General features: G+C 38.9%; 1 protein-coding gene across 1 annotated transcript; it reads left to right on the top strand.

Moving 5' to 3' along the window:
- Positions 1-22374: 22374 nt before the first annotated feature.
- On the top strand, positions 22375-108059 carry gfra4b (GDNF family receptor alpha 4b). The gene is made up of 8 exons (XM_036575640.1): positions 22375-22583; positions 76228-76503; positions 78275-78355; positions 86635-86980; positions 90407-90516; positions 94639-94773; positions 103135-103298; positions 105387-108059. The coding sequence occupies exons 1-8, from the start codon at positions 22541-22543 to the stop codon at positions 105525-105527; spliced, it is 1296 nt and encodes a 431-aa protein (XP_036431533.1). The 5' UTR covers positions 22375-22540; the 3' UTR covers positions 105528-108059.
- Positions 108060-128296: the final 20237 nt, after the last annotated feature.

The raw sequence follows: 128296 nt of genomic DNA, 5'->3' as shown, positions 1-128296 counted from the left end.
AGCCTTAAAAGATATTTGTTCAGTTTGTTTGTTAAGTATCAGCATGAAAATGTAGATTTTAAAAGAGGGCAAGTTATACAAGCAGAGTGTACACACTTATAAAGTTTTCTAAATTATTTTTGGACCTGTAACTGTTAGGGAACCTTTACAACAGGGGTCTCAGACTCAAATTATTTGGGCCACTAGCTAGGTGGTCTTCTCCAAGTCAGGTCAAATCAGAGAAAATGTGTCCTAGTGTTTTCAAGTATATGTTTTAACTCTTAGTATGTCTTAGTCTCAGTGTATATTTGTAATTTTTCTGTCACCACAAACAACAACTACTAACACTACTAATTAATTGCAACTATTATTATAATTATTATTATTATTATTAGTAGTAGTATTACTAGAAGTCGTAGTACAAAGTTTAACAAATATTTCCATGTTAAATTCAATCAAGGACACATAATTTAACAGTAGAATTACAACCCCATTTCCAAAAAAGTGCAATGCTGTGCAACATGTAAATAAAAACAAAATGATGCAATGATGTGCAAATCATTTAAACCCTATATTTCATTGAAAATAGCATAAAGACAACATATCAAATGTTGAAACTGAGTAGTTTTATTGTTTATTGAAACATGTTTGCCTATTTTGAATTTGATGCCAACAACTCATTTCAAAAAAGTTGGGACGGGGGCAACAAAAGGCTGGTAAAGTTATGTAATGCTAAAAATCTCCTGGTGGTTGATCGGTAACAGGACAGTAACATGATTGCTTATAAAAAGAGCAGTTCAAAAGTCAGTATTCATGATGGTACAGGGGGACATTAGTGCACATGGCACGGGTAACATGCACATCTGTGAAGGCACTATTAATGCTGAACGATATATATACATGTTTTGGCAACATATGCTGCCATCCAGACGACGTCTTTTTCAGGGAAGGCCTTGATTATTTCAGCAAGACAATGTAAAACCACATTCTGCATGTATTACAACAGTATGGCTCCATATTAAAAGAGTCCAGGTGCTAAACTGACCTGCCGGCAGTCCAGACCTGTCACTACTGATAACATTTGGCACATTATGAAACAAAAAATATGACAAAGGAGACCTTGAACTGAAACAAGAATGGGAAAACATTTCACTTTCAAAACTACAGCAGTCGGTCTCCTCAGTTCCCAAACGTTTACAGAGTGTTGTTAAAAGAAGAGGTGATGAAACACAGTGGTAAACATGCCCCTGTCCCGACATTTTTGGAACGTGTTGCTGGCATCAAATTCAAAATGGGCATATATTTTTCAAAAAACTATAAAATTTCTCAGTTTTAACTTTTAATATGTTGTCTTTGTAGTATTTTCCTTCACAAATATGGTTTACATGATTTGCATATAATTGCATCCTATTTTTATTTACATTCTGCACAGCGTCCCAACCTTTTTGGAAATGGGGTTGTATATAGAACCTTTATTGTGAAAGCATTGATGCTCATGCTGAACGTGAGTACAGTTATTGTGAGCAAAAAGTGTTGGCAAAACAAGAAGCCACTGCATCAGTTGGATCCACCAGTGCCTCCCCTGGCCCACCTTACTTCTTTGAGATTGCATCTGTCATCTGTGCTTGCTGAAGATTTTAGAATATCTTACTGGAGACTTTCTCGTAATTGTCAGGTGAAAAGCATCACCACATACACAGAGACTTTGGACGGTAACTTTACTGAGTGCCTCTCTTGCTAGTTGATTGCCAAAAGCCCCAGATTGCATGTGTCTGTGTCAGTAGAAAATTGGTGGTAAAATACCAGACTACCCACAGTCGTTGGAACGCAACACTTCATTTTGGTAGGTTTATTTCTATTCGTTATGCAATGTTTTACTCTTTTACAATGAGCAAGCCACTACATACCTGCATAGTGACATTTTACAACACGGCCCTGCTGTCTGGCCTCCCAGAGTCTGAAAGTGAAATGGTACCAGAAAGCAGGATGTTGTGTTGATGATAATGTAGTTCTAATTTTAGCTTAAATGTGTAAATAAGGTCTGTCTATGCCATTTTACTAAACTGCCGTTTTAGAACTAGTTTATATAGAGTATCTACATACTTTGAATCATATATATTAAGATTTAGGCATGTATTGTGGAAATGGTTAAGGTGACTATTGTGTTCGTTACACCCTTAGCCTAGCAGTTTTTAACTAAAAAAAAAAAAAAGAAGCAAAATTTGTACACCAAACATTTCGTGACTGTTTCACTGCATTTGGGGAAAGTGGACAATCATAAGAATTTGATTTTTTTGCCGAATTATTCCTTTAAAGTTCAGAAAAGAAGTTGATAGGGAGCCAAAAGTGGTTCTACCAGGGTATGACTTTTTGCCTTCACTGATTTTTCTGTTAGAAAGTGACCCAGGAGTGTATCTGTGAAAATTGATTTATTCTCTTCCAACACGACCACTGAACTATTGGAGAGAAAAAGTAATGACTTGTACACTCAGGACTTCTCTATTGGTGTGAATGACCGCTCCTCTCGAGTTGTGGAATGTGGGGAAGATAGCCAGCAGGCCTTCAAAAGCTGAAGCTCTGTTGGCAGGCGGCTGGTTTGGACAGCTTGGGCCCCCTCCTGAGCGCCACTGTGAACGAACGCACTCAGGAAACCGCTGAATTATAGATGCAGAAACAGGAAATTCCTCCGCCCCTCAGCCACTGTCAGTCAGCCCCTGATCTTTGACCTAATCAATTAGCCAAGCCAGAGACAGGCGGCAGGGGTCCTCCTGAGACGTGCTGTATGTAGGTTTAATTTATGAGGGGCTCATAGATTTCAGTGGCCAGACCTTGAGAAGTGGGTGGCCGCTGTTAGCAAGGGCTACAACTGCATATTAGCTTATTTCATTTGCAGAAACGTGCCAGAATTGGATTGATTATGCTGTCGTCTTTGCAATTTGCATCAAAGTTACTCTACGCGGGCCTTGAGATTGCTTGTTTAGTTGAGCATTTCATGAACATGGTTGTAATAATAGATTACCAAGTAATGCAATTATCTGGGACCCCTAAATAAAAGTGCATTCACAAGCAGAGTTCATCAGAGTTCCCGAAACAGCTACTCCACTGGACTGGAAAGCACAATAATATCCTAGTTGGCACTTGTTCTGGAGTCTAATACACGTTCTTCAATTCAGCTGAGCTCAAGGAAACAGCTCAACATGATACAGATCTCAAAGTGTGGGGTCGAGGCACTGCACAGATCCCGAAGACCAGATGTGAACGCTGTGTATTCCCAGCTGAGCGGACTAGCCCTGCTAGTTTCATTTTACAAGGAAATAAGAATACTGCATCTATAAAGCTCTTTACGGCCTTGGTGTGAATAGACAGATACTCTATTGTTGACCAACGACTTTCTCTGGAGTTTAAAAGTTCACTGTGGTCTCAAAGCTTTCTCTGAAGCCCAGTGGAGGAACAGGTTCAGCATGCTGACACATTGCACTGTGCAGTCTTCTCCAAATACAGTGTGATGATTCTCCATTATGGATATACAATAGATGAAAAGAGGCTCCTCTGTGGTTGTCTGGTTATACATGATCAAAGAAGCACTAAATCACATGTCAACATGCAATAAACAATGCTAGCATGTTCAATGTGCAATAATGAACATAGTTTAACCAGGCTCCTTCAGGTCTCAGTAAATAAAGGCAGCACAATTATTGTAATGGCTCGCAATGAGACGTAAAAACATAGAATGGCTTCAATGCATGTTTCAATGTGTCGTTTTTCTTTTGGGATGTAAATTTCGCAGCCAGAGGCAGCAAACAGTGAAATAATAATCACCCAGTCAGGACAAACTCTGGGTAAATATCACTGCTTCAGTGAAGTCTCCTCCATCCTCAGTAGCTTAATGAGAGTAATTCTCAGCCTGGCTCTAATGGATATTCCATAATTATGCCAATCAGCTTTGATTGGAGTTATTCTTTACAGCGCTTGCGCTCTGATCACTCAGCCTGACGCAGGTTGTGCAGCAGGACACAAGTGAAAGCTAATTGGCCGGAATCGACCGGCAGTTCAGTTAATCCTGACTCCTGGCGATGCTTTAACATTTGACATTGCCGTGAGTTCTTCATGCTTTTTTACATTTTTTTTAAGGAACATTTAAAACTTTCAATGAAGAAGATTTCATACTTCTGTAATAAAGCCTAGTGAGACACAGGCCTCGGTATGAAAAGCAGTCCGCATGTTGATCCACGGCGCAGCGTGCACAGAAGCTTAACACAGCATTCATGTATTCAAGGTTGATTGTGGAGAACAGCCTCTGCTCTCTCTGATGTGGCTTGACTGGCTAGTCCGTCAGCTCCTCTATTCAAATTTATTTACCTTTATTCTGTTAAAGAATCCCATTCAGGTTGTTACAGTAGCTGATTACGGTATTATAGATGAGCCGAAAGACACAGAATCTTCACGGTTTCTGCAGAGTCCTTTTAACAATTATTTATTTAAGCATTAAGAGACAGACATCACAAGCATATTGCCATATTATTTATAGTGTCTCTTAGTCAGCAGTGTGGAATTTGTTTGGTTTTTTTCTCTTGCAGAGCCCCGGAGAGAGAGATCTAATGAACCGTCTCTGACCCGCTCTTGTCCTCCGTGCGCTTGTTTCTGATATTGATTCACCTGGATGTGCAGCCTTTGCCACTTTTTTTTCTTTCTTTTTTTTTCTTCAATATTTGCTCTGGTAAGCCAACACAAGCACTCCATTACGGAAGCTGTTAGTAATGGACAGCGTGTGGTTCCGCAGCCTGTACCTGAGAGACACCCGGCTTTAACCTCAAGATGCCAAATACTACTGTTGCTAGGCATCTATCTCCATAGTCACCCAGGCATTTTAATGGCCTCCTTGATATTTAATGAAGCTAGCTATGGGGGGGGGGAGTTGGGGGAATATAAAATGATGCATTCAGAATGGGGAAGTGACCGCTGCGATGTAAAGGCCGTTGGAAATTTCTGGGAATAATGCATCAGGTGTGGTGATCTCTCATTCTTCAAGGTAAAGCAGGGCACCATTGCGCCCAGCACAGGGTTCATGAATGTGGTGCTAAATATTATATAAATGTGCTGGGAAGGCAAACTATAATTGGCCAGCATTTTATAATTTTTTCACTCTCTTTTTTGGGGGGGTGAGATTCTGTGCATGGTTTGTTAATCAGAGGCTTCTGTAAACATACTGATGAGCAAACCTCTGTTTGGGCACTTTGTGGCATCCACTCCAGGATGGCAGACTCATTATAAAATGCAAATGCGTCTTTCTTCTTAAAACACCGCCGGTCTCATCTCATTCGCTCACTCTCAAGTCTATTAAAGACAGTGATCTGAAAAACAAAGGGGGGTGGGGGGAGGGAGGGAAGAAATGACATTTTGAAATGATGTGGCAAGTGAAATATCAATAGTTTTGATGTGAAAGAATGAGAGCAAGCATTCCTATGGGAATTCTTTAACAAGAGCATAATTGAGTGGAAGTTGGGGGGAGGGGTGGTGCATTTACATACGTTTATTAGAAAGTCTAATAATAAGATTTTTGAAAACTTTCACCAGAACCAAAACGCAGCCATCTTGCTGTATGCTTTGTCCTCATCAGCAGTTTCCACTCTGACCTTTGACCAGGAAAGCTGCTCTCCCTTCATTTGGGTTATTGTGACACCAACACACACATATATGCACGCGCACAGTCAGACCTAGCCCACCCCCTGCTCTGACACAGCTGTGAACCCAATTCCAGGTCAAGTCAGTTGTTCCAGACTGACCACCATGGGTCTCTGACCTATAATCCACTAACTGGGTCAGTAAATGCGCCAGCCGTTATACAATACGAACGTAGAGCTCTAGATGGGTTTGGGGTCTTGCCCCTGCTGCGTCTGACACGCAGCTCCGACCCATCCGATACGTTACGGGCTTTAAAACGCTGGCCGCTGTTGACTCAGGTGCCATCTGATTATTTTCAGCCACCAAGGTGGTGGGTGATAGATGTTCAGGCTCAACCTTTTCACCCCCTGTAAAGACACAGGGAGAGGCCCCATCACCAAACACAGAGAGACGGCTTTATGAAGCCGCCGTACAATAGAAGTAGAGGAACCTGATCCGTGTGGTATTGCCTGTGTCGCGGTCAGTCTCTTATTAAAGGAGTGATAATGGCTGGAATCTGAAGTGTTGTCTGAAGAAAGAGAAGCCTCAGAGGAGCCCACAAGCGAGAGATACAGTGCAGAGACAGGAGATGGTGCTATTATGTTTTATACCTGCACTTCAGACGAGACAAAGAGAAATTTTGTTTGAAGTGAAGGGCAAAAAGAGCTGCAGGCTGATACCTTTTCTACAGTGTCAGTTTTATTTTTTTCACGATCGCTTGCGGAACTGCAAAGGGGCATCAGTTTGCTGTGTTTCTGTGCAAAGGTGTGTGTGTGTGTGTTTGCAGAAGTGTGCGGGCCTGGTCCCAGAACAAAATCACTGAGGATGCATTTGAAATAAATGGTGGTGCACGCGGCAGCGCAGCACACATTAAGCAGGCAGGTTAAAAGGAGCTTAGTTCATATTTCTTGCCTACACAAACCAACCTCTGCTGGAGAGCCCCTGTTATTACTGCTTGTATTTTAAGTTGAGGCAGTTTTTGTGGTTCTTTGGTAGGTTTATGTGATACTAAACCTATTTGCTAATTAGATTTCAGTGGTGACTGGTGGTCAAGTTTGAGCATTAAGCACACTGGCAGGGAAAAAATATGCAAAGTGAGTATAAGAGACTGCATCTATAGCAGCTATGCTAAGAGACTAAAGTCCAGTAGCATAAAGAAGAGTACATTTTGAAACATTTAATAATATTTAACAATAAACTGGATTTACAGAATTTTCAGTGCTGACACTACTATACTATGATACTTTGTAGCCAAAAGTATGTGAACATCTGAACATCACACTTATATGGGACTGTTGGACGTCCCATTCCAAAACCATGAGCATTAATATGGAGAGTATTTAGTGAGGTTGAGGTCAGGGCTCTGCGCAGGCCACTGTTGTTACTCCATGCCAAACTCACCAAACCATGTCTTTATGGACCTTGGCTTGTGTACAGGGGCACAGCCATGTTGGAACAGGAAAGGCCTTTCCCAAAGTGATGCCACAAAATCGGAAGCATATAATGGTCAAAAATATGGTTGTGTGCTGTAGCATTAAAATTACCCTTCACTGGAACTAATGAGCTGAACTCAAACCCTAAAAAACAGCCCCAGACCATTATCCCTCCTCTACCAAACTTTACTGTAGTGTTCTCCTGGCATCCACCAAACACAGATTCATCCATTAGATTGCCGCATAGTAAAGAGTGATTAATCATTTCAGAAAACACTGCTTTCCCACTGCTCCAGTGGACACTTGGCATTGGGCATAGTGCTCTTAGGCTTGTGTGTAGCCGCTTGACCATGGAAGCCAATTTTATGAAGTTCTTGTGCTGATGTTGCTTCCAGAGGCAGTTTGGAACTGTATTGAGTGATGTGACATAAGACAGGCAATTTTTATGTGCTGCATACTCCAGCGGCCTCATTCTGTGAGTTTTTGTGATATATCACATCAAGGCTGAGTTGTTGTTGCTGTAAGACACTTTCATTTTACAGTAATAGCACTTAGAGTTGACTGGGGCAAATCTGGCAGGGCTAGCAATTAAAATTCTCAAAAAAGTTGTTGTGATTATTTTTTTATTTTCTCATTATTAAACAGTGCTTAATTTGTTTAAATGAATGAGCTGCCCCTGCTGGATTTGCACTGTTTTCAGTTTGAAACATTGCTGGACATCTAGTTTTGCTAACCATGGACAGTTCTAATCACAGCACAGTGCGCTCAGCTTGCAGAGACCATATTAACATTTGAGGCATTATCACATATATGCGATGCTGTGTAGGCTATTTATAGCCTACACACCATCTTACAGTATCAGAGCCGCCCTACATACCTAAAAAGTCCTGGCCTGCAGTAGTTAGTTAGGAGGTTGTGCAGGGTTTACAGAGATGACTGAACTTTATTTCCTCCAAAGCTCAGAGGATGCAGAAATTCATACTTCACCCCCAAACTGGGTGTGTATGGAAGCATACAGATGTGTAAATAAGTCTGTGTGTGGAGAGGCAGGCAGTGGATATCTGAGTATGCATGTGTGTCTATCTAAGTGTATTATTATTTATTTTTCAGTATCAGAAAAATGTAACATATATTTTACAGAAAATTACACAGAAGCCTCAACAATGAAATATACTTTTTTCACTATTTCGTGCCTCCACTCTTTGCCTTTGTTACAGATTCCATTCCTTTTGGGAGATTCACTTTTAAACAGGTAAATTGGCTGCATTTTCTGCTTCTCACAATCCACATAATCTCAAACACGTTCAGTGATGTTGCAGTCTGGACTCTAGACACTCCGTAATACTGCATACACAAGTGTTTCTGTTCATCCTTCCACTGTGAGAAGACAACTCAACACTATGAGTCTGAAAGGATGTGTAGCTTTCAAAAAATTGTTACTGAAAAAAAGGGAAAAAAAGAAAATCTACAATCAAACTAAGAAGCTGCTGGCGTTCTTAGAAATACAAATCTAAAGTAAGTCCTACATGGTTGTTAGTCCCATATATATATGTATATATACACATTTCAGACTTTTAACTGACTGGACTTTGTACTAAAATGCTTTTGCTTTGAGTGAACCTGTAATTAATTATGTTTATTTTATTAAAATCAATAATTGAACATTCCACTTTGTCACTGCCGATACAATTATAGCACTACTAAAACTTTACCAAGTGTTTTGGTAGTGACTGTTTCAGTAGTGACAATTTATAACACAAAATTGCCAGTACAGGACTAGGAAACACAGCTTTCAACAGTTGTACACACAGAAAGTCATAACATTCTTATTAAAACACAAAAAAGTTTACTTAATTGCAGAAAATATGAGTTTCAGTAGTGACAATTACGAATGTTACATACTGATTTTCAGACTTCGGGTCACATTAATGACACATTAATTTCAAAACAATGTAATCTAACTGCTCACCATGTGGTCATGAGGGACAGGGATGCAGTCTCACTCCCGGCTCTATAATGCAGGGGCATGGCTAAAATAAGGCGCCGTCTATGGACTAAAACTCTTTGCTTTGACACAGTGACATGAAAACATGGGACAGCATTTTTTGAATATTTTTTATTATTATTATTTAAAAATAAACTAAATCTTTCAACTTCACTTTAAAAGATGTTTAAAAAAGAAACATTAAAAAATATAAGCGTTATTTTCACAAGTTGAAATGTAGGGGTTAGGGTTTGGGACAGACACTTCTCAATAGGAAGTACCCTATAAATGATGATTTTATATATATTTAGCTTATTACTCTCTCAATTAACGCCTTAGGTTTAAATAGATCATAGCATAAGTCTTGTGAACATCCACAGTCCAAATACTTGACTGTACTTCATTTTTTTAAATAGGGTTTTTTACTGTGGTACTGCAGCTTGAACTAATTCGATATATATATATACATACACACACAGACACACGCAGGGGTATGTAGAGGTTAGAGGTGTTTATAGGTGCATCTGTAAGATGTGGAGTGAACTATATTTAAGTGCAGACACAGTCAATCCTCTGTAACCTAACCTGCTGTATCCAGTCGTGTGTGGACATGATCCGCTCCATCTGTCTCTGTGGGAGGTGAGAGGGTGATAACCTACAAATGCAAATCCAGCACGGAATCTCCTCACATTCCGGAGTCTCCTCACATTCCGCATTCCGCCCCAAAGCAGGTGTTTAATACCCTCTGCTGGAACACAGCTCAGACACGTAAACCTCCCAAATTATTGAATCATCTTATAACCTGCCCACTTAATAGGGAAATGAAGGGAACAATGGTTGTGTTTTTCTCTTCCAGAGCCATTCACTGCTCACTGATGGGTGCTGCACATTGTGCAGGCCAAAACATGAAATTAATTTTCACCACGTGACATGATTGGCAGATAATTTGGGGGAGAAAATGCTATGTATGGGAGGAAATGGAGGGCGAGTGATCTACGGAGCGAATACTGATCGTATGATTCTTATACCGTCAGCAGCTCCATGGCAGCAAGCGTTGATAAAATGTTACAGATATTTCCCTCTGTGTATAGAGGGAAAGCGCTGTGCTGTGTGTAAATGATCCCTTTCTATGTCATCATCATCATCATGAGACACAAAGTCCTTTTGAAACGCTCTAACCGCATGCAGTATTAGTAAGTGCTGAAATGTGCCTGTCCACATTTGAAAACATACTGTATAGGTATATATCACATGCGTGCTTGAACATTACACATGCCTGGATGTGATTTTGTGTTCTCTCTAAGGCTGGTGTAGAATATCAAGTTGATGTTTATAAATATAGCAAGCTCCACCACTCATGTTTTCTAAAGGCTTTGTACTATTGAGATCATATTAATTGCTAGTCAGAGCATTTCTGCATGATCTTTGAGCCATGTTGCTTTTAGAAAACATGGCCCTTTGTCTGGTAATTTACCTGAGCTGTATTAAGAGAAGGAACTTTCAACTGTAAAATATGGAGGTTGAAGAGAGGGGGGGAAAGATGGCATTTCATAATTACCATCATTAGTTTTGACTTTTTCACACCTGCCCTGGCTAGGACCTGAAAGCTATGCTATCCCGAGGAGAGTGAGAAAAGGTAGAAAAAATAATAATTATCTCTTACAAATAGTAAGGCTGGGCAGACTCTGAGTGCTTCTCATCAGGCTGTGCGGTTCTACAGCAAAGCATTCATGGACTGACTTTCACTGGAGCCGTAGTGGAGATGACACAGGTCAGGGTAAGTCTGAGCTGAAAGGGAGTACAAACAAAAAACAACACAGCAAACAAATCCAAATGCACTCTTAAAAATAAAGCTGCCCAAAAGGGTTATTTGCCATGAAAGAACCTCTTTTGGTTACCTAAAGACTTTTCTTTGCTCTTTAAAGATCCATCTTTGTAAATGAGATGTATAAGTGTGGAATATCTTCTGTAAAGAGTACAGAACCTCCATGTATAGATTCTATACCAATTACTGAGAAAGTGCATTCAAGCCAAATCCATGTGGGAACCTTACTGAAGTGGAATTCCACAACTTTTTCAACATTACATAGTTAAATTGTTGAGCTGTAAACAAAGTCGTTCAGAGTGGTCTGATGTGAAATGCTCCATTGTGGAGAAACATACTGAGTCAGATTTTTTCACAGTGGGGGTCAAGGGAACCAGACATCCAAAAAAGATTCATGTTTCTAAAAGCTACATGAAATGGTTTTGAATACATTGCTGAGACACAGTTTTATGATAGCTCTGAGATAAAGTTTTGACCTAAAGTGTATTTTTTAAAATCCATTCATGGTGAAGAACATTGTAAGACTCATTATTTTAGATTTACTTCTATTTTGCCATTATCAACGTTACATATAAAAACTCTGGTCATTCACTGGTCATGTTAGAAAGTGAAATATTGTTTTCACATCAAACCACTCAGAATGAATTACCTATGTATATATTACATTGAATTATGATTGACGTATGCCAAAATTTAGAAACATTGGTGGAATTCCCCTTTAAGAGTGCAGCCAAATCTCCCTCTTAGCACAATTAACTTTCAGAAAAAACAACACTGCAAGCCTCTCCGGCCTTGGAGGGAGGTTTGTGCCTCCTTGCAACATTTACCGTCAATTTGAATTACAAATACATTTTACAAATACAGCCGGTGGTGAAAGATCCCAAAGGCACTTTTTAATAATTCATAAAATATGCTTAGAGCTCATTTAACTCGGTGTCGGCGAGCCTCACCACTCAGCCAGCGATGCCTGCTTGTGTTAATATCACTGTGGAGGTTCTACATGGCTGGGTGTGGCCTTCTAAAAAGAGACAGAAACATCGCTAGACAGTGGAGCAAGCGTCTCTACTGTAACAGTTACAGTTAAGGGTGGGCGATATGGCAAAAATGTGACATGATGAAATGCACCAGCAAAACAGTAGTGCTACATTTAGAGACATCCAAACAACCTGTTTCTGAACAGTTTATGAAGTTGCTATACACTGGTTGTTGTTGTTTACAGGCTCTTAGTTTCAGTCTGTCATTTTTTATGATCCATGCAGTTGTTCAGTGTTCTAAAAGTACTGATGATCCCCATAAAGTCAGAAAAGAGTATTATGATATAATCCATCACACCAGTGACATTAGGGAACCCTAAATGACTTCTAACAATACATTTTTTAGTTCATTTTTATTTAATCATTATACTTCAACTCTGCAAGTAATATTTCTCTGTAGTATTTTCATAGTTTTACTTTTTTTTCATATTTAGGTTTTTGTTGGAAACAAAAGAGTTAAAATCTTAAAATTAAAATTGTCCTATTAGTTTTTTTTTTTCTGTCTAGGTAGATACAACCAGGTGAGTTCTTCCATTGGTTGGACCTTCAGGGGCTGAATAGAAGGCCTTACATGTTAGATGAACTACTAACGTGATTAGAAGGTGACAGTGGAATCAGTCCAGTTTTGATTTCCAATTGATAGGACCAGTGTCATGAGAAAAAAACATCGCTTTAGGCCTTTCTAATCTAATCTAACCAGACTTCAGTCAGATATTAGATATGGAAACCAGCAGCAGCTCTATGCCAGACCTTTTACTAAAAGAGTCACCAGAAAACCGCAAGGTAAACCACATTATAATGTCTGTGCAAGCTTCAAATAAAACTTATGGAATGTCCTTCTGTTTCTTTCTGTCTGTGTGTAACCTACAACGGTCCAAAAATGTGCACCAGCGTTAGCCTAGTGCTAAAATTTTATTATAAATCCCTTTGGGGTGCTAACAGAAACTGACATTATCATGGAGGCATATTTTTCTAAATTTTCTGTACAGTTTTGACATGTATGCTCTGAAATGAAGGCACAGCCACGGTTCACCGCTGGATAACAATAACATTGTCTACATCTGGTTACAATGATCTTAACATTTCAATGCATTTTGCAAACCATCGTCTTCCATGTGGTTAGTAGTTTCCATTGGAGGCTGTTTTATTTTATTTTTTATTTAAGTGTTGTTTGCAAGTAGGAGAGAGGACACACATTAGTTCTCCAAGGCAAAGAAGAAAAAAAAAATCAGAAAAGAGTCTGGTGTTACTGACAACTGCAGAGAAAAGCTGTGAAATAATATGTTATTACCTGACCGGTGTTCAAAAAAATCCAGAAAAAAAAGCTCTAAAGCTCTATCTTTTCATGCAATGCTCTCAGTCCAACTGCACTTAGAGCAATAAGGCAGCTCTTGTCTACACCATTCACTAAGCCGTGGTGGATAACGCCATTTTGCAGATGGTTCTTTTCGATTTTCAAGTAATTGCTGATATTTCTTTTTTTCATCCGCGCTTTTACAACCTGCTGCCATCCCTCCACCCACCCCACCTCCTCCTTTCATGTTCCACAGCGGCTTGAAATACCACCTCTTATAAACCATCCAATTTGCAAGACGTCTCCGACTCCATTCTCCTCTCCTCAAAAACAACTTCTGTCATCCAGCACCCACGGCTCTAACATCCGTCCTCTGGTTTGGATTCAAAGTGCGAAGCTCTACAGAGCGGACCCTCGCTCTCATTCAGATCCTTCCTCTGAGGAATGGCAGCTGGCTTGGTAACTGTGATCTTGTGCTTCAGTGCAGGGACAGTGATGAGCTTGGGCTAGAGCTCAACCCTCCCTCTAATCCTCTACTGACCAAAAGACTGTCCAGTTACGTCCTCCAGGCCACGTCTGTTGCACTGCTGCTATGATTCGATTAGTGAGCCAACACAAATATAACACTTGTTCTCTCGCTAAAAAGAGCTTATTGGCTTCATTGTCGCATCCTTAAAGGAATACTTCAGCCTTTTCAACCTTGAAGTACTCTTATTACAGAAGCCAATGGGAAGATGTTTTAGCGTCTGCCCAGTGGCTTCTATTCTAAGCAGCTGCCCATTGGCTTCTATTCTAAGCATCTGCCCATTGATGTCTGTTATAAGTATGCTCTGAGTCAAAGGCTTTTCTGTTCATCTCAAGTTTAGAGAAAATTGTTGCCTGTTGTAATTCACTGTACACTTCAGATGCAGAGGATATTGATTAGGTTGTGAAACACTGGAGTATTCATTGAACTATCAGATGCAGCGTTTGTGAACTAACAGCATTTGTAAGGTGTAAACTTTGGCTTTACATGGTGAAACATGCCATTTTAGTGATTGAAACCTACAGTATATGAAATTAAACTTGAGCTGTATAATGAAAAGCATCCTGCAACTCATTTGAAACTCAGCTGCAACAGTTGCAAATGTCTCAAGTTCATTAACTAAGTTTCATGAAACAGAAAATCTAATGGCGACAATGCATCACGTGATCACATCGACTGACACTATCAAATAATTGATTTCACTGTATCAATGGCCGAGAAAATAAAACAGAATATGATTTAATGGGAGGTTAAAAAGAAGCTCATTCTGACTCACTGGTAGTTTTTCATGACAGTAAACATGAGTTTCTAAAAACTAACATTTCTGTAACCAGCTTCTTTAACTAGCCAGCTAATGCTAACAGCTCTTTAAAAACCTGCTTGTGCAGCGTTTATTCATTTTTGTTAGCCTGTGTTTTCGTCATTTAAATTAATTTTCTCCTCTTTTGATGCCCCCCTTATTTAAGCAGAGCTCAGATGGTTTTGATATCCAGAATTGTGAAAATAGAAGACAGAGACACAGTCCACAATGAACTTGTTGTGCTTCTATGACAGGCATAATGAGGCATCCAGGAAGACAGAACCATAATGGCTCCTTAGACTTTAATTATAAGTGGTGTTATGTAAAGGCCTAACATACACAAGGGAGTTAATTTTGCGCCAAAAGTTTCAAATAAAATAATAAAATCCACAAGCAAAATATTAAGTGTTAAAATGTCCAAAATACATTGCAAATACAAATAATGAAAGTTAAATCAAACTCTTCAAAAAGATTACTACTCATTTTCACTCATTCTGATAGCAATGCATTTACTCATTTTACCAGTTTTTGCTTTCATTTTTTTCTTTTTGCTGATTTTGCTGATATATTTTTTGCTTTTGGAATCGCTCTTCTGCTTCTGAAATGTTTCTTTTGCTTCTGACTTTTGGCACTTTTAACAGGGGGTGGGGTACGCCCTCTTCTAAGACCCGCCCCCTGTTAAAAAGTTCATGGACTCAACCTGCCCTGTGTTAGCAGTCCAGGCTGGTAGAGTTGGTGTAATGGGGTGAGGAATGTTTTCTTGGCATACTTTGGGCCAGTTAATACAAAAAAAATAAATAAATAAATAAATAAAAATAAAGCAAAAACTGGAAAACATTTATATCAGAATGAGTGAAAATGAGTAGTAATCTTTTTAAAACATTATGTTTGTTTTAACTCTCATTATTTGTATTTGCAATATATTTTGGACATTTTGATACTTAATATTTTGCTTGTGGATTTTATTATTTTATTTGAAAGTTTTGGCACAAAATTCTCCATAATATACTCAACAAATAAAAAGTCAAATATATAGTGAAAAATCCAAGATAGATTCAGAAATGACAGATATCTGTAATAAATATATAAAGCTGATAAAAAAGCAGCAAATATGTAAATTACACCTTGCAGATGATTTTATAGTAAGAAAGATAGTGTATAAAAATATTAAACTACTAATTTAGTTAAGTAGTGAAGTAACTGAATGTGTTGCATTTTGATTGCTTTTAAATTACTTTGTGTGACTGTCAAGTTACATGGAAATTGTGTTGCAACTCACAACATGCAGTTTCACTGTATAAAGCCAGCCTAACAGATGATGGCTGACAGTCCCAAATATTCATTTCCTGAGCATGAAGACGTAGTGAAGACTGTGTTGACTTTGTGCCAAATGGTTTCGTTTGTATAACTCGTAAACATGATTAGGTGATTATCCGCAGTAAATGACGCATATGCTGCATCCCCATCCTGGGCTTTTGTCACTCGGTAATGACACACAAGAAGTACTGCCATCACGCTTAACAGTTACATGTTGGTGAAAATTAATTCAATTGATATGAAGAAATGAATTGGTCCAGAATTATTTCTGTGGAACCCAAATTGAGGAGTATCCTCATGAAGTCATGCATAAAGTATGATGGACTGAGAAAATATGTACATTTTAAGTTTATATTTTAATCAGGCATTATAGACTTTACCTGTGTCATAGAAACTGCATTTTCTTCACTTTTTTGAAACAAAACAGTTTGATGTAGTAGTACTGTTAAAGTTTCAGAACGTACCATTCACTCCCTGATCCATGCAGTCCATATATGGAAACTAAGCAGCAGAAACAGCCTGATTTTAAATCACTGTTTCTATGATGTTACAGAAACCAACACAATTACAAAAATCCACCTATTTAGCCTACAGCAAATTAGCTACACCCACTCACACTAGAGTGTTTCAGCCCAGACTGCTTTTGTATTGAGGCACAATACAGAGCAGCCGATCAGAATGGACTTCATTTGCATATATCAGTCTTAAAGACACAGTGACAAAAACAGTTTGATTTGAAGGGATAAGGAGAGGTTGGGAAATAATCATGTGAAAATAAATGATGACTGTTTTTGGCACATAAAACCACATATCTGTTACAAGTATTACTTACATAAAAATACAAATACAGAGGCAAATCGGTCAAAGGCTGCATGTGAAAATGGTGTCATGAAACCATTTTAGCAGCATTTTAGCATTTTTTCAGAATTTGTATTTTGCAAAAAATGAGCTAAAATTACATAGAAAATTTAGGTGTGTGCTAAAATAAGAATAAATAAGAATAAAACCTTTAGGTTAAGATTGGTGGATTCTTTGTAACACCAACGCTGCAGAATCACTGTTGAGAAACTACTTAAATGGTAGAAAGCTCAGCTTTTTGTACATTCATAGCATGCAGGATATGCAGTGGGAAAACCTGGATTCAATTCATGTGTTGGGACAACTGTGTCAGGTAGACGCAGTGAGTGGTTAACATCTGCTGATGTCTTTTGACACTGTGTTTGGTGCAGGGAGGGCCAAAGAGAGATGGTGCAGAGAGCTTAGTTTTCAGCTTTTTCCTCCCTGTGTGTTCTGTGTGCGTTGCATTCTGAGACTGACACCTGAATTAAGCAAAAACACACAGTGCAAAACAGGCCAAAAGATGGCCACCATGTAACAGTGGGTCAAGGCGCACTAAATAATGAAAAATCTATGAGTCAGTGAGAGCAGAAAGTGTTTCTAATTCATGCCCCAATCAAAGTAGATGTCATCTATTGGTCAAATAAAAAGCATTTACAACCCACATTTTAGGCAGCTCTGGTTCAATGCATCAGCGTTGTCGGCACCAAAAGACCAAGGGCTGATTTGTACTCGAAGCTGATTTTACAAGCACAAGAAATTTGCACACTCCCCATCTGTAGTAAGAGATCTCTGAGATCTCTCCTCTATCCACAACAACATGACCACCCTGAGCTGGAAAAGTCCAACTCATCTAGTCGTTTACTAGCCTATTAGTTCTGGCACAATAGTCTCACGCAAATAAAACCATGTGAAAATAGCTTGGTCTTTATTCACTGTGTCTTCTGTAGGCTTAACGGTGTATAAAACAGATAAACATACATGTTTAATTGCTTTTCGAAAGTAGCTGTAATTTAGAAATAATGCGTTCTCTTAAATTTTTAAATGTAGTTACATTATAACTGAAGTTTAGTGGGAAGAACAAGCCTAAAACCCCTTCTTCTTCCAATCTAATGCCCTAATGTTCGCAATTCCCACTGCCACCCCAGTTCCTTAGTCCTACATCAGTCCTACTATAGCTAAAAGGGGGGTCTGGCCTTCTAGCTACAGGCAGAAGCTGCCCAGAACTCCCGCCCATGTTCTCAGAGTTCTCCCCCCCTCCCTCAATCAGTCCTCCCTCATACCACAACCATGTTGAAGGCATGGTCTGAACTCACAAACCCTGCTATAACGTAGCCTAACTTTTCCTAATGTGCCGACACACAGGCTGCGTCAATCTGCATAATAGTGTGTTATATAGTATATTCAAAATAAACAATGCACCATTTGTGGTGTAGTAATTAAGCACACTTTTGTATGGTATATGCAGTTTGTGACACAGCCGCAGCTACTTTTGAGATGCATGAAAAACTGTGTAAACTTTATTTTCAGTCACACTATAAGCACTTGGCTGTGCCACACTTCATCATACAGACCTTTAGCGGGAGTTTAAGAAGCATAGCAACAAGGGAGAGAAAGATCCTGCTGTCTTTTCCTTCAAATGGAGGTGCAGACAATTACGTCTCCCAGGCCACGGCCCACCTCTGCACTACTTAGAGAAAAAAGTACGTATTTTAAGCTGTCTTTAAAGGAATAGTTCATAGAAAAATCAAATTTACGCAATTCTTAACCCAGATGGGAATGTTTGGTGTCAAACTTTCGCTTCTTTAGTTTTAAACCGGAGCTACAAGACTAATGTAGCTAACAAACACTTAAGTCGATAGTCACACGAATCTTTTGACTGAATATTTCCCCAAACCATCTTTCAACTCACTCAAACCACAGACTCTTCATTGAGGTCGCTCAGACGTCTCAATGTGATTTAGAGCACAAAATGACTTACTGTGCCAAAATTCTGACTCCCCTACAGAATGCGACTCCCCCTCCACATGCATGCACATTAAACAGACCACAGTGTAGAACACTACATTACATTCTCGATTTCTGTTGTTTGTATATATAAATATATCTATTCTGCTTAAAAATCCAAGACAGTTATTTATAAGAAGAAACAAAAGAAATGGCAAACATAATCTGTAGCCTCTGTATGACTGCATGACATACGTGCACACAAATGGCAGTTGGATTTCAGCGTAACACTTGCTGTCTTAAGTGGTTACCGGCTGCATTCAGCTACACAGTGAGGTTTTGCTCATTTTTATGGTTAAAAGTAGTGGTGAACCATGACTATTAGAGCTACGCCTTCAATTCAGACAATAAATATCAAAATTCTGTCAAAAACAAGTAAAAACACCTCTATGAGAATGTTAATTTCTGCAGCACCCTCAATTGGATTTTAATATTATGTTAGCGCTAAGCTAACAGTGATTCACCTGATCATTTTTTGGCCATTCTAGGACATTTGAAGCTTGTAAAAGACATTTCATGTTTTATTTGAAGCTTTGAATAGACATATTAACAGATATATGTTGTAGCAGTTTCACAATGACTCCTTCACCCTTCGCCCTGACGCAAAACTGCCGCTGTTTTCCCCCCAACTGAAAGACTTTGGTCAGGCAGCCATTCGCAGTCAGTGACATATTCAGGACTTCTAGTAGGCCTAAAGTGACAAAATGGGTCCCACCTCATCAAAACATGCTTAGTTGATTCCACTGTCACTTTCTAGTTGAGCTTATGGTCAATCAGAAACATTAGGCCTTCAGTTCAGCCCAAACCAATGGGACACACCAAAAATCCCTTTTGTTTCCCAACCAACCCTTTTAAATCCAACAAGCAACAAAAATCTACTTACAACTTATTTTACAAATATCATTTTACCTTCTCTGAAGACTCAGAGGGTTCACAGTAAGTCATACTGTGCCGTAAACCACTTTGACAAGTCTGCGTGATTTTAATGAATACCTGGATACAGTTTGATCAAGTTGAGAGTGCATCTATTTACAAAAAAAATTTTGGTCACTATTGACTTCTAGTGTTTGTTAGCATGTTAGCATCATAGCTGCAGTTTAAACTAAATAAGCAACATTTGGACATCAAACATGTCCTGGCTGATCAACTAGAACTGGAAAACTTGTGTAAATTTGATTTTTTCACAAAAGCATTCCTTTCATGACAGAAAGAGTGGCAGTTTGTGACATGTAATAGTACATTATTAGTATTTATTGTTTGATCTGTTATATTTGTTAAGGGGAATCTTTGTAATACAGTAATACAAACTGCAGCCCACACAGATGGAGCAAAGCTAAATACACATGTCAAAATCTCCAAGATATGTACTTTAGCAAAAATGTATGCGAATAAAAAAAAGTAGTTATTTGAGGTCTAATGTAACATTGTTGTACCCCTTAGTCATCACATCATATGGAGTGCATATAAATTAACAACCAAAGGATGCGTATGAAAACATACATATACATGCCTTCCGCTTCTAGCAGGAATGATGTCCATCTGAGGCTGGACTAGGAAAGGATTTTACGTATGCCAGGCCACAGCCATAAATTTTAATTCCATATCAACAGCAAGTTTACTTCATAATGAAACCGGCCTTGTGTTGCAGCAGTCTAATGCTGGTGCAGACTATCAAGTGTGTTCATCGTGCACATTAACCATGGTCTGCTTCTCCGTTCTGATAAGAATGTCACCAAGTCTGTGCAGCAGCATAACTTCATAGGATCTTGTCTCAAAATCAAGAAAAAAAGAAAAAGGAGAGAGAAGTAACACTCGATTTATGAATGCAGATCACATAGGCTGAGTCTGCCGTTCACCAGCCCACTTCAGCAGGTGTCCAAAAAACTCCTATCCGGCACATCTCATCAAATGTCTTTTGTGTTTGTAGTGCCCCTCTGAAGCCTCTTTTTGATGATAATGATAATATAAAAATGTTTTTAGTACAAGTGAGAAAAAGAGGCACTGAATTCCTGAAGGCACTCAAGATGCTCTGGCAAAAGCCCACCAGGGTCTGGGTGCAAGACATGTGATCATAGGAGAAGCGTGTGGGTGGGAGAGGAGAGTGTGTTTCATAGCTGAAGCTATAGAGCTTCATATTGTTGTAATTTACAATTCAATATGATTTTCAGTTTGAACACTCTGAGCCTGCAGTTTGTGTGAGCACTTTCACTCAGTGCCACTCCACTTGACTCTCTCTCTCGATAGCTCTCTCACTCTCTCTCTCTCTCTCTCTCTCTCTCTCTGTTGGTCATCTCTTACTCTAGATTACTCTTTCTTTCACTTGCTCATCTGTCTCTCTCTGGGTCACTCAACTCTCTCTTTTCTAGTTCTCTCTCTCTGGGAATTTTTTTTTGCCTTTTTCTCTCTTCTTTTCTATGTTGTTCATCACTCTTTCTGGTCACCTCTCTCTTTCTTTCTTTGCTCTCCCTCTTTCCTTCTTTTGGTCATCTCTTGAGCTCTCTTGCTCTTGTTCTTGTGGTAATTATCTATGTTGTTCACATCTCTCTCTATCTCAGTTTCACACTGTGTTGGTCACCTTTCTTTCTTGCTGCCTTCTCTCTCTCTCATTGTGTCTCCTCTCTCTCTCTCTCTCTCTGTCTCTCTGTCTCCCACTCTTTCTTGGTCATCTCTTTAGCTGTTTCATTCTCTTTCTTTCTCTTAGTAATCTCTCTATCTTGTTCATCTCTCTCTCTCTCGCCTCACACTGTGTTGGTCACCTCTCTCTCTCTCTCTCTCTCTCTCTCTCCCTTTCTGTGTCTGTCTCTCTCTCTCTCTCTCTCTCTCTCTCTCTCTGAGCCTCTCACAGTGTTGGCCACCTTTCTCTCTTTCTCTCTCAGCCTCTCACTGTGTTGATCACCCCTCCCTCTCTCTCTCTCTCTCTCTCTCTCTCTCTCTCTCTCTCTCTCTCTCTCTCTCTCTCTCACTTTTACACTATGTTGGTCACCCCCCCTCTCTTTCTTTCTTTCTCACTCTCAGTGTCACGCTGTGTTGGTCACCTCTACTTCTTGCTATCTTCCTCTCTGTCTCAGCCTCTCTCTCTCTCTCTCTCTCTCTCTCTCTCTCTCTCTCTCACACACACACACACACTTTGTCATCTCTTTTGCTGTCTTGCTCTCTTTCTTTCACTAGATAATTTATCTATCTTGTTCATCTCTCTCGCTCTCTCTCTCTCTCTCTCTCTCTCTCTCTCTCTCTCTCTCTCTCTCTCTCTCTCTCTCTCTCTCTCTCTCTCTCTCTGTCTCAGCCTCACACTGTGTTGGTCACCTCTCTCTCTCTCCCTTTCTGTGTGTCTCTCTGTCTCTCTCAGCCTCTCACGGTGTTGATCACCCCTCTCTCTCTCTCGCTCTCTCTCTCTCTCTCTCTCTCTCTCTCTGAGCCTCTCACAGTGTTGGCCACCTTTCTCTCTCTCTCTCTCTCTCTCTGAGCCTCTCACAGTGTTGGCCACCTTTCTCTCTCTCTCTCTCTCTCTCTCTCTCTCTCTCTCTCCCCGCGGAGTTTGTGGCTCGTGCTGAGTGAATGAAAGCCCAGTCCGGGCTGAGCTGTAAGCTGGACTGTGCTCCTCCTTTAACCAACATATGGACTAACTTTCACTAAAGCCTCACTTCTGCACTGCACGGCACAGCTCGCGCTCCGCCGCTGCCTCTCTCCACCGCGCTCGCGCCGTTCCTGCCTTTTTGGCGGCTCGTGTGTGTGTTTTGTTTTTTTTTTCTTTCTCGATGTTCCACTTCACATGATCTCAGCACATATATGAACGAAGCACTGCGGCCACATTTGGACTTAGATCTCCCCCCGCACTTCCAGAGAGATGGACCTTGTGGGCTTTTACTTCCTTCAGCTCATCTTCTCAGGTGAGTCACTTACTTACAGGCTTCGTCTGTTTCATATGAAAAGCGCGGCTGTGACGCTGTGGAGATGAATGGAGCGCAGCTGATAAATTTGCTGTTTAGAGTAGTTGTTTATCTTCTCAGAGCAGGTGAAGTTGAGTAGCTCAGAGCTTCAGCTGGATGGAGAAGTGCAGCTCGGAATGAGAGTCAGTGACCAGACCGGCTTCGTTCAGTTCATGTGTCTAAGGCGCGCGCTGCGTGTGATGTAGTGCTGGAGTGATGTCCACCTGAGCTGGCCGAGGGGAAAAGGCTGCCCTCAGGCTACCGATACTGAACAACAAGTTTCATTAAGCTGTAACCTCGCTCCGGTTATGAAGAGCTGAAATTAAACAGCGATTTTAATCAGTCGATTAGGTGTTAAGTGCCTTAAAGCAGCGGCGAATCTGTGTGATTAGAGCTGTGATTAGAAGGTAAAGCCCTGATTGGATTACAGCTTTACAGCTTTCCATTACCAGAGGGTCACAAAAGCACTGCATGTGTTAAATCTGCGGCTAAGACTGGCTGATATATCGTCTATACCGCTATACCGTGATATTGACCTACTGCGATATTGCCTTTCTTTTTTAGTGATAGTTTTAATGATATATTTCATAGATATGACAGGCCTCTAAAATATAGCCCATAACAAAGCAGCATCCCTGTTTCCAATGGGTTTGGTTTCAGTATTTTAACTCTATTTTATGGGCTTCAATCAGCAACTGCAAATTATCACATTTGGTGGGACTGTTTTGAAAGCCCAGATGTATATATAAAAATACATAAAAATGAAATAAACAGTTAATTTACTTTCTGTAAAATGTAATATCATGCCAAACCAAGTCTTAAATCTAGTCAGTATGTCACTGCTGTCAGGACAAAACCTCATATCTCACTTTTATTCATATCATTCATATCACTTTTCATTTTTTGACCTAGTTTGAAATAGGAAGTTGCCCTTTATGTTGTGTCAAAATTACATGATGAACGGACCAACAGAAACTGTCCAAAATTACTTGGAAAAATATATTTCTCCATTTACGTCCATTAATATTTAGAAATGTTTTCCTTCTCATGTGAAGTTACCTTTTTGAAGATACAAGGTTTTGTTCCAATAGCAGCGACAGAATATGATCTAACTTATATTTAGACATTTTTAACTTGTTTTAAATATTGCTATGTAGAGAAATGGTTTTATTCTTTTGGCTTATAAATTTGCATGTTTTGAGCATTATTTCTTGAAATAATAATGTTCTGGCTCAAAACAAACTAAATTATCTGCCAATAAAATCAAACAATTTTACCAGGTAAGATGACTTAAAACAGCTTTAAAAATCCAGAAATAAGTTAAATAAACGTATTATTTAAAAAAAAATTTTAAATCTAATGCACTTTCACTAAATTTAACATATTTTACCTCAGAAGACTTCATTTTTACAGTGTAAATGTGCTTAATCTTTCCCTTTGGCCACTTTAAGAGAAGAAAATGGAACAAAATAGTTCATTGAAAACAGGCTCTACAAGACCGTCTTTTAGCAGCACCAAGAACAAAATTTCTGATTAACTTCTTTATTAATGCAAACTAAAATATCATCTTACACCATGATGCTGTGCTATAGCAGGACAGGGTCATGATACTGTGTTTTATCAGTATTGTTAAGCTCTGTCTGTAGCTGACAGCCTTAAGCAATATGCAGTTTGTGCCCTGACCTGAATGGCTGTGTGGTTTTTGAGCTGATTAGATATTTCATTTGATGAATGTTTCTGTTTGATTTGAATTAGCCTTTAAATATCATATGCTTTTGGGTCCATCGGTGTGTGAGAGAGAGAGCTTGTGTGTGTGGGGGTTCACAGTGGAAGCAGTGGAGAATGTATGTAGCCTATATATGTCCGAGCACAGTATAGTGAAGCCTCCTGAGACATTAACAATGTAACTAAAACACCATGACTATAGTACTTATATTTGAGCCCTGGCCAGAATTCAGGGCCTCTGAAAAAATACAATCAATTAGTCAATCAACAAATAAATCAATAACTATTTTACTTGGTTAATGAATTATTCATGTCTGCCATAAGAAGCTCCTTGTGGAGGGCCCTTCACTGCCTATTTCTCCAGGGGGTTTATATACAGTCATTTTGCCAACCATTTCTCCTGGAATTTTGGCTGGTGAATCATTCAGTTTGCTTTGAGGACCCAAAGGTCTGGAAAACTAAACCGTAACAATAGCTAAAGAACCGGAAGGTATGACTGAGCAATGCTTTGAAGGCTTTTTCTCAATGGAGATGTGTTTACCTTTCTTATACTGTGTTCACACAACTGGTTTTCTCACTGGTAACACCCATATGCCTAATTGTTTACTGTTCCTTCAGTGCCAGATTGAATCTCTAGAGTGGAACATAGAAAACTGAAAATGTACAAGATTCAGGATGCATTTTACCAGGTTAGGAAGTTAATGTGTACAAGACAAAAATGCATGCTACCACCAACTTCTGTTAGGGCAGTAACCAAAAGGTTTCAAAGATATGGAACAGATGCAAACATGCCAAGATGAGAACACAAGATGGTTCATTCTCATAGAGCAAGACTGTATTGGAGGCAAAGAGGAACCTAAAGACCAGAGCTCAAAATCTGAAGACATTTATGGCATTTTATTGTCACAGAGTCTCAAAATCAACCCATACATGCCAACTCTACACCTTCAGGCTCAATGGAAAGCCTAAGGCCAGAGCACACAGGTCCAGCATCCTCTAACAACTATTAACAGACCAAATTGTTTGGCTGATGTGCCTTCTACAATGTTCTCTCCCAGTTAACTGCCAGTACAGACTTAGGAAGAAGTATGTCCTTCCTGAGAGCAGCTAAACCAAGAGTCTAGAGCAGGGGTGCTCAATCCTGGTCCTGGAGACCTACCACCCTGCAGAGTTTAGCTCCAACCCTAATCTAACACACCTGATCCAGGGGCATCTGACTATATGAGCCAGGTGTGTTGGATCTGAACTCTCCAGGGTAGTAGATCTCCAGGACCAGGATTGAGTTTGTCAGGTGCCAGTTCTATGGTGAGATGAGACCACTTGACTACGTAAATGAAAGATAACCCCAAAACCACTCCAGAAAAGGCTTAGAGAAAACAAAATCAGTGTAATGCCCCTAGCCATTTTAGCCAGGGGACATGGTAATCTGTTTGGGTTCCTAAGCGCATGCATAGGGATACCAAGAGTCTGAAAGATTCTGTATGGAGGAACAGTCCAAGGTCCCTCTGTGTTCTCCAGCCTTAAACAGTGTACATACAGACTCGGTGTAATTACCCCTGCAAGAGGATGCTGCAGGAAGTACTAAACACAGCAGTGCCAATAATTGTGAAACATGTAATATATCTCAGTAATGGACTATTTGTTTTACACAAATAGTCCAGTCTTTTTTTTCCTTATTTCCATCAATAATGTAAATAATTCAGGGCCTGTGTGTATATATGCACTTCAGAATGGGTTCCTGTGATATTCTTGGCTGGTCCAGTGTCCTGTAATTGTACCCCTGAGTAATGCAGGTCTCTTAGTTATGGTGAATTCTGAGAATCTTTCAGAGCATTTTTCTTAGTGAATATCTGCTGGAAATTTTGTCTTTAAAAATAGCATCTGTCTTAGCATCTGTTTGTCCCCTTTACATTTTTTCAGAATGCTCAATAATCATCACATCAGCTGTGTGTGTAAAAGGATTTATTCTGTCAGTATCCATATATCACAACAATTACTTAGCAAGTTACAGTTGTACACTAATGCATTTTTCAGTTCAGGCCTCATAGCCTCCCCCAAGGGCCCAAGGAAGTCATTCCATCAATGACTCTGGTCTATGGTATATGGACTGGGAGTCTTTTTACAGCTGTTTCTCACAGCATAGCAAAGATCCCCGTTCCTTGGTTTTCATTGCTGTCCTTTTGTCAGGTACGTTCTGTCGATATCCCGGTGAGAGAAAAGTCTGACTCTGTGCCCTCTCTGCTCACTCAGTGGTCCTTCGACTCATCAGTAAATAGGCTGAACTACACAAAGGAAACGAAAAGAAGAAAAACATGGTAAACTCTTTGGATTAACCAAGAATGAGAGGCTGGATTAGAGGTATTGCTAACCTCATATAGGATTTAATTCAGTTTGTCTTCAGGTAATTCCCTTGTCACCAGAAAAGCAGCCACTTCCTCTGTGATTAGCTGAGGCAGGAGTCGATTTGTGCTCGAAGAACCTGTGAAGTAGAACACTCTATCAGTGTCCATTAGCCGAAAAGGATGACTGACACATGTTAATTCTGACCTTGTTATTTCATTATCGTTATTGACATGACAGCTACACCAGTATTGATTGCTTCCTTTCAGGTTCTAGCAGCTTGTCCAATTTTTGTGCAGCATACATAACATTGTTATTGATAGTGTCTGTGACACAGGCGGAATCACCCTTGTAAGACAAATAGGAAAGAGCAAGGTGCCTCCATAGGGGAAATGCATTCATTTAAGGGAAGAAGACAATAGAGAAAATATTTGGCAGGGACTTCAAATGCTCTACTGAGAGGGCACACAGAGAGAACTGCCCAATGTTTAAAAATACACACAGTATATTCAGCTAATAGGTGTTTTATTTCTTTATTTTCACTGCTTGTAGTGTCATAATGTTGTGCTGCTATTTATTTGTGGCATATACCTCATAAAGGAATTCTAATGTCTGACTTTGATTATTAATATGGGTGTCCTAAATTAGTGTCCTACATTTTTAGTTTTAGCCATATTTTTTAACAATATACGTTATATGCAAATGTTTGAACACCCTAAGACAAAATTACTGTTTATTAGTTATTACTAGTTTGTTGACCCGGTGATGGACTGGCAGCCTCTCCAGGGTGTCCCCCTACTGGCTGCTTAGGACTGCAATGAAAGAGCAGTGCAAAATTTATAAACATCAAAAACAAAGTAAGTTTCCTTTCTGGAAATGTGCTTTTTGTCCAGTTAATATATACAAAACTATGTAAGGTTTCCTTCTGTGTAATGTTAAGAGAAAAAAATGTGCAATGTGAAGATTATAAGACATTCTTTTAATGAAAGCTCTTTACTTGAACTCTGCTACTTAACGCTGACATACAGTTGTATGCAAACATTTGAACACCCCTGCTCATTAAATATTTGGTTGTTTTTTCTAAGTGAAGGTAAATTAACACATCCTCTACAGAGATCCAACAAATATGGCTTTTTCTGCAAATTTATAAAACATAAAATATAAAATGCGCCGTACCTTTTGCACAGGCGACATTTTACGTTTTTTTCCTCATGTATGTTAAATTCGGCCAAAAAAACAGCAATAGTGTGTTAACGTGTGCAGAAGTGTGTTTCTGTAGAGGCTGTGTTACTTATTTTCACTTAGAAAATCAACAAAACATGTAATTTGACCAAGGGTGTTAAAATTTTGTGACAAATTTTGTTCAGTAATACAGTAATATAACAGTGCCATGTTACTGTTACCAGTAAAGGTGACGACAGATGACAGCATGACAGCATGCCCCATACTAATTTAAAATTTATATATGTCATTATGGCTAACTAGGCTGTATGACATGTTTGTGGCTTGATTATGTCAATCTTATGTAGCAGGGTTAAGTGTTACCTTGCAAATATGGGTTCATTAAGTTTGGTAACGTGAACTCAGCATATCATAATAATATGATATCATAATACCATGATATATTTAGAATATATTGTGATACTGAAACTTACCAACAATTCCCAGCACTGAGCTAAACATTATTTTCAGTATAAAAAAGAGTGCAGTATGCTTGGGAATGGTATAGGGCTTAAAAGTGCCTGTTTAGTGGATGTTTTATTCACAGCCCTCCGTGCATCCCTGAAGACTGCGCTGAGGTATGGTCTACATTTGAGTTTGACTTGGCTAAAGCTGCATTTCCACAGTGGTTCACCACAAGTTATGTGCTAAAGAATTCCCAGCCAGAAAATACAGCCAATGCATTGATTTTATCTGCATGACAAATGTGTAGCGGAGTTCACTGTGACAGACCTGTGAAGTTGCATACTATAGAACCAAATGCATTCACGTACAGTAGGCCCTTCTTGTAATTATTTGGCAACCTGCTACAGTTCATCACAGTCAGACCATGGCCATTTCATCTGAAGGTGCTACCCTAACTTTAAGCTTAAGGTGAACACATTGAATATTAATGGTCCACTTTACATGGATAAAACATGATGCCTGGTGGCATTGAATCCAGGGACCTTTTTCAATTTTAAAAAAGTGCGATAACAACACGAGGGCTAGGTGATATATGTACACGAAAAAAAGAGAATTAAGTGGCTGCAAAAAAAAATCATGTTGATAAAATGTCTATGATCTCTGATAGCTCATAAAACACATGTGGAAACAACTATCTGAAGATGGGCTTATTACAAAAACACCTGGAAATCAAAGTTACATCAGCGAGAATAAGAAGCAGCGTCCTTTACAAGAAGATCGTAACGGCGTTCTTGTCCTCACATTTTATACACGGTGGATGGTGATCTGTATCACTAGCTTGGAGTGATAAGCAGAGAGAGGAGGAGAATCTTATCAGCAAGCATATTTTGGCAGCTTCTGAAAAGGATGTGTCATGGAGCTCATCTGAAACGGAGATCGATTCATAATGAAGGGCTTATCAGAGATGACATGTTCTTCAAATGGCAAAGCCTTTACTGTTGAGAGAATATATCACTTAAGCTTGATAATAGGGATATTATTTATAAGGATCAGAGCCTACGACTTCTAACCATTCATCCACAATGTATACGGTCCTTCTTTTGTTGCTTTAAGTGGGATCAAGTTACCGTTTTTTATATTTTGATTGGATTTTTTTCCATGCTTTCATAGTAGACTCACTTAGAGAGCATGATTCCTGGCTGAAATAGTTGTTGAAATAGGCCCCTTTTTAATTTTTTCTCGCATTTCACTATACACATCCAGTTTAGAACCAAGGGCTCTGAGCAGCGGGAGGTACTTTGAGGCTTATTAGATTCCGACCATATTGTTTGCACTGACAGAGCGGGGGTATTAAATCTATAGAGACCTGAATGCGTAGTAATGTGTGCTACCTGGCTACGCTGCTGCTGCCTCTGTTCTATTCTCCTGACATATTCAGGGCCTTTAGAATTGTCCTCATGTTTAATTATAGATGCCTTAAACCGTGCAGTTGAGCAGGCTCTTTTCCTTTCATCTAATGTCAGTCAGTTTGATGGCTTTGACCTTTCATCCTGACATTATTCAATATTGCACACAATCATCTGCCTACAATATTAAACCATAATAGCTCCAAACAGTACATAATGTAAGGAGTTAGATGGAGTCACAGTTGAGAAGTCTAAGGTTCCTCGGTCAGGATTAATCTTGGTGACAGGTCATTTAAAATGGCAGCGGGCTGGAAATTACCCCTACAGACCAGAGCCGGCGCTGGCGGAAGCCGAGGCATTTGGTTCGGGATGAAAGCCCGGGCCTCTTTCCCACCAGTCCTGTTAAGAAATGCAGGGGATTGCTTCAGGGTCCGAGGACTACGGTGTCCTCCAAGGGCCAAGCAGAGGCTCATTAGTTGAGCGACTGTTGACAGTTACCCAAGAACAGTGTGTGTGTTTAGGAGAAAGCGGGAGAGAGAGAGGGAGAGAGAAATGGAGAAAGGGAGAAATAGGAAATAGAGTTGGTTTCTGCTGCTGGACAGGCGCAGTGCCTCTGTGACCCAACTTCAAATAGAGGGCTTTAGCTGTTCTGCAGAGCAAGTGCCAGTTTAACAAGAACAAACAGCCGTGTCTGGCAGCGCGGAGCTGGAATCTTTGTTAGCATGGCGAACACTGGGAGGCTTATGTATTTCCTCAAGATCCTCCATGGGATGTTTGGCCTTATGCTGTGTTCTACGTTTTGTTCCAAGCATTCGGGCCAAGCATTTTTTTTGTTTTCCATTTTTTTCTCCAGGTGGACACAATAGTAGGTTCTGGGTTTTTTTATATTCTGCAGTTTCATCCTGAAACGGCTGTAAGTACTGGTTATAATAGTAATCAAGTAATGTTTCAGATTATTTTGACACACCATTAAGCTATTAGGTTAGGGCAATAAAAATAGACTTGACAATAACAAAACATGGGTAGCCTTGGATAGAAAAACACAGATGGCCTCGAAGAGAAAAAAAAAGATAAACAATCAGGTTCTAAATGAAATGAAGCTCTAAAAGACACAATTGAGATAAATAAAAATTAAGGATGAATCTGAATGTAACGAGGCAGAATAACTCAGACTCAGAGAGAGTGAGGCTTTAATGTTAGAGTCGTAATCCAAAAACGTGGTCAAAGGACAGGCAAAGGTCGAATCCAATAAAGACAAAAGACACAGACATAACCTGGCAAACAAAGTCCAAAGGGCAAAGGCAAAGAGGGCAAAAGTCAAAATAGCAAAACAGAGTCAAAACCGGAAAAATCACAATAGACAGAAGAAAACCTCTCAGTAGCTCTTGTAACAAGCAGCAATACCTCACACTGAACTAGTCTAAAAAGCCTGGGCTTTATACTAAGCTAATCATAAGAGAACAGGTGTAACAAGTTAGTATTCAGGCAACAGACAGCGGTGATTGGAGCAAGATGAAGGACTGAGAATCATGTGATCCCCATGGGGATTCTGAGAAATGGAGTCCCTAGAGGTCTCTGAGCCCGAGGGACACTGAATTTCTGAATTTTTTTTTCATTTTTTGAATAGTCATGAAAGTTTGGGAAAAAATCAAATAGTAAGTTAGAATTGACATTTTGGTCACATTTTAGAGTTTCTCATCTTTTCAATCCAAGAAAAAGGATGCATAGAAAAACACTGCAGCCAGCTAAAGGCTGCCACCAAAGTCCTCATAGGAAATTCTGTCCACTCAATGCAATGCCCCTGATCAGTTATTTCCACTCATACAAGACCAGACTTTTACACTGAAAAAAAAAAATGGTATCTTAATTCTAGTCAATATATCCAATATTTTTCATGTTGAGACCATTGTAAGCTAAATGTAAGATTATTTAACTTACTTTTTGAATATTTTACTTGTTTAAGTAACATTATTTAGTAAAATTATCTCACTATATTGGCAGATAATTTTGATGGTTGTATGAAATATGCTACAAAGAAGCAAAATTATCTGAAAGTCTAGTGAGAAACTTGACAATATTACTTAAAACAATAATAATATATTCCTTCAACCATCTCAAAATAAGAAATATTAGGTATGTTGACCAGATTTACGATAATTTCACTTGCCAAGATACCATTGTTTGCAGTGTATCTCTTTTAGTGGAGCGAGATCTATACCCCTGAACTGAACTGAAAGCTACATTAATGTTTTAAAAACATATTTGACATTGTAGGTAAAATCTGACAAAACAGCAGAAACAGCTTGTGGAATTTGGCTCAAATAAAGCACAGTATTTTTCAGCTTGTGCTGACGCTACTGTGCATGTCTCCACAACGAGGGGAGCTTTTCTTGCTTGTGAGTTCACCAGCAAGCAGATTGGTTCATTTTAATGAAGGGCGGCTTCTTCATAAACAGACACCCAGTTGAGTGTTATGAGCTTTTCCATTAATTTTCAATCCATTGACCTGTCTTCTTCTTTATAATGCCATACTACACAGCAAACAGTACAAAGAGTAGCTATAGCACATAGGAAGTGCCACAGATAAACATCAAACTTTCAACATCATTTAGTGAAATTATCATATTTAGTGTCGCTGTTTTGGACTAAAAGGTATGAGATGAAATGTAACTTTGTGACTAGGCTAGTAATGTTAGCTGAGGTAAAAACAAATGTTTAGCATGTGTAAAAAAGCATCTCACAACTATCAAATTTATCAAATTTGATTGGAATATCCATCCATAATACAATACTATGTGAGTTTAAAACAGTACAATAAATAAAAAAATATTAAATAAAAAATTTGATTAAAATGCCCATCAGTAAAAATTACTATGTGGGAAAAAATGCATATAAATGGGTCCATTAGGCTCTATTTTTTGTAAAAACAGAAAGAATAAGAGAATTTTAAAAACACAATATAAATATCATTGCGAATCAAGAAATAATCAATAAATTGAATTCACAATCGTGACAGCCTCAATTCTAAACTGTGACAACGGTAAACTTTCTTTACCTGTGGTGAACCCTCCCCCCATGAGATTTAACAGCAGAAGGCAGGGCCTCTCTGTCGGTCATGCAGCAGCGTGTAGGCCCTTTTACCAGAGACATCCTGGGGGAAATAATCCCTTAAATTAGGTGTCAGACTTTGGTCATTTTCTCAACAAGAAGCAGTCGATTTTTCTGTTAGAGGCACTCGGGGGGTCACTCCTCACCTCTGCCGCCTTTCCTCGGCCCTCTGTCAGGCAGCTTTAGCCCACTTTTGCCTTTTTCGCTCCTCTTATGAAGAGGTGTTGTTTCCCAGAGCCCTCATGAGACACCCTCTTGCTCTGCCTTGCATGCTGAAGCAAATCTTCAGTTCGCTTACCACCTAGCCCCCCCATCCACCTCTACTAGCAGATGTATTTTTCAACCGATCGCTGCTGGACCGGACAGCCGCATCTGACAGCAGGTGCTTTTATTTCTCTCTATTTATTTACAAGTGCAAGAGACACATGCCAAAGGAAGTGAGTGTAGAGACACAAACTCCATCAGTGAGTGAGAGAGACAGAGAGAGAGACACACACACACACACACACAGAGAGAGAGAGAAAGTAAAGTAATAGAAAACACTGAGTGGATGTCACTGGTAAAGCGGTGATGGATGCGGCTGTCTGATTTCATTGTGGTCACGGCACAACGTTTATGACAGCTAGGATGAATGAGCTCCTCACCCAGAACAGGTATTATATCTGCGCTCCATGCATGTGTTATTTCCTTTATTCTTTATTTCTTTATTATCACTCACTTTCGCAAACATAAATGTAGGTTCAATATCTGTGGCATTTAATTACAGCAGGGCCACTCGAATGTTTGCCCATATTCACAGGGAGGTAAATTACGCAGTACTTGCGGATGTGGAATAAAACGCTACTTTATCAGCAGCAGCAGGCCACAGTATACAACTGTACACAAACAGAGGCAAAAGGCTGAGAGTTCTGTTGCTTCTGCTGCTTTATGGATAGGCTTTTAATGAATCAAATCAATAAAATCAATGCCGCCCAGCAATACAGTCTGCCTGGAAGTGCTTCAGTCCCACTGATTCTCATCAGTAAGACGAGGATGCATGACTAGAGAAATCTGATAGCACTCATCACTGATTCACCGAGCTCCTTAGCGACAGGAGTGCAAAGGGGGAAAAAAAAAGGACAAGGCTCGTTGAAGTCTCTTTTTAACCTCAAAGGCACTTTCGTCTTCACTCCCTCCTCCCCCTATTCTTTTTTTCTTTTCTTTTCTTTTGAAACCACTGCATCATGATGCAATTCGGGAAAGAGAAGAGACACTAGAGCTCAATTCGGCGTCCAGTTAGAAAATTCTAAGCAAACTAGCAGAGCCGGAGCAAGGCTACGTTCCAGGAAAGGAAACAAACCATTAGTGGGGCAGCAGACAGGAACCGGCTGGAGGGCACCTGTCTCACGGAGACGCTGCGGATTTACAGCTGCTGCTCCGCTGCAGAGAGGCTGCCACCTCTGCTCTCCAACCTGTGATTAATTATGGCAAGCGGCAGCAAAAAGAAGAGCACTGCTTGCTAATGCTATGCGCATAACAGTGATTTTTCTATTTCCACCTTTTCAGTATTACAACTATTTTCTTCTGTTTCTTTATCTTGCTTATGTCCCGGAAGACTTTCTGAAAAAAATCAATTTGTATTTCCCAGAGGAAAATTGCATTGCTCAGATGTTGCTCTCTGAAAAGTTCTTGGGAGAAACAGCATTAGACCAAAAAGAGGCATGAGATGCAGGAAAGAGAAAGGAAAGATTAGACTTAGTTGTAGATAAAGATGAGCATTAGTATCTTATCGAACCTGAGCTCAATTATGGAGATGTCTACTAAAACCCGAGTAACCATGTGAGATTACTGAGTTCTTTTGCTCAGGAGAAATATCAGACCTGCAGGAGATCTAAGCAGATGTCTCCTTTATCTTTCCATCTGATCTCTAAGAGAAACTACAGAGATACTAACAAGATCTCTTTCTTTATTTTAAACTTCTATGAGCAGTCACTAAAGTTATCATGGAGCAACATCTTAAAGTGATAGCATAACTAATGCAGCTAACAAGTAATGGAAGCCTGTCTCCATAGAAATTAATAAAATGCAAAACGAAAAATACTTTGGCCCGCTGTAATGTAAATGCAGGGTCAGGCATGCTGTTTTCACGATAGCTGCTGGGAGTAGGCTTCCATTACTTGTTAGCTGCATTAGTTGTGTGCAGACAAGTGTGGGAACAGCAGAGGAGCAAAACAAAGAGGACTATAAAAAGTTGAAATCTTTACACAAAAAAAATGCAAATTTAACCAGGCGCTGACTAGATTGTTGAAATATGTCATGGTGTTTTGTCATGCGTCACATCCTTATTCAAGCAACTGGCGGAAATCAGATGATGGAGCACAAGTTAGCAGGAGATTATTACACTGGTTGAAATTTTTAAGAATAAAATTAGGCCTGCACAGAACTAATCTAGAACTCTGAATATACTTTTTCTCAGAAGAGTTAAACTTGCTTTAGCAACACACTCCCAAAGCGGCCAACGGATAACAAGAGAAGTAATTTGCACATTTCCTATAAACCGTGTCGAGTGGTTAACATCTTTCTGCAGGCTCCTTAGTGGTCATTCTGCAGGTAGAATAAAAATCGACTTGCATATTGTGGCGTCTGCAAAATGCTCCACGTTTCTGAAAGGGTTTTAGGGGTGTGGCATGCAAAGGTCATTTGTTGCTGTTGCTGTTTATGTTGTTGCTTGTTAGTTTGAAATGTATGTGTTGGCTGTGTTTTATTGTGCTATGTTGTGGGTTATTTTTTGTGAGTTTAGAGCTCACCATGGAGAGAAGATGTAGGGCTAAAAGTGACCTTCCCACTATTCCAGCTGTTTGAGTAGCACTGGGCTGGGTTTTTTCACTTGCTGCATGTTCAGTAAAAGAGCATTTACCTTAAGCACAATGTTTCTTGTGTCTTCTTCTATGTCGATGCCACAGTTTGATTAATTAGTGTAATAAAATCTTATATTTTTCCCCGTATTTCATCTATTAGATTATCTAGGTGTCACACATCTATCCAGCCCTAACTCTCTGGTGGACTCATTTCCCAGAACCCTCTGGGTGAACACGTGACTGTGACCTCACACCAATTTGCGTATCAGAGATCTGCCTTGCCTGATTATTGAACTGTTTTACGTGCTTTTGTAAGTCATGTAATTTGTTCAGTTTAGCATATAAACCCGAGCTTTAGATTAGCTCAGTGCGAGGTATTGTTTCTGTTACAGAGCCACTGAGTGGTCTTTCTTGTGTTTTAGTTGTTTGATTCTGGCTCTGACTTTTGCCTGCCCCACTTTTGGATTTTATCTACCTGGTCTAATTTGTGTTATGTTTTTCTACATGTATATTTTGCCACTTTGGGATCTGACCTTTGCCTGTTTTTTGATGATAACTCGAAGGACACTGTTGGCTCTCTGTATGTGAAATGTCATGACTCTGTGTTGAGCTGCTAGTGAGCAATGAGGAGTGAAAGTGCAGGGCTGATAACCCCTTGCTGTAAAAAAAAACAGTTCACACCTCTCCACAAAGACGGCCATGCTGAGACAAAACAGACAGCACAACTGCAGCTTTCTTCATACCAAACAATAGTGTACAACTGACACAATAAAAGCACAAAAAGAGGATTTGAACACAATAAAAGGATTTGTATAAATGTTGTCTTGCTTACTCACCTGCAAAGACGAAATTGCTGTTCACTTCTGATTTCATAAATCATACACATATCCATCTGTGTGTAGTGCGAAAGCTGAGGGTCCTCCAAAAACCAGGCAGAAATTGCATTTTATGGCTGCTGTCAAAAGGGGTTAAGTATCCCCAAATAGACATGGTTATGTGGTTTGTGACATTGTGTGGCATACTGTTATCTATAAAAATGAACAAAAGTATGATGTATAGCTGAAACAGTAGTGGCAGAAATCATGAAGCATACATTGTGGCTGTTGTTTTGTCTGTTTATAGTTTACAGTATGTCATACAGTGTCAGAAACCACATAAGGAAGTCAATAACAAATGTATCATTCCCTCACTGGCCTCTTGAAAATGTCTCATTTCATTGTCCATGTTCCACTTTTGTGTACTAGACAAAGGTCCCCAGCTGGTCTTATTTCATCCTGAGTTCTGCAGACTTAACACAAAGTGCTATCGCGTTATATTAGTGACAGATCTTATAGCTGGCAGATTAAGGAATCTGCATCTTTCATTGGTTGGGCCCCTAACTCTCGCACTTCTCTTGGCTTGTTAGAGCCAAATGAACTGGATGGAGAGAATGTCAGTAAGCATTTGACAGCTCCCTGTGAAGAGCGCTTAAGTAGGGAAGGCCCAGTGCCAAGGACCTGCCTCTGGAGAGTGATCACTCCATATTAGGCCCGTTTACTCTCCCTCTCACCCACAGTCAAGGGGAATTAGCCCAGGTCTTAAGTTAAGCAGCCGAATGAAACTGTGGTGAACCCCAGCAGTGCTGACCTTTACGCTAATGAACTTTCACACGATTGCTAACAGCTTACACCACAGTGATGATAACAACAGCAGTCATGGCTTTAAGATGAACATTACGTGGATTGTATTCAAGTAGTTTCATTCCTCGGGGGAAACAACAACCCAAAAGGAAAAAAAGAAAGTGTTGATGTGTCAGTTAAACATGCAAGTAAGCCCAAATAAGTCTGAGAACTAGTGATGCCTGCTAATCCTTTGCCATTGCTGTAAGGCAGCTGTGCGAAGGAAGGCAGGAGCCAGCAGCAGTCAAATGTTCTGAAAACGCGGCCGAGACGCTTTAAGACTTTATCTCAGACTCCACACACGTAGCAGCAGAGGAACGATGCCAGCGCCATATGTTTCCCAAACATCTAGAGAGGCTTGTGGAAGCTAGCGCATTCAGGCGAGCAAGCTGCAGCTGCCAGCTGATACCTGTATGTGTAGGAATGCAGATGCATGGACTTTTTTCCCACGATGTACAGTACTTACAGTGCAGTATGGTCAAATGGTCGATGTACAGCAAGGGGTTGACTCTTGGATATAGTGATAGGTATGTCCATGAATTTTGCTATTTGCCACTGCAAAAAATCTGTCAGAATGGAAGAAAAATTAAAATAAATCAAGAAAAACCGTACTTAAATTAAATTAAATAAATTATCAGAATGGAAGATAGAAGTATGACAAAGACGTTTTTTTTTTTTTTTTTTTAATAAGATTTCTTGAAATAAGAAAAAAGATCTTGGGCTGTAAATTAGCTCAATATCATAAAAATCAGTAAGTATTTAATTAGTTTAAAGTATTTTCATCACATTGATTTATCAGTCTACTCAGGCTTTAGCAGAGCACAGTAACACGATTAATAACTGACTCATCACTATGATTTATCAGTCTACTCAGGCTTTAAAAGAAGCCACAACTTGCACTGAATACAGACACTTTCTGTATTCAGAATACATATCGTTACATCCCATCCCTGGATTGAGCAATTTATAGGGATGCACACTGAGACTGGAATCATCAGTTTCAGGTGATTCTGAGTTAGTTAACAGTTAACACATGATACCAAACAGAAGCTTGCTGACCAAAATCAGATTCAGTTTCACAGGTTTCAGCCTTCATTAGTTCTGTATGTCCTCTGTTCTCTCTGCTGATACTGTTAACAGATTTCGAACATGCCAAAGTGTAATTATATCACAATGTGGAACCTATTCTTGTCTCCTGAGATACATCAATGTTTACATCAGCAACTGATGATAACTGATTGCTGAGTACAATTATGCACTATGTGGGTGCTGAAGGTAAATATAGCTGTGGGATTATTTTCTATAAGCTCTCAGTAAATGTTTTCATCATGTTTTGCATAATTATTCAATGAACTTTTGTTTTTCTGTGAGATCTGTGTTAATTGTTCTGTAAAAGTATGTGGAAAAAGTCTGAAAGCAGTGAGAATGTGTTAACACACGTACGAAAGGACACTGCTGCTGAGCTAAGAAAGTGACAATGGCAAAGAAGACCCCAGTGTCATTGTATGTGTTTTAACGATAGAGAAAAACTGTAATATATCTGCATTTTGATCATTTTGCTACATGTGTAAACCTATGGAAATAAATCTTACATTTCTCTGCAGTGCTAATATAGATTGATGTTGTCCAAATTTCTATATTTTGTAAACGTTTGCACTTCAGCGTTGGCACATGAAAAAATATCAGCATCAGCCCACAGTTCCCATATCGGTGCATCCCTACTTGTTTAGTTAATGAATACTAAGATGAGTGCAGATCTTCATGTATTTGAGTAACCAGTCCAGTCCCCAAGCCTAAATAGTCTTGAGAATAAGTCCTCTTCCCCCTTTTTTTTCAGTGTTCGGAGCCTTTCCAAGCAGCGCAGCCATTCTTCTCCTAAAAGGTGACAAACTGTTTCTATTAGGGCCTGTCTCTCCCGAAGACTCCCATTCTTAAATAAAGGGCAAGAGCTAGAGGTGACATGAGAGCTGGCGGGGAAGAGCACAGACAGTGGGTCATATTTTACTTGGCTGCTACTGGGTGGTGAGCGCAGGAGGATGATAACGCCGTTCCGGGGCGCATCGCCTGCCTTTCTCCCTCACACGGCCGCCATTTATCCAACAATGGATTTTGCCATTAAGCAGGAGATGAGGAACAAAAATTCCCATTAACAATATAAGGCAATGGCAGCTCATTTACCAATGACATTTGAGCACAGCTATAAGCACCTGGAAATTAATTGCTATATAGGCTACCAGACGTGTTTAAATATGCTTTGGAGTGATCTAATGTAGGATTTTACCCTTTGTGGGGTAATAATAGCTATTCTAGTTGCAGTTTATTCTGAGTACCATTCAAAACTAAACATAGTGATGTTTGAAAGTAAACAGCTGTATCAGTCACTAATGAACCTAAAATTAGTCCCAGCCCATGAAATATAGGCTAATTACTCAGTTGTTAATCTTAAGATTTATTATCCAGTGACTATTAAGATTTATTTGGTGACTTCTATGGAATTACTAATGGTGGGAATCACAAAAGGATCACATGGAACGATAGTATCATGATACTTCAGCCATAATACAATGCTATTATGACTTTTAAAGATATAGATAGATATACTAAATCAACTAAGCTAACTACACTGGTTGGTGTCAGCCTGAACCAAAAACAACTCAAGAGTTCTACAAAGATGCTTTTGCTAAGATCCAAAATGCTCTACAGCTTTAAAACACTGTAAATCCATCTCAAATTAGACTTCTTCCATCAAAGCATTAACACTAGTGTTCTTACTGTAAGAGTATTTTGTCAGTCCGAGCACACTTACCTTAGAAACACTAACGATTATCAGCATTGAGGTGGATTCACTAAATGCTTGGTTGACCTGGTCTGTATCGTTTGGCTACATGTTCTATTACATATCACACCTAATGTTCTCTCTTGCTTATACACAATGTGGGGCCTAAAATGAGCCATGCTTTGTCAACAAAAGAGCTGCAGAAGTGGCCCCCTTTTTATAGATGGTCAATGCTCAGTTGAGACAGCAAATAGATGTTATTGTCCTTTTTACATTCATTAAATCAGCACTTTGTCTCTATAAGCACTATAGTTGCCTTTGGTTGTTATGCAATATGGTATTTGTGATTTAACAAGTTGATATGCAGTTTATTTTCATACTATGTTTAGGAGTTCATTGTAACAGTTTTGCAATATAGTATGTAAGCATTTGCAATTTGAGCTACAGAAATACAGTTTTGTTAAAGGCTGAGACTGAGTGAGAAGAGAATGAAAGAATTTTGGGGATTGTGTTCACTGAATGCATTCTCTATTCAAGCAAGGAAAAAATGAACGGTTTTAATGGTTTGATTCAACCAGAGTGCTAAATGTGTGTGAAGAGTTTTGAAAACAGAGAACTCAGTACTGAAAATGCTTGTTAGCTATTCTAAAAAAAACTGTAAAAATAGTTCTTTGTTCTGAGTCACCATCACCATCTACCACTGCACTGGGTGGTTCTAGTGGCAGGGTGATTAGCTCTGTTATTCAAGGTTTATACAACACAAAAACTCACCAGTGACCAAAATATTTCCTTTGGCCATTTTTGGATAATAAAACACATTTTCAAATTTACACCAATGCTAAATGCTACACTTTCCATTATTTAGTCTGCTAACACCAGCTACTCATTTTGCGTATTACGAGTAAGAACTATAATGCTTTAATATCAGCCTTTTTTTTTCTGGTTAACCAATCCCTCCCTTTTATGGATACTTGACCATTAAATATAGCCAGAATGCACATCCCAGAGTATATACTCTTATGTTATGGCTGTGTGTGATACTCTCATTAGTATAGCAGATAACTGGGCCTCTGTATATCGATACTGTTTTTTAACCAAAATATTGCAATTCTAGTAGTACTGATTTTTTTATTCCCACCCCTACAAACTACTATGTATGTTATGTAGTTATAAGAGGAATATTCAAGTCTGGACCAGCCAAGGGGTTTCTCAAGTTTAAGGGGTTTGATTTGACCTTGTTTTCCAGCACACCACCTACACACCACTCTGCTACCACTATTGTGGTGTGTCTACATCATCAACTGTGCTCTTCAGACAACATGTACATGGTTCAGCACAGGGCAGGTTGTTCTACAGACATTCTTTACATTGTACAGTGTTTTAAAGTAATCCTGTTTTGTACTTGATGCAGTCGGTTGACATGTTTGGACTGTTACAGAAAAATATCAAAGTGCTTTACTGTCCCACTTTATCTGATAGTCCAATAGACCTGAATTTGTTAAAGTTAGAGTTTCAAATTATTCAAACAATTAATTGCAAATAATCATATTGTGCTGTGTATTTAAGCATAATGAATTGCATTTGTTGCAATAGCATTTTTAGCTCTAATTTGTTCTAATTTGACCCTAAAGAAAGTTTTTTTTTCCCCCATTTAAAAATTTGTGCATTTTGATATAACTACGTGTTATAACAGCTGCGTGTAACACGTGTGACAGCAAGCTTTCAATAATTCAGCAAAACACAGAGTTCACATAAAGTGACCATGAAACTCATGTGAAAACAGTATCAACATGAAAGTAGGGTAAATGCATTTTTCCATGGCTAGATGTTCCAACTCCTCTAGGATTGTAGCTCTCGCTCTCATACTGCTACATCTTGTTAGGAGGAGAACTAGTGCTTTCCACTTAACTGTTGCTTTTGTTAGTTTCCCTCCAGCCTCTAGCACTATCCAGTGCAGTCTGCTGCATTAACACAGTGTTTTGCCTGTAAAGGATTCAGACTTGATGTACTTCAGTGATAAACAAATTCACAGCATGCCAGTAGCTAAAAATAACTTTGGTTTGATCAAAACAGCCATAACGTCTTGGAACTTCTAAACTCTGTGCCATTATTGACGTGTTAAAGAGAAATCCCCTGTGTTGACTTTTTTTTTCTGTTTTGTAATAATTAGTCGGTTTAAAAATAAATTAATATATTTTGATGAATCAGCAATGATTAGCTGGTGAGTTGTATGATGATAATATGTATTTTAAGTTCTCCTACTGCTCTTTCTTAGGGCATGTTTGCACTTGGCTGGTTTGGTTCATTTAAAGCCCTTGTGCGATTGCTCTGTTTGTGCGGTTCAAATGTAGTACAAATGAGAACACTGCTATGCAAACTCTGGCACACACCAAATAAGCAGACCAAGACCCCCTGAAGAGGTTGTTGCTGGTTGGCTTCCAAACAAACTCTGGTTCCGTTTTTTTAAAAAATGAAAGCAAAATGGACCAAAGGCGTACAAATGGCCCAACCACTGAATGACCTGTTGTTTCCTCTCTACATACCTGAGTTTCTGAAATGGTTTTGAAACATAGATTTCTTCATAAGCTTTGAATCAGTATTTATAGTTTAGTTTTTTATCAGCTATTTTATGTGTTAAAGTGCCAAATGTTCTCCAAATTGTAAAATCAGTAAGATGAGACTGTATATGATTTCACCTTGCTTCACATCATTGGCAAACCACTGTATCAAGCGGCTTTTCTAGGCCAGCTTGGTCTAGAATATTGACATACAGTGTTAGGCAAAAGTTTGGGCACCCCTGGTCAAATAATACAGGTTGATTTCTTTAATGAAAAAAGTGCACATTTGCACATTTTAATGCATATTTGCAGTTTATTTGCTGAATGTAACATATTTGAAAAGAAAATAAAAACTTTTGGCACATTTAATATTTCTATTTTAATATTTTACAATCCCCATTCTAAAAAAGTTGAGACAGTAGCTAAAATGCAAATAAAAAACAGAAAGCAGTGATTTGTAAATCTTCTTTGACCTATATTTAAACAAAAACAGTAAACAGCTAAGATATGTAATGTTTTATCATATCAACTTCACTGTTTTTGTTAACATACGTTCTGAAACTGATGCCTCCAAAACTTTCAAAAAAGTGGGACGGGGCAATTTAAGACTAGAAACATTGTGAAATGTTCAAAAACATCTTAAACAGGAGATGTAATTATGTTTGGCTACAAAAGGAGCATCCAGGAAAGGCCTAGTCCTTCATAAACAAGGATGGGTCGAGGCTCACCAATTTACTAAAAATGCATCAGCAAAAAATCCAACAGTTTAAAAATAATGTTCCTCTGTGAGCGACTGCAAGGATTTTAGGTATTTCACCCTCGACTGTGCATAATATCATTAAGATATTTGTGTGTAAGGACAAGGTTGGAAAGCACAACTGAATGCCCATGACCATCGATGCCTCATACAGCACTGCATTCAAAACTAACACATTTCTGTGAAGGATATCACCACATGGGCTCAGGAATACTTTGGCAGACCATTGTCAATAAACGCTGTCTGTCGCTGCATCCACAACTGCTTAGGACTGTATTATGCATAGTGCAATAAATGTGCAAAGTCATATCAACAGTGTCCAGAAAATCTGCTGACTGCTCTGGGCTCGAGCTCATCTGAAACGGACAGCTGCTCAGTGGAAACATGTACTGTGGTCTGACAAAATAACCTTTCAGATTATTTATGGAAATAATGGAAGTACTGCTCTCTGGGCCAAAGAATGAAAGGACCATCCAGATTGTAGCCAGTTTCTGTCATGCATCTGTGAATGTACCATTGACGATGAACATTTTTTGGGCTACAATTGCTGCCTTCTAGACGCTGTCTTTTTCAGGGACGCCCAGGCTTATTAAAAACTAAATCCTGGTGAATGGTTCATACTTGAATGCCTACACAAAAACAGCTTATCAGCCTTTAAATCTGTTATGTTCCTTTGTTTCGATGCTGTTGATTTTTTGTTTTTGTTACAAACTACCATTATGAGCAAACATATGAATAGGAGTAGACTTCACATTTCAGTCAGCATTTTATTATTGCACTGATGAAAAATGAAATGAAAAATAAGCCCTTCGCAATCTGAGTTGTGTTCTGGATGGGTGCTGAATGTGCTTATCTTATACAGTGATACAAAACACAATAGCAGCCAAAAGGTGTCCATACTACTCTGGGAATGGATGTGTAAGGTCTGATAGGGTTTTTTGACAAAATATTCAGTGTATTACTTGATTATGAACATATATGATGATATCCCTAGTTACGTTACATATTGAACATACAGTAACTTTTCATTTGATTTCATCATGCTCAGTCATAAGCTACACAAGTACCTTGTAGACCCCTGGCACAGCTATAGTCTACTTACTGAGATTTTCTCTCAGCAGCCCTCAGCCTGTTGGTTTTTATACAGTGCACTGGCTGTGAGTCACTGTACAGGAGGCCTCCTCACTGCCTCTGAGTGCGAAAATTGCGTGGTATTTTCACATATGCTCAGCTTTCAGCAGATTTACACAGCTATAATCACGACAAGGCCGGCTGCCGCTGCACCTTTTCATCATGTGAAAAATGACATGTCCTTGACAGGCTTCATGAAGACGGGGAGAAAGAGAGAGCATGAAATTAGTACGGAATAAAGCTTTATAATGGCCATCCACTGTGCCATAGGGTTAAATCAATCAAAGACTAAAATAGAGCAGGTATAAGCCCTACTAAAGAACATTAATTGGATCAATCTATGATATTTTTCTTTTAGAGGGATCACAGACCTCTCTGTCTGTCTTTAACCATTTTAGAAGTCATAGTTAAATAACAAAAACATAGTGTACTTTGATATTATTTCTCAATCATAAGTAATTGAAAACACACACACACATATACACACAAATTATCTGTGCTGCTGGAATGCCAGAGCCTATCCCAGCGGTCATCGGGCAGAAGGCAGGAAACACCTTAGACAGGTCGCCAGTCCATTGCAGTCACTGAAAGCAAGCAGAGAAATTTGAAAGATTTTAAACTTTCAATTGATACCACAAACTGCAAAAAACTGTATCTTGGCAAGTGAAATAATCTTAAATCTAGTCAACATATCTAATATTTCTCTTTTTGAGATTTTTTACTTGTTTTAAGTGAATTTTATTAAGTCAAATTAATCAATATGACTATATTAGCAAATAATTTAGCTTGTTTCAAGCATGTTTCTCACAGCAAGCTAAATGATCTGGCAATATAGTGAACATAATTTGACTCACTAAAATCACTTAAAACAAGTAAAAATATTTAGACATAAATAAAATGATTTTATAAGAATAAGAGAGCAATCTCAAAGTAAGAGATATTAGAAATTTTTTCAGTTTTTGACATAATTTGAAAATACCTCTTGCCCAAAAGAAACAGTCCAAAATGACTTGTGTGTGCGTGTGTACGGTGTTATTTTGTAACACTGAACCACCTTTACATCATAACAAAAAGAACAAAGTCAGTAAAAGTGCCAGTTAAAACTAATTTATCACCGGTTTTAAAGAATGTAATTCATTTATTGCTTTATTTCATGAAAGCCACAGCAAGACTGGTATTTCCATACATGGACATAACTGAAATTCTAAATATGTTGGCGATGTGATACCCTACATTAATTACATGTTTATTGTGCCTAACATTGATGGGATTGTTCTAAAAAGTTAGCTGTTCAGCTGCACTGGTTAAACATGCTTGAGGAGCATCCACTTCTTTGATCTCGTGTTTGCTTCAGAAAAATTGCCATAAGGAAAAGCATTCTATTATTATTATTATTATTATTATTATTATTATTATTACTGTTACTATTTAAGATGTTATTATTGTCATTGCTATGTGTGTAAATACTATGTGGAAACAAAAAAAAAAATATATATATATAAAATAAGGTAAAGAAGGTAATGAAAGGGAAAAAAATACCTCCCTCTGAAGTCCATTTCAACCCCTGCAGGATCTAAACCAAATGTAAATATAAATAATGATTAAATTAAATGTGTAATTATATAATAAAATGTGAATAGTGAAGCAAAACAAAAATAATACCCTTTGACATCTGAGGGTTTGAAAGTGAAGTGCTAATATGTTGGAGAATTTCCCCACCACGTATTCATTAGAAATGACAAACAGGATAATGGACGTGTCAAACGTGTGTAAGCTGTGTAGCAAGTGTGCACAGTTACACTGAAACATACTGATAAGGTGTGCAGTGAGCGTGTGCAGGTACACTCTGAGCTATTTCCTGAGAGATACCCACAGAGTCAAAGTTCAGGATTTACATGCTTGGGCGCTCACTGTGCAGCATCTATAGAAGCCTCTTTCCCAGGACACATTCGCACACTTGTGTAGAGAATGACCTTACAGTGACCTTCATCAGTCAGTTCAGGGGAGATCATAGAAAGATGCGGCGTGGGGCGAGGGCGTAATGAGAGAGCACTCGGAAGCATGGCTGCACTGCCAGCGCTATTCATTTATCTGTCATCTTTTTTCAGTGCAAAACAAACCCCTGCTCTTTCTCTGACGTGACGCTACTCTGCAATTAGCCAGGCATTTTGAATGAGTGTTTTCAGATGTCTTACCACAACCTTCACAAAACACAGCCCAAAGCGTTTTAGTCCATTTGCCTCATAATAAAACCTTTTAGACCATGATTACAGCCCTAGAAATAATGAGACTCACCGCTCTTAATTGTTTGTACCCAGAATAAGGGGGTCACCATTGAGTACAGCTTGAAAGTTGGCGCATGAAAAGTTGTCAGTCAGGGCCGGCTGCCTTTCCAAAGTGAACAGCTTGCCGTGTATGTGGGTTGTAAGTGTAGGTGATGTCCCTCGCTAACTCCTCGCCATGTGTTTACAGAGAGGCACGACTACTTCAAAGGGCAGAGAAGTGCAGATTCAGCTGAAAGTAATGGGCTATTTCTTTCATTCACTTATGCAGATGTAAAAGAGCTCAGACACAGGAATGTTATTATAGGCACTGAAGCTGCATTATTTGGCACTATTTGTATTTGTACATAATGATATTCTTCGAGAATAAATGATCCTTTAAATTCCGCTAATAAAGTTTTTTCTCCCAACGGCTCATTAGACAGAATAATATGAACTCGCCACCTGTCTCCGGTTGTTTGCAGGTGGCTCCCACCGCATTCCCCTTTTGTGAATCATTTTTCAATAAGCAGTCACGAATACATGCATATGAGACAACTCCCATAGTCCTTCTTAACCTCTTATATGACCAGTATTAAATGACCTCTGACTTCAGGTGTAGAAATCTAGTGGAAAGTCTTTTAATGGAGCAACAACTAAGATGATACAACGTGTTGAATTCAAACTCCACACTCCAAACAAATAAGGGGCAACATATGTTACGACCCGGTCTAGACTCAGGCCATAACAGAATGGTGGGGTGTGAAATGTATGCTTCGTGAATGTGGGTGTAGTGTATAATAATGAGACAAAACTGCAGATTGTTCTTAGTCGCAAATTCAAAGTGTATTAAACAACTGAACAGTGTAATCACCAGTTTGTCTTCAGGACACTAACCAGCCTTGTCCAAAACAAAAGAATAAACAACAGACAAACAGCTTACGTAACTCCCTGACTGACACAAAACACATACAAAGCCCAAAACCCAAACAAAGTGGCAGCCAAACCACACACCTGGTGAAGCTATTAACAAAAGTTACCAAAATGTAATCTATATACAAAATATACAACAGGCTAACAAGTTTAAATGGGCTAAGCTAAATCAAGGTCAAAACGAAGTAGTCAAAAGGCCAAACAGTGAGAGATTTGATCAAACAAACAAGCAACAGGAACAAGTGAGCAGAGCAAAAGCTGTTGGTGGAGCCAAGGAGGCCTCTTTTATTCTTCTCGCGTGATGACTTCCTTACCTGAACTTAACTGGAGCATGGAGTATGGACTGGAGCGAGTGGTGATGAGCTGAAAACAAGGACTGGATCACGGAATGAGGCTGCAACTGGGAAGGCAGAACAGAATCAACCCATCTGGCATTTTAATGTTTATTCATGGTGGAATCAACGTTGTGGTTGAATCACCGTTGAATTTTGTTTTGAGTGAATTAATGTTCATATCGTGACTTTGTTTTAACTGAAACTCCCAGATAGAAAAATTCAATCGGGCAACATCTGGACTGAATACTACACTCTGAGCCTGAATTTCATCAGCCCAGACTCTGTTTGAATCTAGGGCCAATTCTGGCTCAAATGCTCTGCTCACATCTGGGCGAGGGGCCGCAGGCCCATATTTATTAGATAGACCCACATCCGGGCTGTATAATGCGTGCTGCGACTTAGCTCAGCCATTTGAATAGGGCTGATACCAGTATAATTATTCGGTGCAAATACCATACGCTGTGATATTGAACTCTCCCCTGCCCAGGTAACAAAATATACTCACTTCATTCACTTCCAAATACTTTCTACATATGTCTAAATCTCTATTTATTAACCACAAATAGCTCAGTCAAAAGCGTAGCATTGCTCAGATGTAGCCCAACATTCACATTTATTCAGACATAGCATAATATAGAATGCAAATTACCATACAAAGAGAATCAACTGGCCCAATCCCCAAAGAAGAGAGGTGAACACAGCTGAACAATCAATAGTCTGCCACAGTTTTAATGTGCATTAGCATGTATTAAGCTTGTATGTACTGTATCATGTCACCAATTCTTAACGCTCGCCTATATGCATTTTTGAATTTTAATGACAACACTAGAAATCATTTGGAAGCAACTGTTTTATTTGTCTTCCAAAAATTCACAGAACTTTCACACAACACAGACAAAAATGAGTGGAATAGCAAGTACATAGGTAAATAAACGGTTACCATATACCAATAAACAGCTGTTAAAGAACAACACAAACTGGTGTGGGCAGTAAACTATTATCCTTAGTTGTATGTACACACTCATCGGCCACTTTATTATTTATAGCTACATTGTATTTACACTCATTTTCCACTTAATCAGCTCCACTTACCAAATAGGTGTACTTGGTAGTTCTACAATTACAGTCTGGAATAGCAATAATGTATCATATTTTTATATTTATGTAAGCCATCTTTGCGTGAGACTCAACTGCTCGTTTGCTATGGCAGCTGAGAAAGCACGATGGCAAGACAGCTTGGACAGGCTTGGCTATCGTTATAGCGCCCCTTGATGTTACGCTCAGAATGCAGTTCAGTCGTGACGCGTTTCTGAATGCAACTACGTGTGAACCCCTGTCTGTGTAGCTCAAACCGTCTGCATTCATATCCTTGCATGAAGTATATTTCGGGCGTATGTCTCTGATTTACATCTACAAGGACCAACAAGGTAGGAGTGTCTAATAGAGTGGACAGTGAGTGGACAGTGTTTAAAAACTCTAGCAGCACTGCTGTGTCTGATCCACTCATACCAGTGTAACACACATTAACACACCACCATCATGTCAATATCACTTCAGTGTTGAGATGGAAGCACTACTCAAATAATACCTGCTTTTGGTTCTGATTATTAATGAATTGACTAGGGGTAAACAAACTATGCAGAGAAACAGATCGTATTGTGTTTAGACAATATTATGAGAGAAAGTCATAGACAGAACATTACAACACATGTTGGCCATGATCCTTGTGTTATGAAGAGGAGTGTTTTTTCACCTAAATGGAATGACTTGCCTGCTATTGAGGCAGTAGAAATAAGCAACGACCTTGTCCTCCAGATGTCCTTCTACTCAAGAAAACAAATGAAAGCATATAGAAGTGTTGAACTTTTTTGTATGCACCTGGGTCCACAACCTCGGTACCAAGGTGCTCTATAATGACTGTTGGTTGGTTTTGTTTTGTTGTCCTTTGGATTAACCTAGCAACAAACATTCAACTCCACAGTGCTTCTCAACATCAGTGTTATGGTTGCTTAGTTAACGCAGGTTAAGCACTCTCGAACGTTGGGGAAAACTCACTAAAGATGCTGATCATCACGAAACAAGACAAAGAAGTCATTGCAGCTCACTTCAGTTGCATGGCAGCTTGCATGGCATGGCAAGTTATTCACATTCAGCTGTTGTTTGTGCAACTGTTAAACCCAATTTAAGTGTTTGTGGTATTGCTTGTAGCTTTGTTTTAAATCTATTACCTGTGCACACCCACAGATGAACTGTGCAAAATACAATACTCCGCTCCTCCCGATCACACGCTGAGGTCAGCTTCTTATTCACCAGCTTTCCCCTCCCACCTTAAATGGTGCAGCAGGTGCCAGAACGTAACCGCTGCACTACTTAAGGTGGAATGGGGAATTTTAAATAATAAGCTAGTGAACAGGAAACTGACATCAGCCCCATCCCAACTACAGACAAAGGTTCACAAGCCATTTTTGCCACCAGTTTCTTGCATTTTCATCCCCCATGAACAGCACATTTTGGTACTTGATAAAAGCTTTATGTGGTTTCTTGGTTAGAATGATTTAAGCAACGATGCAAACCATAGGCATTTTGAGTGCTTGTGACAGTGCTTCCTATATAAATCGCTTCCTGCCCTCCATCTACAGTATGCGCCACAGTAATGCAGTGACATGATGTCTAAGGCAAATGGGCTTATCTAGTTTAATTAATTTAGGTGTATGAGAAGTGGTGAGTGAGTGTATATGTAGATTAGGTGTGAGAGGAGAGAGAGGCAGACAGAGGATGAACATCTGACCCTTACCCAATAATGTTAAAGATACTCAGCTCTTAACAGACGTGGAGGTCTCTGGTTAGTTTCTTTGTCACCTGCAGCTCGTGATTGTGGATTCTTCATGGCCGCATCTAAAATGAAGAAAAAAAGCAAGCAATATGAGTAAAACGCTCACCAGATAAATGAGTTAGCTTATGAATGATCCTAAACAGAACAGCTGGCATTATGAAAAATAATTCTACAAAGCAACAACAAAAAGGGGATGTGTATGCAATACCATACGAGAAGGAGGGTGTTACTGTGAATAACAAACTGCTGTGGTTTTTTAACGATAGCACACGACCTTCAAAGTCATCTTGCTTTTATACAAAAGCTTTTGCAAACTAAAAAAAAAGCTGGTCAACTGCTGTTTTAAATACTTAATATTGGCAATGGCTTTACATTACAGAGAGCAATATAAGCATTAGTATTAATAAAAGTACCTGGGACAAGCTGTAAGTCCTTATCAGTCAAGAACCAAAAGCAGCAGATTGATGGCTGTAGGAAGAGGACACATTTAGTCCTTATTTAAAATAATAACTTTAATAACTGAGACTAATAAGGCATATTTATGTTGACTAACTGCATTTGTATAAGCATACAAGTTTATGCAGACAGGGTTTGTTTCTTAGCCTCTCCTTGTGAGCAGCAGGATGAATAAAGCACACAACCTCTGTACTTGATTAAAAGCAGAAATGCAGTTGGCAAAATATTACTTAAATAAAAGTAGCAGATCAATATTTGTACTTGTTTTCAAGTACATTCGTTTTACTTCGTTGTACATTCGTTTACATTCGTTGTACTTCATTTTAGAAGTGAAATTACCCTAAGTTATTATATATGTTATGTAATTTTGATGAACATTTTCCGATATGGAGACCTGTCTGGCTACAGACATGAACAGTAAACTCTAATGTCTGTAGCCACACAGGCCTCCTTAACAGAAAGTATTCATTAAAATAAAATAAAGTCAACCTGAGATCAAAATGGATCTTTTCCTTTGTTAGTTTATGTTTATCTTGTTAATCTCCATGGGCATCTTAATTCATCACAAGACAAACTCCTTATTTCACCATAATCTTCCATATAAGTGTAACTACTTTTGTAAAAAAATAAATGAATAAATTCATCTATCACTAACATCAGTAATATCATCTTTCAGTCCATTAAGATTTCTCATTTACGACTTTAAAAGTAAGTATTTTTTTAATTTAACTCAAGCAAAAAAATATAAACAGAATTTCTACTTCTACTCAAGTTCAGAAGTTTTGTATTTTGTTCACTCCTGGTGAGAAGGCTCCTGTAGCTTAAATGTGGTGGGCCGTAGAAGTAGAAGGAAAAAAAACACATTGAAACAGACTTAAAAAAATAATATGTAAAGCTGTGATTGTATATTATAACATGGGGATTAACCATGGAAGCAGATATTTGCATGCACCCTCCCCCGCACCAGGATAAAACATTTTAAAATGTCACAAAATTGTTCTTTCCCAATGGTTATTACAGTCAGTCAATAGTCAATGATGAGAAAGAGGAACGTAGTCATACTCGTGTTGACATATGGTTAAAGAAGTATTTGTATTTGTAAGTATTTGTCTATGTATTTATGTGCCAGACTGCCAAAGACAAATTTCCATTTTATGCAAATTTAATGGGCAGTAAAGTTTTCTTACCTTGTGCAAATACACTGGCAGAGAAAATGAGTGGAAAGGAAAATAAAACAGTTAGCCAGATGAAAAAGAAAGGTAAAAAAAAAAAGGCTTCCATACCTGAAAGATGCTGGTGGTAGATGAAGGACATGCAGGTGACTGCAAGAAAAGAAGATAACAATACTTGGTTAAGCTTTAAAGTAGCAACAATCATGAGAGAAGGTGAAAGAAGGAGATTTCAGAAACATTAGTCTGACTGACCTCTAGTCAGTGACGCAGTGAATTCTTGTGTTACATTAATGTTTTTATTAAACTTACCATACATAAATTAATATTCTCATAACATAGATGCTCAAACTCCATTTTACACAACAGATGCTCAATTTCCAAAAGCTGAACACTAACCTAACATTAATTGTTTAGATATATGAATTCAAGTATGTAAAACCATAGGGCAGAGAGTAACCAAATCATAGCTCAGTTCAGTTAGGATAATTAACAAAGGGCAATTCCACCAATTTTTCAAAATTTCTGAATAATTCAGTGTATGAGATGTAAGCAGAGTCATTCAGAGTGGTTTGATGTGAAATGGTTCATTGTAGAGAAATGTACCGACTGACTGTACAGAAGACAGAAACCAGGGGTCGCCATGTCAGCCACACAAATATAGCCATTTTAGTTACCATCCAAAACCTCCAGTAAATCTATATTTATTTGTTTGTTTGTTTGTTTGTTTGTTTGTTTGTGTGTGTAATGTTGATAGTGGTAAAAGTGTCATAAATCTTAAAAAGGTAGTTTTCTTTGGGGAGAAAATACCATAAATTAATTAAAGTAAATGGATTAAAATACATTAAGTCAAAACTTAAAAAATGTTTCCCATCTGGCAGCATTTAACTAACCATTTTATGTAATAACGTGTTGTGAAGGAGCTTTCAGAGGCATTAAACTCTTCAGACATCTAGTTCCTTTCACCACCATTGTGAACAATTCTAACTCAGTTTCTCTAGAATGGAGCTTTTCACATTAAACCACTCTGAATGACTTTAACATCTTAACCATTTAATTTAATTTGCTCAAATTTTAGTCATTATTCTTGAAATTTGCCACAGTTTAGCACAAGTTAGCCAGAATCAAACCTGTCTTCCAGCAGAGCTGGTAGCTAACTAGCCTGCCAATGTTAGCTAAACTTGAGCTAATTTAGATAGCAACTCACAGTTCATTAGATTTATAACAGAAATTCAACACTGTTACAATTTTAAAATGATCATTTAAAAAGTACCTTTTTATTGCATCTATATTTTCCTACATTATTATATGAGAGCAAATAATCAAAAAACGGCTGTTAGCAGATGATGCTAATTTTCATTTTAATGTATAAAGACTTCAACATTAACAAATTATAGGAAAGGTTTGATTATAAGTCCATGGAAAACTGTTCGTATGTCAAAAAAAACTAAGCATCACACACTAAACGTATTTTGAAGTATTTTGAAGTTTCCAGAGGCAGCTCTAAATGCTGTTCCCACTCAGTTTAACGCTGGTGATGCACTTGGTTGGTGACTGCCTCAGCACGTATGGACTCAGGCCACCTCAGTATGGGTGGACTCAGCCCCACTTCAGTATGGGTGGTCTCAGCCCGCCTCAGTATGGGTGGACTCAGCCCGTCTCAGTACAGGTGGACTTGGGCTGCCTTAGTACAAGTAACATTACTGACTGTCAGTTAAGATAGTTTTCATGCTGTTACAATGGTGTGCACAGTCCCTCCACCTCCCTCTTTACTCCACATGAGCACATTCAGCTCAACCCACGCAAGCACGTTCAACTCAAATGACAAGAGCATGTTCAAATTAACCCTCACCAGTGCTTTCCACTTAACCCACACTAATACATTAGACTTAACACGCACAAACACGTTCAGCTTAACCCACACCAACTTAACACTTTCAGTTTACCTGACAGCAGCACATTCAACTTCAGCCATACATACATGTTGAACTTAAACAAAAACCCATGCCAGCACGTTCAACTGCACATTCAACACTAGTAGGTTGTACAACAGCTGTAATTGAGAATCAAATCAGACCGTGTGTATCATTGCATCACACATTAAACCCGAATACTAGCTGAATCACCCACCTGTGTAATGCTAAGATTAATACTTTTGCTGGTTGCACTTCTCCCAAAAGTCTTGATCACATGAGGGTATTTCATTCCCTTCCCCAGCCCACTGGAGTTAGTATAGAGTGGTTAGAGTAGTGTATCAACTACAATGGCCCCTCTTGGGCAATTCAGTTGTAGAAGTCTAGTTAATTTCTTTTTTCTCTCTATCCTGCATTTTCCCTCCTTCTCTTTCACTTTCTTTAAGTGCCCCAAAATCATTTCAATCGCACACATTTTTCACCTTTACACTTCTTTCTTGCTCTCTGTAACACATTGCTTAGAAGCAATTACAAATGAGTTTCCTTTTCTATTATTCTCTGTGTGTTGAGTCCATTATTAAAAGCTTATTCTTACACTTTGACCTGGTGATGCTCTAGGCACTGATTACACAATTACCCACCAAAGAGATACAGCTGTCTCCTCCTTAAATCTCTCTCTCTCTCTCTCTCTCTCTCTCTTTCTCTCTCAGCCAAAGGCTAGTGGATATCACTTAATTTAATTGCCATCTTAGCTATGCTAGGCTTCACAGATTAAAAAGTAAAGTGTATCAAAATATGGATGTTTAATATAAGAAAACTCACTGTTGTGCTGAGTATTGCTTTTGGTTTTACTTATAAACTTTGAAATAATAACATAAATAAGTTCACTAAAATCCTTTGCCTAATACTGTGCCTCCCATATTATTGTGCTTGTTTATATCAGAGCATAACAGAATCCGCATCTGGCTGAGAGTGGCTATAGCTGTAGAAAATAACCTCATGCTGAAGCTTTTAAACCGCGTTCTTTCATTACCGTCTGTGTCTAGCGCTACGGCCTCGCTGCTCCTCTGATTTCTGATGGCTGCTTGACCTTTCGCTGGGGACTAATGCAAAGAGTCATGATAAACCCTGAGGAATGCATGTAATCGAAGCGCGGCAAATCGCCATGCTGTCCCGGGAGAGCCTCTGTGACGGATAACGCTCTCTGAAACATCCCTGTGCCCTCCGCCGGATGACTTTCTAGGAGCTGGGATTGTTTTGTTTTCTCGTCCGTTCTCCTGCTTGGCAGTCTATTTATGTCCCTGTAATTTGTTCCAATTTGGTTCTTTTCCCCCCGTCAGCCGTCAGCCCGCTACAGAATCCCACTGTAGATCACTGAGAGAGATGAATGGAGGGGGAATGTGTGTTTGCAGCAGGAGAACTTGAGGTGGCACAACATTAATTTTTCTTTTCTACTACTGATACTGATACCAGTACTGATACATGAGATGTCCAAAAGTTTGTAGACACCTGCTCATCTAATGCTTCTTTTGAAATCAGTGTTATTAATAGGGACTTTGTTTCCCTTTGCTTCAGTAACAGCCTCTGCTCTATCGGGAAGGGTTTACGTGAGGTTTTGGAACATTGCTTTGAGATTTTGATTGTACTTGGTGTATTCATAATTGAAAGCCTAATTTCACCATTGGATGAACCTTAAAGTAGCAGTGGCAAGTGCATTATTCCATTGTATGATCCACTGTTATCTTTAAAAAAACAGCTACTTTAAAGTGCACCCGTTGCTGACACAGCAGTTCAGCTCATGCATTAGAAGGGGTGTCTGGATACCTTTGAACAAAGCAACTTTTGGACAGTGCAGCTTGAGTACTGAGCACATGATGTATTTGGAATATTCGCTGATACCGATCCAGTCTCAAGTAGACTTGCATATGTGGCTTCTGACACTGTGGTGGAAATGGGCCTCCAAATGCACTGGAGACTCAGGACAGGAAAAAAAAGCCAACAAAGCAAACAAAGCAAGGTTTTATCAGCTCCACTTACCTTATAGGTGCACTTTGTAGTTCTGCAATTACAGGTTGTAGTCCATCTGTGTCTCTGCATACTTCATAGCCCCCTTTCACCCTTTTCTTCAGTGGTCAGGACTTCCACAGGACCACCACAGAGCAGGTACTATTTGGGTGGTGGATCATTCTCAGCAGTGCAGTGACACTGACGAGGTGGTGGTGTGTTAGTGTGTGTTGTAGTGGTACGGTGGATCAGACACAGGAGTGTTGCCAGAGTTTTGTGCATTAAAACATGCAGAAGTGTGTTTTCTGTAGAGGATGTATGCCTATTTTCACATTATTAAATATATATACACATAGAGTGCAAATGTGTGCAAAACAAAATACATTAAATGTAACTGCATTATGAAGTATTTGCCACATTTGATCAAAGCAATACATCAAAGCAATAGACTACTATGTTGAGAAAAGGAGCGTTGTAATGAATGCATTTGGTGGAAGATGAGCACATGTGCTTCTTCTTCCAGCACAGTGCTCAAGATGACAAGATTGACAGAACTTACTGTACTCCATAATCCAGGTGTGCAATCACTCAGCTTGAATTATGCATCTGCTGAAATGAACACATTTGAAATCCTGCCAGTTTGCAACATGTTCCTGAGACTCTTTAAGATATTGGAGCCTGCTGTCCATGTAGAAGTGATCAAAGGGTTAATTTCTTAAGATCAATGGCTCCTTGAGGCTGTGACAGAGAGCACTGTGTGTGTATGTGTAAGTGTGTGTGAGAGGGACAGGGAGAGAAAGAGAGAAGGAGAGACAGGCCTAGATGTTTCTCTCTCATCAGAGGAAGCGCTCATCATTCTTTCTGATGGAACACTTAGCATGGCAGGCCCCGCCCCCTCAGCCGCCCATCACCCACAGTGACAGTTAGCGATGATGGCTGTGCCATCACGCTGTCACCCTCCTTTGGCTTCACACCAGCCACATTACACAGTCTGACAGTGCTTACAGCTCGGCCCACGTGCCACAGAGTGAAACATTAGCAACATGAAAAAAAAGACATATATCCTTAAGTCAAGTGTAAAAGCTGTGCAGTTCTGATAGTAGCTTGTCGGAAATGTATGATAGTACTTACTTGGCAAAGTCCTGTCCAACCTGAATACTGTATATGACTAAAATATATAGAATATATGGAATTTAGTCAAGAATATTAATGAATAACAATGAGTTTTATGTTTATCTAACACCTTTCTCATACCCAAGGTGGCTCTACAGAGGGAGCGTAGACAATAACAACAGCAGCAACAACAGCAACTACATAATTGCCCTAACCAAAGATAGTAGGTGAAAAATTAAACAAGGACAGGTAAAGAAAACTTTGTCATTTCTTTCCTTATGCAGGTACAAAGTGGAATGGAATAAAATTTCTTGACGACCTCAGTTCAACATGCAAGAAACAGCCTCTTTGTGCCCAATCTTTGCCCTCTTTGCAATACACAACGCAAATAACCAGGACAATGCAGTACAACAGTTCAGAAAAGGCCTAATGATTTGTGTGAAATAAAAAAATACATGCCTGTAATAATTTCATATAACAGAATCATCATACGTATTGTATAAAACCTATGCAAGTATTGTAGTAATAATCTTTTTTATATTATTAAGTTTTAACAAGAAACAAAAGGGTTAAATTCTTGAAATGCCCAATGGAAAATTATCCAGTCAACCAATTATGTTTGTATTTACACCAAAAAAAAAAAACAGTTCTTCAAGGGTTCTTTAGTAAAGGAAATGGTTCTATATAAAATCATGTACACTCAAAGGACCCTTCTATAAAGAACCTTTTTGGGAGCAGTTCTATATAGCACCAAAAACGGATCTGTTACTGTTACAAGCTTCAGTCAACAGCAGCATCAGATCTATTCCAGGGCTCTTGACTCACTGTAAAACTGCAACATACAAGGCAAAATATAAGTGGATGTCTATTACAAGCTTCAGATGTCTACAAGAATCCTATAGATGTGCTTGTTTTTGAAGGCTTAGCTCTAATAGCCATGATTCAACACTGCAATACAACAAGTACACAGCAGTTCAAGACTAGTCTCAAAGCCAAACAGTGAATATGGTTAGTCACAAGTACTTAATTGAAAAATGAAAAAATCCCGTACAATTTAACTTCTTGATGGATCAGCAGGGATTAATTGGCGATGTGTGTGATGATGATGATGATGATGATGATGATGATGATGCACATTTTAGATTTTTGTACTGCTCTGTCTTACAGTCTGATGGAAACACTGATTCATATAAAAGGTGTTAAACATATTGTTAACTGATAGTGACAGTCATAAATGCATCACAACAAATACGAAGACTAGGCAATATGAGACATAGTAAACTGTATAAGAATGTTCATAGTGCAAAGGAGAATAGGCAGCCTTAAAGGGCAGCTTTATCAAGACAAACCAAACTTTGTTGCCTTTTTGAAATCAAAGAGTTTAATGTTGTATGTAAACTGTGTTGAAGTTTCAACATTTCCAAAATTCACTCCCCAGTCCACACAGCCCATATATATAGAAATGAAGCTGAAAAACAGCCAGTTTTAAGTTTGTGATGTTACAAAAAGAATGAATTAACATATGTCAGCTTACTCAGCTTAAAGCAGTTAAGCTCCGCCCATTCATGTTGTTTCAAGGAATGTTTAAGGCCGGACTGCTTTTTAAATGATGCCCAGTACAAGGCAGCAAATCAGAACAGAGCTCATTTACATGTGTCAGTCTTAAAAGCATGGTAACAAATGTAGTCCGAGTAAAGACCAAACCTTTGTAGTAGTCACTTTGTAGTGAGTTAAGATCGAGACCAGGAATGGCGGAGACTGAGACAAGATTACATTTTTTTTTTCACAATATAAAAATAAAAAGAAGAAAGATTGAAAAATGAAATTAATTTGTGGTTGTAAATTCATTATTATTCATTGTAAACGAAATATTTAAATACATAATATTTGATAATATGTTTCATAAAATTTAACATTAAGTAATATATAACCTAAAAATATCATCAATTATAATTATAGTCTTCTAACTTTGAATTGTAACTTTTGGAAGCAGATGATGATGAGGTTATTTTCTGTCCCTTCTTCTCTAAAACATGTTCAGAATCACCACCTGAAGTCAACTGAATCTAAACCAAACAACATGCATACATTTTTATTATTAAATGAAAACATAGTAATAATAACCTTCTGCTCTGCCCTCAGGAGATGTTTGAATTTTGGAACCAATGAACATGAAAAAGCCAATATTACCCAGTTAAGCTATTATAGAAAGGACCTATTAGATCCTCAACTATAAGCAAATAGATTTTATTTAAGCATGTAAAGCATTGGTAGACTAAGACAAGACCAAATGATTTCAAAACAAGACCAAGACTGTTAATTCATGGTCTCGAAACTTCTGCATCAGTGATGATAACAAAAACAGCCTGTTAAATAAGGGATAAAGAGAGGTTGGTCATATAAAAATGAGTCACGACTGTTTTTGATACAACCATGCAAAAGCCATAAGGGGACCTCAGCATAAAAGTGCAGGATATGGGTCCTTTAACACTGTATAAGCCCCCAAATGCTGTTTATGTGGTACAGTTCATCTGTGCCTGAAGTTTCTGTTTGGTGTTCTAACTAAGTGTTAGTACCTAATTAATTCACAGCCATAACCGGGCTCATAACCTGCTCATAGAGGCGTTAATGATTTCTCATGCTTTATGTATTTGCATTACACTGCAAAGATCCTGCACTCACAGTTGCTCTCCAAACCCTGGCAGTCACTCATTAAAACTGTCTGATACTAATGACATGCAGTTCTTTGTTTGGCAGCAGCTCGAAAAAGGGGGAAAAAAAGTGATGAGTCATGCTGTCTCTTTTTCACACACACACTATGAAGGACAATATGCTGATAAGTTAATTGCCACCATTATGAAGCAACAGACACTGTTGCTACTCTAATGTCACTCACTGCATGTCTTGAGATAACTCTCTTTTGTAAGGTGACATTGAGGGTGAGTGTGATGGGCCATCAGGATGAATGCAGAATCTGCCACCACCTGATTCCGTCAGATGCTCTTTGTAATTAAGACCCATTAAAAAAGAAAAAGAAAAGCTCAAAATTAACCTTTTGTTCTTCCTTCAAATTGAACTTCCTTTCTGACACATTCATAAATTGCCCCATCTCCACATTTTCATTACAGTGACAGTTTTTTGTCCACCTTAAAGATAGGACAGCCTGGCTTGGTCAGAACATCCAAAAACGAATGTCAAGAAGGGTTTCTGGTGGGCAATTAAAATAGCTTACAGTACTGTGCAAAAACCATTCTTTTCTTTATTTAATTTTCAGTCTAACAGACCCTAAATACAATTTATTAATTTTTTCACGAGACATTTCTGAATAGTTTAGATATAAGACAATCCATGTGCATGAAATAAAGCAAGTCAGATGAAAATAAGGGGAAAAACAGGGGTTTCCAAAACTGGAGTTCATAAATTATTAAATGTTGTAGTGAAAATGGGACTCCTAACAACCATGACCACCAACACTGTCACCATCAGATACAAGCTCCATTCTTGCTTCATATCTGAAAAAATCCATCCTTCCACTGTGAGAAGACAACTCAACACTATGAGTCTGAAAGGATGTGTAGCCTAAGAAGCCCTTACTGAGAAAAGAAAACAGACAAAAAAAGGAAGACAATCTGAAAATCAAACAAAAAAGTGGCTGATGTTCTCAGAACAATGGACTGACCACCCCAGAGTCCAGACCTTAACATCACTGAATGTGTTTGGGGTTACTTGGATGTGAAAAACAGAAAGTACAACCATCTTCTGAGACTGATCTTTGGATGTACTTACAAGAAACATGAACAATTTCTTTCCAGATTTCATTAAAAGACTGAAAGCAAGTCTCTTGAAAGGGATTGAAGCTGTAACAATAAAGGCAAAGAATGGACACACTGAATACTGAAAAGAAGATATTTAGTTTAGATTTTGTAATTGTCTGTTAAAGATATGTTTTCTGCATTTTTTCTTGATGACCACTTTGACTGGTAATTTAATAAATGATGGGTGCTCTTTGACTTTTGCACAGTCCTTTGATCAGATCATGCCTTACATGCATGAAGATGGTTTAGGCTATTCGTTACGGTCATATGTAGCCTATAATCAATTCTGCTTCCCAAAATATATCTGGATCTCTATGTATTTATGCAGGTTCTGCTCGAGTCGCAAGGCTTTGCAGATAGCAGATGTTTTACTAATGCAAGCCTCATGCCCTTTCGGCACTAACAGTGGCTCATACAGCCTGGTACAGGCTTAAGCATCAGCCTCCGTCCTTCCACACAGCATCCTCTTCCATTTCCCCTGCGTGTGTATCGAGCGGCTGGGATAAATGCTCACTGTCAGAGAAGAACCTCCTACCCATTAGCTTGGCTCAGTGGTTGGAATGTTGCTTTTCACCTTCTGAGGTGGCGTATTGTGTGTGGCTAATTGTGAAATTGTCTTGTGTGTATGGCCATGTATTTAGCTGTTCGTGAGGTCTCCAGGATGATGGAAAACATGGACATTTCGACATTGTGGGGACATTTGGCTGCTCACAAGGAAGAATCCTTTTCCAAAACTAGCCTCTTTCTGAAAAAAGTGAAAGAGCTAAAAGACTTTAATAGTTACTGAGGTTACAGTTATGGCTGGGTTACATAGCAGTATTTAGCTACAGTAATACAGAAAGCAGTGGAAATACCCTCAAACATAGGAACACAAACCTGTGCATGTGTGTGTGTGTGTCAGGTTTGCCAGATTTGATTAACTGTTTCCAGCCCAATCATAGGTCACTATAACTCTCTATCTGCTGAATCTGTTGAAGGTAATTGTCTCCCACCTCCTGAATATAAACGTTTTTGTTTTGATGTCATTGTAGTTTTCAAAAACAGTAGAAGTTAAACATGTTTTTTTGGTTAATGTGCCTTTAAGACTGACATATGTAAATGACCTCTGTTCTGATTGGCTACCCTGTATAGCACCTCATTTTAATAGCAGTCCAGGCTGAAACACTCCTTACAACTTCAGCGTGAGTGGGCGGGGCTAAACTGCTGCAGGATATATGTAAGCTTGCTGGTTTTCATGACATTGTAAGAACAATGGAGACAAAATGGGCTGTTTCTGCAGCTTAGTTTCCATATACAGATTGCATGGACTGGGGAGTGAACATGAAACATTAACACTGTCTACATACTACATCACTCTTTTATTTCAAAAAGCAAGAAAAATGTATTTTTTCATGATATGAATTTCAGTGAAAACGACCACTAAGTATGTTATTCATTTTTCAGGAGAAAGATATTTCTGAGGAATTTGGATGCAAGATAACTCACATGCATGACAAAGGGGACAGTTAAAGCAAAATAAATAAAAAAAAAACAGGAATTTCAAGGTTATAGATATAGAACAAAATGTGACTTAACATCACTGAATGTGTTTGGGACTCCTTGAACAGTGAGAAGTAGAAAATACAACCAACTTCTAGGACTGAACTTTGGAGGTGTGGAAAGAAATCACTGCATATTTCTTTGAAAAAATGAAAACAAGTCTCCTGGAAAGAATAAAAGCTGTAATAAAGATAAAGTGTGGACACACTAAATACAGAAAATTTTGAAATTTTTAGTTGTTGTGGCTTCTTTATAATTTTTTTATAATTGTAGTGCTTGTTTTTGTGATGCTGAAAAATGAATAACTTGATGTCAGTTTAGACTGGAAATTAAATAAAGGGTGGTCTCTGACTTTTACGCAGTAGTGCTAAATTGAAAATTCAATACTGTGTATTTGAGAAAAGCAGCCCAAGTTAAATCTACCGAGCTAAGGGCATTTGTTCTGGCTCAGTGTGATTAAGAATAGTCCAATTGGGTAGGAAACACTGACAGGTGTGTGTGTGTTCCTCTGACTCTCCCAGGTCAATAAATAAGAATACTTTGTACTTTAAGGTGTAAGTTGTTCAGAAGACGCTGCCTGTGACTGCTGTCCTGTTCTTTTTGTTCAGAGTGGAACTCTGGCACTGTGCCAGGAGCTTTCGGGCTGCTCCAGCGCTGTCATTTCCAAGCTCCCAGGATGTCCTGGAGCCCTCTCGGGTGACCTACAAGTGAACTTGAATGCATGCCTCCATCAGCACGGCCAGTCATAAATCATTTAAACAGGATGCGTTCACCTCAGCTGTTCTTGTTTGATGCAAGGCCGGTGTTTTAAGTGGTTTTAGCATCTGTCCTGAATCGCAATCCAGTTTTAGATCCAATCTAACTTCGCCGTGATGTTTTCTTTTGTTTACTTTCACTTGCTGAACGTAACCAAGCAACACCACGACTTAATATGAGCAGGTATTTGTGAATGTGCACCGACGCTTCCCTTCTGAGCTGCTATGAAACTTATCAGATTGAGGATGGCCCCCGAAGGCAATCACAGGCCAAACAAGGCGGCATTTCATACAGAAATGTTTGTTTTCACGCTGGTCCCAGGGGGCAGAAGGCAGTGCGTTTTGTTATGGGGAGCTGCATGCCTGCATGCCTCTGCGTGAGATTACGAGCTTGACATGCTTCTGCCTCCAGTGATGGTCACTGATAAATCACAATAAACAGCAATCCGCCAGGAGTAAACAGCCGTTCACCAGCAGAATGCACAGATTCAGGAAGGCCATGCTGTTTCATGCATAACCCATGCTTCAGAGCCGGGTGCTAAATTGCAGTGCTGGACGGTCAGAGTCCAGCACAGTTTGATGATTTCTCTGCTTTAACACACCTAATTCAATGTAGGGCTGGCTCTACCCTATTGGGGTGCTCTATAAGCATTTTATGGGAGCCCCTCTATCTTGCTAGCTGATGTACTGTAAAATTAAAGGATAACTACTAACAATTATGACTACAAACTGTCTAAATTATTTAAAATTAGAACTGGCTAATTTATGGATTACTCATAGTTGGATGCCTGTTTGGGGTGCTAATAAGTTACAATTTAAACTACAGAAACTACTCTGCATCTCCATTCAAGGGTCTGTCTTTGCTTATCCAGATACCTTTACACTTAATTTGATCTAACCTTGGTGGCAGTATCTAAAGAAGGATTAATCACAGCCTGATCATTTAAAGCTGGATTTACCACAGCCTACGTATCTAAACCTGGACTAATCATAGCCTGAGTATTTAAACTTGGATTAATTACAACCTGAATATCTAAACCTGGATTATTAACAGCCTGAGTATCTAAACTTGTATTAATCACAATGTGAACATCTAAATGTGTATTATTCACAGCCTGAGTATCTAAACCTGAAATAATCATAGTCTAAATATTTAAACCTAGATTAATCACAACCTGAGTATTTAAACTTGGATTAATCACAGCCTGAATATCTAAACCTGGAATAATCACAGTCTGAGTATCTAAACCTGGAATAATCACAGCCTGAGTACCTGAACCTTGATGAACTGCTGTTGTAAATCAAGTTAACTGTATCTGTGTTTCTTTGTTTTTGTGAAACTGAAACTCCTGTCAAAGTTGAAGCTGCTTCATTAAATGGACCCCAGAACAGCTACTTCTTATTGTCCAACTACAAGCCAAAACAAATGGCACAATGTTAACACCACTAACTAACTAACTAAATAAATGAATGAATTAATTAATACATATATATCTCGTCTAGCTTTTTCTCTTCATCTTTTCGTTTTTTCTTCTGTATGTATGTTCTTTTTTGACACATGATTAACCAGTTGCTTTTTTTCTCTCACTCTAGCATCTTCGACAATATAATGGTGCAATAATAACTCAGAAGTTGTGGCGGGCCCTCTGGTGGCTGCGGGGCCCTAAGCAGCTGCTTATGTTGCTTATTAGATAGAGCTGGCACTGATTTATGATCTTTATGTAGGCCCCCTACTGTCTACAAGGGTTTCTGAAACAATTTGTTTTAAGAGAATATTGTAATATTGTATCGTCATCAAAAACTTCATGTACTAAAGTGCTATGTAGTGATGTGACTGGGAAATGACAATGGAACAACTACAAGATTTACTGTTGATCACTGGAATAGTGCAAAATAGCTGACAATATATCATTCACTATTTCTGTGATATGTTGATATCCTAACAATAGCCTGGGGTGTAAATTGGAAGTCATAACACATTTCCTTCTATACTGTGACACTTTTCAGAATGAATATGGTATCAGGGAGGGTCTCTGAGCTGAGCCCACTAGGACTAGAGCTGATATCCCTGCTTTAGAGTTCAGAATCAGCATCAGAATCAAGCTTTATTGGCCAGGTATGCTTACACACACACCGATCAGGCATAACATTATGAGCATTTCTATGCTCATTGTCCATTTTATCAGCTTCACTTACTATATAGGTGCACTCTGTAGTTCTACAATTACAGACTGTAGTCCATCTGTTTCTCTGCATACTTTGTTAGCCCCCTTTCACCCAGTTTCTCAGTGGTCAGGACCCCCGTGGTCCCTCACAGAGCAGGTACTACTTGGGTGGTGGATCATTCTCAGCACTGCAGTAACACTGACGTGGTGGTGGTGTGTTAGTGTGTGTTGTGCTGGTCTGAGTGGATCAGACACAGCAGTGCTGCTGGAGTTTTTAAACACCTCAGTGTCACTGCTGGACTGAGAATAGTCCACCAACCAAACATATCCAGCCAACAGCGTCCTGTGGGCAGCGTCCTGGGACCGCTGATGAAGGACTAGAGGATGACCAACACAAACTGTGCAGCAGCAGATGAGCTATCGTCTCTGACTTTACGTCTACAAGGTGGACTGACAAGGTAGGAGTGTCTGATAGAGTGGACAGTGAGTGGACACAGTGTTTAATAACTCCAGCAGCACTGCTGTGTCTGATCCACTCGTACCAGCACAACACACACTAACGCCCCACCACCACATCAGTGTTACTGCAGTGCTGAGAATGATCCACCACCGAAATAGTGCCTGCTCTGTGAGGGACCATGGGGGTCCTGAACATTGAAGAACAGGGAAAAAGGGGGCTAACAAAGTGCAGAGAAACAGATGGACTACAGTCTGTAATTGTAGAACTACAAAGTGCACCTATATAGTAAGTGAAGCTGATAAAATGGACAGTGAGCATAGAAACATATGTTATGCCTGATCAGTGTGTGTGTAAGCATACCTGGCCAAAAAAGCTTGATTCTGATTCTGAACTCTACAGCAGGGATATCAGCTCTAGTCCTGGAGAGCTACAGTCCTACACAGTTTGGCGATTTCCCTACTTAAACACATCTATTAAACATATATACTGATCAGTAAAGGCAAATCTCACCAATAGTTTAAAGTTTCCACATAACTCAATCATTGAGTCAAAGTCATTCACAATGTTTGATGTGGATTTATGCATTGTAGAGAAATGTACCAAACTCTGGTTTCTTAATGTTATGCCTGATCGGTGTACAAGGAATTTGGTTTTGGTTACAGGGGCTCACAGTGGACAGTGCACAGTTCATGATCATGTGTTATGATGATGTCTGCAAGGTGCCTGAGTTGATACTTTTTTGACAACAGAATGCATAGCCATTTTGGGACGCTTGCCCAGTTCCTGTCCCATCTGTTCCCTCCGCTCAGAATGGAGTGAGTGTTTGGAAACGCGAACTTGACTTGGCTTTCTGCTTCAGCGCTCATGAAGGAAATCATTCCTGTGAATTTAAAGAATGCTCATGCTCCTAAACACAAGCACCTGGCTTTGCAACAAGAGAAACTTATCCTCTGTTTCGCATTAGGCTTTCTTATTCAGCATTCGGGCCGCGTTGTTGCCATTGACTATCTCTTTTTTGGGCACGCTTTTTGCATTTTAACAGGTTATTCATGAAGCATTCTTTGTTTTAGGTGCTGACAGGCCTGGATATGTATTATTTTCTTTGTTTTTCCTTTCGCAAAAAATGAAGGTGCTCGGAATCAGGGTCTATCTTAAGTAGCTGCTGGGGGGAGGCCGATTATTTCTGACGATAACTCGGAGCACAAGCTGAGTGGGGTTGGGGGAGAGAAAAAGTTATTAAGTGAACTTTCTCAGTGTGTTGAAGAGCTGATAAAATATCTCTTATTTTTCATCCGTAGACCTGCAGTGCAGAGGAACAGAAGGACACATTTCCCCTTGAAACTGACTTTTGGAAATTGCTTCTCTATCAAAATACTGTACAAGCAGACCTGTCTTTGCTTCGGGCTATATCTGTAGTACACAAGAAGAAAAAAAAAAATGTTTGATGTCTTACATACAGATTGGGCGAGCTGAGATTACTACATTGTGGAAACAAAGTGAAATGTTTTGCTGTGTCAAATTTCTGAGAGCAATCTATTTGCCTTTGAAGTCAGTAAGTAGATTTTGTGACTTGGTGACTAATTGTGTCTGGGCTCTGTGTGCTAGCGCATGTGGCAACTTCCATTTCACTTTTTAATTTCTCAAAGCCCTCCAACTTGTTATTGGGTTCTCTCCATTTTAATGTCAAAATTTTTAGCCTTTTGTCGCCTGACTGTCACCCTTTACGCTTCGAGAAGTTTCCATTATGGACTGACAGAATGAAAGCACATCTATTCAGCCGGTATCGTGACTGAATTGACAGCACGGAAACTATCGGTGCACACTAAAGCTTGTGTTTGTGGTAACAGGTAAAAAGATGGCACCCGCAATGGCCTTGTTCCTGCCATCCGCTCAGTGCACGATGGGGAAGGTCAGCTACTTGTATGACAGCCATTATTAGCTGGCCCTGCTTACCAATTCCCCTTTTTAGATTTAATAAGAGCAGTGAAGGAATCAGGAAATAATGAGATCAAAAGTGAAGTGTGAATGCACTTTCATTCAAATTTCATGCTCTCTTTAAGCTTTAACCAGTGTCATTTACTGCGTGTGCCAAAGCTGTCACATGCTCTGAATTTCTCATGATGCTGACAGTTGCTAACAACTTTTTCACAGTCACTCCAGAAATGCATTATTCTTATTAATATCACAAGTTGTTTGACAGCTCAGATAAAGTCAAGTTTGCTCTGCAGAGGAAAGAATTTAACAGGAGTATTGCAGTATTGCGTTTTTTAAACAAATGCTCTGATACAGCAGCGGAAAACGCACTACAGACTTTCACTACGACTAATTCACTTAGTAGTTTCAGTCAAACTTGTCATACCAGTGATCTACACAGCACGAACTGAATATGCATTTTTCACAATGATAAAGGCTTGACTGAATCTGAAGGCTTATGCTTAAATGCAAATTAAATATTTGGTTCTAAAACAAATACAAATAGTTAAGTTGATACCTATGTGCAATTCTACATAATTCTGAATAAAATCATTCCCCCCCAGAACAATGATCTTTTAGTGTAAAGTTAGACAAAAATGTGCATGAATTTATCATGTACAGGATGATGATGATGATGCATAAAACTACATACATTAAATTGGAACTGAGGTTTTATTTTTGTAGCCCAAAATAGAAAATCTTGTAAAGGGGACATCATGCTCCACTATTGGGGTGAGATGCCCTCCTACCTGGTGTAAAAAGCCCATCTTGTGAGTGTTGAGTCATCAGTTTCTCGTCTTGTTTTCACAGAATATAGAACTAATAGGTCAAATCATTATTTTGCATTTTCCAAAACTGTGTTATCAGTCAAAGTACAGCACCAACATTTTAAAAATTAAATTGAGGCCTCTAAGAATGTATATCTTAATGATTTCACTTTACTTTAATAAACTTTGACAAATGAAATTAAAACAGGAATGTGAAATGTTAATTTTGTTCATTAATTAAATAGCCATTGTGACTAATTATGCAATTATATGTCAGGTAAATTGGTGGTATAATTATAATTATTATTATTATTATTATTATTATTATTATTATTATTATTACTTCTACTACAATTTACAACTCCCCCCACTGCCAAACCAAGTATATTGACATACTAATGGCTATTTTATCCCATTCCCAGATGCAATATCAGTTCTTGCGTGTCTTAGTTGAATATCCTATTAGGTAAAAAGAACACTGAGATTAGTTTAATGTTTGTTTATATTAGAATATCCCCTTAAACCCCCACCTATTTTTCTTGTTCAAGTTAATACAAATACAGGTCACTATTTCCTAATGATAAGATTAATTGAATTAGATTAGCTGTTAGCTGACCCCAAAAGTTTTCTGGACAATTAATCTCAGGATTGTGGTCATCAGGATGAAATATCAGAATTTATTAGGCCATAGCCATTCAGCTAATGTGTTGAGAAACGTGGCCCCATCATTTGATCAAGAGAGAAAAGAGAAGAGGTGCTTCTTACCTCTCAGCATATGTTTATGTTCTTCAGTCTGGTTTGAAAATCATCTCAGATGGCTCCTCATGAAGCTGTTTAAGAGAATGCCAAGAGTATACAAAGCGTATGTGTATAATTTCTAAAAGTGTCTAAAATAGAAGATATTTTTATTTGTTTAATACTTATTTGTCTCTGTAAAAACCCCTATGTGTTATTTCAAAGTTTTGATGACTTCACTTTTATTCTAAAATGTGTAAAAGAGTGAAAGGGAGGAAACCTCTTCTATAAGTATGTGTGTCCAAATTTTTGACTGGTAGTCTATGTGGCCTAAAGAGTACAAGGCATCATTATAGCTTACATTATAGCATACAAGCTATCATTAGCAGTTAGCATCTTTAGAGATGTAACCTGTTGCATGCACACTGTGCTTTGTCTATGGATAATATAGTGTAAGCTTGTTTTAAAAATGTAAAAAAGTAAAATGATCAGTTATTGGTGTCAGTATTGACCACAACTAGGTGTTAATTGCTGGTTATCGTTATCAGCCCAAAATACTTTCCCTTCTGCTATGACTTTGCTAGAACTTCCTTTAAGAAGAGAGTAACCTGTAGCTTAATTAATTACATGTCTAGAGTAACTTCCCCAACTCAGGCTTTTAAAGGCCCATAACAGAAAGGTTTCCTGCCACACTGTGAAGAGATTCTGTTCCTTCCAAAAGAAGTGTAACTCTTCCTTCCAAAGCCATAAAGCAGGAAGCTGTATATCAAGCCCTGTTAAACAGTAAAAAAGAAACACGGGAGAAGCCGCATACTGAACGTAATAAATCTGTCGCCGAGGACTGCAGAACAACATCACTGTATTTCCCTCACAGGGAGCTTTGTGTGGAGGTATAAAGGCATTTTGTTGGTGTCATCCTACCAGAGTTCATTAACTTTCATTTCCAGTCTCATCCTTCCTAAAGTGGGCCATTAAGTCAGTGCATCTGGGTAACTGATCAGCTAATCTGTCTTTGATTTATGTGCTAGGATAAGTGAGGACTTAGCGCACGCTCAGAAGGAATTGATTACTGACATGGCTAATTGGCTAAACCCACTGGTACACTGAGACAGGCTTATTGGAAATGTCAAATCAGGCACTTCATTTGCATTCATGATGTACAACATCAATTCTGGCTTGTGCCAATGCAGCATAAACTGACACAAATTGCAATGGAGAGAGGCTGGGGTTTCAGACTGCCTTCACAATCCCACGACTGACCATCTGTCCTTCCAAGAGGTTTGTGTGATCAAAGGCAGAGCTAAATTTATATCTGCTCATCCAGATGTTCTAGAGCACAAGTTTTTTTTTTTTGGGGGGGGGATGCTTTTCTGCATGTTCTGTTTTTGCCTAACAACTCTAATAACACCATATAGCACAAATGCTCCCCCCACAAAAGCATAAAAAGCAAGCAGTAATTTTTTTACCTGTACTTTATAGCCACCTGGAGAAGAGCCCTGGATTTGGTCAATATTCCATCAGCAGGTTATGTCAAATAGCAGACGGACCCAGCTGAAAGGACTCATGCTGATTGGAGGTCAATAATACTTGGGATTAAGGTACCCACATAGACTGTAAAATTGTGCCGTTCCTACAATCACGGGTCCCTTTTAGGGGCTGCTCTGCAAACAGTTGGCAGCTTGTGGATCAATACGACTGGAGGAGCAATTTTGCATTGCAGTTTTCATGATAGGCTGCAGAAGCTTTGATTGTGTTTGTGTGTGTGTGTGTGTGTGTGTGTGTGTGTGTGTGTGTGTGTGTGTTTCTAAACTATAAAGCTAAAAGTTTTGTTTTGTCAGTGGAGAGACTGGGCTCCAGTTAATTATGGTTCTACAGCATATGCAGATATAAAAGGCTCTCATGTGGAAGGCTACGCTTGGCATGGTGGAATTGAAGGTAAACTAACTGCAGCGGAAGTTGATAACGCAGTGGCCTTTTTGGCTGCTGTATTCATCCACAGGTACGTTTTTGGTGGTGCGGCAAATCTCTGATTCTAAAAGAGAATAAAGCAGAGGCTTATGAAGTAACGGGTCACTGCCAATTGTCGAATGTGAAAATCTCCACATGAATAGACTTGAATGCTTTGGCCTTGTCACAATAGGTTTCGAAGATTTGATTTAATCTGCTATTCGATATGACATGCTTCATACTGCTCGCCTTCTCCGTTTCCCATTGACCCATCACAGGGTTGTGAAAGCATTGGTGTCGTTACAAATGTCTTCCTATTTTTCCTTTTCTTTCTTTTTTTAATGCGAAGGAATTTAATTCTTTTTGGATTCATACAGTTATGGTGCTGAAATGTTATAGATATAAATCTCTGACCTGATTCAATTATGTTATGATTCTTTAAGAAACGCTTCATGATTCAGTTTGATTGGATTAATTTGGTATAATTCAGAATATTATTAAACATAGATGTGTACATACAGTGCTCTGTAAAAGTCAGAGACCACTCATCATTTATTTCATTTCCAGCCATTATGCATACATTTCCTTTTTTTCAGGAGATATTTCTGAGGAGATTAGCTAGAAGATAATCCACTTGTATAAGGAAGGGGAAAGTCAATATGACAGAACTGGAGCTTCCAGAACTGGAGATCAAAAAATGATTAAAAGCTGCAGAGAAAAAGAGACTCCTAACAACTATGCAAGACCACCAGAACTGTCATTATCAGATAAACAGTGCTTAAAACTTTTGTCTGTGAGAGGAAATTAAGCTCCACTCTTGCTTCAGATCTGAAAAAAATCCATAGGTATGTCTGTCCATCCTTCCACTGTGAGAAGACCTTAGACCTCAACATCATTGAATGTGTTTGAGATTTTTTAGACTGTAAGAAGCAGAAAATGTAACCAACTTCTCAGACTGAAACTTCTAAGAGGTGTGGAAAAATATCCCTGAAGATTTCTTTGAAAAAGTGAAATTTTCTATGCCCAGGAATCTTATAAAGGCCAAAAAGTGAACACATAAAAAATAAAAATAAACATGACATTATTAAAGATTATTATAATTATGATTAAGTACTGTAGCATGTTTAATAATGTGTGCATGTTCATTTTTGGTTAATTGTTTTTCAGCATTTTTTTTGTTGGGTCCTTCTATAAGGATTATTGTTCTGAAGGCGGGGCTAGCTTTGGCTGTGTTCTGTATAGACTAGGAAGTACCGAGTTAGTACAGTGATGGCGGTGGAGCAGCGAGACGTAGGGAGGCTTAGAGCGAATTGTTTGACAAAGCTGTCCTTGTGTACGGCGTGGCTGTGGCCACCTACAGCCCTTTAATAAAACACAATGACTTGTGCATCAACTATGCATCGTTAATAGTGGTAAATGTTACAGTATTATTTTAATCAACTATGATTGAAACATTTCAATATCAATACATCAGTCACTGATGCATTTTTCCACCACTACAAAACATTGCAGTTAAATGTTTTGAACAAATATTCACTTCCACAAATTATCTCATTAAGAGTGTGTTATTAGGATGGCTCCATTGAAGTGTAAGTAAGCATTCAGCGGTAACTCCAGTAGCTCAATTAACTCAGCTCACCTGTACCATGCTGTTAGTTGTAGCATGGAGAAGCAGGATTGCTCAGAGTGACAGGTTTTTTCCTAATGAAGGTAGCACATCGCATTAATCACTGCGCACATTCACAGTCATTAATGCGGCAATTATCGTCCCGGCATGTTAAAGAAGCCAAACTCGAGGAGCTATTGTGAAGCACTTAGCGAACAAGGGTTTTCTCCTATTTCCCTCTTGAAACCCTGCTTCGTGTCTTCCTCATGACCACCAATTAGCATAGTGCTCTGATAAACAAAGGCTGCACTTAAATTGGACATGGTTAAAGTGGGAGGTTTGGACTGTTCTCCTCATTTATATGGCTTTTGGTGGAGGAGAGAGAATAGTGGAGTGTGTATGATCTTGTCTCTTGTGCTCGGTTTGATCCGAGTATTGCTAGCCAGCTTTCATATCAAACGCATTTATCCCCTCCCCTACTCCTGTGCAGTTGCTGATGGCGAACAATGCTCTGGCAAGATACGAGGAAAGTCTCATTGTGCCTCCTGTCATCTTCGCTTATTCTCATGTGTGTAGTCATGGTAGCCAGCCTTGCGCTGCCTCCGCGGAAATGCCTGCATATGGCTCGCCTGTCAGAACTTCTGTGACTTTGCTCAACGTACGCGGTTATGTCGTTCCCCAGATGTGTCTGAAAACATTGAGCTATCAATGCAGGCTCACCGCTGGATGAAATGCCATGTTACATTCTCACAGGGATGGTTCTGAAAAGCTGAAGCACCCACACTTCCTCCAAATAGTCCGCAAATATGGAAAGCGCAGAGATGATGCTTTCTGACAGAGTCGTAGGTTCAAAACTGCACCACATGCATAAATCTGTTCAAAATAACACACTTGTCGTTTTTGTTTGAACCTTGCCCAGAGCTCTTTTCTGATGCAATTAAATTTACGAGCTGAAAGATTGTGTTCCTGCCTCTAGTTACTTAGTATTTTCTGCCTCGCTTCGGGAACGAGCTATTGTCTCACACGTTGTCGTGAATGTCATTAAAATGCATTAAAACTGGCTCTCTCAGCGAAGTCGAGTTCAAATCTCTGGGATTCGCAGCTCAGCATGTTCTAAAATCTGAGCTGTTTTAATTTTCCCAACAGTAAGGGGATTTGTTAAATCAACTGACTGCTTTCCCAACACATGCAGTATCTACTAAATACATTAGATGTACAGTGTTTACAAAGCTTTACAAACACAGTTTGAGTCCCATCACCATAACACAACATCAAAAATAGCAATAGATAGTCTGTGCTTGATGTAGAGAGGCTTTTTACAGAAAAAACTGCAAGCAAGAAGTAAACATACAAACATCTACTGATGCAGATAAAGAATGATATTCAAGCAAATACCTCACGTAGCAATAAATCAAGTCATTAGTCAGAGTCAGGGGGAGCAGAATACAGGTGTAAGATGGTTGTTGAGTCAAAAATTTACACAGTTTTCTTCTTACCCCAAAAGTACTCCATCAGCCAAGACATGTTTCATGTCTGCAGTTTGCTTCTTTAGTTTTGGAGCTACAAGGCTAATATAGCTAATAAGTAAGAGAAGATTAGGCCTGTTTCATGCCACTTCTGCATGACATTAACAAGGTGCTACAGCTTGCACACTTTGGCCTTTCAGATATACAGCATTTGCGCTGCAGAGTGGAACAGCAAGTTCTATAGATATCCTTTTTTCAAATGGTCAGATCAGTTACTCAATAAAATATCATTTAATGAACACAATACATTTGTTTACTCTTAGTGGCTTTCTGACTTGGGATTGGGCAATAGTTTCAAGCCTTGTAGACCTACAATGAGCTAGTTTAGCTAGTATTTTATTTGAGAACAGTCATTTTCAATTGTAAAAATAGCTTTTTATGTTCTTATCCTGCTTTCTGTTTATTATACTGCATTTTTTAAATTGGAAAAAAAGACACAACTCCTGTTCTTTAATGGACCCTTATCTTACAATTTTCTTCTATTTTTATTGTTTCCCTTGAGATCCGCTTAAAACATTTGTGTAATTTTATGTACCATAACATCATAATTAATTTTTATATGAACATTTTTCAACCTCTCTTTATCCCTCACAATTAAACAGGCTGATTTTGTTACAGTACCTTTATATGTAATTGTAATATGTAGATTATCTTATTCCAATAGCACTCAGAATTGAAACTCTCCATAAAACTTAATGGATGGAGCTAAACTTCTGCAGGCCAAATGAATAGGTGGATGAATGTAAATTAGTTGGTTCCTGTGACATCACAGAATCAGTTCCTTCAAAATGGGCTGTTCATGCAGCATGGTTTTATGGACTGTATGGACTGCATGGTCAAAGGTACATTTTAAAACTTTAACAGTGCTTACAAATTGCTTCAAACTCCTTCATTTAAAGAAGTGAGGGAAGTTTGTTTTTTCCAAGATATGGACCCTTTAAATGCTGTGCCACGTCTGAGACATACGGCTTCAACAGCTTGTATGAGTGCCGTACCTTAAGGATTTCATCAGAAAAGCATCTAATTGCATCAGGAAAGCAAGATGTTCCACATGGATAAAATGATGGTTCAATATGGCTGCTGTTAATACTATTAGCTATGTGACATACTTTTATCCATATTTATAGATAACTGTGTGTCATACAGTGTCAGAAAGATAGTCTACTTGAGATTACTTAACAAAACAAAACAATTATAGGCAGGTGTGTGATGATTTAGCCGTATAGCCTGCATAGGGCTAACCTTGCACCTATGTTCCATTACTTGTTAGAAACTGTGTAAATTAGATATTTATTCAAACCATTGCTTTAATCTTGACTTCTCATTTGTCCCGTACAGTTCAGCCCTGCTCTGATCCTGGTGTGTGTGTTTCTGCAGCTCTGCAGGTGCTGTTGTATGCTGGTAGAGACTGCCTGCTGGCCGGGGATTCATGCTCCAGTGATGAAACCTGCAGTCCGCGTCTCAGAACCCTGAGGCAGTGTGTGGCCGGCGACGGCAGTGTGAAGCTGGGCCCCGGGGCCCGGAGTCAGTGTGCCAATGCTGTGTCCGCCCTGCTCTCCAGCCCCCTGCATGGCTGCCAGTGCAGACGCGGCATGAAGAGAGAGAAGAACTGCCTCAGTATATACTGGAGTCTCCACCAGTCTGGCATACATGGTGAGATGGGGCTTGTGACATTTAGCAGTGGCGGAATTGCAAAACAAAAAAACAAAAACAAAAGCAAACAGTTGTTAACCCTTAGAAGTCCTGTTATTGTTGTTGCCTAACTCTACAGTCAATGTACATTACATCGTTAAATTTGCATTTGATTTACATTCTTTATTGACAAATTCTAAACCTGCGCGTCTGTTTTTTCCATTTTTTCGATGTCAACAAATGAAAAATGCATAGCAAAAAAAAAAAGTTACACTCATTTTTATGGAAGTCCAGAGAGGCCATGAGCTGCTGCTATAATTTCCTTTGTTATCTTGAAATAACAAGTTAATTATCTTGTGATCTCAAGATAACTAACTCATTATCTCAAGATAATAATCCAGAAAATTATAACTACCTTATGGCCTCTCTGGACTTCCGTACATTTTACCACAGTTAACGGTGTTGTTCAGACTGGGGTTGCTAAGCAACGTAATTCTTTTATGTGATTACATAACTCTTCTTAGTGCAGAATTTAGTTGATGTGTGCTGTCATTTAACATGAACACTGAATATTTTTAGGGCAAGCCTTAATAATTTGAATTCTCAAGTATATAATTGCTATCAGGACATTCAGGACATCTTTTTCATTTTTCACAAATTTCCAGCTGACCTTTATATTGTGTCAAAATTTGATGGCGAATGGACCAGTAGAAATGGTTGGAATAAATCTTTTATCCATTTACTTCCATTAAAAGTTAAGGATGTTTTTTCCTTCTCCTGTAAAGTTTTTTCAAGCCACAAAAATTGGAGCCTAAACTAAAAAAAATGTTTCTTTAGCAAAAGCCTTTAGATAGAATAGGTTATTGTTAATATATATGTAAAATGTAAAAAATTACTAAATTATAACTGGTTCAGTTGAATACATCTTAAATTCATGCCAGGCACCTGTATCACCTCGCCTCAGGTTGCAACAAACTGAACCACTTTCCACAAAAAAACAGCAAACAGCAAAGATGCCTTATAAAGAAATGTGTGTGAGAGCACAAAATTACTGGAGTTCTAAAAAGAAAAAAATTCTCAGGGCAAAATTTGTAATACAAGAGAGCAAGTGTGATGAATAATCTCAAATATGTTAGTATAGTGATACTTATCCATGTACTGCTTGCTAGGCTACATGCACAGTTAATTTGCACTAGTACACTCTTTTAAATATTAATTATAAAACGTAAATATTATTAATGTTTTGGACTTTTACCCATTTGCCCCCCAATTTAACTGTGGCCATTTCCCACCCACTGGCTAGGTCCGCTGGCTAGGTCTCTTACTATCACTGGATGCTACAAATCTGGGATGGTGAAGGTTAGCACATGCTTCCTCTGAGGCCTGTGAAGCACCAATACATCTTTTCAAACTGCCAATAACACAGTGCAATTGAAAAGCTCAACATACTTGTAGGAGAACACTAACTGCCAATTCTGGTATATCAGCTAACAGAGGAGGAGAGGGAGGACCATTCTACCCATCCAGAGATAGCATGGCCAATTATGCTCTCTCCATAGATGGATGTGTCATCACTGGGAATCAAACCTGCCAATGTTAGGGCCAGCACTTAGATGGCTGGAGCTAATTTTACTGTTTCTAAGCCTGATTATGAGAACAAGTATTTGGGTACTCATTCTGAAATACCAATGAGCTTTCAAAGTGTTTTAGAATGTAGGCCTTTTATTAGCTGTTGTCTGACGGGTGTTGAGAAGTTGCTGTGTGCTGAGAAGTACTATCCTGTCTGTTTTAGGGCTGAACCTGGTGGAGAGTTATCCATATGAATCAGTGGAGAAAGGTTATGACTATGTCCGTCTAGCCTCCATCACTGCAGGTAAGCTGTGTGTTCTTTTACAATAATAATAATAATAATAATAATAATAATAATAATAAATAACAATAATAATAAAAATCTTTATTTATTTAGCACTTTTCATGCCAGTGGCAGCTCAGAGTGCTTTACAGACAGATGATAAAGCTTAACGGTAATAGAAGAAATTAGGAGTACTAATTTAAAATCATATAAGGTAATGACACAGATCCAATTAAAAGGATAAATACCAAGATATGTATAGTTTTAAGTAAATGCTTAGTTAAAGAGATATGTTTTTAAATATTTCTTTAAAGTGTGCACTGAGCTTGACTGTCTAATAGAGGGTGGAATTGGAAATACTAGCATAATAACTGAACTAGGCCTCTCTACATTTTTTCTGTATTTTACTGAAGGTATTTGCAGAAGGCCAGTATCTGCAGATCTAAGATCACATGTTGGAACATAAACAGACAGACATTCTGTGATGTAAGCGGTGCTTTATGGTCATTTAGAGCTTTAAAAACTAGAGGGAGATTCACTCGAAAGAGGTCCTGAATATTCTGTTGTAACTCCCGTTAGGATGAAGCAATCTAAACCAAAAAATATGCAACATACCTTGATGTATGTGTAATCGATTGCATTACATGCAATGCTGGAAGTGATCTCCGTTTTCTGCCAGACACATGAAGGGGTACAGGGGTATGCACCCGGAAGTTGAAAATGGAGGTTAAATGTCACAACGGCTGTCCAGCGCCTACCTCATTGCTCCGACACAGGGGCATCCCGGCTTGTTCAAAGCTACATTTACTGAGGAGCACATTGCGCATTGTTTCGTTCAGATTGCTTTGTCCTAGCGAGAGTTATTACAGAATATTCAGGGCCTCTTTCGAGTGAATCTCCCTGTAGTAGCAGAACTGTAAAATCTATTCTGAACGATACAGGCAGCCACTGCAGTTCTTTTAAAACAGGAGTGATCTGATCTCTCTGTTTTGTTTTTGTTAGGATCCATGCTTGTAAAGGATGTATTGTTTTCTTAGGAAGCCCAGTAGAGAAAGCATTACAGTAATAAGTTCTGCTTGTAACAAATGCATGAAGTTTCTCTGCGTCACTCTGAGATAAAAAGGCCTGACTTTAGCAATATTTCTCAAATGATAAAAAGCTACTTTAAAACAGAGCTCAGAGTCTAAGATTACACAGTAAGTAATTTTTATCTGATATAAACTTGAACATCTGGTATGAACATTGGCCAAGCTATTTGGGCAATTGTAGTCACACATAGTGACTATAATTCATACAAATCATTAGTCACATATTGTTAAGCTCCTATGTAGAATAAATATTTGGGTGATGGTTGCAACACCAAGACCATGCCATTTACAAATAAAGCCATTCTTTTATTTATTGAAGGCCTTCTATTTGGATGGGCAGTTGCCCATGGAAGATTTCACCCTCTTTTTCTATTCAGATTTATATTGCCCAGGTTCTGTGCATTATTTATGCTGTTCCAAAAACATACAGCATGAAAATAAAATGAGTATTGACCTACTTCAGAAGCAGCAGTTGGAACAGTGAACAAAAGGGCGAGTGCTGGTCTTACATTTGGTGAGAAATTACAAAGAAGTAGAGAAAAGAGAACACTTGACAAAAAGCGTTTTGTAAATAGAAATGTACCAGCGCCTCTCTCAGAGCTTTCTAGCTATAAGCAAGATCCATGGTAACTGGACAGGAGTTCTGAATGCTATTAAAAGCACCCTGCATGTCAAAAGCTACCTGGTTCACAAAGAGCTCACAAGTGAGAAGTGTAATATCAACACAAGAAAAGTGCAGTTTAAAGGGCGTCTGTGCTAAAATGAATGTCTTATACAACAGAAACCAGCATATCTCTCATGCTCGAACTCCTGAAATACATGAACCAGGTAACCGAGGGCTGTAGAGTGATGTTTAGCTTGCTCAGGAGTGGGCTGTGTAAGAACAAGTGAGGGAGATGTAAATGATAGCTCAACCAGACAGATGCATTAACAGTAGGTTGTAGATTTTTTTGTTTCTTGAACTACTAAACAAAAACTGTCATCAGAAATCATCCAATTTTCCTCTGTATTTCTTGTATCTGTCTATGAACAAATCCAGGGTAAAAAATGTTTGTGCATAATTCATATTTTTCACAACGTGTGTCAAGACAAGGCGCCCATTTGTTGCAATTATCTTGATCCCAGAGACAGCTGCAACAGTGCAGTGGGGCAGTTATTTGTTAGACTGTAAACTAGCCATTGGAATAACAACAGTGAATTCTAAATATTTTTCAAATTTCATATTCCTTTGAGCTCTTATCGATCACATACGGAATTCCTTTTGAAATGTGTAAGATTCCTACATTTTTCAAACAAATCTAACACACCATAACTTTTTAACTGGTTACTGAATCTTCAGCTTCATCTATTGCTCAGCCCACTACAGGAAAAGTCTAGGTTTATTTCATTTCTTTTTATTTATTTATTTTTTTTATTTTGGTATTTAGTAAAATTAATACACTATAAACCTGCACAAGGAAGCAGAACTTAATATAATTAAGGTAATTAAGTCAGTTATCTTTTATGTTTTTAAGTTCATAAAATCAAGTCAGATGTTTAGGATTAGATACACACATAGATAAAATGCTATGCTAGCGTATTAAAGTTAATTACCTGGCTGCTGAAATGAATTTAAATTGAGTTATATAATCTTCTAATAGTAAATGAACAGAACAAGGATGCATTATCAACATCCCATCTAGAGACTCAGAGGTCACATGTAGCTGCACTGGTGGTACTGATAGTCCTATCACCACCACTGTAAAGAAATTTGAGTCTGTAGGATTCTCTACACTTAATGATTTCACATCAAACCCCTCTGAATGACTTTGTGCACATATCAATGATGAATTATGCAGAAATTTAAAAAAGTCAGTGGGATTCCCCTTTAAACTTCAAATTTAAGGCAGCTCAGTAAATAACTTAAAACATTATTAATAACTTAAGACATTATTTCATATATAAGTGCACATATATTTAAATTGAAAAAAGTGCTTATATTCTTTAATTCAAGTTGATGCAACTTGAAATATTTATTACCATCACTCAATTTAGTTAGGTCAATGTAATTAAAGCTTTAAAGTAATTACAACCCAAATTACAAGAATGACTACTTAAATATTTTGTGGAATCATTTATCTTAAATCAATTAAGCACCACTTACTCAAAATATATCAACAGATGTTGCAAATTGATATATATATATATATATATATATATATATATATATATATATATATGTACAATTACTTCATTAAAACAATTATGCAACTTCTATGCTTTGCTGCAGACACTCGGCTGAAGACAGCACTAAATACTATTTATGACTGTGAGTTCCTGTTATTCAATTGGGGTTAATAGGTGTAATAATTTAGAACTGATACTTATATTTGTCAGTAATCCACTGTTTAATAAAACTACTTGAATGTAAAATGAAAATCTGAACTATAAATAGAAAATTCTAATAGCCGATATTATTGGTTATCAAAATTTTGACAGGCCTAAAATCGGTATTGGACACAACATTTCACACACATCAGTCATCCCTTATGTAAAAAATATTGTCATTGTCCAAAGAAAAACATGTACCTCCAAAATGGTAGATTTACATGAGAGTGCAAAAACCTTTACTTTCAATGTAAGTTCATGTAAAAACATTTTATTCAGAGCAATTCTGGAGAATTTCTATAGGTCCACTCATCATCATCCAATCATATGCAGAAAACTAAAAATCACAAAAGAAATTAACGGGGAGAGGGGGCAGGAACAATATCTTGCTAATACAGAAATAATTTTAACACATTTAAATCTAGCACATTCAATGCATCTCTTTCTTCAGCATAGAAGTAAATCTAAGCCTTAAGCTGGAGAATTTGAGCGATGATTAAAGATGAAATAACATCAACATCTAGGTCAGGACCTCTGTAGAGCAGCAGTGCATTTCTTCGGAACCATTTCAGCTTTTTTTTTTTTTCTCTTAAGATACACTGGGAAAATGTGAATTTGCATGATGCAAATGTGTCAAGTGGTTGCACATGAATAAAATGTGTTACATCAACACAATCGCTGTCTTTCAGATTAATTCTTTTGGGAAGAATTGTGTTGATGTAACACATTTTATTCATGTGCAACCACTTGACTCATTTGAATCATGCAAATTCAAAGCACCAGTTGTTTCAGTGTAAAATGAGAGTGTACAAAATAATAAAAAGCCTTAATATTCATGTAATATTCAGGATGTATTTAACTCAAAGGCCCTGCCACAAGTGGAGCTGCTAGTTGCACAAGCCGTATATCACACAAATCCAACATATCAGCAGAGACATAAAGCCAGGCTAGATTAAAATCACCCATGATTAGTGTCTCAGTATATGAAACGGTGAATAACTGCTATTTGAGTTGACAATACCTTAATTATTGTTATTAATTACGTTAGTTGCTGAGAGCAGAGGTCTAATCCACAGGGGTTTTCGAGTGGTGATACACACCTACAACTATCTGTTGAGAATTGTAATCATGTTTTACAATAACAACTCTCAAACCAGCTTTTAATGGTCTGTCTCACAAAGCGTGTTCAACTTAAACAGTGTTACTGATTAAATTTCTGCTTCACAAAGTAGCAGTAATGCCTTAGCAAACACTTGAGATCATAGCGAAAGGCATGGCAACACCTTAGAAACCACCTGTGATAACATATCAATGACCTTATCAGCCACCTGAGACCATAGCAATGGCCTAGCAACACCTTAGCAACCACTTAGGAGACCATACCAACAGCCCAGCATCACCTTTGCACCCACTTTGGAAAACATAGCAATGGCCTAGCAGCACCTTAGCAACCATCTGGGACACCTTAGAAATGACTTTGTCAAGCCAAAAACTTCCTGCTAAACCAACCCAAAAAGGACCAGAGTTGTCCATCTCCATTAAAATGTCCTTTATTGGTCAAAAACTCGGCCCGGATTTGTCCAAAAACTGTTTATGATCCTGAACTTAACCTGCCTTTGAGCAAGGTGTGCAGCATAAGTTGCTATGGTGATGTAGCCTCATAAAAAAGTGATCTGCGGTCATGAGACAGAAAATCTAGAGTCTAGATCAAACGAAGCTTAAAGTAAGCTGGCTAAGCAAGAAACTGTACTTTGTGAGAAAGACAAAACTGTGGATACCTATAGACACATTGAAAACAGGTCTTTGCATAAATAACTATTGTTCCACTTTTCTAAAGCTCTGACAGTTTTAACAGGGCTGTATATATTCTAAAACTACAACAAAGTCTGCAGCCGCTTTGCAGAGCCAACTTTCTGTCATTATGCAATTGTCATGATTACTTTCTTTCTATGAACACAAATGTAAATGAGGTCCATCTTTAAAGACAATTTCCCAAGTTACCTTTCTAAATATGGCCTGGTATTATCTAAAGAATTATTCTTGTAGAAAGAAGTGTTTTGTTATAAGTTCTCTGAGAGATCTGTATGCATGCTTAATTGCTCATTTAGGGAGAATAGTTTAAATACTGAACCCGACTCAGACGTAACCCGAAACAGACGTAAACATATCAGTACATTTCCAATGATAGACTGATGTACTTCTCATTTTACTGACTTTGTTTGAGAACTAAACAGCTGGCTTTTTCACTTTATTAGGAGCAAAAGTGGTGGTAGCCAGTTACATTTATTTAAGGACATGTACTCAAGTACATTAGTGAGTAAAGGAATCTACTTTTTACTTGACTTTTTAAAGCCATTCATATTGAGCTACTAATACCTTTTTGAGTTTAATCTTTATGTTTTGTTGGTGACAACATCTGTACTGCTTTGAGATTAGTCATGACTCTGACTTTGGTGCTTTAATATTATATTTTAATCAAAATAATCCCAAAAAAGAAGAACAGAGCCTAACAAACTTCAGTGCCTGTGCTGAGAGATGCTGGATTTACTAAGAATTGCTGAATTTGCATAAGTTACTCAGTTCTTAAGTAGTTTTTTTGGCCCAGTGCTTTTGTACTTCTATTGATGTTATTTTGGGAAGGTACTTTTACTTTTGCTTGAGTCATTATTTCATCCAAGCATTGATATTTTCTCTTGAGTATGGATTTAGGCTACTTTACCTGCCACATCTCATGCCTAAAAAAGAGCAGGACAGTCTTAGGGTGCCAGTTAATGTATTCATAAGGAAATACACAGATCCAGCCAGCACGAAAGACCGAGACAAGCGATCAACATTAAAAATCTTACAATATATGTGGAAATCACATTCAGATTGTGATAATCTTTGTTTGTTGTGCCAAAATTGGCTTTTCCTCAATTTGATGACAAAGACAGAAGGAATCCTTGGTATTGATTGGTCAGCTGTGGATGACGTATGGCCCTCTTTTGTGAATGCTCTGCACAAAAATTGATGCTTTTCCACTTAAATATGCAGTTTAAATATATGCAAATATGAAAAGCATATTGCACAGGTTAGCGGAGTGCTTGAAAAGATGTTGTAGAACTTCAGTAGGCTGGACATTCTTCAGTATCAAAAGTACTGTTATAGAAGACAAATAGCTCCCTAATTGCTCTGGATGGGTATTGTTAATAAATGATACAGATATCTGAATGCAACTTTGTATTCATTTGCTTAATTGGGCAGGGTGTTGGGACGCTAGCAGCTGATACCGCATCTCATTTGGCTAAATGATAACGTCTAAACAGAGCTCTATATATGAAAATATTTACATTTCGCATACACATAAAACATAAAGGTTTATCATTAAGTCAACCAAATGAGGTACAGCTCACCTCTTATGCTGGCTGTATGAGCAATAAACTAATGTTCAAGCTTCTGTGCTTTTAGTTTATTCACAACAATGTAAAATGTTCTCTCTATTGAATTTTCAAATACTGCCCAAATGAATCACTCTCTGTTGTTTGGGTTGTTAGATATGCTTGTATGTCTGAGTCCGCTTAGCACACAAAGTGTAGTGTCCTGTCTGTGGAGCTGAATGCTTTTGGTTGGAACTTGGAAGTCTTAGACTTGCTCTGTATGTGGCTAGAATGTGATGTGAATGGGGTATATGGGGTCAACCTGAGAGCCGACACAGGATTCAGTATAGAATCCTTTATAGCCAGGGGTCCTGCTATACTGTTGGACTGTTTTGACTGTGACTGCATCACTGGATCTGAATAGGGTCCGGTCCAACAGCTGCCCAGGGCCACTTATTTAAGAGCATTCCCAAATAATCTGATTGTATTCCCTCTAAAGTGTAAATGGTCTTATGTATTCTGGAGGTGAATGTCCATATTCTACCCCATTTCATCCAAAAATACAACTACCTGCATGAATAGCATGGAGCTTGTGACAGTATTGTGCAGGTTTAATTACCTGACCTAAAAGATTCATGAAAGGAAAAAGCCGTTTCAGTCATTTCATGTGCATCATATTTTGAGTCCTCCAGGTCAGTTCAGATGAATTTATCTGGCTCTACTTCTTTTCTCTACTGAGTCTAACCGAAGGGCAGCCGAAGACAATCTCGCTTCCCCCACGCTATCCCACATATTCAGCTAAAATATAAAAGCACCCTTATTTCCCTAAGCACAGTTAGATGTGTTTGTACCCTGGATATCTTGTAACATTTCATTTAAGAGCAAAAATTTAACAGCCCCAAATATGTATTAGCTTTATTTTGCAATTTCCTTTTCACCGTGTTATCTCTTTAAATTATCCCCCTTTTATTCAGGTCTTCCGTGAAAGCTATTTGTTGATTCAAGCTCTGCTTCAGGGCCCATGTTTTTTCCACAGCTCCGCGAGCACCAACAAAGCCAGTTCCTCGGATAACGCAGATAGGCTTTGGCTGCGTTTTTGGCCGAAAAATCTATTCGCCGACTGAGGAGGACGGGTATGAAAGAGCGTGTAATGAAAGAGAGAAAGACAAAGAGAGAGAGAGAGAGACGGAGTAAGGAGAGGATGATTGATTTGATGATTATGTTTATTTCCCTTGGGTTTCGCTGACCTTCACTTTATTCACTGTTTGGTGGAGACATGAAGGTATCTAGAATCTGACGTTTTTTCCAGATTTTCTATCGAGATTGTAACCAGGACGCAAAAACCTGACCCAAATTCTTTCCTGTTTTTGTGTCAACAGTCCAGAATGTCAACTCCAAAGGTCACCATGAGCTCATAAGTAATTTAATTTCCTCATCTGATTGCTGCAGATTTCTCATTACAGTCACCGCTCCGTTCTTTATTCTACAGACTCTGAACTGGGCATGTCCACGGTGAACCGTTGCCTGGATGCGGCCAAGGCCTGTAACGTGGACGACGTGTGCCAGAAGTTGCGCACAGAGTACGTGTCGGCGTGCATCAAGCCAGCTGGAAAGTCTGGCCTGTGCAACCGCTCCCGCTGTAACAAGGCCCTGCGGCGCTTCTTCGACCGCGTCCCAGCTGAGCACACCCATGAGCTCCTCTTCTGCCCCTGCAGCGACATGGCCTGCTCCGAGAGACGCCGTCAGACCATCGTCCCCAGCTGCTCCTACGAGGAGCCAGTGAAACCCAGCTGTCTGACGCTTATGAGGACCTGCAGGGCCGACTACGTATGCAGGTCTGTTCACTACTCTACAAAGCACAGCGACCAGGGGTTACAGTGACTAAATTTACATGTCTAATGTAGCTAACATGCAAGTTTATGGCCACAGATTAGAAGAGGGGAAGCCTCAGGGCCTTCTGTGCCTTCAAAGGAGGCCTAAGGATTTCTGGGAATGAAAATTTACATGCCTGTAATTTTTAGTTATTTTTTTATTCAACAAAATCATGTTTGTATGTAACATAGTACTGCAAATATTACAGTACTACTCTTGTTTCATTGATAAGTTTTGGAAACAAAAGGATCAAATTCTTCAAATGCCCAGTGGAAAACTGGCCAACCAGGAGTCTCATTTCTTTGTGATATCTAAGGAGATATAGTTAAGCGAGCTCTTCTATTGGTTAGGACTTCAAGAGCTGAAGAGAAGGCCTATCACATTAGATTAATCATCAGCATAATTACTAAGTCCCAGAGTAATCAATGGGTGGGACCAATTACCTGAGAAAAAATAGCCTTCTGGAATTCCTGTGTACTCCACTGACTGTGAAAATGAGCAGCAATTTACTCAGTGAGTTGTTAGAAATGTAAAACAGAGGCGACAGCTCTGTACTACTATGAGGTAAAAACATATGCTAATATATCTGTCACAAGAATGGACTTGGAGTGTCTTTAAAAAACTTCAAATATTTATGTTTAACCTAGAACTCACAAAAAATGTTCATTAGTTTAGCACTAACAAACTAGTAGTGCTAGGGACACATTGACATTTTGGTTTTTGTTCATGTTTTGACAGGTATGGCCTGCATTGAAGGCCAATATCTAATAGTTAGGTTTGCCACAGCAGATTAGCACTGTGCAAGCTGCACTGTAATCTCAAATAGACTTGCTTATGTGGTTTCTGAGATGTGGTATTCTGTTATTTAAAAAATGGACAAATGTGCAGGCAAAATGTTGGCTTTCCCAGGGGATTTTGTCCGTGTCAGCATTTGCATTGTAACCTTGCAGCTAGTGCAAAACTAAAGAAGCAAATATGGGGTATCAAACATTTCTTGACTGATCAACTAAATTTAGGATAGGAGGAAAACTATGTACCTTTTTTTTCCTGAACTATCACTTTAAAATATTCAACATATGTTGGTAGTAAGAAGGGAGGCTGTATAATTGAAGGAGGGGAGAGAATTTGGGCTGGATTTCTGGGCATCTTTTGTTTGGAACTAGAAGGCTTTCTACTTTTTGGGTGGTGGTAAGACTGACAGCAGGGAGGAAATGGGGTGGTGATGGTGGGTACTGCGGAAGCTTCTTCACAGAGGTAAGAATTTATAGGGTTTTAGAATGGAGGGAGCAGGGCTTTCAGACATGGTCCTCCCTCAAATTTCAGTTATGTGTTAAAAATGCGTTAATCTGTAATACATGGTTTTCAGCATTTGCAACATGGAAATTTGATTAAAACTAGTTTTCAATTATCTGACTGTTTCTTTATGCACATCTAGATATTAAGATGCATGTGTGCCTTTTCAGTGCAGTTTGTCTGTCTATGCAAGCTAGTCTAGTTCACAATGTCTGAATAGAATTGGAAATAGGCTGCTTTGAAAATAAAAACAACAGCAATAATCTAGGCTATTTAAAGGTTGAAGCACACTGAATTAATCCATGTAGAATAGTATTAAAAGGGAAGGGGATGGTGCTGTATAGGGGTTATCTGTCAGCGCAGTTTATAACATTTAATAGTTAAATGAATTTCATGCAGATTGTAATAGAAAAGATTTACATTACCATAACATTGTAGTACAGGATGCTCAGCTCTGCCTGCTGTTCACATAAACCAGTTTAACCCCTCATGGCAACCATATGTTATGTAGGTGGTTAAGAAGAGCAGCGCTTTACCTTGTGTGAACTCCGGTGAATAGGCAAGTGGGACCTTGGATAATGAAAAGGCTGCTGAGAAAGCAGGAGAGCATTTCACTGTGCCTTAAGATGTATACAACTGCATATAACTTTTCTTCCTCAACTTTCTCCTCTTAACCCTCAACTTGCTGGAATAAGCTGATGCTGCTAGGGAGAGGAAAAAAAGCCTTGAGTTTGGTCTGTGGAACTGATGAAGTGAACGTTTGTTACTTATCGATCAGTCATATGTTATGTTTTACAGTAAGCTTTACTGTTGGTCAGGAACTTGGGTTACAACTATCACTAGTCAGGCTCCCTGGGGTTAGGCTAATGACTGTGGCTCCTGAGGGAGAAAAGTAGCAGTGTCGCAGATAGCATAAGGTTGGACTCTCTGACTATAAATAACACAGAGAAAGCCTCCCTGTTACCAGAATAATTGGTGCTAGAGAGAAATGGGGTTTGTTGTATGAGGATAAGCATTTTCTGTGATTTCTTTCTGTGAAAAATAATGCAGTATGACAGTTCCTTGTCCTGTTCTCAGGTTTTCTTAATGGCCTTTGGTCAAAAACGCAACTATTATGACAGTGGAGGATGACATGCTATGTTGCCCTGCACTGCAAAAAAAGAGACATTTTAACTTGTTATAACTAGCTTAACAACTTGTTAATAACTCATTTAAACTAGATATTCTTAACTAATTTTAAAGTTTTATATAGTGAAATTACATTCATTAAAATTAAAGCACTATTTCTTGACACAAGCAAAATTATCAGCATTATGACTTGAAACAAGCAAAAAAATCTGACAATTAAGGCAATTTGTTATAAATTTAACCTCAAACAAGTAACAAACATCTAGAATATTCTTACAACAATCTCATTATGAGAACTATTAGATATATTGACTAGACTTAAGATGTGTTTACTTGCCAAGACATTCTTTTTTGCAGAAGCAGAGGAGATGAATGGGGTCCATCAGCATGATTTATCACATCCAGTGGTTAGGTTACAGTTATTTAGGGCTGTAATGAATGAATAAATAAATCTGCAATTTGAGTGATGATTATGCATATTTTATACTCTCCTCCTGGACTCAGAGCCTGATGGACATACCCACTTATATGCATTTTTTGCCGCATAGTGTTTTTATAAGTCTTTTCAAAGGCTTCATAGTTTTTCTTTATCCATTAATGTATTATGGAATCTTTGTTACGTTATGCATGGTTTGTTACTGTTCACTTCGTATCGTGCGACCATTTTTTAAGAATTACTTAATCGTCAAAATAATCATTAGGTTATTTGATATGTCAGATAATCAATAGTGACTATTACTGCATTTAATGGATGATGGTTTTCACGTGAGAGTGTGTATAAGAAAGTTAGTGGCTCCTTGATTCATCACAGCGAACGTCTTGATGCATCAACATTTCTCCTGTGTCATTAGGAATCATCGTCCTGTAGCGCTGTGCTGTATTGCTGGCTGTTGTGACTGCCACTCTCATTAGTGCTCAGCCTGCTATTGATCAGGGGACTTGACTATGTGCTGTGGTTTATCCTGCAGGTCTCGGTTGGCCCAGTTTCAGTATGACTGCCAGCCTGAGGGCCAGTCCGCCAGCGGCTGCAAGCAGGGCAACTACGCTGCCTGTCTACTGGCCTACACTGGCCTAATAGGTACGTACAGAGAGAGAGAGAGAGAGAGAGAGAGAGAGAGTGAGTGAGTGAAAAAAACAGTGATGGAGATGGTGATGGAGAGGCATGCAAGATGAGAGGAGGGAAAGAGAGAGAGAGTCACAGAAGCAGAGAACATGGTCTAAAGAGGGAAAATGAAGACGGGGGGGTGAGGCAGAAGAGAGGAAGGAGAAAAAGACAAAAGACAAATAAAGAAATAAAAGAGTGAGATAAAGAGAGAGAGAGAGAGACTTTTAATGGTGCTTTATCTTAAACAAGTCATATTGTGGGAGCACTCAGCAGTCCCACTGGGTCATCTCAGTCAATAAATTAGATAAATAAAATAAGTTAACATACATTCAGAAATAAGATCGACACTTAAAACTCACAGGTCAACAGTGTATATTAACTGAACTCTGGTGCAAAGCAGAGATCGTCATCAAATACAGAGCACACTTCCTCCCCATGGCACCATACTTCTTTAAAAGACTCCAGAACCTTTATACCCTGATAAAAAATACAATCAATTAAAATCCTTGATCTTTCTAGTCTAGAGAAAAAATTGTCTCCTCGCAATCTGTATTTTGTGCCACCTTGTTTTTCCAGTTCATGTATACTGGCCTGACCAAGAATGAAACTGAGAATTTTGCACTTGAAGAGAGAGAGAGAGAGAGAGAGAGAGAGAGAGAGAGAGAGAGAGAGAGAGAGAGATGGAGAGAGGGAGAGAGGGAGAGAGAAGTAGATAGAGACAGGAGAGCGGAAAGAGGTAGAGAGCGAAAGAAAGAAAGGGAAAGGGAGTCAGAGAATGAGGTGACAGATAGAGAGAGACAGAAAGAGGGAAAGAATGGAAAAGGGAGGGGAGAAAGGAATGAAAGAGTAGAAAGGAGCAGTATAAATATTCTGAGGGAGAAAGAGAGTGTGTGTTGGAAGGGAGAGAAAGAGAGAAGACAGAGAGAGAGTGTGCGGGGTGTGAGAGAGACGGAAGTAGAAAATGATGGGCTATAGAAAGAGAGAGGGGGAGAGATTTGGAAGGGAGAGAGAAGTAGAGAAAGAAAGGGGAAAAAGAAGAAAGTAAGAAAGAAAGAAATGAGTGAAAAGTGAGCAAGAGGAGAAAGGAAGAGTAGAAAGTAGAAAGAGACAGTGAGAGAGAGAAAGACAGAGTTGGAAGAGAGAAAGAAGTAGAAAGAGAGAGAGAAAGCAAAGTAGTAAGAGATGGTTCATAGAAGAAGAAAGGGAGAGAGATAAACAAAGACGGGAGAGAGAGAGCAGTAGAGAAAACGAGAGAAAAATAAGACAGATGAAAAACAGAGAGACATAGACAGGGAGAGAGGGAGTGCAAAGAGAAAGAGAATAAGTTAGCAAAAGGGAGAAAGAAAAAAGAAAGGAGAGAGACAAGAGGAGGAAAGAGAGAAAAGTAGAAGGGGAGAGAGAAAGAGGGAGAGGGGAAAGCAGAAATAACTATGTCTAGTTATTGTCTAGAGAAGGAGGAGAAAAGAGACAAGAAGAGAAATAAACAGGAGGGAGAGAGAGAGAGAGAGAGAGAGACAGAGGGTTAATGAGTAAGGACTAGAATGAGATAGAGGGAGAGAGATGACAGAGACTAGGATGCCAAAGTGGAGAACATTCTATGAAGCAAAAAAAAAACTAAATGAAAAAGAAAAAGAGTGGAGGACAATCATCAGGTACAGCAAAGAGAAGAAGGTGAGAGAGTGACAGACAGACAGATAGATAGATAGATAGATAGATAGATAGATAGATAGATAGATAGATAGATAGATAGATAGAACAGGAGAGAGAGGGAAAGGAGAACAGGAGATATATATATATATATATATATATATATATATATATATATATATATAGATAGATAGATAGAGAGAGAGGAGAGAGAGTGAGGGAGAGAGAGATTCTTTTTTAGGTGATTGGAAACAGACCCTCCTCAGTGGAGTTTGTGAAGTGCAGGAGCTGTTATTGCTGTGTGAAATACCTTTGATGGCGATTGGCTTGGAATGCACACCGTTTTATAACCCCTCTGAAAACAGGCCTATTTTTTCATAGCCTCTAAAACAGACACCAAGACAGACTTAATGCATTTCAAAAGTGTTGCCACCAGCGCCACGCAGCCCCAACACACACGTGGCAGGGCAGTTTTATTACTCAACCTGCACTTTCTAAACTTTCAGGGCACATAACACTTGAGTAAGTAATTCAACTTCTCACCACACCATAAGGAAGAACGAGGTGTCATTGCACTTTATATGAGAAACATGTTAATTGCTTATGGGTGTGTGTATTTGTATGGTCATGTGTGTTGCAAAAGAGAACATACAGAAAGCAGACACACAAACCATTTACACAGAGCATCTGCTGAGGTTTATTTTTGGTTCCTAAATGAGGGTCTGCTGTTTTAGTTTCACACTGAATACACAAAAGGTTTTCGCCAACAATACGATTTTTTTTCAGCTAGTTGTTTATGTATTTAAAATCACAGTTATTACACATTGTCTCTTAAATCTGAATATGCAGTACTGTGAAATGTCAGAAACCATTATATACAAGTTAGGAAAAAGTGTCAAGAATAAAAGCACAGAAGCTTATTCAGTAGAAAATTACACAGAGCCCTGAACAGCTAAATAGAACATAAAGATGTTTCAGTATTTAGTTTTTCCATGTGTTTTCTTTACTTCAGACTCCATTCTTTGAAGTTTTTTTGCTTTTAGGTGTTCAAAGAAATCTGCAGGGATATTTTTACATCTCAAAAGTTCAGTCTTAGAAGTTAGTTGCATTTTCTGCTTCTCACGATCCAAGTGAGCCCAAACACATTCAGTGATGGTGGTCAGTCCATTGTTCTGAGAACACCAGTAGCTTTTTTGTTTGATTGGCAATTTTTCTTCTTTTTCTGACTGTATTAATCACAGTCGAAATATCTAAACTTGGATTAATCACAGTCTAGATATCTAAACCTGTATTAATTACAGTCTAAACATCTACATATGTATTAATCACAGTCTAAATATGTAAACCTGGATTAATCACTGTTTAAATGTCTAAAACTAAATTTATCACAGCCTGAAAATCTAAACCTGGATTAACAGAGAAAGTTGTTAACCGCTGTTATAAAATGAGTCAGCATTTGTTTGGTTTTGTGAAGCTGACACTTATTGAGAAAGTGGAACCTGCTTCATTAGACAGACCCCAGATCTACTACATCTTGATGTCCAACTTTAAGCCAAAACATATGGCATAATATTAACCACAAAAAAACATAAAAAACACAAAAAAACACAAACAAAACATACTTTTTCTTTAAAATATTTCTTTTTCTTTTCCTTTTCTGTTTTTTGGCTCCAGCTGTGTAGATCCTTTTTTGAGACGTAATTGACCCAGGTGCTTTTTTCCCTCACTTAAGCATCTTAGAGAAGAAAATGGTGCAGTAATAACCCAAAAGTTGCTAGGGAGCCACCTGGTGGCGGCAGGGCCCTAAGCAGCTGCTTATGTCACTCATTAGGTAGAGCTGGCATTGGTCATGATGGATGTCATATGCTGTTGTCTTGACAGATTGTGTCTAGTAGTGTAACAACATGATATTACCATTTCCATTCATTGTCAAGATATGTGACATAATGTTTGATGACTAGAGCAGACCTAAAAAAAAATAATGTGATATAAGCTGTCATGACATCAAGCATTGTGACATCTGTCATTACAATTATCAGTGATGACAGCATGACACTATTATATTACTGAACAAAATCTGTCATGACAGTATGTGATATCTGCCATGACATGTTTATAGCATGGTTATGTCACTGTTATCTAGCAGGGTTACTGACTTTTAGACCAGTATACAGTACCTCACATCCCACAAGCAATGTGCAGTCACTGGGCCATATTTATCTACCTTTTTATCTATTGAGTGCTGATGAGGTTTTGCGTTTTGCTTCCACATAAATGGAGTTTCACATGTGAAGGTGACTTCAACCAAGGTCATTACTCTTTTTCATAATGCTAGATCAATGCATTTAATGTACAAATGAGTCTAAGCAGATAATCTAACGTTCAGACCACAGAAATATGAAAGTCCAGCCAATGAATATGTTCTGAAAATGTGCTTTATTTCTGCAGGCAGCTCCATCACGCCTAACTACGTAGATAACTCGACATCCAATGTGTCTCCTTGGTGCACGTGCTCAGCGAGTGGCAATCAGAGAGAGCAGTGCACAGAGTTTCTGGATTATTTCACCGACAACATCTGCCTCAGTGAGTTTTGATCTCTTCAGATAACCAGTGTTACTGTTATCAGTAATGACATATCTGTAGAATGAACTCATCATATATTACTGTTAACTGTGAATGATTTTACCCTTACTGTTCTTAGTAATGCTATATCAGTCCAATATGACCTCTACGTTATCAGAGATGCTACATCTGCAGGGCATTTTACATTAGCATGACTCTGCTTATAGTTTTACATTTTGTCGAAATAATGGAAACACCTTCAGCACATTTTAGCCGTGATGCAACCTCAGCCTTGCTACATTTGTGTTTCTCCTCAGCCACTCAGAAATGCACTGGAGTGAAAAATCTGCCCGTTCCAATAACGGCCAAATTGCTTTCATAATTATGTCAGGACAGCCTTGGCGCAAAATACTGCTCGCATTAAAATCTCAAGTGTGGACATTGTAACATCATATTTGTTTAATGAACTGCTTTGTTGGAGGGAATATTCTGCTCATTTGTGTTCTGTCCTAGTGCAGCGACTGAGATGATGGTAGTCTTTGCTTAACAGTCACATTTGCATTGAGCGCTTTCTCAAGTACGGAGCCAAAGCAAGGCCATTCAGACAAGTCCCAGCTGCTTTAAATGAAGGATAACGTAAAGAAATAGACGATTCTGAAGTGAATATATCTGAATATTTCTAATCAGACAGAACTGTACAAAAATCTCTCACAGGATGTAGCACAGCAGTAGCCTGAATAACAAGTGAGTAGTGAGTGAGTCTGCTTTCTCCTTTTCCAAAGCCAGTGGTTTTTCTTTAGTGGTGCAAACTTATATACACTATCTGAGCATATTCACCCTCCTCTCTAACGAACTAAAAACACAGAGGCTTGGCTTTTTTTCCAATTTGCAATTTTAGCCCTTTGAAATCACAGTTATCACCGATGTAATACAGTGTTAACCCCCTGGGATCTACCAACTTACCTGTGCATCAAACTCAATGTTTCTATATATGTTTCTCCAGCTTTGCAATAATATAGTGTAGAAATACGAATCAAACAGTTTCCTCAATCTGTAGAGTCGCCCTTTCTATTCCATTTTATGAGGCTATAAGGAGAAGATGAGATGCACATCATCTGCCTCTTACTGTATGTAACTGGTGGATTCATGTATCTGTTTTGCATGAAACTGACCAACTGCAGCAGTTTTGGAATCTAGCAATGAAGATTATGAAGCATTTTCATATGAAACATATGGGTACCATGTTGTTTTTAACCCTTTAAATGGCCAGGGCCCGCCTGCAGGCGCAATGTTTTATTACACATTTTATAACCTAAGAATAGCTCAACCAGTTTGCATTGAAGTTCAATAAGTAACTGTAGTTACTGCATAATAGTATGTAATAAGCCTGGGATTTTAAGGGGTTAAAGATGAATTTAAGAAGATATGCAAAAATCAAGAGAATGCCTTTTACTGAAAAAAATGGCTCGTCAGATCAACCTAAAAAAATACTTCATGCTGTAACAAGTAATTGAACTAGTTTTGTTCAACCTAAATAAATACTTTAAATGAACAATTCTTTCAGTCAATGTCATGTTTGAGTTGAATACTGAGTTCAGTTGCTTGTTACAAAATGAAGTAATTTTTTTAGGTTGATCTGACGAGCCATTTTTTTACAGTGTTAGAACCCAGAGGGTTAATTGTTTCTCAGTCGTAGCTTATTCAAACTGTGAATTATGAAACTCTGGTTTAATATCCTAAACTCTGGATTTTCTAGTTTGGGATGCTACATTTTTAATCAATACACTGAAATTTATTTTTTGGTTTAACCCAACTAGAACACTAGTTGGTATTTTAGTTTGGTAAAAAAATATAGATTTTTTTTTACTCCATTTTGCAACAAGCTGGAACTTTTTCCGTCACCTAGTCCCGTTAGGGTTTTTTTGTCATCTTGGGCTTCCAGTTATGAACAGCTGTGGCTTTGCTGGGCTTCAGACAATCTCCTGATGTTTGGATGAATTGTTAGACAGTTGCACCACATCTGACTGTGCTACATTTCACAGTTCAAACAACAAATACTTCCTACTGTATATTAAAAATGTATGGACATAAAATCTGAGTAACTGTTCCTGCTGCTCCTGTGGTCCAACCAACTAAACCATCACCCCAGCAGATCATGAGTTTGAACCCCAGCAATTCCATATCCATCTATAAGTGGGTACTCAGAAGGAGAAGCAGAACAAAAAATAGACTAATCAATGAAGTTTGAGTTGGGTGAACTCTAGAAAGTAAAAGCTGTGCAACCAGTACCTTATAATTTTAAGTTGAGCTGAGTTTTATGTTTAACAATGTGTACATTTACATTTACAAGTAGAAGAGCTGACAGTTTTTATCATTTGAATTGGAAGTTGTGGTACCTTCACTACCTTCTGCAGACTGTGCTGTACAGTGCATGCAGGAGAATTAGGAATAAATCAATGAGCAGCAAACTATCAAAAGCAACAGCAAAGTGGAAAACTTCATTTCCCCTAGAGAACCTTCACTGTGACAAGAATCCATAAGCTGTATGAGTGAGAATGACCATTGACTTTATATATCATTTATACCCCAACTGGCCACTTCATTGAGGTTCACCTCTTTGTTTCTACACTCATTGTCCATTTTATTAGCTCCACTTACAATATAGGTGCACTCTGTAGTTCTGCGATTACAGACTGTAGTCCATCTGTTTCTCTGCATACTTTGTCCGCCCCCTCTTACTCTGTTCTTGAATGGTCAGGACCCCCATGGAACCTCACAAAGCAGGTATTATTTGGGTGGTGGATCATTCTGAGCACTGCAGTGACACTGAGATGGTGGTGTGTTAGTGTGTGTTGCGCTGGTCTGAGTGGATCAGACACAGCAGTGCTGCTGGAGTTTTTAAACACCTCAGTGTCACAGCTGGACTGAGAATAGTCCACCAACCAAAAATATCCAGCCGACAGCGTCCTGTGACCACCGATGAAGGACTAGAGGATGACCAACACAAACTGTGCAGCAGCAGATGAGCTATCGTCTCTGACTTTACATCTACAAGGTGGACCGACAAGGTAGGAGTGTCTAATAGAGTGGACAGTGAGTGGACACAGTGTTTAAAAACTCAAGCCATTTTGGTTGGAACATGCAGCCCCTGTTGCTTTGACTGGACATCAGTGATGACAACGTGAAATTGTGTTCTTATTCTTGATTAGGTTTATGTGAACCCTGCATTCACACCATGAAAATGTAAAATTAACAAGTTGTTGAAAGTAATAAATACATTCTGAAGAAGCTGTAACTATATAGCTATAACAAAATACAGTTAACTAGGCAAAATAATGTGACTCATCAGCATTAAATATATGAATAATATTATTTGATATTTAATAATATAATTTCATATTAGTTATTTCTCATTTGTAGCTCATCAAAACATTCTTCCAGAAGTGAAAATCCTAAAAAAAGAGATATTTTATTATAATTTGAATTTGATTAAAAGTTATTGTGTGTGCAGCCTTGATTTTGCCAAGTTCATGTTTTAGTACTATTCAAATGAACTTATGTAATTACATATTTGCTTTTAATTCTTACCACATTTTCGCCATTGACATTAAAGCCAATGAAAAAAGTTATGTGCAAACTTAAAGCTTGAAATGCAATTAAGTAGTTACATTTGAACTGTTTAGCAAAATGAGCATAATAACGCTCGATTTCAGAGGATTAAAAGAAAAATCATCCCATCTGTCTTTTACGTCTTGTGCTTTGGTGTACTGTTCAAGCAGTGAGGGATAAATTTCATATTTTAACTCTGCGGTTTTGTGCATGGAAAATATTCCTTGCCATTAATCTCTGTAACAGAGTCCGTGTATGCATTTATCAGTGTAGCGTGATGAGTTATATGAATTCTAGAGGGAGGCTTCTTTCTCTCTCTTGCTCTGTCTTTCTTTCTCTCTGCCCCTCGCTCTGTCTACCTCTCTCTTGTATCCGTCATTCTCTCTGTTTTTCACTCTCTTTTCTCATGCACTGTACAATAGCATGTCAGGCTCAGAGATGAGGCAGTTGGCCGTGATCCACTGTAGACATCGTCTGAAGAAAGCTCTACAGTGTAAAGCAGATTTTCCTTTGACTAGTTTTCTTTTTTCCCCCCTTCTCTCAGACTCTCAGCATGCGTCAGTGAGTCAGTGAGTACGTTGACATGTACAAAATAATCTGACAACTACGAAAAAAATATGATTTTGGCAATAATTCATGCAGTCCAGGTAATCTGATAATGGAAAAAAACATGAGTCAGTCAATAATTCAGTTCTTTCTAAATACATGACAAATGCACCTCCTACAGTTACTTTGCAAACCCCCTATGAACCCATCAAAGCAGAAGGATGTGACATTTTGGTGTAAATGTAGTGTAGCCTTGGTGCAAAAGAAGACCCACGGTCAGCCATTTTCAGGTAGTCCTTCATCATGCTCTTTTATTGAAACAGAAAAGGGAACTGCCCAGCCCAGTGCTACCCCAACCAAATCTAACACACACACAAGCCTCTGAGACAACTCAATAAACTGCAACTGCACTTATAACAACAGCAATAACAGACATAACAAAATGTCCCTTTTTAACCAGGAATATGCATGTGTTGAGAGCCACTTTGCATGGCCACACCCCTTAAGCTCCGTACGCAGTGCAGAATCTGTGGCAGACATCACAGTAGTATCACATCTGATATAAAAATGGCATCCTAAAAATATAAATAAATGAATCCTGTTGTTTAGACAGACAATACTTATACATGTAATACATAAACATAATATATACATATATACACCGATCAGGCATAACACTATGACCACCTCCTTATTTCTACGCTCATTGTCCATTTTATCAGCTCCATTTATTATATAGGAGACACAGCAGTGCTGCTGGAGTTTTTAAACACCTCAGTGTCACTGCTGGACTGAGAATAGTCCACCAACCAAACATATGCAGCCAACAGCGTCCTGTGGGCAGCGTCCTGTGACCACTGATGGAGGATTAGAGGATGACCAACACAAACTGTGCAGCAGCAGATGAGCTATCGTCTCTCACTTTACATCTACAAGGTGGACTGACAAGGTAGGAGTGTCTAATAGAGTGGACAGTGAGTGGACACAGTGTTTAAAAACTCCAGCAGCACTGCTGTGTCTGATCCACTCGTACCAGCACAACACACACTAACGCCCCACCACCACATCAGTGTCACTGCAGTGCTGAGAATGATCCACCACCCAAATAGTACCTGCTGTGTGAGGGTCCATGGGGGTCCTGACCACTGAAGAACAGGGTAAAAAGGGGCTAACAAAGTATGCAGAGAAACAGATGGACTACAGTCTGTAACTGTAGAACTACAAAGTGCACCTATATAGTAAGTGGAGCTGATAAAATGGACAATGAGCTTAGAAACAAGGAGGTGGTCATAATGTTATGCCTGATCGGTATATATATATATATATATATATATATATACACATATATTATATATATATATATATATATAATGACCATTTGCAAAACTCTCACACCTCCCACCTCCCTCAGATGCTGTTCCTATTACTGTCAAACATTCAGCACTACAAAAGAAATTTAGAAGCACACATTTTTATAGGAGACACAGCAGTGCTGCTGGAGTTTCAGGACATTTGTTTGTGCTGCTGGAGTTTCAGGACATTAGTTTCAGGACATTTGAAAACATTTTGTTATTTAAACATAAACTACCTTACAAGATGTTCCATGCAGACATGAACTGGCAAAGTATGCATATAATTTAAAATGAAGTTGTGGTGGCAAAGTACTTAAATTTAAGTCACAGTGTATAAACACACTTCGAAGATTCTGGAAAGCATATCTACATTAATCAAACCTGGTAAATCGTTTAATTACTGGACGTTAAAAGTGGCAGGTTTTCATGTCTAATAAACAGGAGGAGGATGAGCGACGAAACCCATCACTTCAGATTAGCTAACTCTGAAGTTAACACTTAAACTAACACTGGTGCTAATTGATGCAGTATTACATAAGATCTTCTAGCAAACTTTAATGAAACAATGCAAATAATAACATGTGTACAGGTGCATTAGTATCTATCTACAATATTAAATCTCACATTTGAGCACTGTATGGACTGCATATTATCATTTATCAAACTGTCAGCCGCAGTTAAGAAAAGCTAATTATTTCACTTATGTTAACATTCACTAACTTATCCTAACATTTTTCTGTAATGTTATTTATCATAAGACAATATATTAAAATTATTTTAGCAAATACAGTATAAATTTTGTTTGTCTTAGAGGTGCCTCATAACAGTGTTCTACAGTGCTTAGTCTAAAATAATTTGATTTTCAGGAAGGAAACAAAAACTGTAGCTCCCTTTTCAGCATCTCTTAGACTAATAACTCTGACTAATTTACTACCACTGTCGTTCTCACTGCAGTTTTGTTATGAGCAGTTTTGTCTGAGTTTTTTCTTCGCTTGATGCATGAAGTAGTGTTTAGAGACAACTGTAAAATGAGAGGCATGTCCATTGTTATTTTGCAAACAGTCAATTAAGTCTACGGTGTTTAATTTTTCCAGGGCAGCTCTTCTCAATCTGGTTCTATTTGTGCTCCGACATAGAAATAGTTCTCTGAAGTCATTTTGTATTCAGCGTCATGCCCATATCCTCAACTCTGGGTCTTAACAGATTTTCTCTTAGAGAAAAATGAATGGCATTTTCAAAACTGCAGCTATTGCGTCCTGTGGTAAACAAAAGTGTTACGAACCTGATGTGTTTTTCCCTGCCTAAATTTTCCTCCCAGTTGTCACCAGATCCTGTGAATTATGAGGTAGTTTATCAGTCAAAGTAGGAATAATGTGACATGCGACATATGTGTTAGAAGAAAGCTGTGCACTGAAATGATGTTGCATGAAAGCAAGTCTACTATAAAACTTAAACACTGTTATCAACACCAACTGCAAAAGCTGCAGACTACCTCTGCCAAAGCTACTACCGCACAGCACAAAGCTTGCTGTTTTTTCGGCGAGTTTGCCAGTCTTATGATGTCAGTTCAATGTGCAGCATTTTTCCCATAGAGAAACGTACTTAGATCTGAACAGTGGTGGTGAATTTTTTACCAGGGGTGACAAAGTGGTGGCACTGAGTTTCAGCAGGGTGGCAATGTGAATGTGTGAGCGGAGGGTTAGGGGGCATGGGGGTTGGAAAGAGGTCAGACAGTTGTTCTGCCAATTGCTGATAGCGAAACAACTGTCCTTTTAAAGGTGCAAACACCCGCCCCACAGCGAGGTAGAAGCCAAACACATGGCAGAAGTTTTGGGGTGGCATCCAGCCAGGTTTAAGGAGGGGTTGGGTGGGTGCACTGGCCACCACTCTAAAACCGCACATGGATCTGGAGCAGCTCGTATGGACATGCATCGACTACAGATTGATGATGTCAGATGTCTATGTGAATTACATCAGATTCATGATATACATGTGGCAACTAACTCAAATATGGGCTAAAATACAGGTCTTTATCAGAAGGCCAATAATGGGTTTAATCCAGCATAAGATTTGGTAGCATGCACTGAAAAAAATACAATGAATTTACTTGTTTCAAATATAGTTAATAAGACACAATTATGGCCAAAAGTAAGTAAACCCAAAGACAGAACAGTTCTAATGTAATATATGTTATTTATGTGGAAAAGATGTACACATTTGAAACAAGTAAGTTCAATGCATTACTTTTTTTTAGAATGCTGTTTACATGACCACTTGAAAAATCTGGTAACTGCTGAAATCAGATAATGAGCTTATTATTAGTGTGCATGTAAATGCACTCGGTGAGCCTCTTCTCTTATTAATGCCCCTCCGCACTGTCACTCGCACACTTACCCCAGCTCTGCCTGGCATGCATGGACTTTTTTCTGCATTATCAACAATGATTCATCCTTATTATTGACTCTGTGTTTTAGTCGGGCCCTGTTCAAACACAGATCTCTCACGCGAAGTAACTCTTCTGCGGCTCTCTGAAGTGAGGGACATGTGCGGAGGAGTGTGAGGATCGCGAGAGCTGTTTGGCCGAGCCACTCGTGAGGGAGAGTTAATGAGAGGAAGTGGAGAGAGGCAGGTGCAGCTGAAAGACCTGAGAGGAATACTGAGCGCTCGTCTTTTCCCTATTCAAGCCACAGCGAAAGCCCACAGCGGCCCACCCCGCCCACCAGCCTTGAATTCAAATATCTCTCTGATAAAAGAAGCAGAAGCTGAGCATGAAGGGTGCTCTCTGGCGCAGCAGGCCAATTTTCTGTTCCAACCCCCCAAAATGTCTTCACTCGGAGCTTTGACTCTGGTACTGTTGTCTTTTTTCATTGAACAGGGAACGCTCTCCTGACATTTGGGAACGGAATGGACCTCACGCCCACTCCCAGCCAATCAGAGCACCTAAGCCTTGTGACAGACACAGAAGCACGCCACACCACTCCCGGCCTTGTATCCATGGATACGGAACAGAACATTGTGAGCCCAGCCGTACCCACACAGGTGAGGGTTACAGAAGGGGGAATGGAGAAATTGGAGCATTTGCTGCTGCTCTCAATGCAGCACCGCCCTACAGCAAAAAAGCACCAGACACACTTTTATTGGTATGGATCAGGTGCTAATATCAAAAAGTTCCATTGGGTTTTACACCAAAATCACAGTTATCAACTCAAGTTATTCTACTGACACTAACTCTGCTAATACTTATGGCAACAGGATGCGGAATCTACTGAAAATGCTAGAGTCTAAATGTTTAATACTTTTGCACTGAATTGAGTTCCTGTTTGTACATCACTTTCACATTAATAAAATACATGGTATTACATTAGTAGCTAGCAGTATATATGCACAATAGGAGAGCTGAATTGGGCAAAATTCCTGGAAAATTCCAGGTACAACATTTACATGTAAATAAAATACTTTACATCAACACTGTCATTGCCCAAAGTAAGTCAACTGAATGACAAACTTGTGTTGATGTAGGATATTCTTTTGGAAATGTATACATTTTAATTAAGTTAATTTAACACATTACTTAGTGTACATATGCAGATATATGTATGTGCTGTTTTCTCATAAAGGATAATGATATTTTTGCATTACATTTTGCACTGAACCATTAGCCTCTTATTAACCATTTACCCTGGATTTCTCATATAACAGCTACAATTTGACTTTGTGAAAAAGGAACACAAATGACTAGCTCAAGTTAGTACAAGGCATTGGCCTGTACCTGGTGACAGTTAACCAAGTTACCATAGTAACAGCCCCCAGTGATGGTAAAAACTCAATTACTCCCAGTTTTAAAAACCCCCCTTTCATTTATTTCATGCAAACCGTACTAAGACATTAGTATCCCCACACATAAACATATTTGAATTTTTAAACATGTTGAGTGAGGTTGAGTGAAATTTGCAATACTGCTCTTAATCACTAGACAGTTACACTTAAATTAAACGTATTTATTAACTGTTAATTTCTTAACTATATTTAATTAATTAACTAATAAAAATTACAGGTTTTATTACAGATTACCAGAATAAGGGGACTCTAGCACAGTTACAAGCTACAAGCTGTAACCTTCCAATAACATTCACTTAGACGTGTCAATCAGAACAAGCTGTCCTGATTGTGTAATAGGCAATAGTTCACGTTTAAAAACACAATATAGATCACTTTCAAGAAGTTTGTTGGGATATATATATATATACTTTATAGCCTAAAGTGACCATCAGCATTAATATAGAGTTAGCCCCTGTTGAAAACTCTGTAGTGAGCGATGCTACAGTGGATAATTGATTTTTGTGCACTATGTGCTTTGGCACTCGGGGGCCCCACAGTTTGAGTTTGTGCGGTCTAACACTGTGTGGCTGAGCTGTGGTTGCTCCTAGATACCTCCGTTTCACATTAACAGCACTTATGGTTGACCAGGGCAGATCTAGCAGGCAGAAATTCACAAACTTCTAGAAAAGATGCCATCCTATGACAGTGCCATGTTTAAAGTCACTAAGCTCATCAGTATGACCCATTCTGCTGCCAGGGTTTGTCTATGGAGATTGCATGGCTATGTGCTTGATTTTATATACCTGTTAGCAATAGGTGTGGCTGAAACACCTGAACTCAGGGGTGTCAACATACTTTTGGCCATATAGTGTATATCATGATTAATACCACCTCTTATTTGAGAGATACAAATGTGTTTTCCATTGTATGCCAGCTGTTTTTCTTTTTAAAAACTCATTATATTCAGTATAGTTCCAAATGGATATACAGTATTTTGAAATGAAACTCTTCATGTTCACATTCACTGAGCAAGCATTTACTTTCAACTTCTAAAGCTGTGCTTTAATTGGGGTTCCTCGACAGAATATAGCTTTCCATCTGTGCCTGAAGCCTATGGGAGATACATTTTCTGCTTCATATAGCAAGTGCAGTATGTTAAAAAACTACTGAAATCAATTACAAAACACATCTACATATCAAGCTGAAGTGATGCAATGCACGCAACACTCTATATTTAATTGAAACATAGGGAACATTTGCAGATGGCAGTAAACTTACAAGAGCCCATTTGTCTTTTTTGTCTTGTAGGACACAGAGAATGAAAGACTTTGGGGCGACTCCACCATTCCCTTCAACACACACGGTAACTCTGCCCACGTGAGTGCTCACATGTCTGTGCCGGTGCTCACCTGTCTCCTCCTCGTTCTCCTGCTTGTCTCTGAGCAGTAAAACAGCTGAAGTGTGTTTGGGAGGTCTCCTAGAGAGAGCCTGGGACAATGGACCAATTGTGCCAATATTTTTTTATTCCGGAGTGTGGAAAAACCAACCCTTCAACGGCCAAATGTTTCCAACATCTAACTCATCATGTTATCTTGTGTGTTTCTGTGGAACTCTGAATGCCTGCAAGCACCTGCCAGGACTGGACTTTGCAAGGCAATGACATTTATTCATGGAAGTGATGTATGGTTTAATATAGCTTGAAAGCTACTGGGAATCATACCTGTACATATGTACATATCATAATGCAGAGTCAATATCAGAATTTATCGTATGTGAACAGCTTCAGCATCAAGTCCGAGGGCAACTGAAAAAGGTGAAGCCTGTTGTGTTCTAAGATCCAAATTACTGGCCAAAGCTCTGAAATCAGCTCCTGATGAAATGTGTGGAGGAAAGAATCGAAGCCTTGTTTTTCTTTTATAGCTCCTCATGCATCACTTCAAGCGTTCGGAGGCGCCCCGGGTGGAAATGGGGATTTAATATTGTTCTGTTCAAGTTGACTGAGGAGAAAGACGAAGGCTGTTTCTGATCAATACTGGGACAGCAAAGCCTCTGGGTGGAGGTAAACAATACGTCTCTCAAAGCTTGAACTGTTACTCTGGATGAATACCAGTTTCTAGACCATTCCCAGGTACGCTGTGTTTTCTGGAAGACAACTCGCTCTTGCTCTCTAGTGCCGCCTGACTGAGCATCAGACATAAACTAAACATTTGCAATATGTGTCCTCCTCTCCACTCTTGTCCAAGCACAACAGATCATTCTGAGACAAATTTCTCTCTGAAAACAGTGTATCTTATTCTGCAGCGATCTTTATCTTCGATGATTGTAGTCTACCACAGGCTTCTCAATATCTGTTCTTACATGAAGATGAAAGGCTATGATAGCCCTCTACACTCTTGAAAATAAAGCTCCTGAAAAGGGCTCTTTGGAGCGATGCCATAGAACAGGAGTCGCTAATCTTTTCCAAAAAAGGGTCCATGTGGCTGCAGATTTTCATTCCAACCTAGTCGGAGAATACCTCGGATAACTCATCAACTACTTGAAGACTGAGATCAACTGATTAAACAAGTGTGATGATGTGTCCTTTCTTGACTGGGATGAAAACCTGCAGCCACATTGGACTCTTTTTTGGATTGTCATAGAGGACCCCTGTCATATAAAACCCAACTTTGGTTCAATAAAGGACTATTCAAGATTTTTGTAAATGAGATGGGCAAATGTGAAAAACCCTCCACATAATGTAAAGATTATGTCAATGAAAGATTTTCCTAGAAATGTAACCTACTGTGTAAAAGTCACAGACCAATTCATTTATTTAATTTTCATTCAAAACAGACATTAAGTGCATAATATTCATTTTTAGGAGATTTTTGAGGAGAGTTTCCAAAGCTAGAGTTCAAAAATTATTAAATGATGTAGTGAAAATGGGACTCCTAACAGCCATGCAAGACCTGGTAGACCACCAAAACTGTCACTATCAGATAAATAGCACTTAAAGCTTTCATCTTTGAGAGAGAGGAGAAAACCAAGTTCCACTCTTGCTTCAGATCTGAAAAAGACTCAACACTAGTTTGAGAGGATGTGGAGCTCCTACCGCAAAAAGGAAATAGACAAATAAAAAGAAGAAAATTTGCACACATCTGAGATGTAGAGTGAGGTTTTATGGAGCGATGAGTCTACATTTGTAACTGAGAGTATTTGGATTACAAAAAGCAAAGAAATCAAAGAAAATGCAACCAACTTCTAAGACTAAACTTTGGAGGTGTGGAAAAATATCTCTGCAGATTTCTTTTAAAAACTGAAAGCAAGTCTCCTGAAAATAATGGAAGCTGTAAAAGGCAAAGGGTGAACACACTAAGTACTGATATTATCTTTAGTTTTTGAGGCTTCTGCACAATGTGATCCTAAAAAAAGTGAATAACGTGTACTTGATGTCTGTTTTGTCTAGAAATGAAATAAATGAAAGGGTGGTCTCTGATTTTTGCATCGTACTGTATGTTCAAGCCAAGAGCCAATCTGGAACCTTCACTTTGAAGAGTGATAAAGTAAAATAACCAGCATTGCATTAACTCTCCCAGCATTGAATTAACTCTTACAGTGTTAAATTAGCCCTCACATTGTTCTAAAGAGAAGACTGATTATAATTAATTTAACACTGGTGACGTCATTATGTATAAGTGGTAATACAGTGTTTCTTAAACAATTGGGAAGGTTCAGCTTTGATTAGTATCTTGTGTGGATTCTCTCCCTGCATCATGTCTTTATATGTGGAGTTGCATCTCTCTTCGGGAGTCAGCGTATCAGTGGAGCTGTATGCACTGCCTGAGAAAGCTTGAGGTGAATGTTATCGCAGTTGGAAGGAGAGATGCTCATATGGACACATAGGGGTCGTGACCGCTTGGCTGGTCCCCTTGGTGAGCCTCAGCGAAAGGCTATGAACGTTGCAGAACAGTATGAAGTTCATCTCAATCGCTGCCAATAAAAGATGCTGGTTCATTTAAAGCCTGTTGATTTTCTTTCGTCACTAACGTCGGAAAAATGGAAAAAGGGTACAAGGAAGAAAGCGTGGAAGAGAGTTTGTCAGGTGACGCTCCACGGTTTCTGTCAAAAACAACATGTTTAATGCCAGTCGTGGAGAGGAGGAGGTTGTTCCTGGAAAGGAAAGAGCTGACGCAGATGGTCTGACACAGTGTTCAGGGCTTGATAAATCATGTACGATTACAGCAGGGGAGTAGCTCTCTGGATCTCAGCAGGGGAGAACCTTTCAACAGGCGTCGGTTGGGTCATGCTAAATCAAAAGCGCATTTAAAGATGTTCATTCTGGACAAGTGCAGTAGTCGGTAGATTTTATTTGTGACATTTAGTTGAAAAACTGCACTTAAGTTCATAAGCGGTGTTTTTTTTTCTTTTGGAGTTGACAACGAGCAATTATTTTTGAAGATTTTTTGCCATTTTGGTTGCTAGAAAACTTTGAGTTTGTTTAGTTTTCGCTACACAAAGTGGTTAAATATGTAGTAAATGCCAACAGGCCCAGCTGTTGCGCCCTAAAGACAGTTCTCAGTGGTCCTCGCACTTAGTACATGGCTGCAGGACATGCCGACTTAGTTGTTTACAAAGTTCTAAATTAAAGTCTTAAATTAACCTCACCAACTTCATGCTTGTAGCTGGAGTCGTTGTCGTCCTTCTTTGTGGCCACAGAGAGCTCCTCTTGTTTCCCCATCACCTTAAACGGCTTCTGTTTGATTTATTTTAACTGGCTTTTCAGAAAGAATAGACGCTGTGATTGTTTAGAAGTGGACGCCAAAGAGAGACAACCTCTGAAAAACAGTCACCTGCTGTCTCCCTCTTCTGTTACCCAATTACTCCGAATTTCAGCATCCACACAAACGGCAGCTATTAAACAAACCTCGGCTTTCTTTCCAGCTCTGATGCAGCACTGCCGCCACAATCCTTTCCGACAATAGTGTTGATTAGCTTTTGGACACAAATATGGATTGTTAAAAGACACATTCAACAGCCATTAATAGTTTTTTGAAGAGTTTGACTTTAATGTCTTTTTCATGTTTTTTTTTACTTTTTTTTTTAAACCTCTTTTCCAGGCATGGAAGAAATTGCTTCTGACATTTAAAATCCTTAAGAGTGATAACAGTGATTTGAAAAATTGGAAATGGTCTTATTCAAATTTCAAACTGTTTTAACTTGACTTTAACCTATGAAAAACAAACAGGTAAAACTTAGAATGCAATTTCGGAGAATGGCAGGGGGGCAGATAAAGTGCCGTTCTGAAAAACAAGCATCTATTGAACATTCCTCCATCCCATACATTTACAACTAGAATTACGAATGGGAAAAAAAAACTCATTACAAGGTCCAAATATCTGCTGTTATGAAATAAATTACATTGCATTGCGTGAAACACAGGCCTGTTTTAAAGTGTTATGCATTTGCACCAAGTGCTACTTTCCACTCCGAGCAATATAAGCTCGGTTTCCTGGTCACTCTAAATGAAAACCCCCTGCAACCTCTCAACAAACTCATTTCACATGGGATCTTGGATCGGTGGCAAAATAAACTCAACATAATCACGGTGCAGGGAAAATCAATTAAATCCATTTGCTGAGACGCGCTAAAAGCGGTTGGTTCCTGAAAGGGCCCCGGGACAGAGCCGGAAAGTGCACGGTGGTGTAATGTAGCGGAGTGCCCCCTCTGCACAAATCTGTACTGTAGCCCAGGCCTCTCATCTCTTCGCTCTCATCTCTTTTTCATTTAATTGATCCGTCTGGGAGAAGAAGCACACCATGTCATAATCCATCTCACCACTCCATTGGCATCTCTATCAAAGGTAATTGTTTGATAGATTTGTCGGAATGCGCATCAGAATGCGATATTCAGGACGTTTCTGATTCAGTGCTGAAGAAGGCCAGGCATGGGGGCTACCGACTGCAGAATTATGACAGATTTGGGTCGCAATTCCTGCATTGATGGAACCAAGACTATTGTCCTGACAACAACAGGGCCTGAACGAATGCAGTCAACTCTGTATGACGTGCATTTGTGTTCTGTTTTCTGATGGCCCTTTATTTATCTTGTGACACATTTACAGGAATAGTTTGGTGAAAAATTAAATCTAATCAAATTAGCCTCGCAACTCCAATGCAAAACTAACGATGCAAATCTGAACCTCAAGCATGTTTTGGCGGATTGACTATGCTTTTAAACTTTTCCTTTAATATCTGTGAAATAAAATACATGTGATCAGCACAGTGGGCTTAGGTGACAATGCAGTGCACTCAGACATCGATGACAATTGGCCTGTAAAGGCTGTTACACACCGAATGACGTGAACAGACATCATGAAAATACAAAATATTTAGAAAGATGTTTCAGTGTCAAAACTATAAACGTTGGACTTAGCACATTTCTTTTTAATTGCACTGTGTTGTTTATGCCAGAAATAAACAAACAGGCACAATAAAAATCAGTTACTCCTTGCTTCTCATGATTTGCAGGATGCTGTCTGCTTTAGAAAAAGGAGAACTGCCTCATTCAGTAACTAACACTATATGAGTGCTTTCACACTCAGCTGGGGTCTCAGCTAAGCTGGGCAGGCTACTCTCCATTTTGCAAAAGTAAAAGTAGCATGGAGAGCTTCATTGCTTCATTCAGAAGCTAAAACTTTGAGTGCTTCCACATATTACATGAATGTTCGTAGCCCTGTTAGAGCTGCATTTGGAGCTTCTGGTTCTTTTGACGTTTGTGAAAAAGTTCTAGTTGCTAGGACACAGCTGATTTGTTAGCTTGTTTGTCACTATGCCAACAACAGTTCATGTGAAACTTCAGAAAACCCAAACAGAAGGCAAATAAAATAATTGTGCATTTTCACCGTTTAAAAAATTGCATTTGGTTTACAAGATATCAGCAGTTTTATGCATTCTCAAATTGATTTATTGTCATCCAAATAAATTGCATTAATACATCATGCTTAGCATTTCTAGACTACTTGTTGATCTGGGGCGCACACAGAATTAAGAGGGGCACAGCCAAAGTTCTCTGCTTGCCAATTAGTTGTAGCAGCACAACTTTATGCATCTGGTAAAAACATGTTAAACAATAGATTGAGCGATTTAACCCTAAAGTGGGCGCAACTCTGCCATGGACGAGAAAAGAAGAAATTTTTGTTAATTTTATATTTTTTTCTGATGGTCCTTTCCCTTTTCCTTCTTGTTGTATTCTCTCTTTCTCCTCCCTCTTCTGTTGCTCTTATCCCTCCTGCCCTATTCTCTGACTGCTCTTTCGCTTCATGAGAAAAGGTTCATTTGTTGTCTAATGGTCACATTTCATTTTATTTTAATTTTATTGTCTCACACATGCATATAAATTAACTCATTTGCGGCAGAAAAAAACATGAGATTGTGATTTTGTCTTGCATAGATAACACAGGCTTGCAAAATGAGTAGTTTACTGGTACATTGTTTATACCATGACACTCATTTTGCAAGCTTGCTTTATCAGTGCCCCTTTTACTAGCTAAATAAAGCCTCTGCTAATAGAATTAATGCATTTGCTTTTGTGTTCTAATATGTATTTTGGGTAGGTTATACAGTTAGTCTGTCTGCCCTGCGATGGACTGGCGACCTGTCCAGGGTGTATCCTGCCTTCCGCCCAATGACAGCTGGGATAGGCTCCAGCACCCCACCGCGACCCAGAAGGATAAGCGGTTTAGATGATGTATGTATGTATGTATACAGTTATAAGTGGCTAGCCAAAAGGTATAGCAATGAGCTATCATTATCGTGTCTGCTATGTGGCTGACTTTCATTTAAATATTTATTTTAAATATATATGTCCTTTACTCCATAAAAAAGGAAGAAATTGACTCGTTCGCCACTCAAGCTTTTGGAAAGATGCTCGTGCACTGTGTAAAATGTTGTGCCAGTAGTGAATTTGTGTGGCATGCCCTGTAGATCTGCTCAGCAAACCAGGATAAAACGGAAAGCTTTATGGCTTTCTTATTGACTTCTTACCACCATGACTTTAGTGGGGCACAGTGACATTTTAGATCTAATGACGCCCCTGGTGCTCAGTGTGTAAAGGCCTTAACCTTAATGATGATGCTTTGCTTGCCACGTTGGGAGAGAGAGAACTGTCAGAGAACTAGAAGGGACAATTTAACTATAAATAGTTTGCCAAGTAATATTAAATAATGCATACACATAATAGATTAAACCTTCTTTTAATGTTAAGACAATGGATGATTAGGATTTAAAAGTCAATGGGCTACATTAGAGTAAGTTTTCCCCTCTCTCTGCTGAACTCTCAGAATTTTCTGTTCAGTTTAATGTCCTAATCATTCAGGTTATTTACATTATGAAAATGTAATTCTTCATGGTTTCCCAACGGCAACTGTAACTGAATTCCAGAGCGACTCCATTATATCTGTAGACCACATGGATGTGGCTATGGAACTCACTTGATTACTCACCCATGTGGCAATCTGAAATTTACCCAGCAGGGGGAGCTATTAGCACACAAGTTGCTTTTGTGTGCGTCATTTAAAGGTAAGAAACAGCCATGAATGCATGTGTTTGCATGTGTGTGCTAAGTCACAGTCAGTTTCACTGGCAAAAAGCCAATTTGGTTGAAGGGGAAGCATGTGGGGACGTGAGAAAGCAATTAGCTTCCAGTAGCGGTTAATTTTGCTTCACGGCAAGTTCACCTAGGTGAACTTTAAACCCGCAAATTCACAAACCTCAGAAGCGTGAACCAGTCAAAAACAAGAGGGCGAGCTGTGGTGTCTTCTTTCAGAAAAAGATTTATATGTAGGAACTTAGGAAAAAATGTTAAACGGGGTTTTAAATATTATATTTTAACAAGAAAATAATGTGCTAATTATTTTTAGGTATCATCCAGGCCTAGAGCGCAGAGTTTCTTGACATTGCCTGTCACGCTGCTTTGGGTTGTAACTAAAAGGATAGTATTTATTATTTATTATCAGAAATAATGGACAGTGAGCACCCAGCCTCACTTAAAAAATACTGTTACGTCTCATTTGCAAATGCCAGTGGCCTCAGTCATGTAAACTTTCCTTTGTGAATCTGTAGCCTAGAAACCACAGAGTTCAAGAGGAATAGCAGCCAAGACTCAGAAGGTGCTCAACATTATGTGGTTTCTAACGCAAATTGTGTTCATTGGATATTTGATGACTTGAACTCATCCACTACTCATCATCACTGCAGACACAGAGTCCTTGATGCATGGCCACGCGCGGCGGGGAGCGGCTTTGATAGCTTTGATCGACTCCCTTTAGATGTGGCCAAGTTTTAATGATTCTGACACTTCAAGGTGATTCCTCTGGAGAGCTGATAATGACCCAGCTCTAGTGGTTTGTCACCATGGATATTACATCGCTTAGGAGAGTTTGTGGGCTTTTTGCATGGAAAGGATAGATCGGTTTTGAATGTGTTGGTCTTTATTGCTTGCATTTGCAAGTCATATGCACCTGACATTTAAGCTCAATGCTCTCGACTAAAGAAGAGTCGCTGTGAGCATTGAGAAGAGATTGTTTCTGGCTGCTGATAAACATAAAACATATTGCACGTAAGTAAAAAAATGCTAGGTTAGTGCTTCTAATCTCTCACGCTGTTGATGTCAGTGCTGTTATTTTCCCTCTCTCGCTGAAGAATGTCCATTATGTAGGACACTAAGAGTCTCCTCTAAAGGTGGCAATACCATTCTCTCTGCAGAAACCCCATTTTCTGCAAAGTTCATCCCCAACGACGCCTTAAAGCTGAGCACGATCGATAGAAACAATCGAGGAGTGTGCTGGAGGTGGGGTGAGGGGGGTCGAAACCTCTCGCCATTATAGCAAGATTCCAGCTCCACCTGGACTGCATATCTGGCTATTCACCCTCCTCTCTCCCAAGGATGTCTCGGCATTCAGAGGAGCTCTTTGCACACGCGCAACTCCTATTATTTCCCCAGCTGGAGTTTGCAGGGGAGTATTATGATCGATTTTCTCTTCATCGCTGTAAACACTGCGTCAAAGAGGGCGCAAGTTCATGAAACATGCCGACTTAATTTTCTCCGAGCTTCAGCTTTCCTGGCTAATGGCTTGTTGTGAGCCGTACATGCTTCACAATTTACTGATAAATCACAGCAACGCAGATAGCTTTCCCTTCAGTAGCCCTCACAGGATTGCCAGATCCAGCCTGGTGCTTCCAAGCTATTTGGTCGGGGTAATGCTAAAACAATGGATTGACCAAAAATGTAATTTGCACAATTTCCCCCTTACCCATAATGTATTCAATGATCCAAGACATGATTTATGTTTGGTGTCCAAAGTTTTCTTCTTTAGCTTTGCACTGGAACTTGAGGCTAATGTATCTAACAAGCAATGAACGCTTACAGCCACCACGAGATATGGACTAACCATCGGGAGGACCGGGACAATTCCAGGGGGGCCGCTATATGTGTGGACCCAGAGAGAGTGGGGAAGAGACAAATGCATGGTTGTTTCTAATGTAGCCCCATAAAAAATGAATGGACCCTGCCTGGCACATATCTAGACAGGTTAGTGGCCCACTGCGTTCAGTGTGTGGTCAATGGCCAATCACTCAGATGCCACCAAGACTACCCACCCCCATAAAAAAAACATGATTACAACCAGGAAAGATAAACTGTGAAGGTTAGCTCAGTAGAGATGGAGAAAACCTCCAAAAAAGGCATAAAGGGGAGTGGGGAGAGGGGTGTGTCATAAAAAACAAACATCTAAACAAGATGGAGAGAAATAAAAAAAAAAATAAAGTACATGATTTGTTTAAATATCAGAGCAAGGACCCGTAGGGCCAAAGTGCAGAAGGGGTAAGTTAGCCAGTTTGTACAGTCTACTTGTACACTAAGGCTGCAGATGGCTTTCCTAATGTCAATGTGCTATCACACACTGGCTAATTAACTAGATAGCTAGCAAAATACAGCATCTGTGATGTTTTCATGCTCATATATTTTAAAGAGATGAACCGTGTTTATGTTTGTTTAAAAAATATGTATCCATTCACTGTAACTTAGATAGCAGGGTCAGTCAGGAGGGATTGTTGGCCAGGGGAGGTCACTGTGGTTGTAGTAGGCTGGAAGCTTAAGGATGAATTTAGTTCCCAGTCCAGCTAAAGGTACAACAATGTCCTAAATGTCCAATTGTGTACCTTAAACGAGTTTTGAAGGTAAACTACATTCACCATCTCACATGATTTCTTAAAATTTGTACTTTTTCTTATTTTAAAATAAAACATAAACAAAAAGCTCAATGCAACTTAAAAAAATGTCACTGCGGTTGAATACATTACCATTATGTTCCCTGACTAAATGTACTGAGGATGTACTGTTCAGGGTACCACCCCAGTGACAGTGTTTGTGCCCTGAAAGGTACAGTTTCTTCAGAAAGTGCAGTTTAACAGCAGGCAAACTACATATCTAAATCATAATACTCTCCCCTCAGACTATGTTGAGTTGTTAAGTAGTCTCAAATAGATTGTTTATGTGGTCTCTGACATAGCATAGCATGCTATTATCTATAAGAATGTCCAAAATTACATGGTATATCTAAAAACAGTAGTAGCAACCAACTTAAAGCCTGAATTTTTAAAATATGTAACAGAGGTTGGACTGTTAAATCACATAAGAAGTTTATTTGATTTTTTTAAGGACACTCAGGCTGAAACAAAACACCTCAACATTGCTACATTTAAGCATGCTTACCTACATCCAATGCAGCAGTGCTGCAGTCGTCTCTTTGGTGAGATTTTCTAGTTTAAGACTAGGCAACCCTCCCTTCTGATGATGTAATTTGAATGAGGGAGGACCTTTGACCCCTTAACAACTCAATGCAGTTTGAGGCTAATGTGTGATGATTTAGGAATGCAGTGCAGTTTGTACAATCCTAATTGGTGGGGTATAAGCTTTAATTACTAGTTAGCTAGTTTAGCCTCATAGTGGACACTTTAGACATAAAGCATGGCTTGGCTGATTGAATACATTTAGGGTAAGGGTGAAATTATGTAAATTGGATTTTTGGTCAAACCATTGTTTTAGTCCATTCATGTCTAACAGCTACATTTAGCGTAAAAAGATGAAATGCCACAGAATCTGTTCTGATAGGTCTACAGTGATGAGATTTGGTATAGTTATACCTTATGAGCATCCAATGGTACTCATTTAAATATTTCTGATAATATGTAATTTTCATGCTTTAACTCACAAGTTTGGATTTTCCATTTTGTTAAAAATTAAAAGCATGTGACTAGATTAAGTGATTAAAAACTCACGTTTTACCATAGATTTGTGCTCAGACAAGAGAATATATAGACCAAATAAAATGTAAAATTCCAGAAATGAACATTAATGGGTTAACATAGCTATGGAGAGAAGTGTGGACACTGGTCAGGGCCATTGACTGGCCAGTGAAATGCAGAGACAGATGGTTTATTCCTCTGTAATCATGCTCTGCATTAATAAAGATAAGTCTTTACAAGCCTTCTGCCTTTTGACCGCACTATTGCAGCCATTATACGAGTCCATATAAAAAGTGGGCGCAGAGTTTCCCTTCATATCTCCAATATGTTTAGCAGACGTTGGTTATTCACCAGCCCAGTGGAGTAAATCTTCTTTGTTATGAGTCATAGTTCAGTCTCCACATGCAGCAACAGCCGCTCAGATCCACCAGTGAGCAGCACTGTGGCAAATGCCAAACGCAGGGATTTGTTACTGAACACTCGCATGAATACAATTTGCTATGTGTCCTTCGTGGGCGTGCATATGTGGGTTTTGTTTATATGTTTGTAAACATATACATGTGCATCTGCATGTTTGAGTGCACATGCTTGCCTCTGAATTTTTGTATGTGTGCTTAGTGTTTTGAAGTGGCAGATATATACACTACAGAATGTCACTGACTGGACTGGACTGACTCGGGAGATCAGCTGGTCAGCACTGGCCCTTATCCCATCCCCTTTCTGCCCACAGTTCTGCTGGACACTGTCTCTGCTGCACCCCCAGTTGTCCACCTGAGACCGCAGACCCCCTCAGGGCAGCGCCGAACACACAAACACGCGACCACTGGACCAGAAGGCATGAAACACTCCATTTAACTCCCTTTCAAAATCTGAACAGAGAACGAAATGGGAAAATGACAAGGCTCATGCATCAAAAACAGAAAGGTATGTTTGTTCCGTGTGCAATGACCTTAGTGTAAAAAGTGTGCCTTTGATTTTCATCTTTGTGCTTTTTTGGATCCAAGTTATGATTTACACGGTGCGTGACTGCACTGGAAAAAGTAGCACATTGTATTTTCTTAATTCAAATGTCTACATCTACATTTCCACATGAACGAAATACAGTCAAGGGCAAAAGTTTGGGTGGCCTTGGTCAAATTACATAAGTGAATATAAGTCACTTTAATGCACAATTACTGTAAATTTAATAAATGTAATATATTGAAAAAAATAAATAAATACGTGAAATGTGCCCTGTGCAAAAGTTGTCACACATTTTGCGTGTTATGTTTAACTTTTATCCAATATGTTAAACTCAGCAAATAATTAGAAATTACGCACAAAAATGTGCAGAAAAATACCATATTAAAGTGTGTTCTCTGTGGAGGATGTCTATTTTCACATAGAAAACCAACAAAACATTTAATTTGATTAGAGGTGTTCAAACGTTTGCATACGACTATATATCAACACATTTTTTGGGTTGTGCTATTCTAAAACATTTATATGTGATGTACACATTTGAAACAAGTCATTTTATTGCATTTCCTTCAGTGAATGTAACCCCAAAGAGAAAATACAGAAGGTAGAACTGTACCGGTTCTTCTACATTCAGTTCTTTAATTGGTGTAGAACTTTTACATTATGTGGATGTTCTTGAACCTTTTAAAGGGTTCTCCACACTTAGAAATCACATTTACAAATAGTGCTTTCAATAACAATCAGTAACACCAGTAAGCCTTTGGAATGCACTTATTAAGCCTTAACAAGCCTGTAGTTTGTAATTAACTGGTGGCTTGTTGCTACATTATTGAGCAGACACTAGGCTGAATTAAGCATTTTCCAGGACACTTATATTGGTGTACAATACATCATAATCTTATACACAACATTACATTATGACCATATAAAAGCTTAACAAGCCAGTAGTTGGTAATTAACGTAAGTTAAATTAAGCAGTAACCAGGGTAAATTAGGCATTGTTCAGAGTACTTTTGTTTGTGCACATATAAAAGAGTATCACTTATACTCTTTTGCTCGTCTTGCACATTTTATTTTGCTCTTATTAAGCCTGCTCAAGCTAATAACTGGAAACCAATTTATCAAGCCAATAACTTCTAATTAACTGGCTGATCATTACTACATTATTAATTAGCATCGAGGGCAAATTAAGGATTTTCCTTATAATGCACTTGTAATGCTCTTATTAAGCTTTACTGAGACTGAGTCAAAACTGAGACCAGGAGCAGTTGAATCTAGTTACTGCTTAATAATGTAGTAACACTCAGCCTGTTAATTACTAACCACTGGTTTCTTAAGGCTTAATAAGTACACTATAAGGGCATTATATAAGGGCATTATAATGTAATAACCTGTATTTCAAGGTGTTATTGAACAATCTACCGCAAGGTTATTTAGGGAACCAATAGTGGTTCTTCTGTGGAAGGAGTGGGAAACGGGCTGGATTCCGCACAGTTTATTTATTTTCATATTCAAACATGGATGGTTCAACTCTTCAGTTCACTTCCAGGTTTAGCTGGTATACTAAAGCAGGGGAATCACCAAACTATGCCATATTATGAAAGTCAGTTTTTTTCCAATTCTGTTGACGTATAGGTGCCACACAGGCCTGTGATAATGGTCTTTGCTCTTTGCACAAGACATATTAAATTGAACACTTAAATCCAGCAGCTTTACCTATTTATACATAAGAGATGTTTGCTTGCTCTTTTGAGTGCTGTACGTGGGCTGTATTTTCAGGCCCATTTCTCATTCCACCGTGGCAGATGCATTCTCCATGGCTGACATCCCTCTCTCTTCCCTCCCGTGTCATTAAGTAAATAGTTATTTTCCTCCCGATAAGCTCAGTTCTCTGTTCTTCCCCTCCTTCACTCTGCACATGGCGTGTAAAAGCGACCTTCGCCATGGATAAAGGTGCTTACAAACACATCAGGCGCGGTAATTGTGTCATAACTTATTCATTTGTAATGCTGCTCTCTCTGGTTTAGGCTGTAGCCCAAGGTCAGCCCTACTGTAGCGTTCAATAAGTGGGGAAATGAGGTGACACAAATCAATACCTGGGCCGCACGGGCGCCCGCACGATGGACAAAGCTTATATTAGGCTCTCGAGCAGAGGAAGCTTATTTCACAGATGGTGCAGGCTCACCCCAGAGAAGATGGGGTTAAGCGCTTTCTTCTCCTACCGCGCTCAAGAGCCAGTCCCCCATTATATAACTGCTAATTGGAATGCACTCGCTTGCCAGCTTGAACAAATAGAAACGAGGGATGTCGACAGCACCCTTGATGAGTAAAAAGCCTCGCGCAGCCTACCGCTGCACGCCTGCCACGGCGGAGGAAACTTTCATAGGCTTTTATGATAATTACAGAGTCAAGATGGGCAGAGCCAATCAGATCACTTTCACGGCAAATTGTGGCTCTTGTCTTAAGTTGCATCAGGGCAATTAATTTCCGAATTCTATTTCGGCCCTGTCGCTTGTCATGCAGATTGCTCTCTACTTAAGAGTGGAGAAGTGTGGTGGGGGGGGATCTTGCTTACGTATCAGTTGCTAAAAATTCCAGGTGTGAATTTAACTCTCCTTGGGATACATGCCTTGAAATTACTCTTCTTACATTTTCTTTAATTATTTATCGCTCATTGAAACAAATGGAGAAACTGTCAAAAATGCAGATTCTTAACTCTTAATATTTGTACTTGTAAATAGAAAAGGACATATTTTATCATGGTTTTGGTCTTGTTTTGCAGAAAGATAATACTGCCTTCATTTTTGTCTCTTTTTTTTGACAAATTGGAAAAGTTGGAAGTGCAGTATTTAAGTGCTAAATCTAAGTAATGTGTTGGAAGTGCAGAATGCAAGTAATGCATATAATGCAACGTTTGTGTAAAATGTCATGTAAATGCTTATACAGTGTAAATTAAGTTTCCAGTAAAACAAAAGTAATAAGTCTACTAGGTGAAGGTGAAATAGTTTCCTAAAGTTCTCAGGAACAGGGCCGTCAGAGCCACAGGGGCAAGCAACCGACCACTTTCCAAGTACTGGGGCGACAACCTACCACTTTCTGATTGAATTCAGATACATAGCAAAGAAAAAAAAGAAAAGAAAAAAAAACTTCTCCCTAAACTTCACAAAGTGCTAACATATAGACACAAATAGATAGAGAGTCAAGCTCAGTGGCAGAACCAATAAAAATCCCCATTTCAGCTGGGAGGCTGGACATTTCCCAAACAGTAAATCTTTCCTGAGTTCACATTTAGTGAGAGGAGCTGCAGCTCACTAATCCAGTAAAATGTTTTTACTGTGATACACAAACAAATGCATTTGGCCACAATTTATGTTACCACACCATGTGGATTTACTGAACGTCAATCTAACACACTAACCTAAGTTTGTTTTCACACCTACCATGTTTGGTGTGGGCCTGTCAGACTTTCTTTAGTTCTGTCCATTTTGATGTATGAATACTCCACCTGTATTCAGGTCTGCCAAAGAATTGTGAACCCTGGCACAGTTTATTGCTTTTTTACAGCCCACTCCAAACAAGAGAACTGAACACCGAGTAAGCTTTTCTCAGAGCACATCAGAGCTGTACTGTCTGCATAATCTGCATGTTTTAACATTTACTCTTTACAAACGTTCATATCGTTCTTGCAGCATGCTCTGCTGCTAATGATGGCAGATGAGCAATAAAATAATAGTGAAGACATTCGTTTGATTTTGGCTTATGGATCATGGAATGTTTTCTTGGCCAAGCATCATGGATAAATTCTAATTGGTGGTAACATTTTATGCTGAGTGTTCTTTTGTAGGTGATCAATAAACTCTTAACACAGTATACAGAGTTGCAGCCGTGAAGCATCTGAACGCATTGAGGTAAATATCTTGAAGATGTACTGTTCATACATTACTTACATTAAGTAGGTGTATTGTTAATATGTTACTTCCGTTACACAAAACCTAACCTTACCCAAAACCTAATCCAAACCCTAACCCTGGCCCTAATCCTAACCCTAACGCTGACCCTAATCCTAACCCTAACATTAACCAAACTCTAATCCAGTTAAGCTCCAGTTACTGAATGGTGTCAGCAGTGTGTCTATAACAGCTTGTTGAGGATGTTGAGATGAGATGTTCAGTGATCTCTCAGGTTATCATCTACAGATATGAATTTGGACACTAAATAAAGTGAAAACAACTGAATTTAACAGATTATAAACAAATTTTATTTACACAGTTATTAAAAGTCTCTTGATAATGTACTGAATGTTTTCACTGCTGCTACATCACTGATATGTTGTTGACATGTGACTGGCTGTTGCGTCCAAACATATAGAAGCAGAATGTCAATTAACGTTTATCATTACTGCTTTAGTTGTTATTCATATGGATATGTGAGACATACTCTATTTTTCTATATTCATGGTGAGGAATATGAGAGTAACAGAGCAGTCTTGTCCCAAGAGATGTTACCTTGCAAAGTTTGCTGTCTGAGGCTGCATAACATGAAAGGTAACTGTGATTAGTCAGTCTAGATGTGTTTTTTATTTTTATTTTTTTGAAACAATAAGTTTTGCTCCACCACTTTCAGAGGTGTGGTGCCACCCCTGCTCAGAAACCAGATTATTAAACAAATTAGAATGGAAAAAGTTACGGAGACCTAGCAACGACCTTGTCAAAGATGGCCTTTGACGACCTGTCAAAACACACACCTGTCAGTATAACTTGTTCGCTAATATGCAATGAGAAAGTTCATGGAACCACAACTGATTGTCCCAGGACAGGTGTGCCATGTAAGATTTCTCTCAGACTAGTGATAAGCAAGGTAGGAGAGAAGGCAGCAGTCAATCAGAAAGAGTTGCAGGATGACCTGAAAGCAGCAGGAACAACAGTTCCACAAAGAACAATAAATTGAACTATACAATCATCTCTGTTCCTACACTTCAAACAAAACTCACAAAAATAAACATGACAAATCAGAACACTTCTGAAACAATCTACTCTGCTCGAACTAAACAGAAATATAACTCTTTGGTGATAAATCAGCTCATAAGGTTTGGAGTAAGACGGGTTGTGTTTATGGTTCCAAGAACACAGTACCCACAGTGAAGTATGAAGATGGGAGCATCACGATGGAGCTTCTTCTCTGCAAACAGTACTCATTGAAGGAAACATGAATGGAGAAATGTACCAGAACATATTAGAGGAAAATTCAATCTCATCAGCCAAAGAAGGGGAGAAGATGAGCAATACAACAAGACAACGGCCCTGAACACACAGCCAACATAACTCAAAAGTGGTTTCTAAAAAAGCTGAAGGTGCTTGCATGGTCTAGCCAATCTCCTAGAATTTATGGAGGATTTTTAAAATGAAGGGAGTTGAAGACCGAGAGAAAGAGGCCAAAATTGAACCACAACGCTGCTTATGTATTTGTACATTCATGTTGTCTGAATACCTCTTTATTTATGTCTGCAAATACATACTTTTTTTTCCTATTAATAAGTACTAAGTCAATACAGACAGCTGTACGTGCATAAATGTGGAGTGGATATACACACTGAAAGTATATAAATAAACAAAACCAAGCAAGTCTGACTACTTGTGTCCTCTCACTGCAGCAGCGACTTTGCATTTTAGCTGTGGTTAGCAATACTGAGGAAAGAAAGTTGAGAGCTAATAGATCAGCTCCCACCAAACAGAAACAGAAACAAATGGAAGAAAAGGTATAATCATTTAGTCTTGTTGAGAAGAATTAAATAGAAATACATTCTACCACTTTTTAAAAGACTCCTCATGATTCAATATATGTAATTTAGAATGTTTTTTATGAAAACGTTCATTGTGGAGAAGCTGTTTTTTTTTCCATGGTGATAGGAGCCAGCGGTCATGATGTCAGTGATCACAGGGCCAGGATCTGACATTAACTTCAATGTTTACATTAGACTACCTATTTAAAATGTTACAGTTATGGATGTTGAATATGTCATATTGCAGGTGTGAAGGTTCTGTTTGGAAATGGTTACCATGGACGAGATGCATAATGAATAAGAGGAAGATAAATATAAGTCAGAGCTGTCTGAGCAGTGTTGACAGAAGCTAACTGGTGAGGTATGTTGTTAAGAAATTGAATCTTTCTGTAAGTCATTTGTCTATACCGTCTGTATGAAGTGTCTATATGATCTGTAGAAATATTTTTCGCAAATCTGTGTTTCACAATTGTTGGCACCCCTAGAAAGTCTTATGAGTGAAATCTAACTGAAGTATATTTTATATTTTTAAGTTCACCTGAGTGATTAGAAACATTTAAACGGTCAGCCATGACTTCCTATGTCACTATGCCTCACTGTTATGAGGTGACACACAGGCCAAATTTCCTCAGTCATCCATCACTATGTCAAAGACCAGAGGACACAGTAATGGTGTATAACAAAAAAAATTGTTGTGCTTCACAAATCAGCAAATGGCTACAAGAAAATAATTAAACAGTTGAAAAAGCCAATTTCCACTATCAGGGTAGTAATTAAAGTTAAAAAGTAATCTAAAGGCCCTGGACATGTTGTTCAGACATATGGTATCATGGACTCCATCAAGTACCAGCAGATATTAAATCAAGCTGACTGCCTCAGCCAGGAAGCTTAAACTGGGGCATGGTTAGATTTTCTAGCAGGACAATGATCCAAAACACACCTCAAAATCAATACAATAGTTAGTTCACTGACCACAGAGTCAAGGTTTTGTCATGGCCATCCCAGACTCCTGACCTAAACCCCATAGTAAACCTGTGGGATGAGCTGAAGAGGAGAGTCCACAATGGACTATTGGTCTCAGATCATTTGCTATGTGCTCTTCAGTCTCATTAAGCATTATAGGAGAAGACCCAGACTAACAGAAGACTGTTATCTTTGCAAAGTGAGGCTGCACAAAGTATTACACCGTACAGTGCGCATTAGAACGAAATTACGTTGCACTGGCTCAGAGTAGATTGGGGAGAAAAGAAAAATAAATAAATAAATAAATAAGTGAAGGGGATGCCAACAGTTGTGGTATGCACAGATTTGTGCTAAATATTTATTTCATTATAAGATTTAAGTTTCAATATATTTAAATATATGTGGTGATATTGAAATATAATTTAAATGCATTTTAGTTGCTGTACAACTGTAGTGCATCAATCCATCCACAGGAGCTTTTATGACATCCTATTCTAAATCCATAGGCATTAATATGGAGTTGGATAATGTGGAGTTCCCCTCTTTGCCGCTATAACAGCTTCCACTTTTCTATGAAGCTTTCTACAAGATTTTAGAGAGTGTCTGTGGGAATTTTTGCCCATTCATCCAGAAGAGCATTTGTGAGGACACTGATGTTGGACGAGAGGGCCTGGCTCACAATTTCTGTTCTAGTTCATCCCAAAGGTGTTCGATGGGGTTGAGGTCAGGGCTCTGTGTGGGCCAGTCAAGTTCTTCCACACCAAACTCACCCAGCCATGCCTTTGTGAACCTTGCTTTGTGCACTGGGTCACAATCATGCTGGAACAGAAAAGGGCCTTCCCCAAACTGTTCCCACAAAGTTGGAAGCACACAATTATGCAAAATGTCTTGGTCTGTTGAAGCATTAAGATTTCGCTTTACTGGAACTAAAGGTCCAAGGCCAGCCCCTGAAAAACAACCCCATAGCATCATCCATACTCCACTGAACTTTGCACTTGGCACAATGCAGTCATGCAGGTAATGTTCTCCTGGCATTCACCAAACCCAGACTCGTCCATCAGACTGCCAGATAGAGAAGCGTGATTCGCCACTCCAAAGAATGCATTTCCACTGCTCCAGAGTCCAATGGCGGTGTGCTTTACACCACTCCATCTCATGCTTGCCGTTGTGCATTTTGATCTTAAGTTTGTGTGTAGCTGCTCAGATCATGGAAACCCATTTTGTGAAGCTCCTACCGCGCAGTTCTTTTGCTGATGTTGTTTCCAGAGGCAATATGGAACTCTTCAGTAAGTGATTCAACAGAGGACAGGCACTGTGTGCTTCAGCACTCGGCAGCCCCACTCTGTGAGTTTGCGTGGTCTACCGCTTTGTGGCTGAGCTGTTGTTGCTCCTAGGTGCTTCTATTTTACAATAACAGCACTTACAGTTGACAGGGGCAGATCTAGCAGGACAGAAATTTCACAAACTGACTTTTGGCAGAGGTGGAATCCTATGACAGTGACCATGTTTAAAGTCACTGAGCTCTCCAGTCCAACTTTTTTTGCTGCCAGTAAACAGGCAGTCTATGGAGACTGCAAGGTTATGTGCTTAATATTATCCACCTTTAGCAATGAGCGTGGCTGAAACCCCTGAACTCAATAATTAGGAGGGGTGTCCTAATACTTTTGTCCATATTGTGTATATTCCAATATATTACAAATTACATATTTATATCTACTTAAGTACAACTTAAGTTGTTTGGAAAAAAATGCTTTAAAGCACTGCTAAATGCTTTTAATATACATATAATATATGTAGGCTATTAAAGTATCTTTAAAGAGTATGTACTTTTCATATTAAATACATTTTTGAAAAGTACATGTAAAAATGTAGTTTTCTTTTACAAGACACTGCCTCTTCAATGCCCAACACAGCCAAAGCTGTCAGGCTATTAGTTAAAAATGCAAAGTGTGTCAAAGTTTGCCAAAGTTGCAAATCTCGAAGAGAAGGTTCGCTAATGACATTATATTTATTCTTATTCTTTTTGTTTTACTGCTTTTATTGTTTGCTTTTACATTTTTTATGTTTTATTTTCTTATTTCTTTTTGTCTTTTAATTGTTTATATTTGCAAGTTTCATGTATTTCTGTCTTTTGTAAAGCACTTTGTGAATCTTTGAAAAAGTGCTATATAAATAAAGCTCATTATTATTATTATTATTATAATTATTATTATTATTATCACTATGGAAAAAGCTACAGTATAAGACCTTCAATTTCGTCTGGCAAATTTCACTGTCAAAAGTTAGTGTGACTGGGCTTTAGTGTTAAACGAAGGTGACTTGTTTAAGCAGTGGCTGGCTGTGGATTTGTGGTCCTGGAGCAGAAATGCCCGGATGTGCTCGGATGCCAACTCTCGTAGACTCACTATGCCTCACGACTCATCGCATGACTGGCACACGTGGGATACGTGTTGACTGGAGCGAAGAGAGGGAGCTCTGCCCACAGGGATAGTTTCGGCATGGCTGTAGATGCTGAGGTTTGGCTGCCATATTGTCTCTCCTTCTCTCTCTCGCTCTCTGTTTACGTCTGTCTTGGATTCTGACCCCGTTAAAGCATCGTTTCCACTGTAGTGGCTCCAGCTGCATATCCATCAGCACCTGTCCATCATTGGTGAGTGGCCAGCCAGCAGCCAGCCAGGCCTCAGGCTAAAACAGAGAGGAGCCTGGCTCTAGCACTGCCTGATGCATGGAGCATGTCTTCTCTGCAAACCTGTAAACTTCCACTGAACCAACAATAAAGGAGATTCTGCAGAAAGGAAGTAATGAGCACACCAACCAATCTCCACCTAGCAGCCCTCAATGAAATGGATCTCACTCTTTCTGGCATTCTGTCAGGCCCAGAATTGAAGCATGAGGTTGCTATTGGCCTGCAGTCTGCTTCTGCTTTGATATTGATGTCTGAGCTCTTGATCTGCTTTCATTTGTTAAATATTTCGTCAGGTGTTGACCTCACAGCAGAACAGAACATGAGATGAATGTTTTAGTGGCTGGATGCTAGCCAGCACATTGGAACGAGGAGAAACCCATCACCTGTGAATGCATGCACGCACACTTCGTGCAATGGGCTGCAATCAGACCTCATGCTAAGGCAATCATCTAAGTGCTTCAGACACAATCAGACGAAGATATTAGTCATTAAGCGGCTAATAAGCATTCTTACGTCTTGAAAAGACTGACTCAGGTAATGTGCAGAGATTTCCACTCATGGCTAAACTGAGCTATTACTATGCTGCTCTTTCTCCAGGGTTTTTTTTTTTTGTTGTTGTGCAATGGTATTTTCATCAGGGCTCAGCAACTCCAACTTTACTTTGGTCAAATTGAATCCAGATCCAGTCCAGTGCCCTAAATCTCATTTGCTAATAGAGATGAGCTCTGCATGCCCATTTGCTAATGAAATGAGGTGAAGAAAAGAAAGGAGCAGGCAAAGAAGAGGGGGACGAGGCGAAGAAGAACATTGGGGTATATATATATATATATATATATATATATATATATATATATGAGCTGTGATGATTCACCTAAATATCAGGCAGGGAAAATGCTGTTGGTAGAGCTTGTATAAGTACCAAATCAGCAGCACAAGATCCAGTTACACGTGTTGAAGGTATGTGTGTGTGTGTGAGAGAGAGAGAGAGAGAGAGAGAGAGAGAGAGAGACAGAGACAGACACTGAGAGCAAGAAAGCCTTTTGAAGTTTTCTCTAGTGTCTGCTCTGCTTTATAAAGATACTGCCCCCTACTGTTTATTAAATGCACTACATCTCCACTTCATCCTCCGTTTCAGTGTTGAATTGCAGTGCACATTTTCAACCAAAGCCTATATAAGCTTTATATCTTCATTACGCTATACTTTTAAGGGTTCTTGCAACAGATTTGATCATATCCCAAAGAGCAGACACCTAAGCCACTTGCCAGAGGACTGCATCAAATAATAAAGGGGGTTCATCTCACTTAGGATGTTTGTGTGTGTGTGTGTGTGTGTGTGTGTGTGTGTTTTTGTTTTTTCTTTGTAAAAAACAGGCATGATTTGCTTTTACTTGACCGTTTTCCAGCCTTTCTTTATCCCTTATCGTGCGTTCACATCAGCAGGTGACAGAGCAGCAGGCAACAAGTAATTTCTTATGGAAAAAGACAATTTGTAGGAACAAGTGACATGGCAACAAGTAATAAGCAACAAATCAAGTTGACATTTTCTCAA

Source organism: Colossoma macropomum, unplaced genomic scaffold (assembly GCF_904425465.1).
Source record: "Colossoma macropomum unplaced genomic scaffold, Colossoma_macropomum, whole genome shotgun sequence".
In the NCBI taxonomy this organism is placed as follows: Eukaryota; Metazoa; Chordata; class Actinopteri; order Characiformes; family Serrasalmidae; genus Colossoma; species Colossoma macropomum.
The sequence above is the reverse complement of the archived record's forward strand: the minus strand, read 5'-3'. Positions and strand labels throughout refer to the sequence as shown.

What these genes read in the sequence shown, in the direction of transcription:
- gfra4b (XM_036575640.1), top strand. Translation starts at nt 22,541, where the DNA reads ATGGACCTTGTGGGCTTTTACTTCCTTCAGCTCATCTTCTCAG. An exon ending in CCACCAGTCTGGCATACATG is followed by an intron (nt 76,504 to 78,274) that starts GTGAGATGGGGC and finishes TGTCTGTTTTAG; the next exon opens with GGCTGAACCTGGTGGAGAGT. An exon ending in CACCGACAACATCTGCCTCA is followed by an intron (nt 94,774 to 103,134) that starts GTGAGTTTTGAT and finishes TTCATTGAACAG; the next exon opens with GGAACGCTCTCCTGACATTT.